A 144,130-nucleotide genomic window follows, 5' to 3' on the forward strand; every position below is an offset into this window, starting at 1 on the left:
GGGAGGAAACTGGAGCACCCGGAGTAAACCCATGCAGTCACAGGGAGAACATACAAACTCGGTACAGTCAGCAACCATAGTCAGGATCGAACCTGGGTCTCTGGCGCAGTAAGGCAGCAACTCTACTGCTGCTTCACTGTGCCACACCCTTGTTTACCAAGCTGCCTGGTTGATGAATTCATGAGGGCAGTCATTAACCTATCAAACATTGCATCACCAGGGCAACCCTGGCCTCAGCTCATGAGAGATGTTCCCTTTGTCCTATCCATGGGACATCTGTTCCGAAAAATAACTTGTTTTCTCAGATTTTCCACCTTGCAAGAGTTAAGAGTCAAGAGTGCTTAATTGTCATATGTATAAAAATGGAACAATACAATTTGTACTTGTGGCAGCATAACAGGTTTGTAAATGCAGTACTCAATAAATAACATAACAAATAAACAAAAAAAGTTCATAAATAAAAAACACCCCCAATATTAGAGCAAAACCAACCAAGTCCTTTGTACAATCAAGAACATTCGGAGTTTGGAATTTAATTGGTGTTTGTATTGTTCAATAGCCTGATGATTGTTTGGAAGAAGCCGTTCCCGAACCTAGAGGTTATACTTATCAAACTTTTGTACCTTCCTCCTCCTGATGGCAGGAGTTAAATGAGAAGATGACCAGACTGGTGTGGATCTTTGATGATGTTGCGTGCTTTTTGAGGAAGGGTTCTGATGAAGCATTTTCAACCTGCAACATTGACCCTCCTTCCATACACATTGTTGAACCTGGTAAATGGTTGCAACAATTTCCAGCATCTACCAATTCTTGTTATCTTGTCATTTCTGATCTTAAAGTCAATGAGGGTTTGACCTGCTTAGCCCTGGGCTGGAACGGCCTTCATCTGAACATCGGGAGCTGATTAATTGCTTTGTGACACTGCCATCGGGAAGAAGGTGCAGGAGCCTGAAAACCGTGACCAGGTTCAAGAGCAGCTTCTTCCCACCATTCATCAGCCTCTTAAACACTACACAACACTAACCTCAGCAACGATGATCTTCCACAGTCTGGGACACTGATGCACCACACACTTTGGATTTTGCATTATTATCATACCTGGTATTTATGGATATTAATTTATTTTTTATCATTACGTATTATTGGTAAGTTATTGCACATGTTAAGCTGCAGCAAGTAATATGTTTTCATTCATTTGGAGTTTTGATACAGCACGGAAACAGACCCTTCGGATTTCCTAGTCCACGCTGACCATTGATCACCCATTCACACTAGTTCTGTGATATTCCACTTTCTCATCCACTCCCTACACACTATGGGCAATGTATGGAGGCCAATTAACCTACAAATCTGCACACCTTTTGGATGTGGAGGGAAACTGAGCACCCAGAGGAAACTCATGGGGTCACAGAGAGAACATGCAAACTCCACACAGACAGCACCCAAGGGCAGCATCTGTGATAGGACATGGGCAAACAGCGTTTCGGGTCGGGATTCTTCTTCAGTCTGATGGAGTAGAGAGAGGGTTGATGGCTGGCAGAAAGAGGTGAGGGGAAGGGATGGGGAAAGTGATGGGTGTCTCCAGGTAAGGAGAAGCCAATTGCCAAATAAATCAGCTGGAGTAGAGAAGGTTGGTGATAGATAGGAGAGCTCAAATACATCTTTCAACATGTACAAGGTGCAAATTGTGATTGGTAGATTATAATGCAATCCACAAGGCAAATTAGTTTGCAAAAGTATGACATGCCTTTGAATTTCTAGAACACGATACCTCGTGATTAACTCTTTCCCAACACTCAAAATTATGATCAATGCCAATTAACACAAGTCATGCAAGGTTAATGTATCAAATCATTTAATTTGGTTTAATGATGGGACTTAATTTCTCTGCAATGGAAATGGGTTGCATGTTAAAGGATCACACATTGCACGTGCTCCATTAGTGCAACGAGTATTTAACCTGTGGACATGCATTATTGTATATTTTGAAGAATCAACGACTTTGAAAGCAACCACATCACTGAGCTTACACAATCATCCATATAGCATTTTACAATCATAAAGCATGGCCCTTTGGCCCATCTCTTCCATGCCAACCAATGTGCCCCATCTAAGCTAGTCCTGTTTGCCCATGTTTGGTCCATTTCCTCGAAACCTTCCCTATCCATGTACATGTCCAAATGTCTTTGAAATGTTTTTATCGTACCCGCATCAACTACCTTCTCTGGCAAAGTAGAATTTCTATCACAACACTTTATTGGAGCTTAGGGGTTATAAGTAATTGTAAAGAAGATGTTCAAAATGGTATTTTGCCCCCCAAACTGTTAGTTGCATTAATTCTCCTGCAGTGATTATGGCCTTTTAAAGAAAAATACAGCCATTTCACTGAAAGTCAAATTCAACATGGGTCAAAACAGTTGGAACTTGAAAACCCACAATATTAAAATTGTTCCAAATAATAGGAACATATATTTAATACATATATTGATAATCAAATGAGGCCGAGTTGTGGGGAGAGGTGTCCGAGGGGTGAAACTAGAACATAGAACAGTACAACATCTGAACAGGTCCTTCGGCCCGATGCCCATGTCAAACATTATGGCATGACCAACTCTTATCTGCCTGCACATAATCCATATCTTTACATCTCTGCATATCCTATCCATGTGCCTATCCTAAGGTCTCTTAAATGCCACTAATGCTTCTGCGTCTACCACCATTCCGGCAGCATGTTCCCGGCACTGACCAATCTCTGTGTAAAAAAATTAAATAAAAATCGCCCCACACATCTCCTTTAAACTATACTCCTCTCACATTAAAGCTATGCCCTCTCGTATTTGATTTTTCCATCCTGAGAAAAGTTCTGACCGTCTACCCTATTTACAGCTCTCATATTTGTATATACTTCTATCAGGTCTCCATGCGACTTCCAAAGCTCCAGAGAAAACATTCCTTGGATAAGAAAGATATAGGGATGGGGAAGGTCGAGTTTAGTTTATTGTCACTTGTGTCGAAGTACAGTGAAAATCCTTTGTTACGCGCTAACCAATCAGCAGAAAGACAATACATGATTACAGTCGAACCATCCACAGTGTACAGCCAGGCACATGATAATAAGAATAGCATGAATAACGTTTAGTGAAAGATAAAACCAGTCAAAGTGCAATCAAAGATATTCTGAGGGTCTCCAATGAGGTAGATAGTAGTTCAGGATTACTCTCTCGCTGTTGGTAGAATGGGTCAATTGCCTGATAACAGCTGGGAAGAAACTATCCCTGAATCTGGAGGTTTTGCGTTTTCACACGTCTATACCTTTTGCCCTATGGGAGAGGGGAGAAGAGGGATTGGCCGGGGTGTGACTCGTCCTTGATTATGTGAGGGAGGTTGGTTTGTATGATGATCTGGGCTGTGTCCACAATTCTCCGCGGTATTAGATGGAGCTGGTCAAAATATTTTCATTTTGCTTTAGCCTTTAACTTGCCTCCACAACATAGCCGGTGGTGTGAGACCAAGGAAACTATAAATGAAGCAACTTCACACCAACCAGTCAAATGTTGTAAAAACAGTTGTAGATCTAATTACATTTACAACAAAATGACAAAAGATAAATTCTAGAAAGCAATAAATGCACTTTTCTAGGTTATCTTAGAAATTTCTGAAAACGTTCACACAGACACGATTAGATCTGGAGTTTCATTTGGTTTCTTAAGCCCTTCTGATGCCCCATCTCAGTGAGCCAACAACAATCAGCACGTGATTTTAATGCCTTGTGTTAGGCATTGAAATCAAGGACTATTCCATACTCCCAATTGTCAAAGATAAACAACACTTAGTAAAAATAAAAGTTACCACTTAGTGCTGAGAAACATGGTGTCAGTAAAATTTGCCTCAAAACTTCCATAAAAATGTCTCCAAATGAAATTTCATTTTGTTTTTATTGTTACACGAGACACTTAAAACTGGTTTATATAAGTTATTCTTGTACAGACACTTCTGTTAATAAGTCTATAATAGCGCTCCTAAGAAAACTCATGTTATGAAAAAGCAGGATATAAAGACAACTGGGGAAATGAAGTTAGGGAGCTTCAAACTCACAACAACAAAGTTATTTCCCTCCCCAGGATTTTCAAAAGTACGTGGCTTTTCAATAGCAAGTTGATTTTTGTTACTGCAAGCTGAAGTACTAAAGGGTGGATGTAACATTACTTCACAAAGCATCACGACACAAGTGGCAATAGAAACCATTGATTGCCAATTTCAGTAACCAACTCTGGTTAAAATAACAGCTGTGTTCTTATAAGGTAATGATGTTGATTACAGCAGGGAGGTTAAATGGAAACCGGGTTTTGTTTTGTCCCTTGTACTGTTTAAATCCGGCAGCTTTGTCTTATTTGTCAATTTTCAAAGTTATTTCCAAATTGTTCTCTAATTACTCATCTAAATTGTGTTATAATCGATTCCACCTGCATACACAAATAGAGTTCCCCAATCCATAATTTGCATTACATCCAATGTGAAAACACACACTACAGCAGAACTGCCTTAAGTTTGCAGATTCATTTTCAAGCGTGTTACATATTGTCAATTCCAAACCAAATAAACTCAGTTGCGTGGCTGAATAGCTGGAGTTAAGACTCCCGAGACCATGCTCCCCAAAGTGAGGGGTACTTGACTTTAAGTCTGATAATTATGTTTGTTGCGCCCTGGAACTTGTAACTTTAAGCTGAATTTCTGAATGCAGACATTTGCAACGTTATTGCATCACTAAACTAGGTTTCCATAATATTCTATTTCCTTCATAGATATCATTAAAATGATAAGCAGTCCCTCGCACGGTCCAGGTAAACAGGCGTCGAGGTGAGATAGCCATGACCATCTGTTGACAATTCCACTAGTTCATGTCCATAATTTGTACATCGGCGCGGAGATATTTGCAACCCCAACTAAACAAGCGCCTACATATGAAAATACTGTTTTATTTTAAACTGCATTTCACCCAAGCAAACTTTGCAATGCGTGTACAACAAGTTGCATCTTCATTTAAACCGTGCGGCTGCGGAGCAAGCAGCGAGCGGACCTACCTGTCATCCGCCTGCCAGCCCTGGTCTCCAAGGAGGAGGTCGCGAAAGCGGTACCTTGGAGGTAGAGGGGGCACTTCGTTTTCCAAGTCCACCATCCTTCCCACCGGCGTCGGCTGGGGTGTGCGGCGAACGCGGCTGTGCTGGCTCTCCCTCCAGTGTGTGTGTGTGTGTGTGTGTGTGCTGCGCGCTGTGGCGGAGGCAGCGGGTTTGCAGCGGGAGCTGTCCGCCGCCGCTGGTGCTGATGTTGATGCCGCGCTCACTCGCCCTGCTCGCTCCCCGCACTGGCGGGGATGCGCTGCACGCGCCCGCTCCCAGCCCCGGGGGAATGCCGACCCGGGGATGGAACGTTGCCTGGAGCACGAGCCCAACTCCGGGCACGAGTGGATAGATGTCTGCCCCCTCCTCACCTGCTTGGCACAGGTTACCCCTTTACCTCTACTCTTGCAACAGCAACAGCAGAAAAATCCCCCCCCTCAGGCTGCTCACTCATTGCCTTCTCAGACACATCGCCAAGGGAGCACAATCCTTCCACGGAGAAGCCGTCTGATTTATTCTTCCTTTCTCCCAGCGTCAAACATCTCACGTGCACAATGAGGAGGGCTTCCCCCCTCGGCGGCCTGGCGTGGGGGAATACCTTCCTGCAGGCGCCAGTGCACGTTTTGCACTCATGCATTTTAAAACACTCGAGACGTGGCAAGCTTTAAATTACAATCATGCATTTTAAAACACTGGAGACATGGCAGGCTTTACAATACAAGCATGCATTTTAAAACACTGGAGGCGTGGCAAGTTTTACATTGCAATTATGCATTTTTTTTAATTGGAAGTGGCAAATTTTAAATTACAGTTATGATTGAAAAATGTTGAGATGTGACAAGCTTTAATTTGCAATCATGCATTCGAAACATTGCATTTAAAAACTGGAGGTGACACGTTCTAAATTGCAGTTATGCATTTTTTTGTAAATTGGAGATGTGACAAGCTTTAAAATATTGTAGATGTGGCAAGTTTTAAAGTGCAATTAGGCATTTGAAAATTTGGAGATGCGGCAAGATTAAAATGCAATTAGGCAGTTTAAAATTTTGGGAGCCATGTGGAACATTGAAGCTACGTATTTTAAACAATAGAGACGTGGCAAATTTTAAATTGCAGTTCTGCATTTAAAACAATGGAACCAGGCATGCTTTATGTCACATACATTTAAAAAAATAGTTTTAAATTGCAGTTATGCATTTTTTTAAATATTGGAAAGCTTCGTCATTCAAATCATATTTCTTTTGCAAAAACAAATCTAGGAATGTAGAAAGGAAGATGGTTATCCTTGAGGTGTCGGAGTTCGATGCAAAGTTAGAGAAGCTGCCTGTGATATATGTGTCCAAGTGTCTAATGATGTTTACAAGCTCTCTGGACAGTGGTGGCCTTTGGTTTGATAAGTGTCGGTGCAGAAACCTTGCTGAGTTGCTGCAGTTCATACTCATACTCTCATAATCATACTTATTAGCCAAGTATGTTTTGGCTAATATACGAGGAATTCGATTTGCCATAGTCATACTAATAAAAAGCAACAGAACACACAAAATACATTTTAACATAAACATCCACCACAGTGACTCCTCCACATTCCTTACTGTGATGGAAGGCGAAAAAAAATTAAATCTCTTCCCTTCTTTGTCCTCCTGTTGTCGGGGGCCTCTAACCTTCCATTGACGAGATGATCTTACTCCCGTAGCCCCTTGTCGGGGCGATCAAGCGATCAGGGGGGGGAATCTCAGCTCCCCCACGCCGGCGATCTACCTCGGGTTGGGGCTAGTCAAATGTTGCGCAGTTTTGGCGCTTCCCGACGGTCTCTCCTGAAACTGCGAGCCCTTGATGTTAAAGTCCGCAGGCCGCGGTTGGAGCGTCGATCCCAGGTAAGGAATCGGCTCCAATGGTAAGTCCACGCCCCGCGCTGGGGCTCAAGGTCAGTCCCGAGCAAGGCCTCCAGCTCCACGATGTTAGGCTGCAGAGCATCTCTGACAAGGTAAGAGATTGAAAAAAAAGTTTCCCCCGCCACCCCCGCCCACCCCTCACATAAAACAAATCAGAGAACATCAAACTTTTAAACACACAAAAAAAGATGAAAAGGACAGACAGACTAGGCGAGGCTGCCATCGAAGTGCCACCCGATGGAATCAACGTAACTAGTGGTCATCAATGTAACTAATGGTCTGAAGAAGGGTCTCGATCTGAAACATCACCCATTACCTCTCCAGAGATGCTGCCTGTCTCGCTGAGTTACTCCAGCATTCTGTGTCTATCTTCTAACTAACAGATAATATGTTTACAGCTAGACCATGACTAATATTTAGCATAAACTTGCATCTCTACAATTCGACCCTCAATATTCAAACAAGGTTCAAAATATGTTTGGCAACTAGCATTTGTTCCTGAGTCATTTATGGAGATTTCAGAGAGATAATCAAAAGCTTGGTCAAAGAAACAAGCTTTGAAAAGCGCCTGATAAAATAAAGATCATAAAACAAAGTGCTGGAGGAACTCAGCAGGTCAGGCAGCATCTGTGGAGGGAATGGACAGGTGACGTTTCGGGTTGGGACCTTTCTTGAAGAAGGACAGACTGTGCACTGACGAGTCTGAACAAAGGTCCGAACCTGAAGTGTCATGTGTCCATCTCCTTCCAGACAGTAATAAAGCTAAGCCTAAAAAAGATGATAGTCGTAGAGTGATAGTGTGGAATCAGGCCCTTCGGCACAACTTGCCCACACCGGCCAACATGTCCGAGCTAAACTAGTCCCACCTGGTCCATTTCCCTCCAAACCTGTCCTATCCATGTACCTTTCTAACTGCTTCTTAAATGTTGGGATAGTCCCGCCTCAACTACCTCCTCTGGCATCTCGTTCCATGCACCCACCATCTTTTGTGTGAAAACATTACCCCTCAGATTCCTATTAAACCTTTTCCCCTTCACCTTAAACCTATGTCCTTGATTCACCTGCTCAGGGCAAGAGACTCTGTGCACCTATCCGATCTATTCCCCGACAAGACTAAGTGATTGGGATTGTGACCCTGCTTCATTGAAATTGCACACCTGCACAAATCACCCATCAATGCCAGCAATAAACTGGTAAAAAATAAATAAAGATGTTGTTTTTCCTAAATCTACATCCAAAGAAGACAGTGATGAAATGTGATATTACAATACCCAATGACTTGGCCTCCGCCGCTGTCTGTGTCAATGAATTGCACAGATTCACCACCCTATATCTAAACAAATTCCTCCCCATCTCCATTCTAAAGTTGTGTCCTTTTATTCTGAGGATGTGCCCTCTAGTCCTAGACTTTCTCACTAGTACAATTCTCTTCACATCCACTCTATCTGGGCCTATCACAACTTGGCAGGTTTTATTAATCTCGAGCAAGTTTTAAAAATGCATAAGACTATAAAACAGAGCAGAGTTTTTCGAAGTGTTAGCACTGCTGCCTGCATGTTGATCCATTTAACATTTGTCAGTGAACATAAAATACATGCAACTATTCAGCTCTCCATGAGTAGAAATTGGCCAGCCTAGAGCATAAAGGCAGGACTCTCAGCCACAGTTTGCACACTACAACCTTTGGACTTACACTTGAGTAATAGCAACCTATAACAATCTTAAAGATGCAATCTTTCTCAGTGCAGGATTCCAAATTTAACTACATGGTAAGCTTGCCTCCCTCGGTCAGGGTATTGAGCATAAGAATAAAGAGTTCATGTTGCAGGTTTATTGGACTTTGGTTAGGCTGCATTTGGAGCATTGCATGCAGTTCTGGTTCTCCCGTGGCAGGAAAGATGCGAAAGCTTTGGAAAGCATGCAGAACAGGTAAATCAAACTGCTCCCTGCAATAAAGGTTATTAACTACAAAGAGAGGTTGGACAAACTTGGACTGTTGTCTCTGATTGAGGGAAGTATATCAAATTATGAAAGGCATGGATAGGGTAGACCTTTTGAAGTCAGAACCTTTGGCCCAGTGTGGAAATGTTGAAGACTGGATGGCATAGCTTAAAGGTGAGAGAGGCAAATTTCAAAGGAGATGTGCAAGGCAAGTTTTTTTTTACACAGAAACATAGAAACATAGAAAATAGGTACAGGAGTAGGCCATTCGGCCCTTCGAGCCTGCACCGCCATTCAATATGATCATGGCTAATCATCCAACTCAGTATCCTGTACCTGCCTTCTCTCCATACCCCCTGATCCCTTTAGCCACAAGGGCCACATCTAACTCCCTCTTAAATATAGCCAATGAACTGGCCTCAACTACCTTCTGTGGCAGAGAATTCCAGAGATTCACCACTCTCTGTGTGAAAATTTGTTTCCTCATCTAAAGGTTTTCCCCCTTATCCTTAAACTGTGACCCCTTGTTCTGGACTTCCCCAACATCGGGAACAATCTTCCTGCATCTAGCCTGCCCAACCCCTTAAGAATTTTGTAAGTTTCTATAAAATCCCCCCTCAATCTTCTAAATTCTAGCGAGTACAAACCGAATCTATCCAGTCTTTCTTCATATGAAAGTCCTGCCATCCCAGGAATCAGTCTGGTGAACCTTCTCTGTACTCCCTCTATGGCAAGAATGTCTTTCCTCAGATTAGTAGACCAAAACTGTACGCAATACTCCAGGTGTGGTCCCACCAAGACCCTGTACAACAGCAGTAGAACCTCCCTGGTCCGATACTCAAATCCTTTTGCTATGAATGCTAACATACCATACGCCTTATTCACTGCCTGCTGCACCTGCATGCCTACTTTTAATGACTGGTGTACCATGACACCCAGGTCTCGTTGCATCTCCCCCTTTCCTAATCGGCCACCATTCAGATAATAGTCTACTTTCCTGTTTTTGCCACCAAAGTGGATACCCCACTAGTCACTGCCTGCCATTGTGACAAGGACCCGTTTACTTCTACACTTTGTTTCCTGTCTGCCAGCCAGTTCTCCATCCACATCAATACTGAACCCCCAATACCGTGTGCTTTAAGTTTGTATACTAATCTCTTATGTGGGACCTTGTCGAAAGCCTTCTGAAAGTCCAGATATAACACATCCACTGGTTCTCCCTTATCCACTCTACTAGTTACATCCTCAAAAAATTCTGTAAGATTCGTCAGACATGATTTACCTTTCATAAATCCATGCTGACTTTGTCCAATGATTTCACAACTTTCCAAATGTGCTGCTATCCCATCTTTAATAACTGATTCTAGCAGTTTCCCCACTACCGACGTTAGACTAACTGGTCTGTAATTCCCCGTTTTCTCTCTCCCTCCCTTTTTAAAAAGTGGGGTTACATTAGCTACCCTCCAATCCTCAGGAACTACTCCAGAATCTGAAGAGTTTTGAAAAATTATCACTAATGCATCCACTATTTCTGGGGCTACTTCCTTAAGTACTCTGCGATGCAGCCTATCTGGCCCTGGGGAGGTTGGTGAGCGCCTGGAATGTGCTGCAGGGGCGGTGATGGAGGCAGATGTGACGTTTAAGAGGTTTTTAAATAGGCACATGGGTATGCAGGGATTGGAAGGATATGGATTATGTACAGGTCTTGGTATCATGTTCAGCACAGAACCTAATTTGAGGAAGGACATTCTTGCTATTGAGGGAGTACAGCGAAGGTTTACAAGGTTAATTCCTGGGATGGCGGGTCTGTCATATGCTGAGAGAATGGAGCGGCTGAGCTTGTACACTCTGGAGTTTAGAAGGATGAGAGGATATCTCCTTGAAACATATAAGATTGTTAAGGGCTTGGACATGCTAGAGGCAGGAAACATGTTCCCGATGTTGGGGGAGTCCAGAACCAGGGACCACAGTTTAAGAATAAGGAGTAAGCCATTTAGAACGGAGACGAGGAAACACTTTTTCTCACAGAGAGTGGTGAGTCTGTGGAATTCTCTGCCTCAGAGGGTGGTGGAGGCAGATTCTCTGGATGCTTTCAAGAGAGAGCTAGATATGGCTCTTAAAAATAGTGGAGTCAGGGGATATGGGGAGAAGGCAGGAACGGGGTACTGATTGGGAATGATCAGCCATGATCACATTGAATGGCCGTGCTGGCTCAAAGGGCCAAATGGCCTACTCTAGCACCTATTGTTTATTGTCCATTGTCTACTGTCAGACATGGTGGGCCGAAGGGCCTGTTCCTGTGCTCTAAATATGTTTATCGATAGTAGCCACATAGTGCTGAGGTGAGGATCTGGTGTTGAGGTTCTAGTGGTGGAATTTGTTTGCGTTACACAGTTGGGACTTTTAACAGTCTCAGAGAAGTTTTAACATGCAAGGATAGTTTCCTTCTGGAAGGTGATGCTATATGTTCAGAAATGTCTCTTTTCACTGGCACTCGAAAAGGGAGCAAAGGTTTTGATGTTTCGCTGATGAGAGCGGAGAGAAATTTTCCATTGTGCGTGATGATTGACAAGGATTCATTCTTCACTGTCTATTCTGGTTGCAGTGAGCTACTGCTGGACTCGTGCGAGAGAGAAAGAACATAGAAATGTCGGCGCAGATAAAGATCTGCTGCAGCTTTTTGCTTCCCCATCTCTCATTTCTTTGACAGTCTCTGTTCTTTTGTGTTCAGTTCAAAACTGAAGCAAAAGGATGGAATCTGGTGAAACAATTGTGGTTATTTCATCCCTCATCAAGCATAGAGTATGGCACGGTGGCGCAGGGGTGGAGTTGCTGCCTCACAGCACCACAGACCCAGGTCAATCCTGACTACGGCTACTGTCTGTACAGAGTTGATGCATTCTCCCTGTAATGCCCCTGTCCCACTTAGGAAACCTGAACGGAAACCTCTGGAGACTCTGCACCCCAAGGTTTCCGTGTGGTTCCCGGAGGTTGCAGGTGGTTGCCTGAGGTTGCAGGTAGTGGAAGCAGGTAGGGAGACTGACAAAAACCTCCGGGAACCACATGGAAACCTTGGGTGGGGCATAAAGTCTCCAGAGATTTCCGTTCAGGTTTCCTAAGTGGGACAGGGGCTTAACTGTGTGGATTTCCTCTAGGTGCTCTGGTTTCCTCCTATATAGCAAAGATGTGCAGGTTTGTAGGTTAATTACTTACTTAGACTTAGTTCCTCACACACTGCTGAGTGCATTGGGCAGCAAGCTTTCACAATCTGTTTGGTCATATGCGACGTCTTCCACCCTCGATAGACTTGCATCCCGGGCTTCCAAATCCTTCTGGAATGTTCGCCTCCATGTGAGTTTTGGTCGGCCTCTTTTCCTTCTTCCATCAGGTTGCCACGTCATTGCTATCTTAGGTGCACGTTCTGGTGATATTCTGAGTACACGTCCTGCAAATTTCATCCTGCATACCTCTATGTCCTGGCTGAGAGGCTTTGTTGCAAATTCACGGTAGATCTCCTGGTTTGTGATGTGATGTGAGCTAGTCTTCAGGATCTTCCTCAAGCAGCGTTGTTGGAATGCATCCAATTTCCTTTCATCTTCACATTAATTTTCCATGTCTCACTGGCATAGAGCGCTGTAGGGAGGTCTACGGACTGGAAGAGCTTGACTTTTAGCATATCCCGCCACTAGACCATATTGGCTGCATTCGTCTGAAGACTGATGCAGCTTTACCAATTCGGGAGTTGATGTCGACCTCTATATCTCCATCTACTGTGAACACGCTGCCAAGATAGATAAATCTTGTGGTGTTTTCCACAGGTTCCCCATTGATTATCAGTTGGTCTATTGACTGCTGCTCTCCAGTCTGCATAGTCTTAAACTTCTGGCAGCTGATCTTTAATCCAACCTTTGATGCATTCTCCTCCAGAGTGGTTGTCATCTCTTGAAAGGTGTGTCTCGACTCAGGTAGTAGTGCAATGTCATTGGCAAAATCTTGGTTTGTGAGGCATCTTCCTGTTCTCCACGGTATTCCAAACTCAGGTTTGTTCATTGTCTTCCGCATGGCATAGTCGATCATAACATTAAACAGTAAGGGGGATAGAAGGCAACCTTGTCTTACCCCTGTGACAATGTCAAAGAATTCTGTGTTTCCTGAACCAACCTTGATGCAACAACTGGATCCCTCGTCAAGGTTCTTGAAGATGTTTATGAAAGCCTCTGGGATGCCTTACACTTTAAGAATTTGCCACAGGGTGTCTCTATGTACACTATCGAATGCCTTTTTGAAATCATCAAAGTTTATTAGTATTGGCTTCTGAAATTCCAGGCATTATTCTACCACATTTCGTAACACAAAGATCTGTTCACTGCAGGACCTTCCCATGTGGAACCCTGTTTGTTCATCACGGAGTTTCATATCCAGAGCTGGTGGAAGAGGATGTATCAGTTCAGAACAAAGCACTTTTCCTGGGACTGAGAACAATGTGATCCTCTCTCCAAAGCTTTCTATCCAAGCTTTTTAAAAATCTTTTCTGCATCTCCTCTTCAAGTTTCTGTATTTGTCTATAATTGTCTGCCATTTCTTTCCTTTCTTCAGTTGTCTTTGCTCTCTCTCTCTTTCTTCTGCTTCATGTCTCTTCTTCTGTCAATCATCTCCCATGTGTCTGACCTTATCAAACTTTCTTTTCTGGTCCCACGTCTTTGGCCAATGGTGGTTTCTGCAGCTTCCCGAACTGCCTCCTGGAAAGTTTGCCACTGCTGTTCAATGCCATCTCCTTCCTGTAACACTTGGAACCTATTTATCACTTCACATTTTAATTTCTTTGACACCTCTTCATCTTTTAGCTGTGCAATGTCATATGTAGAGCCAGGATTTTGCCATAAATGCCGTGCCTTTTTTGATGATTTCGGGAAGATAATGCCTTTTTTGTGCCGAAATTAGCCTTTTTTTGCCGTGTTAACATAACTTACAAGAAAATTTACAACACTGGGATGAAACCCGACTGTAAGTCGGATGAAGATAGAGATGAAGTTGCATGCAACAAAATATGGATCTCAATAGACGAGACAACCGATGCTGTGGGGAGATATGTTGCCAATAGGGTCATCGGTATACTGGAGGCAGGTTAACCATCAAAGGAGTATTTTTTGACATCGTAAGTATTGGAGAAGTCAAACAGCTCAACTATTGCTCAGTTGTTTACATCTTCACTTGCTGTACTTTGGCCAGAAGGTATAAAACACGAGAATGTTCTTCTGTTTGTGACTGATGCAGCTCCGTACATGAAAAAAGATGCTCGTGCTCTTACAGTTTTATTCCCCAAAATGTTGCATTTGACATGCTTTGCTCACAGACTCTGTAGAATTGCCGAGCACATACGTAGCTTGTTTCCAAATGTCGATCGTCTAGTTTCCAATATCAAGAAATCTTCCTCAAAGCACCATCACGTGTGCAGTTGTTCAAGAAAATGGCACCCGAGATTCTGCTACCTCCTCAGCCCGTTTTGACTTGGTGGGGTACACGGCTCTACGCTGGACTCTACTATGCTGCAAATTTTGAGAAGATAAAAGAAATCATCAAATGTTTTGAAGAAGAAAAATCTGCTGCAGTCAGGATCGTCAGTGAAATCATGCAGAAAAAGTCCCCCCCTCCACCGCGATCTGGTGTTTATTGCTTCCAATTTTGCAAACGTCCCACAAGCTATCATTTCCCTTGAGAAACGTGGCAAAACATTAATGAATAACTTACAGGTTTTCAACAAAATAACAGATGATATTCATAAAGTTCCTGGCAATGTAGGTAAAGACATACAAGGAAAATATGAGAGAGTGATTTTAGCTAACAAAGATCTTGAAGAAATAGAAAACATAGCTAAGGTTCTCCAAGGTATTTAATGCTCAAGATATCGACATGAATATAGAGTCTGTAGCTCAGGTATGCACCAGTGACCTCAGCTGAGGTAGAAAGAAGTTTTTCACAACTGAAGCATATTCTGTCCGACAGACGGCATAGTTTAACACCATTGTCATTTGCCTCCCTGGCTGACCCAAATGGTCCTGTTACACTTTCATCAGTTCCGTGCCCATCTACTTGTGCACTCAAGTCTCCCATGAGTATCTGCATCATGATTTGGTATGTCCGCCTCTGGTTATGGACACCCCAAGCCAGTGCTGGTCCCAAGCCCAGACAAAGGAGGAGGGTTGGGCGTAGGGCTAGCACACTTACCCCGTTATACCACAAACCCACTACGGAAACAGCAAACATAAACTATACTGGAAACCAGCATGAGAGATGGAGCTCGCCCCCTGCAAGTATGACGGGCTCGGGCCAAAGCCTCCGGGGCGCTTGAACCCCGAAAAATAGTACCATCTACTCTGCAAAAACTGCTATGAGAATAGCTACCTGGAATATCAGGAACTTGTACCAGAGTGGGAACTTATCCCAGTTACTGAGAGAATTTGAGAAGTGCATCTCAGGGGTGAGTGAAGACCAGTGGATAGGGAGGGGAAAGCTAACAAGCGAAGGAAAAACACTGATGTACTCTGGGCATGAACAACACCACATACCAGGAGTAGGACTGGTGTTAGACAAAGAGGCAGAGAAAGCAATGATAGGTTGGAAACCTGTGAATGACCCTATCATCGCAGCGAGGTTCCAATCCCCGCACACAAAGACAACAGTAGTACAAGTTTATGCACTCACAGAAGCGGCAGAAGATGAAGATAAAAATGCCTTTGATGAACAGCTACAAGATGCGATGAACGACATACCAAATCATGTAGGTTAATTGGCTTCTGTAAATTGTACCTAGTGTGTGGGATACAACTAGTGTACTGATGATCAATGGTTGGCGTGGACTCGGTGGGCTGATGGGCATGTTTCTATGCTGTATCATTAAATTAAACAGTACCACAGAGGAACAGGCCCTTGAGCCCACAATGTCTGTGCCGCCCATGATTCCAATTATAACTGCACATCAATTGCCTGCACATCAATTGCCTGCATGTCAATATCGCTCAATTCCGTGCCTGGTCATAACTTTGTCTAAATATATCTTAAATATTCCAGGCATATCCTCTGCACTTTATCGGGATGCATCACAGCATGGTTTGGGAACAGCTCCACACAAGACCACAAGAAATTGCAGAGCGTTGTGGATGTAGCCCAGACCATTACGCAAACCGGCCCCCTTTCCATTGACTCCATCTACACTTTACACTGCCTCGGCAAGGCCACCAACATAAAGGGCCTGTCCCACTTGGTTGTCATTTGCGTTTCATTTACGTGTCATGTGTAAAATAGGTCGACATGTCGTGACGCGTGGGGTGTACGTAGGGTTCATCTTTTTTGTTATTTTTAGCGGGTTTTAAAAAGTTTGTGTTAATGTTCTCTGGTTTGTTTTATGTGGGGGGTGGAGGGAGGGGGCTCAAGGGAAACTTTTTTTTCAATCTCTTACCTTGCCGGAGATGCGATTGTTTTCCGCATCGTATCTCCGGTCGCTCTGCGGCCTAACACCATGGAGCTGGCGGCCTTGCTCGGGACTGACTTTGAGCTCCACCGCAGGGCTGTGGACTTACCATCGGAGCCTGCGATCCTTTGCCTGGGTTCGATGCTCCAACCACCGCTTGTGGATTCCAACATCGAGGAGCTCGCAGTCTCGGGTAGAGACTGATGTCGGGAAGCTCCAAGCCACACGAGGTTGGACCAACCCTGACCCGGGGTCCGATCGCCCGGTGCGGGGGAGCTGAGATCCCCGCGATGCGGGAGCTTGATCGCCCCGATGCGGAGTCCTCGACCACCGGTTGCGGGAGCCAAGATCGTCCCGTCAACAGAAGGTTCGAGTGCCCCGACCGCGGGAGAACAAAGAAGGGGAGAAGATTGAACTATTTTTGCCTTCCATCACAGTGAGGGATGTGGAGGAGTCACTGTGGTGGATGTTCATGTTAAACATTTATTTGGGTGTCTTGTTGCTTTTTATTGGTATGACTGTTTGACAAATCAAATTCCTCGTATGTTGCAAAACATACTTGGCTAATAAAGTGCTATTATCATAGTAAGATTAAACGAGAACTTACCAGTTTGAAGTTTGATCTGTATTTTATGAGGAGTTACGATGAGGGATTTCGTGAAGAACCCCGCTTCCACGCATGCGTGTCATTCTTCAAAGCAGCGGTGTGAGGTCACAGAAACCTATAATGATCTAACATAGTAAGATTATCAAAGAGATACCAGTTTTTGATATGATCATAAGAGGGTGGGAGCGGAGGGCATGAAATCCCTCATCGTAACTCCTCATAAAATACAGATCAAACTTCAAACTGGTAAGTTCTCGTTTAATCTTACTATTTTACTTCGGAGTCACGTGAGTGACTTCGTGAAGATTTCAAAGCTCTGTGACCTCATGCCGTGGAACGAGTCCATGCTTCACAACTGCCTTGGGTATTGGGAGAGAGCATCATTAGTAGTTTTAAAACACAATTATACAAAGAGTTGTGTGGTATAACGAAAAAAAAAAATATATAACATTTTTTAAAATTTGAGAATCATAACCCTGTAACCTATCGGCCAAATTATTTTGTTGAACCTAAAATGTTTTCTTAATACAATGATGGCTCCAAATTAACTGGTTTATTATACAACCTGTGGAAAAACCCTTTTTTTAAATGACCCGCCTGCCATTCTGAGGATTTGGTCTGTGGGTACCTGTATAATATTGCTGCAGATGTTGCTGCAGTCCTGGTGGAATGAGAGTTGAAACATCAGTGTCTATTCCTGCCATTTTTAGGACCTATTTGAGCCACCTTGAAATAGTTTGAGTCGTGACCCTATCATGCAGTTTCTTGTAAGAGATAAACAACTCCATACTCTGACCTCGAATGTTCTGAGTATATGCTATGTATTGTTAGATGTGTCTTGTTATACACAGTCGTTTGCCATATGGGTGTACCATAAAATCAAACCCTAGACCCGAGGAACCCGATCTGTTTTCTTTTATTAAATCCTGTATGACAACACCAGTTTCTCGGTGAGATGATCAGGGAGTCCAGGCTCAGTTTGCTTAATGGCTGGACTTGTTGTGCGGTAAATAACACCATGAGCATAACCATCTTCCTGGTCTGTTACTGAGGTGACAACGCTGTTATGAGCTACAAGCTCCTCAGCATGTTGAGAAAACGACACCCATGTCCCAGATTTCGGAGTACCTGGTTAGCTTACCAGGGGTGCGTTCCCACCGCGTGCCGTTCCGATCCTTGTGATAGGTAATTGGAGAGTGCACTTGGGGCACTATTGATGGCACTGTAGCTCCATCGATTATCCTAATGGAGGCTTGTTAAAATTCCAATATGGCCAGAATGTTCTTGGCCTTTTGGTCGAGATTGTTGTCCAAGCAGTATATGCCCCATTTCTTGATGTGTCCAAGGTACTGCTTCCGTGTTGACAGTCTTAGTGCAGATGAGATGAGATTCATCGTCCTGTCTGACAGTGTAGTGGGTCTGTTAGACTCTACAAATCAATAAATCCAAAGTGTTATGGCATGGATGACTGCCTCCAGTCACTGGATAAATCAATAATTTTTGTTGGCAATGTTCATAGGGAACATGGTTCTAACACCATCCCCTGTAAGACTGAAATACCATGATTGAGAAGGTCAGTCGGGTACTCTGAAAATTCCAGATGCCGAGTGTGGTTGAATTTTCCCTAGTACCCCAATGATGGGTCCGAACGGGGGAAAACCTCACCCTATGGCTTATTTACATAACAATGCCAAGCTGGTTTACGAATTTTAGTACATAATATTGGGGCTAATGATTGCCCCTTTTGTAAGCTCTATATTGCCAAAGTTCCTCTATTGAGTCAATGCCTGCCATATAGAAACCCGCAACTGACACCAAGTCTTTATGAATAATAAGAGCATCCATCCTAAAATGAATATCTAGAACAAATGTGTTTAGGGTTAAAATCAATGATAATCCTGCAACCCTACTCTATCTTGTTTTTAATAAATATGTTCAATCCCATCTTTTGTGTACAATTCTTGTAGCACCATGTGGGTTTTAGATTGTTTGGTTTATGTAAGGACAAAATGCCCTTCTGGTGTATGATGTACTGTGGTTAATGGGATGAGAAAAACCCTATCAGATAACCCTGAATACTGCTGAGATTATATGAATCTGTAGTGATTATATACCATACATAACTATAGTGTTGCAACCTCCCCTACCCTCGTAGGTCCCTATTTAACAGAAGAAACCCCACCCACCTACCTCCATGGTTACCGGTGGTTTTGTTATTTCCTTGGTTTTTTTTTTTTGAAAATAAGGTTCTGGTTTAATATTTCTTGTTCGGGGTTGTGTGGGAGGTTGAGGCTTCCGCATCTTCCAGGGTGGCCGCCCTGGCCATACCCTAAAACGGATCCTGCAGGTTATATTGACTTCTGACACTGCTACTGGTATGAGCCACATTTTTTATGGCCTTGCCTGTGGCTGGTATCATGCTCCAAAATAGGCCCTTGCGCTGGCCTTGATGAGCCCCAGTGTCTTAGCTTAGTCCACACACGGTTCTTTATTTGCAAATGGTAGCATTTTTGGGGTCCTAGTGCTGGCTGAATGGCCGCCTTCCACGTGTAGTTCAGGTCATATTGCATATTATTAAACAGATCTAGTGCGTCTTGATGGTCTTTGGTTACCTACGTTTAGTCCAGGGTGCGGGTGTATGCTATGATGCCTTCCGTCAATCCCTTGAAGGTTCTCTGGATCTTGAGGTCCTGGTTCCTGATGTTCGTCCATATGCTGCCAAATGCATTGGATTACACTGGGCACCTGTAATGCCTCACCGTTGCCAGGTGGCAGATGTCTGGCCAGTGTTTGTAAATTTTTCTTGTTGGCGTATGTGGCCAGACATATAGTTATACTATTGCCATCCTGGATCCAAGTCTACCCATGTTTGACTTGGCTAAAGTAATCGGCCACCATGTCCAGCAGAGTCCCTGCTGTGTTAGGATCATGGGACGCTGTATTACCAGGCTCCGGCCCATCAGGGTCCTGCCTACTCTTTTTTATAGAGTTAGAGATCTCTAGGGTCCCACACGGGGTACCCATGTGGGGCTTAACTGCTGCCCACTTGTCTTTTGTTCTGCGGACCCCTCTTGCAAGTCAACCCAGAACTGACCCACAGTGCTCCCCTCTGATGGGGTAGAAGCATTGTGCAGCCCTCAAAGAGGTACTGCTGTGGTTTTATCACGTTGGAGCAAGGCTCCATACACCGCTTCTTCCCGCTCCAGCCCTCTCGGGCGCTGGTTGCCGGCGGTTTTATGCAAAGTCGGACCCTTCTGAGTCCACTACCTTGTTTGATTTGTGTCTAGCCTACCGCTCGGTCACATGGATCTGGCCGGTGCGGGGCCGACATCGGGCACAGCTGATCCCACTATGGTTGATCCAAGTGCCGCTGGCTGCTGCTGGCTGCCCGCTGTTCCATGGTCCTCCTTCTCCAGTTTTGTCCTTCCTTCCGTGAAGTGGATATGGCCGGTGTGGAGGATAACTGGCACAGCTGCTTCCATCTATTCCTTTAACCTGGCTTCAACGCTCTCAGCACTCCTGGCTGCTCCTTTATCTAAGACCCCTGGGACCCACCCCCGTACTGACGGTACTGGTCCCTTATGGTCGTTGCAGCTGGTCAACCCCACTCTAATGCCCTCAATTCTGGGCACTCCTACTTATATGGTCCTTAGATAAGGGACATATAAGACATTAAAACTGATGATAACAGCTACTATAGTTTTTATATAATATATATAGTCCCTAGATAAGGGGTGTATCAGATATTAAACTGATAAGAACAGATACTACACTTGATCTTAGCCAAAAAAAAACCGAGAAGCGATTATTGTAACTAAAACCCCGCTGGGACCGACCCTGGTACTCACATACTGGTCCCTTGTAGTAGATTGCAGCCAGTCAAATGCAAAGTCCTTTGCTGCCGAGAAATGAACTTCCTCACCATGCTGGAGCGAAGTTGGGCACAGGTGTTTTTCCCTCTCCGGGAACCGATGTGCCCATGCTGCTCCTGCCGTTGCCAGCTCCTCACGAAGTGCCAGCTGCCACTGCTGCTGCCTGTGCTCCTGCCGCTGTCTGTGCTACTGCAGCTGCCTGTGCTCCTGCAGCTGTTAGTGCTCCTGCAGCTGCCGGCTGCCACTGCTGCTGCCGCTGCCGCTGCTGCTGCTACTGCTGCTGCTGCCGCCGCTCCTCCGCGGTTCTCCCGCCGGCCTTCTGCACCTTACATGGACCTGGTCCATGTCTGCACCTAGAAAGGTAAGTTGAAGGAAAACGCAGGGTCTCTTACCTGCTGTTCCCGACTTTCCTTCTCCCGCCGGTGACCGTCGTTCCCGGTGTCGGGTTCGAGCCGCTTGGACCGATCCCGGTGTTCACGGGCCTGGTCCTTCGCGGCAGTTCCACAGCCGGTAACCCCGGCTGTTCCTATGGATCCCCTGGCCCTTACCTTGTGAAGAAGGTTTTCAGCCCGAACGTCCCGTTCCTACTCCATTAGTGCCGCTGCACTCGCTGAGCGTTTCGAGCCCCGGTACCGCTGGTCCGAGCTGTCTGTCCCGCAGCCTCTGTGCTGGCTGCTACCGACTGCTCCCAAGCCAGTCTCGTTTGAGACTGGCATAGGGACCTTTTTTACTTTGCTTCCCGCCCGGCCGAGAGGTGAATTTTGCCGGTGCGGGAGCAAAGTCGGGCTCAGGTTGTTCCCCCCCCAGGGAAACTCGTGCTGTTGCTGCTGCTGGCTGCTCGCCCTCCACGGGTCTCCCCGCCGGCTTTCCGCAGCCACCTAAAAGTAAGTAGAAAAAAGGAACGCAGAGTCGCTTACCTGCTGTTCCCGACTTTCAAATCTCCCGCTTGGGGAACGCCGTTCCCCGCTGTGTGACTCGTTGCAATGCGTGTAGCGATATGACACGCATGCGTGGAAGCGGGGTTCTTCACGAAGTCACTCACGTGACTCCGAAGTAAAATTATGATTATAAAATTAAAGGAAAAATTCAGTTATCCTACCTTGTCGGGTGGATTGCCTGTTCCCCATCCAATAAAAGATGATTCCGTTTCTTTCTTGCATCTCCAAGTCTCACTTGGTAAATAGTGTATTTTCAGATTTGTTGCTGAACCACATTGATAAGCTTCATGTACTCTCTGCAGCTGGATAAACAGTGCTTTCATTATTTATACCTCTGTGGTAAATTAGCTGATTAAAAAGCGTGAAGGGAGGTTTATTGCGCATTCATTGTGATTGGTCCTTTACCCAAAATCAACTCCAGGGTTATTCTGTGCAGGAATCACTGCACTTGGCAACAATTAAAAAAGAAACAAAACGCATCATTCAACTTTCCCCGAAAAAAAGTGTTATGTATAGATGTACACGCAAAAATCTGCTGTTACATTTGCTTATTATTTTATGTAAGATACAATAATGCAAGTGCCACAGTGGAGCAGCGGTAGGTTTTCTGCCTTACAGCGCCAGAGATCTGGGTTGGATCGTGACTACGGGTGCCGTCTGTGCGGAGTTTGTACAAGCTCCCTGTGACCTTGTGGGTTTATCCCAGGAGCTCCGGTTTCCTCCCACACTCCAAAGCCATACAGGTTTTGTAGATTGATTGACTTTGGTAAAGATTGGAATTGTCCCTCGTGGAGAGGACAATGCTGGAGAAGAGAGACCATTGGGTGGCATGGACTCAGTGGGCCGAAGGGCCTGTTTCCACACTGTATTACTAAATTAAAGACATTTCTTAGGCTGCCTGATCTCCACTGAGCTCTTCACATGGAGTGTGGGCATTAAACTAGACTAAACTAAGATCTGGGTTTGATCCTGGCTACGGGTGCTGTCTGTATGGAGTTTGTACGTTTTCCCTGTGACCAGGGTAAATTTAGAAAGGGTGCAGAAGAGATTCCCCAGGATCTCAGTCTGATGAAGGATCCCGACCTGAAACATCACTTATCCATGTCCTCTAGAGATGCGGCCTGACCCGCTGATTTCAAAATATAAAACGACACCTTCAACAATTAGCCAGTATTAACCACCATGATTGGCAGCCCCGCCAACAGTCTGTCTGTTCTTACATCTTTTTTGTTATTTTAATGTTAAAAGTCTGTGTAAAAGTTCTCCAGTTTGTTTTATATGGATTGAGAGGGTCGGGGGAAACTGTTTTTCAGTTTCTAACCGTGCTGGAGATGTGATTGTTTTCCGGGTCACATCTCCGACCGATCTGCGGCCTACCAGCGATGGAGCTGGATGCCTCATCAGACTGCCTTGAGCCCCACTGCGGGCATGGACTTAACATCAGAGCAGATCCCTTGCCTGGGATCGCTCCAACCGCGGCCTGCGGACTTAACATCAAGGGCTCGCAACCTCTGGAGAAGCCGAGTCGGGAGCTCCAATGACTCAGAGGCTCGACCAGCCCCGATGTCGAGGTCTGATCGCTGGCATCTGCCTGATGCGGAAGCTAATCGTCCCGATGCGGAGGGCCCGACTCCGGCCACGGGAGTCGAGATCATCCCGTCAACAGAAGGCTCAAGGCCCCCCGACCACGGGAGAGCTAAGGGAAAAGATTGAACTTTTTTTCCGCCTTCCATCACAGTGAGGAATGTGGAGGAGTCACTGCGGTGGATGTTTATGTGAAAATGTATTTTGTGTGTTCCGTTGGTTTTTATTTGTATGCCTGACTTGGCAAATTAAATTCCTCCTATGTTGCAAAACATACTTGGCTAATAAAGTATTATTGTGATTGTAATTGTGATTGTGATTGTGTAATTGTCCCTGGATCAGCTAATAGGTACAACCACCACTGGATCACCATAGAAAAACATAACAGAGCAGACAAGGTTAGAACTGCAAAGTTTTAGTCTCAGTAAACCACCTCAGGATGTTTTTGTACATTAAAGGCACAAAATAAATCCAGGCTGTTGAGGCTGCATGGAATTTGCTTTTCAAAGTTGCCTGTGAGACTGAGTGTTTGCATTGACCACTTTAATAATCACATTTAGGAATTGCACAGCTGAATTACATTAAAGAATTTTGCTACTGGCAAAAAAGATGTACATTTACAAACATAGGAAATCAATGAGAGATCAAAAAGGATCCTTCCAAACTAAATGAAATAGGAAAACATAACTAAACCTCATGGGTACTGGCAGATATTTTGCAAGTGATTCACAGTCCTCACTCAAAGGGCAACATCTTCACTTTTTTTTAAAATGTCATTAAACTGGAAAGAGTGCAGAGAGGTTTTACAAGGATGTTGCCAGGTCTCGAGGGGCTGAGCTGCCGGAAGAGGTTTGTCCAGCTAGGACTTTATTCCTTGGCGCATAGGAGTCTGAGGGGTGATCTTATAGAGATTAATAAAGTAATGAGGGGAATAGATAGGGTAAATGCACAGTCTTTTACCCAGCATTGGGGACTGAAGAAGGCAAAAGTTTAAGGAGAGAACCTGAGGTGCAACCTTTTAACTCAGAGGATGGTGTGTATATGGAACAAGCAGTCAGAGGAAATGGTTGTGACAGGTACAAAAACAATAGTTAGCAGACACTTGAACAGGTACATGGATAGGAAACTTTAGAGGGATATGGGCCAAATGAGAGCAAAATGGGACGCGTAGATAGGGTGGACATGTTGGGCAGAAGGGCCATTTTCCATGATGTATGACCCTCATACAGAGATTTGCTGAGCTATGGAGCTTAAAATAATGGAATCTTTCATAAAAGGTTCTGCTCATCGTTCTGTGTCTCAGCTGTCTAATGGTTTTGTCTGCATCTTTACACCGATCCTCTCACCCTCAAGCTATCTGCCATCCTTTGAGACATCGATCGTCGTGATTTTCTCAATTACAACATAACAAATACACTCATGCAGTCACAACGTACAGGGCTTCACGGGGTGCAGATTGCAATCTACCCCAGACATTCTCACTGTTATCTCATTTTGTACATTGCAACAATTAAATCAGTTCACATTATTATTTTCATTGCACTTAAACGAACCATGTGAATAGCAAATCTGTGTTTATGGTCTTGAAAGAGAGCTGAGATACTAGACAAACAAAACAATCATGGTAACTTTAATGATGCAGAAGAGGTTTACCAGTATGCTGTCAGGATTAGAGGGTATTTGCTGTCACGTGAGGAGGGGCTGACTTCACTGGAATGTCGGATGTTGAGGGGAGACCTGATCGAAGGATATAAAATTACGTCGGGAACAGATGTGAAAGACGATGAGGCACAGTTTTAAGGTGAGAGGGGCAAAGTTTAAAGGAGATGTGTGGGGCAACCCTTTTATTCACAGAGGGTGGTGGGTGCCTGGAATGCGCTGCCAGGGCTGGTGGTGGAGGCAGATACGATAGTGGTGTTTTCGAGGCTTTTAGATTAACATATGGATATGCATGGGGTGGATAGATATGGATCACATACAGGCAGAAGAGATTAGTTGAATGTGGCAGCATGTTCAGCACAGACATTCTGGGCTGAAGGGCCTGCTCCAGTACTGTACTGTTCTGTGTTCTATGTTCTTAAATGTCTGACATCCTTTGAGACATTTATTAAGATGTTTTTCTCAATTACAAGCTCATTCACGCTGTCACAACTTACAAGACTTCACTCATTGCAGATTGCAAGGTAGCCCCATTCGTATTTTTTATCTCACTCTGTACATCGCAACAATTAAATTAGTTCACATTATTCTTTTCATTGCACTTAAATGAATCAGGAAAATAGCCAATCTGTATTTGCAGTCTTGAAAGAGAGCTGAGATATCAGACAAGCAGGGTGGCACAGTGGGGCAGCTGGTAGAACTGCTGCCTCATGGTGGCAGGGACCCAGGTTCGATCCTGATCTCGGGTGATGTCTGTGTGCAGTTCTCCCCGGGACCGCATGGATTTCCTCCAGGTGCTCCGGCTTCATCCAACATTTACAAGAGGTTGATGGGTACCTGGAATGCGCTGCCAGGGGTGGTGATGGAGGCAGATACAATCGTGGTGTTAAGAGGCTTTTAGACAGGCACATGGATATACAGAATGAAAAGATTTGGATCACGTGCAGGCAGGTGAGATTTGTTTATCTTGGCATCATGTTCGGCACCAACACTGTGGACTGAAGGGACTGTTCCTGTGTTCTATGTTCTATGTTTTAATGGAGGAAGAAAGAGGGGCTATGCCTCTAATATTTGATATTTACTTTAAAAAAAAATCTAAAATATTTTTATTAGAAGCAATGTACAGTAGTATAAACCATGTATAACATAATACATTTCATGTACCACTTCTTGTTTTTAATTTAATAATAGATGTAACAGAAGCAAGAAAAAGAGGGAAAGAGAAAGTAAAGTAAAGTAGTGATATTGATAGTTCGTGAAAGAATCGAAATAACCCATAAAGATATAAAGAAAGAGAAAAAAAGAGAACAAAAAAAAGAATAAAAATAAGAAAACAAAACAGACAAAAAAAAGGGAAAAGGGATGTACCTGCTTCATACCTTTCCAGAACACTCACCCAGTTCTGAAACAGTTAATTTCCAGAGTTATGTTGCACCACATACTTGTAATAAGTCGATAAAAGGAGACCAAATCTTTAAGAATTGGTCTGATTTACCTGCTAGGACGAATCTCATATCTTCGAGATGTAACATTTCAGACATGCTTGAGATCCACATTTTAAGCGTTGGGGTGGGTGCATTTTTCACGAATTTGAGTATAAGTTTTATTGCCGTTATCAAGCCATAGTTAAGGAGACAATTTTGGAAAGAAGTCAGCACAGAGCAGGCTTCCATTGTTCCTAAAATAATCAATTTTGTGTTGAGGTCCAATTTTATTTTAAATAATTTTGTGAAGATTTCAAAAATGTATTTCCAAAATTAATGGAGTTTTATGCAGGAGACAAAGGAGTGTGCTATAGTTGCCTCTTGAGATAAGCATTTATCACAGATGGGAGAAGCATTTGGACCATTTTTATTCTGTTTAGTTTTCAAGTAATATAGTCTTTGTAACATTTTTAATTGAATTAAGGTATGTCTTACATTAATCGAGCATTTGTGTACATATAGCAAATATTTATCCCATCTGTCTTTCAAAATTTTTATAGTTAGTTCTTGTCCCCACTCTCTTCTAATTGCATCTGACGATGGTATTTCTATATTTAGAATGATATTATACAAGTATGATATTAAATTATTTAATTCCGCCTTTCTGTTCATGCCTTCATCTAATAGATCTGACGTCAGTTTGATATTCCTGTGTATGTTTTTTCAAGTAATGTCGAATTTGAAGGTATTTAAAATATTGATTACTTTTCAGGTTGTATTTGAGTTGTAATTGGTGGAATGATTTAAAGGTTTCCCATTTCATACATATCTCCAAACGTTTTAATTCCTATTCTTTCCCAATGAGTAAACGTTTTGTCAATAATAGATGGTTTAAACAACGGATTATTAACTATAGGAGAGAGAAGCGATAGATTTCTTAATTTGAGAGTTAATTTTATTTGTTTCCAAATTCGTATTGTGCTATGGATAACTTTAACAGAGAGTGCAGAAGTGATTTGGGTGTCAGGGAAGAGGAACTTAGCGGCAGCAGAGTGGCGCAGCGGTAGAGTTTCTGCCGTACAGTGCCAGAGATCTGGTTTCAATGCTGACTACGGGTACTGTCTATGTGTGAAGTTTGTACGTTCTCCCTGTGACCACCTGGATTTTCCGTCGGGTGCTTCGGTTTCCTCCCAACTTCCAAAGGCGTGCAGGTTGGGAGGTTAATTAGCTTCTGTAAATTGTCCCTAGTGTGTAGAATAGAACTAGTGTATTGGTGATTGTTGGACAGCATGGACTTGGTGGGCCGAAGGACCTGTTTCCATGGTGTATCTCTCAACTAAAGTAAACCTTCAGTTACACAGACAGACTGTGGGGGGATGTGGGGGCGAACCGGAGCACCCGGAGGTCACAGGGAGAACATACAAACTCCATACAGATAGTACCCAAGGCCGGGATTGAACCCGGGTCTCTGGCGCTGTGCAGCAGTGGCTCTACCCGCTGCGCCACTGTGCTCCCTTCGTATATATTGAGTTTAAATGGCACGTTAATACTGGAACAAGGAGATTATCCCTCAGAACTAGAAACACTATAGAAGGATTATTTGTTTGCTGATTATCTCTGATATTAGAAATCATCGGTGGCTTTTATGTTAATTATGCTGAGATACGTTTAATATGCATAATTCAAATTATTACATAGACTATATTATTCAAAAACGAGGTTGAATAAATTTTACCCAAACGTCTCTCCCAGATGCGATAAATGTTTGTTTCAAAACGCTAATATAACACATTCAATTGTAGGATGTACAAAGTTGAATAAATTTTGGAGCGATATATTTGATATATTTACAAAGCTTTTCAAGTCAAGAATAGAACCTAAAACGGAATGGATTATATTTGGAATAATAGTAGAAGATATCAATTTAAATAAAGACCAAAATGTTTTTTTTAATTATGGGTTAATAATTGGAAAGAAATTGATACTTAAATTTTGGAAAAATACAGCTATACCAACTGTTAAAATGTGGATTAGGAATATGATGGACATAGCACGCCTTGAAGAAATGAGACTCCGACTAATAGATAAATATGACCAATTCTTAAGGAGTTGGTCCTCTTTCATCGACTTTTTGGAATCATGTGATGCAGCAGTACCGTAAAGATTGCTGACTTCAGTTCATGACGCGGATAGATCTACATCTCCGAATAAAGATTTAAAAATGTCTCTTTTAAGGGGCCTTCTCTCCTATTTTTACTTTCCACTTTTTCTTTTTTTATATACACACTTCACGTTTTTCTATTCTCTACCATCTATTTTTTCTCTTTTTCCCCTTTCCATTGTTTTCTTTTTCTTGTCTTGCTTACTTCCTTTTCAAAACATAAAACTAGAGGTTGTACATAGAATGGATTACGGTATGACATAGTTGGCACCTAAAATTAGGTTCCACTGTATTGTTTTGTACTGTATTAACTTCTAATAAAATAAACACAAAAAAACCCCCCCAAAAAATGCATATAAAGCTATTATGTTATTCAGGCAAAGGGTTCATTTAAGCCAATTATCTGGAGTAGCTGCAGTCCAATTCAGGATTACTTTCAATGCTAGTAATGTACACTGTAAAGTCACTTAGGGATCTGGTAGCGGTTGTGGACTAAATTATTCTACTGCAGAGTGTGGTTCAATTCAATTTCCTGTGTTGCTTTAAGTGACTTTATTCCTCGGACTGCAGGAGGCTGAAGGGTGATGCTATAGAGGTTTAGTTCAGTTGAGTTTAGTTTATTGTCATGTGTACTGGGGGACAGTTAAAAGCTTTTGTTGTGTGCTAACCACTCAGCAGAGAAACAGTACATGATTACAAATGAGCCGTCCACAGTGTACAGATACATGATAAAAGGAATAACCTGAATAACATTTAGTGCAGGATAAAGGCCAGTAAAGTCCGATCAAAGATAGTCTGGGGGTCTCCAATGTTTAAGAAAGAACAGCAGATGCTGGAAAACTAGAAGGTACACAAAAATGCTGGAGAAATTTAGCAGGTGAGGCAGCATCTATGCAGCGAAGGAATAGGTGACGTTTCGGGGGGGGGGGGGGGGGGGGGGGGGGGGGGGGGGGGGGGGGGGGGGGGGGGGGGGCCGGGAAGAAGAAATTGTCGGCCTGCCCTCCCAAGCCTCCAACCTCACAATTCCCCAACCCTGAACGACCCGATTTTACCTTCTCCCCAAAATCCACATACCTGACTGTCCTGGCAGACCCATTGTTTCTGCTTGTTCTTGTCCCACCAAACTTATTTCCACATACCTCAACTCCATCCTATCCCACCTGGTTAAATCCCTCCCCACCTATGTCCAAGACACCTCACACGCTCTTTGTCTCCTCCATGACTTCTGTTTTCCAGGCCCCCACACCCTCATCTTCACCATGGATGTCCAGTCACTCTACACCTCCATCCCCCATCAGGCTGGTCTTAAAGCCCTCTGTATCTTCCTCGACTGCAGAACCAACCAATCCCCATCTGCAAATACCTTCCTTCATGTAGCGGAACTGGTCCTTACCCTCAACATCTTTTCCTTTGATTCCTCCCATTTCCTCCAATTCCAAGGCGTAGCTATGGGCACGTGAATGGGCCCCGGCTATTCCTGCCTCTTTGTAGGGTACGTTGAACAATCCTTGTTTGAGGCGTACCGTGGCCCTATCCCCGAACTCTACCGCTACTTCGACCCCTGCATTGGTGCCACCTCCTGCACCCACACACAATGCACTGACTTCGTCCATTTCACAACTAACTTCCATCCGGCACTCAAATACACCTGGAACATTTCCGACATCTCCCTATCGTTTCTAGACCTCACATCTCCATCGAAGGTAACAGACGACTGACCGACATCTACTACAAACCCACTGACTCCCATGGCTATCTGAACTACACTTCTTCCTACCCTGCCTCCTGTAAGGACTTTATCCCCTACTACCAATTCCACCATCTACACCCCATCTGCACCCAGGATGAGGTGTTCCAAACCAGGGCATCATTCCCCTCTTCGACTATAGATGAGGGTCTCACCAGGGTCTCCGCTATATCTCCCCCACCCCTTACAAGGACAGAGTCCCCCTTGTCCTCACCTTCCGCCCTACCAGCCGTCACATACAACAGATAATCCTCCGACATTTTCGCCACCTCCAACGGATCCCACCACTAGCCACATCTTCCCATCTCCTCCTCTTTTAGTTTTCCGCAGAGACCGCTTCCTCCATAATCCATGGTCAATTCGTCCCTTCCCACCCAAACCACCCCAGCCCCTGGTACTTTCCCTTGCAAACGCAGGAAATGCTACACTTGTCACTTTAACTCCCCCCTTGACTCCATTCAAGGACCCAAGCAGTCTTTCAGGGTGAGGCAGAGGTTTACCTGCACCTCCTCTATTGCATCCGCTGCTCTAGGTGTCAGCTGCTCTACATCGGTGAGACCAAGCGTAGGCTTGGCGATTGCTTCGCCCAACACCTCCGCTCGGTTCGCACTAACCAACCTGATATCCCGTTGGCTCAGCACTTCAGCTCCCCACCTATTCCAAATCCGAACTTTCTGTCCTGGGCCTCTTCCATGGCCAGAGTAAGTCCCACCGTAAATTGGAGGAGCAGCACCTCATATTTTGCGAGCGGTATGAATATTGACCTCTAATTTCAGGTAGTCCTTGGATTCACCCTCCTTCCCCTTCCCTTCCCAGCTCTCCCACAGCCCACTGTGTCCACCTCTTCCTTTCTTCTTCCCGCCTCCCCCCACCTCCACGTCTGAAGAATGGTCTCGACCCGAAAACGTCACCTATTCCTTCGCTCCATAAATGCTGCCCCGCCCGCTGAGTTTCTCCAGCATTTTTGTCTACCGTGGGTCTCCAATGAGGTAGATGGTAGCTCAGGACCGCTCTCTAGTTGGTGATAAAATAGTTCAGTTGCTTGATAACAGTTGGAAAGTAACTGTCCCTAATCTGGAGGTGTGTGTTTTCACACTTCTGTATCTCTTGCCTGATGGGAGAGGGGAGGAATGGGGGTGACTGGAATGAGACTAGTCCTTGATAATGCTGGTGGTCTTGTGGAGGCTGTGTGTGGTGTAGATGGAATCAATGGAAGGGAGGTTTGTTTGCGTGATGGTCTGGGCTGCGTCCGCAATCCTCTGCAATTTCTTGCGGTCTTGGATGGAGCTGTACCCAAACCAAGCTGTGATGCATCCCGATAAAAGGTGTATAAAATCATGAGAAGAATAGATAGGGTGAATGCACAGAGTCCTTAAACAAGAGTAGGGGAATCGAGAACTAATGGGCAAAGGTTTACATTTGAGTAGGGAAAGATTTAATAGGAGCCCAAGGGCATGCAGAGAGTGACGGCATTAAAGAATCATTAAGAAAGAAGAAGGGTCTCAACCCGAAACGTCGCCTATTCCTTCGCTCCCATAGATGCTGCCTTACCCGCTGAGTTTCTCCAGATTTTTTGTCTACCTGCTCTAAAGAATGAGATGCCAGAGGAAGTGGTTGTGGCAGGTACAATAACATCATTTAAAAGACATTTAATTTAGTTTAGAGATACAGCACGGAAACTGGACCTTCGCTCAGCCCGTACACTAGCACTATCCGACACACTAGGAACAATTTACAATTTAAGAAGACAATTAACCTACAAACCTATACGTCTTTGGAGTGTAGGAGGAAACCGAAGCAGCCAGAGGAAACGCACACGTCACAGGGAGATGAACAAACTCTGTACTGACAGCAGCCATAGTCAGGACCGGACCTGGGACTCTGCCACTGTAAGGCAGCAGCTCTACTGCTGTACCACTGCGCTGTCCCAACACAGTTTTCATTTGTGTGGGAGGACTGACACCTTGTGGTTATTAAGACACATCAACTTGTGTTGAAAAATCTTTTGTCTTCTACTTATCAAAAGGCATTTTTCATTCTTTTACGAAGTTCCACGAGTGGTGGCAATGTGCAGCAATGTGATACATGTGAGCTTTGTTCCGTGTGACTCAATTAACAAGAAGTTTAGATGAAACCGCTTGCGCTTCAACTTAGTTTTGTTTAGGTTTGCTTCGCTTTGGTTTATTATTGTCACAGGTACCGAGGTACAGTGAAAAGCCTTTGGTTATATATTGTCAAAGAAGTCTATACACGATTACAATCAAGCCATCCACAGTGATCAGTCTGAAGAAGGGTTTCGGCCCGAAACGTCGCCTATTTCCTTCGCTCCACAGATGCTGCTGCACCCGCTGAGTTTCTCCAGCATTTTTGTGTATCATCCACAGTGAATGTTTTGTTCCATTGACTTCACAGAAACTGATGGTTTGTAAGGCAAGCAGCTGATATTGTTTTCCATGTACACTTAGTATGATGACCATAGACATATAACATGAAACAGTACAGTACAGTATAGCTCTTCTGCCCACAATGTCCGTGTCAAACCCAATGCCAAGTAAAACTAATCTCCTCTGCCTGCACATATATCCCTCCATTCCCTGCATATTCATGTGCCTACATAAAAGCCTCTTAAATAGCACTATCGTATCTGCCTCCACCAACACCCCAGGCAAATGCATTATTATATATAATATAGGGCCCCACAGTCACTGTAAAAATTTGCCTGACACATTTTTAAATGTTCCCCCTCTCGCCTTATAGCTATGCCCTCAGTGTTGGACATTTCCACCCTGGGAAAAAGGTTTTCACTGTTACCCTATCTAGGCCTCTCACCATTTTCTATACATCTATCAGAGCACCACTCAACCTCTGACGTTCCAGAGAAAACATTACAAGTCTGTCCATCCTCTGCTAATGGGCCTGTGCCACTTAGGCGATTTTTCAGGTGACTGCCAGCGACTGTCAAATCGTAGCAGGTTGGTGAAAAAAACGGCCTTTGGAACGGCGACTGTCAAGAGTGGAACACACACGTACACACACACATCACTTCCTTCACCAGCCAGTTATGCAGGCGGGGGACAGGGCAAGCGGGGGGAGCGCTGTCTGAGTGAAATTCACACGGTGCAAAGCCAAGGTGATACAGACACACACCATGATGAACAGCAAAGTCGACGCTGTAATTAAGACGGTGAAAGCACAGTGTACAGTGTACGTAAGTCCTTTAAAAGGGGGGGAGGGGAGAGAAGGGGGAGGAGTGGAGACAACTTTTAAGAAGCTACGGCTGTGATGCTCGGCGGACATTAACATTACTGGTCAGTTAACCTTGGTTCTGAAAACTGCTGTTCATGTTTATTTTCCCCAATGAGCCAATAAAAGTAACCAGTCAGCACCGGCGACAACCTCTAACCCCTTGGCAACCCACTACCACTGCACCTACGTCACGAGAATTCTCGCTACTCTCCATGACGTAAAGATTCTGGTCAGCGCTAATTTTTCAACCAGAATGAAGCAGCGCGACTTACGAGTTACTAGTTACGAGTTACTGCTCACCACCATGCGGGCGGCACCCTGGCAAACTCCGGCGAACAGGTGGCAACCTTGTGGCGACCACATAATCTCCTGCAGTCACCTAAAAAGTTGCGTAAGTGGAACAGGCCCATAACTCTGGCATCATGAGATACCCATTTCATACAACTTCATAATTAACCATCAAATGCAGTTGATTTAACCACTTCCTACCTGGCTGATAAGTTCATAAGTGAGAGGAGCAGAATTGGGCCATTTGGCCCATCAAGTCTCCACTGACATTCAAACATGGCTGATCTACCTTTCCCTCTCAATCCCATTTGCCTGCCTTCGCCCCATGACCCCTGACACCCGTACCAATCAAGAATCTATCTATCTCTGCCTTAAAATATCCTTTGACTTGGCCTCCACAGCCTTCTGTGGCAATGAATTCCACAGATTCACCACCCTGCACCATACATGTGGTGTGCATTGATGTTGGCTAATTCAATGCACATCACATGCAATTTGAGATTGTTCTGGTTTACAAAATTTAATACCAAAATATGTAAAACAAAATATGCTGGAAGACCACGGCAAGTCAGGCAGCCTCTGTGGAGAACGAACACTGTTAAAGTTCCAGGCCAGTGACCGACTCAAGAGTCAGGAGAGTCAAGAGTGTTTTATTATCTTATGTCCCGGACGGGACAATGAAATTCTTACTTGCTGCAGCACAACAGAATATGTGAATATGTAAACATTGTATATAATGGGGGAAAAAAAATGAAAAAGTTTAATAAATAACAAATATAGTGCAAATAACAAATAATAATGTAGTCTTTTGCAGTTTAGAGCTCATAGCTTATTCGTTGTGGTGTTTAATAGCCTGATGGCTGTACGGAAGAAGCTGTTCCTGAACCTGGGCGTTACAGTTTTTCCTGAACCTTCTTCCTGATGGCAACTAAGCTGTAGATTCTGATTTGTGTGCCTGGAATTTTATTTTTAAAGGTGCTGTACTACACTTATTTAGCCAAAGGTTTTCAAATCTAGATCATTACAATCAAACTCAGAGGGCGGTGGAGGCCGGTTCTCTGGACACTTTCAAGAGAGAGCTAGATAGGTCTCTTAAAGATAGCAAAGTCAGGGGATATGGCGAGAAGGCAGGAACGGGGTACTGATTGGGGATGATCAGCCATGATCACATTGAATGGCGGTGCTGGCTCGAGGGGCCAAATGGCCTACTCCTGCACCTATTGTCTATTGTCAAACTCTCTCCTCTAATCCTAGCATATTCTTTGTCCACATATGGATAAGAGCTGAACATCTAAAAAGTTTAAGAGGAATTGCCTTTGACTCAAGACAACATTAGTCCAGAGAAACTGAGGTCAAATCTGATCAAAGGGATAACCATTCAGTAGGTGGAATCATACCTATCTCCCTGAAATTGGCAACTCAAATAGATAGAGTGGTAACTAAGGCATATGGTTTGCTTGCCTTCATCAGTCGGGGCATTATGTTTTTGGGATGTGGGAAGAAACCGGAGCACCAGAGGACACATGGACACAGGGAAAACATGCAAACTCCTAACACAGACAACACCCAAGATCAAGATCGTTCTTTGGTCTCTGATGTTGTGATACAGTACTGTCTCTTCTCCGTGGGTTGTCACTTTGTCGTGGTGGAGATGCTTGTGTGGGCCTGAGAGCGATGATGTCTGGAGCTAAGGTCGAGGGGGAGGACTCTGAGAAAGAACAATCCAATCAAGACCTCAATGGTGGAATAGGAGGAGGATGATGGCTGACTTTACTGGAGCGTCTGGGAAGGCAGGTGAAAGCTGCAGCAGAATACGGTCCCCGGTCGCTTTGGATTCCATGCCATGGATTCTGGCCCAGACCTGTCAAGGACCGTGTGGTGGCTGTCTGTGCACTAGTCTCTCCACTTTAAACATGGTCACGTGCAGGCGACCTCCATGAGAGGACAGTCATATTTGTTTGAGTGACCGCCGATGATGATGCAGCATCTCCATCAGCTGCTACTTGGAAGGTTAGATTTTGTGGTCTATGGGATGAGTGAACTGATACTTTCTGCAGGGTCAAAATGTGGCAAAGATATGAACCTAGTGGGCAAGATGGCATCTGTCTATGTTGCAGCCATTCTGTTAAGAAGTAACTCACCTTGCTGACTGGGGTCCACGTGGTCCGCCCTGTTTCGACAAATGCAATCAACCTGGTGTGTGCACAATCAAATAGAACAAGTTGTCCTACAACTTTAGGCTGTGCACGCCATACGCAAGAAGAGAAGACCTTGCTGTCTACAATTGGCACTGAATCGAATGAATTCCCGTCAAAGACAGCATCTTGCTCAATCAGCACTCTTATCTCTGCAGCCAATAAATAAACCTGTTTACACTAGCTGTCCATAACCTCGTAACAGGGTCATAGAACTGTTCAGCAATGAAGCAGGTTATTTCACTCAACCTGTCCATACCGATCAAGTTGGCATGCTGGGCTAGTCCCATTTTCCTGCATTCGGCCCGTATCCCTCTAAAGCCTTCCTATCTGTTTCTATGTCCAAATTTATAATTGCATCCGCTTCTATAGTTTCCTCTGGCAGCTCATTCCAGATAAAGACTACCCCCGAGTGAAAAAAAGTTGCCCCTGAAATCCCTTTTAATTCTCTCTGCTCTCACCTGAAGCCTATGCCCTCTAAGTTTAGAATCCTCTACCCTTGGACAAAGACTGTGAGGATATACTTTATCCATGACTCTCATGATCTTGTACATCTCCATAAGGTCACCACTCAGCCTCCTCTGCTCCAAAGAAAAATATATCCCACCTATTCTTCCCAGGCAACATCCTAGTGAATCTAACCATAAGGGACTGCAGATGCTGGTTATAAAAGAAAGGTACAAAGTGCTGGAGTAACGTAGCAGGTCAGGCAGCATCTCTGGAGAACATGGACAGGTGACATTTCAGAGTAGGACCCATCTTCAGACTGAAATCCTGGTGAATCGTTTTTGCACCTTTTGCAACTCAATAACTTTCTTTGTATAGCTGGGTGACCGGAACTGTAAACAGTGCTCCTAATGTGGTCTCACCAACGACTTGTACAGTTGCATCACGACGTGCCAACTTTTGTACCAAGTACCCGTCCCAATGAACACAAGCATGCCAAATGCCATCTTCATCATTGTGTCCACCTGACTTGCCACTTTCACCATGCCCCTGTAATTCTGCAACACTGTCCAGGGTTCAAATATTTACTGTGTTAAACCAGTCCTTGTTTGACACACCAACGTGCAACACCTCACACCTGTCAGAGTTAAATTCCATGAGCAATTTCTTGTCCTATCTTCCCAACTGATCTAGATTGCCACAGGTCATTAGGTCATAAGTGATAGGAGCAGAATTAGGCCAATCGGCCCATCAATTCTTCGTCATACAATAATGGCTGATCTGTCTCTCCCTCCTAACCCCATACTCCTGCCGCCTCCCCATACCATTGACAGCCGTACTAATCAAGAATCGATCTCTGCCTTAGAAATATCTGCTGACTTGGCCTCCACAGCCCTCTGTGGCAAACAATTCCACAGATTCACCACCGTCTGTCTAAAGAAATTCCTTCTCATCTCCTTCTCAAAGGAATGTCCTTTAATTCTGAGGTTGTGACCTCTGGTCCTAGACTCTGCCACTAGTGGAAACATCCTCTCCATGCCTTTCACTATTGTGCCTGTTTCAATTAGGTACCCACTCATCCTTCTAAACTTCAACGAGTACAGGCCCAGTGCCGACAAACGCTCATCATAGGTTAACCCACTCATTCCTGGGATCATTCAGGTAAACCTCCTCTGGACTCTCTCCAGAGCCAGCACATCCTTCCTCAGATACGGTGCCCAAAATTGCTCTCAATATTCCAAATGCGGCCTGATCAGTGCCCTATACAGCCTCAGCATTACATGCCTGCTTTTGTATTCTAGCCCTCTTGAAATAAATGCTAGCATTGTGTTTGCCTTCCTTACTACCGATTCGACTTGCAAATCCTGGGAATCCTGCAACAGCAGTCCCAAGTCCCTTGTGTTGTAAACTTAAATATCCTTTCTCATTGTCTATTCTTCCACCAATTTTGGTGTTGTCTACCTGATTTGCAATGGTCACTTGGTCATCTTACCAAGGGCACTTCAACAGGCCAACATTCTCTGAAGCTTCAACACTGAGGTGATGAATCTTTCGAATGCTACCATCTCTGTCATTTTCCATCCTAACTTCATATATGTCACTGAGCCATTCTCTTCAATATATCCAGCACATTCTCAATCTAACACCAGTGTGCAATGACTGAGGTTCAAGCAAAAGATTTATTGCCAACTTACAATAAATAGGTAAGTTTTATTATGCTCTCATCAAGTAACACCAGATCCAAAGAAAAAGCATGTAGTTTTGTTTAAGTTTGGAGATGCAGTGTGGAAACATGCCCTCAGCCACCCGAGTCTACCCACCAACTGTCCTTCACCATTAACACTCGTTTTATGTTCTTCCACTTTGCCATTCACAGCAGAGTGGAGGCAGTTTCAACTGTGAAGTTAATAGGGGAGCATGAAAACAGGTCCTTCAGCCCATCAAGTCCACACCAACCATCGATCAACAGTTCACACTAGTTTTATCTTATCCCAATTTTGCATCCAGACCCTAACACTGGGCGAATTTTACAGAGGGCCAATTAAACTACAAATCTGCACATCGCTGGGATGGGCGAGGAAACCGGAGCATCCGGAGAAAACCCACGCGATCACAGGGAGAACGTACAAACTCCACACAGAGAGCAGCCGAGGTCAGGGTTAAACTCGGCCCTCTGGTGCTGTGAGGCAGCAGCTCTAGTGCTGAGCTGCTGCCTCACAATTCCACAATACTTAGAACATAATAATTCAAATGTAATAACCAATTCTTTTTATAAATCAGGTAATTGGAATTAACACTTCCATAGTGAGGTCTGCATAAATTTATTTCATTTTAGATTTTGCTTAGTTTATTTATTTCAATTTATTTTATTTTAGTTGATCAATATTTAGACTATATTATTGACATAATTTTAAGTTCATTCAACTGAAATGTCACTGTCCAACCAGACAAGGAATAGGATATTTACATTTGCAGTCAATCTTTAACGGATTTGTTTTAGTCTGTCTTTCATTAGTGATCGCAAGGCTGCAGTTATTAAAGCTCCCGTCTGTGTCCCAAAATGGAGCTGGCCCATGTTGTCATTCTCCTGGGTATATTTAACAGTTTTATTACTCTTTCCCTCTGTGAAAGTGGTGAGTACATCCAATATTTTATCATCAAATTGACGAAGAAATAAGTGCACAGGAGGGTAGCACGGTGGCGCAGCGGTCTAGTAGCTGCCTCACAGCGCCAGAAATCTGGGTTCGATCCTGACCATGGGCATTGTCTGTACAAAGTTTGTACCTTTTCTTCATGACCTGTGTTGGTTTTCTCTGGGTGCTCCGGTTTCCTCCCACACTTCAAAGATGTACAGGTTTGTAGATTCATAGCCTTTGGTAAAAATTATGTGTAAGATAGTGCCAATGTACAGGGTGATCGCTGATCGACGTGGACTCTGTGGACCCAAGGGCCAGTTTCGACGCTTTATCTCTAACGTCTAGTCTAAAAGTATCCACGTATATGCCAACTTGCTTTGCACAAATTGTGCAGTTACTTGCAATTTCTGTTCATCGAAATGCCTACACTTCATTGATTTTCTCTCTTCACATATTTTAAATTCAGTTGGAATAATTGAGTATATTATGTTGAGGATTATATGTGGTCAATAAGAGACATTCACTCAAGTGTTATTGCATTGCGCGTCAGGTGTACATCCTTAGGCAAAAAGGTTATAGCATGGAGAAAAAATATATACGTTTTCAAACTAGGATTTGTTGCGGCATATATATGGTCAAGCACATCAGTTTTTTGCTCCGTTTCAATAACTAATTGCTGGAGGAACTCAGCAGTTCAGGCAGCATCGGTGGAGGGAATGGACATACAACGTTTCAGATCAGGACTCTTCTTCAAGAAGACACAAGTTGCCTGTCCATTTTCATCCACAGATGCTGCTGGACCCGCTAAGTTCCCACCAGCAATATATGGTTATTTTGCTCAAGATTCCAGCGTCTTTGGTCTCCAGATATGAAAGTGAACTTCCCACTTTTTAATGACCCGAAGGCTTAATATTACTGAGGAGGTTGTTTTTACTGGATCCAATGCAATATGTCAGCAAAATCTTCACAAATCTATGAGTGAGGATAATTTTTAATTAAACATTGTCTTTGTAAGGTACTATTGTGGTGTGCTGCTGTTTTGCAACGCTCTACAAAAATACAAGCTTAAAATGTAGTCAGGGGTGGCCATAAGTGTGGTGTGAAGCAATAATGTACAAAAGGGAAAAGCATTTTAAGAGCTATGTTGTTTGGGTGGCACAGTGGCTCAGTGTTGGAGATGCTGCCTTAAAACACCAGAGAACTGGGTTCCATCCCGACTACGGGTGCTGTCTGTAAGGAGTTTGTGCGTTCTACCCATGACTGTTTTGTCCAGATGCTCTAGTTTCCTCCCACACTGTAAAGATGTACAAGTTTATTTGGCTTTGGTAAAATTGTAAATTGTTCCCATTGTGTAAGGTAGTGGTAGTGGTACAGGAAGATTATTGGTTGGCATGAATTTGGTGGGCTGAAGGGTCTGTTTCTGCGCTGTATCTCTAAAGTCTAAAACAAATTATACTGGGTGAAAGGAATATTCTTGAAACAACACTACCATTAGGAACAAGATATAATTTACAGACTACACTCTGATCGAAAAAGTTGCCCCTGAGATCCCTCTTAAATCTTTCCCCTCCAACCTTACGCCCTCTAGTTTTAGAATCCTCTATCCCAGGAAAAAAGACTGTCTAAGAAGAGAGTGAAACAAGCTGGTAGCTGGTGAAAGGGTGATTGATGGCCAGCGTGGACTCGGTGGGCTAAAGGGCCTGTTTCCATGCTGTGTCTTCCCATTCAATCAAAAAATCTAAGGACAGTACTAGAATTAGATCAGACAATATAAAACCTACGGTATACCAGCAAACCAATGATTAAGATTTTGATTTCCAGGTCTGCGCCACCATTAGTGTAAATAGTTTTGGCTAGAATGAGTGAAAAGGGGTTGATATTTGGCGAGAGATTCAGGTGAATAGGAAAGCTTAGATGAGTGGCTCAAAGTTGTAAATCTTGTCTTGTACAACATCTCCATCTGCTGGATAGATGGAGTATAGAGCAGTAGTGCACAGAAACAGGCCCTACAGCCCACATTGTCTGTGCTGAACCTAATTTTAGTTTAGTTTAGTTTAGATAGACCCCGGAAAGCCCACCAAGTCCGTGCTGACCAGTGATCACCCAGTACGCGAGTGATATCCTACACACTAGGGACTATTTTCAATTTTTATTGAAGCCAATTAATCTACAAACCTGTACATCTTTGGAGTGTGGGAGGAAACCGGAGCACCCAAAGAAAACCCACGCAGGTCATGGTCAGAATGTACAAACTCCGTACAGACAGCACTCTTGGTCAGGATCGAACCCGGGTCTCCAGCGATGCAAGGCAGCAACTCTCCCGCTGCACCACAGTGCCGTTAAGATAATGCCCAGATAACCGAGAGAAACAAAGAACTGCAGATGCTGGTTAATACACAAAAGGACACAAAGTGCTGGTGTAACTCAGCAGGTCAGGCAGGTTCTCTGGACGACATTTTGGGTTGAGGTCCTTCTTCAGACATTGTGGTGGGTGGAGAAGAAAGCTGGAAAAGGGGAGAGGCAGAACAAAGCCAGTCAGGTAATCGGCAAACACAGGTGAGGATGATTTTATTTTTGACAAGTAGATGGCTGGAACAAAAGCCAGAGATAAGAATAATTGGTGCGAGACAGGTTTGAAGAGAAGCCAGGAGGAGGAAAGTAGCGGAGGGGGGGGGGGTTGGGGGGGGGGGGGGGGGAGGAGGAGCAGTGAGGTGGGCGAGAGAAATAGGTGGGAGTCCAGGAGAGACAAGTGGGGGAGGGGGGGGGGGGGGGGGGGGGGGGGTAAGGAAGGGTGAGGTGTAAGGGGTTAGCTATAGGTTACATAGAATTGGAGCCATCAACGTTCATACCATTGGGTCGTAAGCTTCCCAAGCAGAAAATGAGGAACTGTTCCTCCAGATTGCGTGTGGCATCACTCTAACAATGGAGGAGGCCCAGGACAGAAAGGTCAGTGTGGAAATGAGAATAGGTGTCAACTCTCATCTGCCTGCACATGACCCATATCCCTCCGTTGCCAGCCTATCCATGTGCCTATCTAAAGCCTCTTAAATGACGCAATCACACCTACCACCACCACATCCCCAGCAGAGCGTTCTTCCAGGCACCCACCACCCGCTGTGTAAAAAAAACGGCCTTGCACATCTCTTTTAAGCTGTCTCCCCTCACTTTAAATGTATGCCCTCTAGTCCTTGACATTTCCACCCTGGGAAAGAAGAAGTTCTGACCATCTCCCTATAAGTACCTCTCATCATTTGATACTGTTAATTTTAAACAGTTGCTACATCAATTAAGAAAGTACTTGAGAATCAAAGGAAGTGCTGATGCTGGAAATCTAAAATAAATATTAAGACAGCGGCGTGGTGGCGCACTGGTAGAGTTGCTGCCTCACAGCGCCAGAGACCCAGGTTCGATCCTGACTAAGGCGCTGTCTGTATGGAGTTTATATGTTCTTCCTGCGACCGTGTGGGTTTTCTCCGGGATCTCTGGTTTACTCCCACACCATAAAAGAACAGGTTTGTAGGTTAATCGGCCGGGTGTAGGATAGTGCTAGTATGGTGTGACTGCTGGTTGGCATGGACTCGGTGGGCTGAGGTGCCCATTTCCACACTGTATCTCCAGTTTAAAGTCTAAAAAAAGACTGGAACTATCTGGCAATCCAATCTGCTTCTGCAGCAAGAGAAACACTTGTCACCATTTCAGGTAATGGCCGTTCCATTGAGAGGTCATTGTCCAGAGATGTTGATTAGTGCTTCTCTTTCCAATGATGCAGCCCGACCTGCTGAGTACTTCAATCACTTTATGTTTTTTATTAAAGAAGAACTATAATTGACTAAACGTTTAAAACAGGCGCGCCGCATGGAACCTATGCAAAATGTCCTGATCTGTGCAGGCAGAGGATGAAGCTATCAGATGTTCCATAAAAATGTCAGGAATAGCGCCATGTGAAGGGCCTGTCCCACTTAAGCGACTTTTTCGGCAACTGCCGGCAACTGTCACAGTCATAGCAGGTTCCCGAAAAAGCGCTGACTGGACCCCCCCCCCACCGACAATGTCTACAACAAGCTACGACAACCTTCCAACTAGTCAACGTCAAGCAACGCAAGCTACCGACAACCGACGACTCATTAGGACGTCCATCAACGACCACACCTACGACAACCTACGTCCACAAGGGTGACAAACTACGCCAACCAAAGTCAACCTACGCCCATCCGCGACAAGCTACGTCAAGCAACGACCCTGTAGGCGACAACTGAAGACAATTCAGTCGCTGATACCTGTCGCCGGTTGACGTATGTTGACGTAGGTAGTCACCAATGGAATTCACCAAAGTCAGCTCCCAGCAGCAAATGTCACCTGGTGACAACCTGTGTCATCCTGGCGACAACCTACGACAGCGTCTACAACAGGAGAAGACAAGCTACGTCAAGCCCACATTTCAAAATCCAGCGGCGACCAGAAAACATTACGACTCTTTAGGCAACTTGAGGAGACTACTCACGGCCATACAGGCATCACCCCTCGACCATGTGGCGTCAGCCTAGTTGACTGTAGTTGCCGAAAAAAATCGCCTAAGTAGGACAGGGGGCTTAACACTTGCAATATAGACACAGTGAGCTGTTCTGCACTTGCTGTACCACTGGCCGATTGTGCTTATGCATGGTGAAATAGGCCCGTTGGCACACCGATCCATGCCGACCAGCAGTTACCCTGTACACTAGCAGTATCCTACACATTAGGGACAATTTACAATTTTACAGAAGCCAATTGACCTACAAACCTGCATGTCTTTGGAGTGCAGGAGGAAGCGAGATCACCAGGAGAAAATGCACAAGATCGGGAGAACATAAAAACTCCATACAGATAGAAACCAAAGTCAGGATTATACCCGGGACTCCAGCACTGTAAAGGGGCTGTCCCACTGCGGCGACCTAATCTGCGAGTTTAGAAGCGTTTGCCCTCGACTCAAACTCGCAGCATGGTCGACACGTGGTTCAAGGAGGTCCTATGAGGTCACTGGAACTCTCCTTCATACTCGAGGGAAGTTCCCGCATACTCGCAGCCTCAGTTTGGTTGAGGAACAGTTTTCAGCATGATGAAAAGTTTTCCGCCAGTAAAATTTGGTCAGCATGGTTCTGCAGTGGAGTGGGGTCGCTATTTAGTTACAGGCAGTCAAGGGCAGCATAGGTAATCTCCTTTGCTGACCGGGCATTTTAATTGGCTCATTGGAGTTGTCAAGACCAAGGGAAAACTGACCGGTAGGTTAAATGCCCACCAAACTATTATTTATACTACTAAAAGTATGATCTTGACCACTTCCTGTTGTTCTGTATATTGATTTTAGAAAAAACGCTGCGGCTTACAGCTGTGATTTTTGGCCATCTTACCCAGAGTCACCCTCCGCTGTGCAGGACAAGAGGATTTTTCCCATCGATGAAAAATAAAAGAGTTATTCGTGTTTAAAAAATGTTGAGATTCTCTCTCCTGAAGGCCACGCCCCTTCCGGAGGAACTATAAAACCCGGAAGTGTTGAATGCCTTCGTCAGTCCCTGCAAGATGGGGGAGTGAGAGGGTCGTGAATCTCAGTCTGAGATGTGAATAACACTGAACACATGTCTACTAAACTGTGAGTGTGGTTTTACTGACCTTGAGTGCCCTTAATGTGGTTTGAAAATGAAAATGGTGGTGCTTGGTTTGATGTGAAGCACAGCAAATGGCAGTTGGTGGTGGTTGGTTTGAAGTGAAGCACAGCAAATGGCTGTTGGTGGTGGTTGGTTTGACAGAAGCACAGCAAATGACTGTTGGTGGTGGATACTTGACAAGTATGTACTGTATATAGATTTTAGATAAAACGCTACTACTTACGGCTGTGATTTTTGGCCATCTTACTCAGTCCCCCCTCCACTCATCAGGTGCAGAGGATTCTTCCCATCAATGAAAAATAAATGTTATTAGTGTATAAAAAATGTTGAGAATCTCTCTCCTGTCAATCAGGAACACCAAACCCCTTCTGGTGGGAGGGGGGAGAGATTATAAAACCCAAAAGTGTGGGTGTGGCTTAGTCTCTGCAAGATGGGGCAGGGAGAGATCATGACTCTGTCTGACCTGTGAATTAACTGAACAAACTGAATGTCTACTGAACTGTGAGTGTGGTGCTTATGTGGTGTTTTGTGTGGTTTTATGGTGGTTTCACCTTGCTTGAAATGGTATGAAACTGCATTTGATTGTGGTGGCCTAGGACCCTGCATGAAATGGCATGAAACTGCATTTGAATTTGGTGGCCCAGCACCCTGCTTGAAGTGATACGAAACTGCACTTGAATTTGGTGTCCTTGCACCCTGCTTGAAGTAGCATGAAACTGCACTTGAATTTGGTGTCCTTGCACCCTGCTTGAAGAGGCATGAAACTGCACTCTGAAGTGGCCTCACTGACCCATATGTTTTGGTCCTGCCCTCTTTTGGAAATATCTTGGAAATATTTTTTTTCTTTAGTTATGGGGGGTTTTGTTTTTTTTTTTCCTTTTTTCTTTTTCTTTTTGTCTTTTTGTCTTTGTTTTTTTTACATTTATAAGTTTCCTTTTAAAGATCTAATTATATTTACATAGAGACCGGGAGGTCTATATTTATTGTGTATTTTGACACTGGTCTCATATTAGGTTATACCTGTTATTAATGTAATCCTGATCCCTATGTATCAATACCATTGTTATGTTTATCATTATTCTTTTTGCTCTATTTTTAAAGTTTTATTTTTGCTTTTTTTGGAAAAAAAATGCAATAAAAAGATTTTAAAAGAAAGAAACTGCACGAATTTGGTGGCCTTGCACCCTGTTTGAAGTGGTATGAAACTGCACGAATTCAGTGGCCTTGCACCCTGCTTAAAATGGTATGAAACTGCACCTGAACTTGGTGGCCTTGCACCATGCTTGAAGTGGTATGAAACTGCACTTGAACTTGGTGGCCTTGCACCCTGCTTGAAATGGTAGTAAACTGCATTTGAATTTGGTGGCTTTGCACTCTGCTTGAAATGGAATTTCAAGGAATCGCCGCGAGTCAACTGCCAGCCCACCAGCCGCGAGTGAGCTCCCAGCACATCAGGCTTGATTGACTGAGCTGCCGCACCAAGAATCCATTTGGCCCACAATATCCATACTAGCCTTCTGAAAACCAGTCCCTTCAACCTACAACACCCATACTAGCGCTTCAGGAAGCCCCCCCCCCCCCCCCCCCCCCCCCCCCCCCCCACCACGGGCCACCAATAATGGAATTGGTGGAGGTGGACTATTGCGTTGGGCGACCAGCCCGCCCATGTGAACAAGGGACCCAACGGCCTAATACTTCTTAAAAGTCTCCACTCCTTCTGCCCTCCTTCTCTCCCCCTCTCTCCCTCCATGCTCTTTAAAGGACTCACCGTACACTGTGCAGTCGTCTTTTACCTTCCTGTTCATCGCTGGTGTGAATTTCAGACAGCGCTCCCCCACTTTCCCTGGCCCCCGCCTTTGCGATGTGTTGTGTTGCAGTCGGTCGATCCAGCTCACGGGTTCATCACTGACGGTTGATCCAGCTCGAGGTTTTTCAGGTGAGTGCCCTCGAGCTTGAAGGTCGAAGACAGTCGCTGAAAAGTCGCATTAGTGGGACAGGCCCTTAAGGCAGCAACTTTACCGCTGCACCACTGTACCACTCTGCCAGTTTTACCCTGGGATGTCAGGCCAAGGGTGGTGCATGTTTGGAATATATAGGGTTCGACATTTTATAAAGGGAATGGTTGATGTCTAGAACGTACTGCCAGAGAAAGTGAAGGAATTCGAAACAAGACTACACTCAGAAGGTATTCAGGCAGGCTCCCTCAATGCAAGGAAGGAAAAAAAAGACACAAAGTGCTGGAGTAACTTAGCGGGTCAGGTAGCATCTCTGCAGAACGTGGATCAGTGATGTTTCACAGAATGCTGGAGCAACTCAGCGGGTCAGGCAGCATTTCTAGAGGACAAGGATAGGTGACGTTTCGGGTCGGGAACCTTTTTCAGGCTGATTATAGCATGCGGGAGGAAGCAGTAAAAATGGTAGGGACTGGTCAAAATCTGGCAAGTGATAGATGGTTACAGGTGAGGGGGAACATAAGTAGGGATTGAAAGGAGACAAATGGATGACAAACCTACATGCAAAGAAAGGCACAAAGTACTGGAGTAACTCAGCGTGACAGGCGGCTTCGCTGAAGAAACTGAGGCATTGGAATTGATGGGATTCAAGCAAGACTGGAGCATGGGTCATCATATATCAAACGCAATGATCTTTTAGAATTATGCAAAGTGCTGGATTAACTCGAGTCAGGAAGCATCGCTGGAGAAAAAGGATGGGTGACATTTCAGGTCAGGAGCCTACCTCACTGATTGTGTGGGGGGGGGGGGAAGATAGCTGAAAGGCAGGTCAGGGCAGGGCGAAGGACTGGGGGGTAATTTGTGGATACAGGCGAGGGATTTTCTTGATAGGCAGATGGTTGGCCAGGGATGTGTCTTTCTTTCCCCCCCCCCCATCCATCCTTTTCTACAGAGTTGCTGCCTGACCCGCTGAGTTACTCCTGCACGTTGTGTCTTATCTTCGGAATAAACTAGTGTGATGTATATAATATAATTAGCATATGTTATGTCTTGTGCGAGGGGACACTTGCGCTAGAGGAGACTCAGGGTGGCGTCCAGCAATAAAGAAGCTTGTGAGTTTACTCCTGTATCTGAGAGTTCTTTTGAGTCAGTTCTAAGTACCCAAAATACACTACAATTGGCGACGAGGATGGGATAGAGTTTGTGAACTCACCCACAGGACTGTTTTGCAACACACAGGATTGTTTAACAGTTTGAACTGTAGACACGGAGTTGTGTCGCAGTTGTTTGCGAGCTGGACAAGAGAGGCCTGCGGATCCCTCTATGCCTGGGACTGCATTTAAAACATCAGCTGTATAAGTCGGCGAGTTTTGTCAGGCTATCTCTATGTTGTGTCTACGTGGCAAGATGTCGTCCTTCTGATTGTTACTCATTTTAGACTGAGTTGTTTTCTTTTTGTCAAATTCCTCAAGCTGAATATGCTTGACGAATAAGACGAAACGGAGTCAGCCCGGCTGGGAGAAGAGTCAACCCGGTCGAGGGAGAAAGCCGGCCGCATGAGAAGCGGACCAGCAGCGAGAAAAAAAAGCCCGGCCACGCGTGAGAAGCGGACCGGCAGAGTAAAAGAAAACTGGCCGCGAGAGAAGCGGACCAGTCGTGAAAGAAAGCCTGGTCGAGAGTAGAGTCAGCCCGACCGTGAGTAGAAAAGAGGGTCCAGCCGCGCAAGAGAAGCGGACTGGTCGAGGGGGAAAGCCCGGACGTGAGAGGAAGTCCAGCCCCGAGCAAAGAGTGGGTCCGCACGAGAGAAGCAGGACAGCACTCAAGCACTTCAGCCCGGTCGGGAGTAGAGTCAGCCCGGTCGTGAGGGCTGTGGAGACAGCGGGCAGGCAAGTCAGCGGAGCAGCAGTAGTCGACTTATCAGCGAGCCAGCGGCAGCAAAAGTAACGGTGAAGCCCGGAGGAGCCAGCAAAAGCAGCAAAAGTGGAGGTCTGGCGAGGCCAGCAGCAAAAGTACCAGTGGGGACAGCTCGAGAGGTCGAGAAGGCACTGGAGTCCATAGGCTGACAAGCTGGACCGGTGAAATTCTTCAAAGTAAAAGCAGGACTGTTCAATGTAATGCGTTGGTCACTGTTCCTTCACAGTAAAAGCGGGACTGTTTGGATGTAAGGCATTGGTCACTGTTATTAATAGTAAATCTGTGTGCATAGCAGGAATATGGTTAAAATGTTCTAAATGTCTATTAACATGAAATGTTGGTTAATAGTATAAATCTATTATTATAAGAATTAGTAATAGTCAGTGGGCTGGATCACTTCTTAGTGTGTAGAAGGATTAAGTCTCATACAGAATACACAGTGAGAGAAAAGAAGATAGTGCACCTGAATAGCAACAGGTAGCACGGCTTTTCAAATTGTAGGAAACGTGCCCCAGTTAGATTCTGGGTGTAATTTTGAGAAATGGACCAAAGTCTAGGAGGCTTGTTTCATTTCCAATGATATTGCTGCAGAGGAGACGAAGAGGGCATGGTTCATATTAGGCTTAGGAAGAGAGGGTTATCAGACCTTACGTATGTTACTGCTGCCAGCAAAGCCCACAGATAAAATGTATGAGGAGTGCAAGGAGGCATTAATGGCTCATTTCTCGCCAAAACCTCCAAGGGTATCCAGAGGCAAGGAGCCTGAACTAAAGAGGGCAGAGAGTCTCTCAAAGGACAAAGGTCAAGTTCAAAAGGACAAAGGTCAAGTGCAAAAGGACAAAGGTCAACAAAGGTCAAGTGCAAAGGGACACAAGTCAAGTGCAAAATGACACAGGTCAAGTGCTAAGGGACAAAGGACAAATGCAAAGTGGCAGAAGTCAAAGGCAAAGAGAAATTGCCATCCAAAGGGCAACCCTAGCTATTCAAGCTGCATTCAGGGGTATGAAGGCACAGAGAGAGATCCGGAACAAACAGAAGGCAGCAACGGTAATACAAGCAGCATTTAGAAGGCACAGAGTATACCGTCAATACAAGGCAATGAGATTGGCAGCTATAATAGTACAAACCCATTATAGGACACATCTTCAAATGGAAAGTGATCACAAAACTTACATGAAGGTACGCAGAAGTGTTGTACTGCTTCAGGCAGCCTACCGTGGAATGCTTGTTCGAAGGCAACCGGGGCATGCATAAATCTGTCAAGGTCATACCGACTTAGTATCAGATGTGTAATCAGCGTCAGTATTTTAAGAAACTACGCTGGTCTGCCATTGCTGTACAGCAATGATACAGAGCGTGCCAGATAAGAGATGTCCAAGTGAGACAGTATAAGAGTTTGAGGGAAGCAGTCATGTGTATTCAGGCCTTATACCGCGGGAACAAAGCCAGAGTATTGGTAGAGAAAACCAAGGCAGCACGCTGTATTAAGTCATGCATAAGAATGTGCATTACAAGAAAGCATTTCTTGATGCAAAAGGCGGCTGTAGTCACTCTGCAAGCTGCATACCGTGGTTACCGATTAAGGGTACGGTACAGAGCTATGCGACAAGCAGTCATTTCGATCCAGAGATGGTACAAAGCATGTAAAATACGGCATTCCCAGTTTGTGCAATATCAGTCAATGAGGGATGCAACTATTACCATTCAAACTGCCTACAAGAGTATGGTGGCTAAGCAAAAGAGAGCTACTATAAAAGTGCAGTCAGTACTCCGTATGAGTTGGTATAGGAAAGACCTAAGGAGACAAATAGACGCACAACAGAAAAGGCTGAAATGATACAAAAGATTAAAAAGATATAGGAAAGACTTCCTCAAACCGATTTATACAGCAGTTGCAGTGCAGTATCACTACCATGCTTATGAAGTAAGAGAAATATACAGAGCTCAAATCAAAGCCACTGCTGTATTGCAAGGACAGTATAGATCCTACTGCTTGATGAATAACCAGAAAGGTGATTTATGAAGACAAATAGACGAACAGCAGAAAAGGCTTAAACGTTGCAAAGAACGGTTAAATAAATGTGTGACGATGAGCAAAAAGCTGTTAACAGAAAAGTCTAAAGAAGAGAGGCTTGTCGGTCGAGACAAAAGTATGCAGGACCGATTGCGATTAGGACACCAGTATAGTCCAGCATGGAGCTTCCTTCACTGATCAATGGACAAATGTTTATGCATTGCAGAATGTCATTATACAACAAGAGCAGATAAATACGGAGCGCCAGGAAATTGAGTGACAGAGAGCGACTGAAAAACGAAAACCTGCAGTCATGTGTCAGATCCCACCTACAAATAAGGAACAGAAACAGAGGAAATGGTAATTTTAGCAGAATATCAAGAACAGGAAGAAATCTGCAAATTAGATTAGGATATTTAAAATGGAAGAGGCAGAGATACAGGTAGAGCTAGGGTGATTAGAAAGAGTGTGCAATTCACACAGAAGGGAACGGAAAAGGATAATACCATAATGTATTTCGTTTAAGGAAGATGAGTGGAATGAACCATTATAAATGCTAAGTTTAGATACAGTTTACAGTTATGAGGATGTAATGTAAGATGACTGTAATAATATAATTTTGCAACTGTGTGTTAATCAATTATATTTAATGTACTGGAAATGGTGTTATTCGCCTCCAAGTTAAAGGGGGAGCAGTGTGATGTATATAATATAATTAGCATATGTTATGTCTTGTGCGAGGGGACGTATGCGCTAGAGGAGACTCAGGGTGGCGTCCAGCAATAAAGAAGCTTGTGAGTTTACTCCTGTATCTGAGAGTTATTTTGAGTCAGTTCTAAGTACCCAAAATACACTCCAACTAGCATCTGCAGTTCCTTGTTTCTAGATCTTTTAGAATTGTTTAAGATCAATAAAAAATATTTCGCTATTACCCTATATTGGCATTTAAAAATCTACAATAATATTGAACTTGTCTTTTTCTGAGCAGAGTGCAGCCCACCTCAACCCATTGAAAATGCTAATCCTATACTTCAAAGCAGGAGGGATTCTTATCCCCACCGTACTGAGATTACATACCGCTGTGATCCAGGATATGTGGGCTTCCTACGGTATTGGTGTAGACAAGGAATATGGACGAAAGCAGAATCAAGTACTGAATGTAGATGTAAGTGTGTCTACAATAATTGCCTATAATAAGAGTCATGGAGCGTGGATACAGACCCTTTAGCCCAACCTGTCCGTAATGACCAACATGTATCATCTACATTAGTCACAACTACCAGTATTTGGCTTATATCCCTCATAACCTTTCATATTCATGTACCTGTCCAAATGTCTTTTAAATGTAATTGTACCTGCCTCAACCAGCGGCTTGTACCAAATACCCACCACCCTCCGTGTGAAAAATTTGTCCCCAAAGTTCCTATTAAATCTTTCCCTTCCCACCTTAAACCAATATCCCTTGGTTCTTGATTCGCATACTCAGTGTAAAAGAGACATACAGTTCTAGAGTTGTACAGCATAGAAACAGGCCCTTTGGCCCAACTTACCCAAGCCGACAAATATGCCCCATTTACTAGTCCCACCTGCCTGCATTTGGCCCTTATCCCTCTATACCTGTCCTATCCATGTACCTGTCTAAATGTTTCTTAAACGATGCAATAGTATCTGTCTCAACTAACTCATCCAACAGCTTGCTCCATACATCAGCCAACCCGTGTGTTAAAAAGTTAGCCCACATTGTCTATTATCAATAGATAATAGACAATAGGCAATAGGTGCAGGAGAAGGCCATTCGACCCTTCGAGCTAGCACCGCCATTCAATGTGATCATGGCTGATTATCCACAATCAGTACCCCGTTCCTGCCTTCTCCCCATATCCCCTGACTCCACTCTATCTAACTCTATTTGAGAGCTCCATCTAACACTCTTTTGAAAGTATCCAGAGCACCGGTCTCCACCGCCCTCTGAGGCAGAGAATTCCACAGACTTACAACTCTCTGTGTGAAAAAATGTTTCCTCATCTCCGTTCTAAATGGTTTACCCCTTATTCTTAAACTGTGGCCCCTGGTTCTGGACTCTCCCAACATCAGGAACATGTTTCCTGCCTCTAGCGTGTCAAAACACTTAATAATCTTATACGTTTCAATAAGATCCCCTCATCCTAAATTTCAGAGTATACAAGCCTAGCCGTTCCATTCTCTCAGTACATGACAGTCCCGCCATCCCGAGAATTAACCATGTAAACCTGTGCAGCACTCCCTCAATAGCACTTCCTCAAATTAGGGAACCAAAACTGCACACAAACTCCAGGTGTGGTCTCACTAGGGCCCTGTACAACTGCAGAAGGACCTCTTTGCTCGTATACTCAACTCCTCTTGTTATGAAGGCAAACATGCCATTCGCTTTCTCTACTGCCTGCTGTACCTGCATGCTTACTTTCATTGACTTATGAACACGGACCTCAGATCCCGTTGTACTTCTCCTTTTCCCAACTTGACACCCTTTAGAGAATAATGTGCCTTCCTGTTTTTGCTACAAAAATGGATAACCTCACATCTATCCACATTAAACTGCATCTGCCCACTCACCCAACCTGTCCAAGTCACCCTGCATTCTCATAGCATCCTCCTCACAGTTCACACTGCCACCCAGCTTTGTGTCATCTGCAAATTTGCTAATGTTACTTTGAATCCCTTCATCTAAATCATTGATGTATATTGGAAATAGCTGCGGTCCCAGCACTGAACCTTGCGGTACCCCACTAGACACTGCCTGCCATTTTGAAAGATACCGTTAATCCCTACTCTTTGTTTCCTGTCTGCCAAACAATTTTCTCTCCATGTCAGCACCTACCCCCAATACCATGTGCCCTAATTTTGCCCACTAATTTCATGTGGGACCTTATCAAATTATTTCAGAAAGTCTAGGTACACTACATCCACCGGCTCTCCCTTGTCCATTTTCCTAGTTACATCCTCAAAAAATTCCAGAAGATCAGTTAAGCATGATTTCCCCTTTGTAAATCCATGGTGACTCAGACCGATTCTGTTACTGCTTTCCAAATGTGCCGCTATTTCATCTTTTATGATTGACTCCAGCATCTTCCCCATCTTGTTATTAAATCTTTCCCTCATCACCTTAAACCGTTGTCCCCTACTTTTTGATTCCCCTACTCTGGGTAAAAGACTGCGCATTCACCCTTCCTATTCCCTTCATGATATTTTACTTCAAAGTCACGTGATTGACTACGTGAAGCCCGCCAGCCCGTCAATACATCTAACGCATGGCCACGACTGGCTGGGAGGAGTGTCGCTCTACAGCGGTAAGTTTAAAACCCTACAGGTACTTTCAAACTTATTCTGAGGTCGTCTTTTGGTGGAAAATTTCTCTCTACAGAGTTCCAATTGCTGATGGATAATGGAAAAATCCAGGGCACAACCCAGACGGGCCGCGGGGAACCCGGCTACGGAGGAGTGCGGGTAGCCGGCGGCTGTCGGTTTCGCCATCCGAGTCGCTGACAGTGCAGTCAGTGATTTCAGACTTGGTGCTTGTCCAAAGCAATTTGGCAACCCTGAAAGGGGGCAAAGACAAACGGAAGTCTGAGAGGCCTGTGTTCTCAGATGAGTCAGGCCAGGAGAATTCTCCTCTTACAAACATGGATAGCACCTTTGGGCGTTTATCCCGGATGGAGCACCTCATGGAGAGGATGCTCCATCATGATATGCTCCTTAAAAACTGAGACATATCAGCACAGGTCTCCTTTCGTGCCTGTGGCAGCGCCTGATCCAGGGCTGCTTAATGTCTCCCACTCTGAGGAGGGGAGTGTAAGGGGTCAGTATATGACTGACTCCAAATTCAGAGGTATGTCCGTGGAACATACTGGAATGCATGACATGCGTGCAGTTCAACAAGAATTGACTGCCATGGCATCAAGGTTTGTGATACCCTCGCAAACAGGGGAGCCGCTGCAAGAAGACTTGGCTTCCAGCATCAACTACCTCACCTCACATCAATTACAGGAACAGGTGATGGTTGAAACGGCTGCAAAATATCATGCATCTGTAAACTGTGCATCCCTAAAAATGCCGGCAGTCAACAGCTCTATCTGAGGACACATTGGAGGGGGCACCAAGGCCCAGGAAATGAAACTCCAACAAATATTAAAATTACTGGCCTCAGGCATTATGCATTTGCCAGATCTGTGGATGGCGGGCACTTATTCAGACATCCAGCAGGATGCCCTGGCGTTGATGTGCAATGCACACTTTGAAATGAACTGCTTCCGAAAGAACGCCATTAGACCTGCCTTAAGCCGAATCTGCTGTTCGGGGAAGACCTACCCAAACAGGTAAAAGACCTGGATGAGGAAGCAAAAGCTGTCGGGCTAATCAAGGCACCAACGACAAGCAAAGCTTCACCGTTTCTACGCCTCCATCAGCAGTAATCGGTTCACTGAAGCTTGTGGCAGCTCAAAAGTCTTTTTTAGGCCAAGGCCCAAGCCGGCCTTCATGGAAAATACGCAATCCGCGCACCCCAGCAGTCCTACCATCCAAACCTAGAGGACGGAAATAGAACCTGTATCAGGGGCCTACAATAAGACCACCGGTAACCATGGAGGTAGGTGGGTCTGGTTCTTTCTGGAACATGTGGTGTGTTGACCGGTGGTAGATTACACTTGTTTTTGCACGAATGGCAGTGGATAACATCAGATCCGTTTATACTGCACAGTATAGAAGGGTTCCAAATTGAATTTCTTCCCAATTCATTGCCACCCACACAACATGCACCAAGCCGGGCATTTGTTCATTCCAAACAAGAAGGTTTGGATATACAAGCTGAAATTCACAAATTGCACACAAAAGGGGTAATCGAGAAGTCAAGTCATGAACATCACCAATTCGTCTCCAATAGATTCTCTAGACAAAAGAAAGATGGAGGATGTCGGATCATCCTTGCTTTAACACAACTTACCTCTCATGTGCAGTATAGACATTTAAAAATGGAAAACTTCGTTAACTCCAAACAACTGATTTCCAAAGGATGCTTTATGGCATGCATCGATCTCAAAGATGCATACTATTTGTTTCCCATTCACAGGGATCACCGGAGATATTTGAAATTTAGCTGGATGGGGCAACGGCGGCAGTTTAAAGCATTGCCTAATGGATTAACTTCAGCCCCCAGGTTATTTACCAAATTATTAAAGATGGTGCTTGGACTACTTAGAGCTCAAAAACACATTGTTATGACCTATCTGGATGATATAAAAATCATAGGAAAAACGCCTAAATTAGCTGTTTCAGCCACAAAACATATTTGAGAAATTGGGGTTTCTCATCCATCCAGTTAAATCCAAGTTGATACCAACCAGAGTTATTAATTATTTGGGATTTACCATGAACTCTATTAATATGTCTGTGACTCTGCCCTGGGACAAGAGATTAGAATTAATAGAAGCCTGTAACAATCGTGTTGTTATGGAACAGCCATCTATTCGACAGGTGTGTGGTTCAATTGGCAAAATAGTGGCTGTTTTTCCAGCTGCACAATTTGGGCCTTTGCACTATCAGAACTTACAACATGCACAGGTCCCAGCACTCAAATGCCATTTAGGTCATTTTAGCAGACCTATGCTATTACCAGCTGAAGCTATATCAGAATTACAATGTTGGATGACTAATATTCAACATTGCTCCAGTAACGTTTTGGTCAGTAAATCTTCAGTTATATCACAAACTGATGCTAGTGCTCAAGGATGGGGAGCTACTAATACCATCTCTAGTTGCAGTGGCAGATGGGATGTGCACGAGTTATCAATTCTTCAGTTACATGGTATCAACTACCTGGAGATGTTGGGGGCATGCTATGGGTTAAAAGCTTATTGTGGGAATATGCATAATCTGCATGTTCAACTACAAATTGACAACACTACAGCGGTGGCATATATTAACCACATGGGTGAAATCAAGTCAGTATCCTGTGATAGTTTAGCTAACCTCATTTGGCACTGGTGTATCGAAAAAAGCATTTGGATTTCAGCTACCTACTTGCCAGGTAGGTTTAACATGTGGCAGACACCAGGTCACGCAAATTCAATGACAACACAGAAAGGATGTTGGATCACAAAGTATTTAACGACATTATTGCTCGGTATGGAACACCGGATATCGATTTGTTTGCATCTATGCTCAATCACCAGTTCCCAAAGTATGTGTATGGAAGCCAGACCTAGGGGCAGTGGCGATAGATGCATTCTCACTGCACTGGGGAGGAATGTTCTTTTATGCATTTCCTCCATTTTGCCTCATCAGTCGGTGCTTGCAAAAAATCCAGCAAGATTGCGCTTCAGGCATCTTGGTAGTGCCTGACTGGCTTACGCAGCCATGGTTCCCATGATGTTGGGAATGATAATAGAACCTTATATGGTTATTTCTAAACACAAAAATTTGCTGGTTCATCCCGTGATTCGGGAAGGCCACCCTCTGCACAATAGAATCAATTTATTGATTTGCAGACTTTGAGAAGATCTTTCCTGGGGCTCGGATTGTCAGACTGAACCGTGGACATGATCACTGCAGCTTGAAGAGATAGCACCAAGAAGCAGTACATCTCTTTTATCAAGAGATGGGAAGTGTTTTGTTTTAATTCCAATATAACGTATGATACGGCACGGATAAATTGCTCTTTAACGAAAGATTAAGTTATAGTGCCATTAACTGTGCCAAAAGTGCCTTGACATCATACTTGTTGCTGGGATCGGGGCACCACTCTGTTTGGTCTCACCCACTGATATCCAAATTTATGAAGGGTATCTTTAACACTAATCCTCCCAGGCCCAGGTACACGGAGGTATGGGATGTTAACATTGTGTTAACACTGTTTTGCCGGTGGGCTCCAGCTACATCCTTATCTTTGGTCAGGCTGACATATAAAGTAGTTATGCGCATGGCGCTGGTTTCAGCGCAACACATCCAGTCATTGCGTAAGCTGCAGCTGGACAGAATGGTTACATCTACCAACAAAATAACTTTTTATGTACATGAGCTAATTAAACAAAGCAGACCAGGGGTGTTAGGTCTAAAGCTGGAATTTTTGGCGTGCTCTATGGACCATAGATTGTGTGTGGTCACACATATTCAACAATATTTTAAGGCTACAAAGAACCTTAGAGGCACTGAACTGGCAATGTTTATTAGTCATAAAAAAACACACAAGAGGGTATCAGTGCAGACCATCCAGGTGGTTAAGACATGTATTGGTTTGTGCAGGAGTGGACACTGATGATTTTAAATCTCATTCCTCCAGGGCTGCAACAACGTCAGCAGCAAGGTTCATGGAAGTTCCAGTGGACCACATCCTAGCGACTGCAGAATGGTCGAATGAGTGGACTTTCCAAACCTTTTATAATAAACCGATTGCCAGGCCGGGTTCGTTTGCCAACTCAATTTTAAGTTCTGTTCAATAATTTGCTTTCCCGGATGTAAGGGGTCACTATTATTATTATTATTAACATTTGTTTATTAAAGCATCAGCATATTTTAAATCTATGTCATGTCTGAATGCATTATCTTTTCAATCATTTCTGGTCAACTAATGCTGTGTGTTGCATGGATTCGTGTTCGCGGCATAATATCACAGAGCTTTAAAGTCTTCGCATAGTCACTCACGTGACTTCGAAGAAAAATAGGAAGATTAAACGAGAACTTACCAGTTTGAAGTTTGATCTTTATTTTATGAGAAGTTGCAATGAGGGATTACGTGCCCTCCACTCCCAACCCTCTTCTCATAAAGATCATGTGGTAGTTCTAGTTCTCGAATCTTCCTATAATCAGTTCAGCAACTGTGTTCTGTGATTTTACACCACTGCTTTGAAGGTTGACGCGCATGCGGGCTGGAGGGCTTCACGTAATCCCTCATTGCAACTTCTCATAAAATAAAGATCAAACTTCAAACTGGTAAGTTCTCGTTTAATCTTCCTATTATACACCACTACCTGATCACCTCTGAGCCTCCTGCGCTGCAAGGAATAGAGTCCTAGCCTTCTCAACCTCTCCTAATAGCTCAGGCCCTCGAGGTCTGGCAACATGCTCATAAATTTTCTCTGCACCTTTTCCAGCTTGACATCTTTCCGATAACACGGTGACCAAAACTGAATAAAAATTTACTTTACTTCATTATTCCACTTACAAATGACCTTTTAATACAACAGATATAATACAATTTTAGGAGACACAGTTTATTCGTTCTCCCTGTGACCTCATGGGTTTCCTTCAGGGTGCTCCAGTTTCCTCCCACTTCCAAAGATGTGCAAGTTTTGTAGGTTAATTGGCCTCTGTAAATGGACCCTTGTGTGTAGGATAGAACTGTGTACGGGGTGATTATTGGTCACTTGGTGGGCTGAAGGGCTTGTTTCCGCACTATTATCTCAAAAGTAATATAAATGAAACAAGATACTGGACAATGTTACATTGGTGCATTGCATTTTCAGGTAGTTTGCTTCAGCAACTGACTGCAAGGTGACACCTGGAAACTTGGAAATAGTAAAGAGCCTTGATCTTATAAATAAGCTCGACATTTAATGAGATCACAGCCAATCCAAATACAACCTCAACTATGGATATTTTTTAAAGTAGCAATTGACAGATTCTTGGCTAGTAGGGACGTCGAAGGTTATGAGGAGAAGGCAAAAGAATGGGTTTGAGAGGGAAAGATAGATTAGCCATGAAAGAATGGTGGAGTAGACTCGATGGACCGAATGACCTAATCCTATTGCTTATGAACTCTGAAGTCTCAGCTTCCCCCTCCCAAAATATCATCCCTTGCTTGTTAAAGATCTATCTACCTCTGATTTAAAAGTATTCAACAGTTCTTTGGAAAAAAGAGAGTTCCAAAGACTAAAAGAAAATGTTCACCTCAGCTCAATCTTAAATGATATACTCCTTATTTCTAAGCCAGGGCTACTTGTTCTAGAGTATTCTATTAGGAGAATCAACCACTCCACAGCCATCCATTGAAGACCCTTTATGCTTCAATTGTCCCCTTTTGGAAAAGCAGCCATAAGAATCAAAGATTTGATTGAACTCGTATAGTAGGATTTGATTGGACAGCACACAAATAACGCGTTCGACTGTACCTTGCTACACATTACAATGATAAGCCAACAGGTGTAGATCCATGAATGACTAGCCTATATTTCTTTTTAACCAATCATAGAACACAGAACAGTACAGCATGGGAACAGGCCCTTCAGCCCACAATGTCTGTGTCGAACATGATGCCAAGTTATATTCATCTCCTATGCCTGCACCTCATCCCTATCCCTTCATATCTACGTGTTTATCTAAAAGCCTCTTAAATGCCATTATCATATTTGCCTCCACCACTACCCCCGGCAGTCTGTTCTAAGCACTCACCACCCTCTGTAAAAAAAAATGTGCCTTTTATATCTTCTTCAAATTTTGCCCTCTCAGTTTAAAACTTTGCCCTCTAGTCTTTCACCATTCCACACAGGGAAATAGGTTCTATCCTATCCACATCTCTCATAATTTTATATACTTCTAACAGGTCTCCCCTCAGTCACTGACGTGCCAGAGAAAACAATCCAAGTTTGTCCAACCTCTCCTTATGGCTAATACCCTTTAATCCAGGCACTAGTCTAGTATACTTCTTCTACACCCCCTCCAAAGCCTTCACATCTTTACAGTAATGGGGCAACCAGACCTGCACAGGATAGTCTAAATGTGGCCTCACCAAAGTCCTAGAGTGCTACAACATGCTTTTCCTAATCAATGCCCTGACTGTTGAACTTTGCATACTTTACGCTTTGTTTACCACTATCTTCTTGCATTGCCTCATTAAGGACACCCTGGACTTGTGGCAGGAACTATAAGAGTATTTTTTAAAAGACACTCAGACAGGTACCTAGATAGGAAAGGTTTAGAGGGATATGGGTCAAACATGGGCAAATGGGACTAGATGGGGCATCTGAGTGGGCATGGACAGGCTATGGCGAGGGACCAGTTTCCATGCTCTTTGACATTATCAGGGAAGTGAAAGCTATGGAAAACTGGCTCAAAATAAACTGTTGAGGTGTGAAACAAATCAAACATGATCTTACAGAATAAGAGGCAAGCTTCAGAAGTGGAGAAGCCATCTTATGTCCTTTTGTAATTGCAATATTGAAAAATGCAAGATATTAGCACGTAAATGTCAAACCCTATTAATTATTCTTAACTGATAAGACTATCAACTAATGTTCGCTATTTCTTGAACCCAATGTCAACATCAGTGAAGTCTTGTGGAAGTCCTGGAGATATTTTACATGGATCTTTCCAACTGGTGCGAGGTACTGATCTGGTCTTTGGTTCACGCATTGAATACAAGTGTAATGAAGGGTAAGGATTGTATTTCAATAATCCAATTTTATTTCTTACAAGGAGAAGGAATAGATATACATGACAGCTCGTAATCTCTCTCATCGTTTTTTAACGTATCCTGATCAATGAATATATATACACACACGTGTGTGTGTGTGTGTGTGTGTGTTCCACCTAGTCTAGTCTAGTCTAGTCTAATTATATTGGGTCCCATGTTCACACAGGAGGGCTGGTCCCCTGACGCAATATTCTACCTCTCCACCCATTCCAATATTGTTGGCCAGTGGGGGGGGGGGGGGGGGGGGGTGTTCTGGAGCGCTGGTATGGGTTCTTGGGGTGGCAGCTCAGTCCCTCAATCCTGATCTGCTGGCAGCTCACTCACAGCTGGTGGGTTGGCAGTTGACTCATGGCTATTCCTTGAAATTCCATTTCAAGCAAGGTGCAAGGCCACCAAATTCAAGTTCAGTTTCATTCCACTTCAAGCAGGGTACAAGGCCACCAAATTCAAGTGCAGTTTCATTCCACTTCAAGCAGGGTGCCAGGCCACCAAATTCAAATGCAGCTTCATACCATTTCATGCAGGGTGAAACCACCATAAAACCACACAAAACACCAAACTCACAGTTCAGTAGACATTCAGTGTGTTCAGTTAATTCACAGCTCAGACAGAGTCGTGACCTTTCCCTCCCCCATCATGCAGAGACGGAGCCACACCCACACCTCCGGGTTTTATAACCTCTCGCACCGGAAAAGGTATGGCCTTCATGGTGTTATTGACAGGAGAGAGATTCTCAACATTTTTTAAACACTAATAACTTTTATTTTTCATTGATGGGAAGAATTCTCTGCACCTGCTGAGCTGCGGGACTGAGTAAGATGGCCAAAAATCACAGCCGTAAGTGGTAGCATTTTATCTAAAATCAATATACAGTGCAAACAGGAAGAAAGTGCATTTGCAATAGTGCCTTTTAACTTCAAGCCAAAGCACCCAAACCGCCATTTGCAGTAAGTAGTGCCTTTCAACTTCAAGCCAAAGCACCCAAGCCACCATTTGCAGTAAGTAGTGCCTTTCAATTTCACGCACAGCACCCAAGCCACCATTTGCAGTTAGTGCCTTTCAACTTCAAGCCATAGCACCCAAGCCACCATTTACAGTAAGTAGAGCCTTTTAACTTCAAGCTAAAGCATCTAAGCCACCATTTGCAGTAAGTAGTGCCTTTTACCTTCAAGCCAAAGCACCCACGCCACCATTTGCAGTAAGTAGTGCCTTTCAACTTCAAGCCAAAGCACCCAAGCCACCATTTGCAGCAAGTAGTGCCTTTTAACTTCGAGCCAAAGCACCCAAACAACCATTTGCAGGCAGTGCCTTTTTACTTCAAACAAACCATATTTTCATTTTCAAAATACATTAAGGGGACTCACAGTTGAGTAGACATGTGCTCAGTGTTATTCAGAGCTCAGAGAGACATGACCCTTTGGCTTATATATATATATACACACACATACATACATATATATATACATATATATATATATATATATATATATATATACATATACACATATACATATATATATATATATATACACATATATATACACACACACACACATATATATATACATATATACACACACATATATATACATATCAATATATATATATATATACACACATATATATATATATACAAATATACATATATATATATATATATATATATATATATATATATATCCTATATATATATATATATATACATACTATATATATATATATACACACATATATATATACACACACATATATATATATACACACATACATACATATATACATATATACACACACACACATATATATACATATATATACACATATATATAATATATACATATATACATATATACATATACATACATATACACACACACACAAACACACACACACACAAATATATATACATATATATATACACACACATCTATATATACACACATATACATATACACGCACATATATACATATACACGCACATACACATACACACACACACACATATATTATTGTCTTTATAATTCAATATTATATATTCAATATTATATCATGCTTTTCAAAAGAAAATTTACTAACTATAATTCCCATTCCAGGAATAAACTTTAAATGGAAACACAAGAAATTGCAACTACTGGAATCTTGAGGAACTCAGTGAGTCAGGTAGCATCTTTGTAGTGAATGGACAGATGATGATGTCTGAAGAAGGGTCCTGGCCCAAAATATCAATTCTCCATTCCCTCCATCGAGTTCCTCCAACACTTTGCATTTTCCTCAATAAACTTTAAATGTGTTTTTGAAAAAGGCAGATATATTTTGTGGTAAACTATCTTCTAATTTTTCAAAACCTTCAGTAACATTTTCTATTATGCCTCCGATCTCCTATTATCTATGTTTGCATTCAAAGTTTCTACCCAGATCATTGACCTTTAGTCGAGGCACATCCTGGAATGGAGAATATGCTTTTTTTTTAAATTAGTGCCATTATGTCCATTCAATAGAGTGATGGTCATGTTGTGGTGAATGTGGCTGCCCTGCAAACAGTTGTCCCTGGTAGAATCCCGGCCATCGCAATGTAAACAATTGAAAGGCATCGAATTGTGCCAGACCGAAACGTCGTCGGTCCATTACCTCCATCGATGTTGCCTGACCTGCCGAGTTCCTCTAGTGCCAGAGACCCAGGTTTGATCCTGACCACGGGTGCTGTCTGTGTGTGCAGTTCTCGCGTTCTCCCTGCGACCCGCATGGATGTCCTCCGGGTGCTCCGGTTTCTTCCCAGATCTCAAAGATGTGTCCTTTGCATTTCAAGTTCAACCTGCTCAACCTCTCCCTGTAACTCATGCTTTCAATTCCTGGCAACATCTATGTACCTTTCCAGCTTAATGGCACCTTCCCTAAAGCAGGGTGAACGAAACTGAACTCAACACTTCAAGTGCAGTTCCACCAATGTACACATTTATGGTAAGTTTCATTATAACCCACCTCTGCTCATTGTGAGTACACAAAAATGCTGGAGAAACTCAGCGGGTGCAGCAGCATCTATGGAGCGAAGGAAATAGGTAACGTTTCGGTCCGAAACCCTTCTGCAGACTGCTGCACCCGCTGAGTTTCTCCAGCATTTTTGTGTACCTTCGATTTTCCAGCATCTGCAGTTCCTTCTTGAACACTCTGCTCATTGTGAGGCAGCATTTGTGGAGGGTGTGGATGGATGACGTTCCAGGTCACGACCCTTCTTCGGAATCGAATTGTGCCAGCCCGAAACGTCGTCGGACCATTACCTCCATGGATGTTGCCTGACCTGCCGAGTTCCTCCAGCACCTTGTGTTTTGTTCCAGATCCCAGCATCTGCAGTTCCTTGTGTCTCCATTGCTTGTTGTTACTTCTCAAAATGATAGATTGTGCAGAAAATGATAAAGATGATTTCTTAGACATGATGACTGTGTTATAAGCTGAATCAGACAGTCCAATATTGACCTTTCTGTACTTCTCTCTATTGATTCCATATGGTCCCATCCATCATTTAAGAATGAAATATACTCACAATTTATATTCTGTGCCTTTAAAGATATCAGCTGGTGGGCACACGAAATTACAGCATCTGTGAAGTCTCCGGCTGGAGTGGTCTGGTTCGTCATTGTGAAGGTAAAAGAAAGAAAATTAATAATTAAAAAAAATTGTTACCAAGGTTCATACTTCATTGTCACCTGTACAGAGGAACAGTAATATTATTTTGTTCTTGCATGCAATTCAGTCAAGCTCTACTATACACAGGCAAAATGACACCCAAGCACATGAGTGTGTGAATAGTAGATTACACCGAGTCAGTACACAAGAGTCAGCATGTTTCTGGTGCCAACTTGTATCCTTGAAGTTTCAAAGTTTCAAGTTCAAATTCAAGTTTATTTGCCATATGCACCATAAGGTACAGTGAAATATGATTTACCAACTTGAACTTGAAAGATATAGTGTTTCAACTTGGCCATAAAGGTCCGTTGTCCTGACGGCGGCACTGGGTCAGAGTTGCAGGGGTCGACCTGGCCAGGCGATGTTGTCGGTGTCCTCCACCGTCGCTCCGTGCCACTGCAGGCCACGTTCAATCCACATGCTGGTCCATCCTCTGTGGGGCCTCCGGTGTTGCCAATCCACGCAATTCCCCGGCTGCTGCAGTGACTCCAACAGCCCACTCTTTGGTTATGTGAGATAATAGAACTGAATGGGAGTAGGAACCCAGAGGTTGTTTTGCAGAGCATGCGTCGATTCATTGTGGACTGGAGTATGAGCATTTTGTTGTTAGTGTGTGTGACGCTGCATGCTGCCTCCCCCACAACCGCACATTGGGGGAACAGACCCAATGGGTTTGCACTTGGTCTAGTATATAATGGATTTCTCAAGTTGCTCAAGTATACAAGATGTTATATATTGTGAATATTGTATATTGAGGGAAGCACAGTGGCGTACCAGCAGAGTTGCTGACTTACAGCACCTGAGACCTGGGTTTAAGTCATTGAGTGATACAGCCTGGAAATAGGCCCTTCAGCCCAACTTGCCCACATCGGCCAACATGTCCCAGCTACACTAGTCCCACCTGCCCACGTTTGGCCCATATCCCTCTAAATCTGTTTTATCCATGTACTTGTTTGATTTAAACGTTGGGATAGTCCCTACATCAAATCTCCTCTTCCAGCTTGTTCGATACACCCTTTATGTGGAAAAAGTTACCCCTCAGATTCCTATGAAATCTTTTCCCCTTCACCTTAAACCTATATCTTCTGGTCCTCGATTCACATACTCAGGGCAAGAGACTCTGTGCATCTATGCGACCGATTCTTCTCATGGTTTTATACACCTCAAAAATATCACCCCTCTTCCTCCTGCACTCCAAGAAATAGAGACCCAGCCTTCTCAACCTCCCCCTATAGCTCACACTTCTAGTCCTGGCAACATCCTTGTAAATCTTCTCTATACCCTCATGTAGGAAGGAAATGAAGATGCTGGCTTAAATTGAAAAAAAAAACGTTAAAAGCTGGAGTAACTCAGCGGTTCAGACAAGCCTGAAGAAGAATCTCGACCGGACATGTCACCCATTCCTTCTCTCCAGAGATGCTGAGTTACTCCAGTTTTTTTGTGTCTATTCTCTGTACCCTTTCCAGCTTGACAGCATCTTTCCTTTAACATGGTTCCCAGAACTGAACACAATACTCTAAATGTGGCCACATCATTGTCTTATACTACTGCAACATGACCTCCCAACGTCTATACTCTGACTGATGAAGGCCAATGTGCCAAACGTCTTCTTGACCACCTTATCTACATGTGACACAACCTTCAAAGAACCATGCACCTGCACTCCTACATCTTTCTTTTCTACAACATCCCCAGAGGCCAATCATTCACGTCCCAAAATGCAATACCTCACATATTTCTGCATTAAATTCCATCAACCATTCCTCAGCCCATCTGGCCAATCGATCAAGATCCTGCTGCAACTTTTTCAACTTTTTCACAACCTTCTTCACTATTTGCAAAACCAACCACTTTTGTCTTATCTACGGTATAAACTTGCTAATCTTGCTGTGTATGTTCTCATCCAAATCGTTAATATACTGTAGATGATAATCAGTAACGGGCCCAGCCCCGAACCCCGAAGCACACCACCAGTCACAGGCCTCCAGTCCAAGAAACAACTTTCCACCATCACCCTTTGCTTCCTTCCATGGAGCCAATTTGCTATCCATTCAGCTATTCCTAGGATCCCTTGTGATCTAACCTCCAGGCCAGCCTACAATGTGGAACCTTGTCGAATGCTTTGGTGAAGTCCATATATACATCTACTGTTCTGCCCTCATCAACCTTTTTGGTCACGTCTTCAAAAAACTGATTTGTGAGACAAGACCTCCCACGCACAAAACCATGCTGACCATCCACAACCAGCCTTTGTTTGTCTAAATGCCTGCATTTTCTATCCCTCAAAATACCCTCTATTAACTTTTTGACCACAGATGTTAAGTTCACTGGCCTATAGTTCCCAGGATTTTCCTTGCAGACCTTCTTGAGAGAGGCACAACACTAGCCACCTTCCAATCTTCTGGCACCTCTCCGTGTTTACAGACGACTTGTAAATTTCAACCAGGGCTCCCGCAATTTCCTTTCTGGTTTCCCGCAATGTCCTTGGGTATATCTGATCAGGCCCAGGAGATTTGTCGACCTTCATACACAATAGTACCTTCAGCACCTCTTCGACCATAACACTGACTGCTATCAAGACACTTCCATTGACTGCCTCAAATTCCTCTGTCCTCTTGTCTTTCTCCACTGTAAATACAAAGGAGAAATACTAATTGAGGACCTTGCACATCTCCTGTGAGTCCACACATGTTAACTACTTTGATTCCTGTGGGGTCTCTCGAGTTTCTCTTTTACCCATTATGTATTTATAAAATCGCTTGGGACTGTCTTTAATGCTATCTGCCAGATTTTTCCCCTGACCCCTTTTTACCCTTCGGATTTCCTTTTTTGGTTTGCTCCTTTGTACCCAAAGCTCTTCCAGGGATTCCCTTGATCACAGCTACCTATACCTGTTCCATGCATTCTTCTTATTCTTCACCAATGCTTCAAATTCCCTCATCAGCCAAGCTTCCTTAAGTTTGCCTGCCTCGCCCTTCACTTTAGCAGGGACTGCATACCCTGAGCTCTTGTCAGCACATTTATAAAAACATCCCACTTGGCTGATGCCCTTTTCCCTCAAACAACCTATTCCTATCAATTTGAAAGAGACCTTCTCTCATTCCTTCAAAATTGACATGGCCCAATGCTTTATTTTAATACATTTTAACTCTCTGTCACTATCCATAACTATCTTAAACCCGATCGAATGGTGCTCACTGGTCCCAAAAGGCTCCTCCATGAACACTTCATTCATTTGCTATACCCAATTTCCCAAGACTGGATCAAGTGTTGCCCTCTCACGTGTGGGGCCATCTACATATTGCTGGAGAAAACTCTCCGGAACACCTTTGAGAAATTGCACCCCACCTAAACCTATGACTATGATCTTCCCAGTCAATATTGGGAAAGTTAAAATCCCCTACTACAGAACCTTATTTGTCCTGCAGGTATCTGCAATCTCCTGACATATTTATTCTTCTAATTCCCATTGACTATTTGGGGGGTCTGTAGAACACCCCCAGCAAGGTGATCATCCCTTTCCTGTTCCGCAGCTTCATCCATATAGCCTCACTAGCCAAACCATCCATAATGTCACCTCTAACCACTCCTTGACATCCTCCTTAATCAACAATGCAACCCCCCCCCCTCCTGTTTTACCTTCACCCCTGTCTCTCCTGAAGCTCCTGTACCCCAGAACATTGAGCTACCAGTCCTGGCCCCCTCTTTACCAGGTTTCAGTCATGGCTACAACTTCCCAGTAGCAAGTACGCATCCATGCCCTAAGCTCATCAGCCTCACCTGTCAGGCCCTTTGCATTAAAATAAGTGCAGTTTAAACCACCCCTCCTTGCTCGCTCCCTGTCTTTCTCCTGCTTAGTCTGTCCTCTAAATTTTCTCTCACCACCCTCCCTCCATACCAACAGTATTAGCGAACCTGCCTGCCAGGATGTTGGTATCCTTCCAGTTAAGGTGCAATCCACCCCTGCCCCAGAGGAGGTCCCCATGGTATAAAAAATTTAATTCCTGCCCCCTGCACCAACTTCTCAGCCACACATTCATCTCCCCTATCTTCCTGTTCTTATCCTCACTGGCACGAGGTGCTGGAAGCAAACCAGAAATAACTATCCTGGAGGTCCTGCTTTTCAGCCTTTCACCCAAATCCCTATACTCATGTTGCAGAACCTCCTTCCTCATCCTAGCACCACCTCTGCCTGCATCCCCTCACTCTTGAGAATGCCGTGCAGCTTCTCCGAGACATCCTGGACCCTGGCACCAGGGAGGCAACACGCCATCCTGGAGTCTCGACTGCTGCCTAACTATTGGGTCTCCCACCACTATTGCTCTGCCTGGCGACGCCCTTAACTTGAGCCTCAGCACCTGGGTTGGAATCACAGCCCTGCCTGCTACTCTAATGCTTGCTACTTGAGGTTTTGTCTGACCCAACAGCTCCTAAGAGGGCGTACCTGCTTTGAACAGGTACGGCCACTGATGTTTACTTCTCTACCTCGTCGCCACCCACCTTCATTTGTAAATAAATTTGTGATCAGCGTGAGAATTTGGTGAAATGCGTGATTCTCATGCTCAATGCATGGGAGTTGGCAGCCCTGCCTCTCTATCCCCCTCTCTCTCTCTCCCCTCTCTCCCTCCCACCTCACTCTCATCCCTCTCTCTCTCTCTCTCCCCCTCTCTCCCCTCTCTCTCTCTCCTCTCTCTCTCTCTCTCCTCTCTCTCTCCCTCTCTCTCTCTCTTCCCCCTCTCTCTCTCTCCCCCTCTCTCTCTCCCCCCTCTCTCTCTCTCCCCCTCTTTCTCCCCCTCTCTCTCTCTCCTTCCTCCCCCCCCCCCCCCCTCTCTCCTCTCCCCCTCCCTCCCCCCCCCCCCCTCCTCTCTCCCCCCCCCTCTCTCCCCCCCCCTCCCCCCCTCTCCCCCCTCTCTTCCCCCTCTCTCCCTACCACCTCACTCTCACCCTCTCTCTCGTCCCTTCTCTCCACTCTCTCCCTTCTCTTTCCCCTAACTCTCTCTCCCCTCTCTTTCCCCTAACTCTCTCCCCTCTCTCGCTCTTCCCACCTCTCTCCCCTCTCTCGCTCTTCCCACCTCTCTCCCTCTCTCTTTTACCACCCCTCTCTCTCCCCCCCCTGTCTCCTTCTCCTCTTTCTCTCTCCACCTTCCTTTGAGAGTCTGTCCCTTCGGCACAGAGACTCTCGCGGCAGCGGCAGCGGCAGCGGCGCTTCTGACGGCTCCACGGCCCGGGACACTCGCACTGTCCGGAGTGCTCCATGGCCGGAGCTGCAGTGAGCGACTCGCCGCGCCGCAAGCACTCGACAGCGCTGCAAACACACGCAAGTCCCGGCTCCCCGCATCTGTTCCCGCCGCTGGTTCTGCTCCCATCCCTCCCGCAGCCCCGGCTCTCCAACACCCGCGGACCATGCAGTTTATCTGAGTTTTGAAATTTTCGTTGATCTCAAAATTTCTCACCACTAAGCTGAAAAATTTCTGATGAGCGTGAGGGCATGAGAGTTTGCTTGAGGGCGTGAGTCTCACGCTCAAAGCGTGAGAGTTGGCAGCCCTGCACGCTTGCGGTGCAGGCTCGAAGGGCCGAATGGCCTACTCCTGCACCTAATTTCTATGTTTATCTCTGCACAGCGCTTCCCCTCAACATGGCCGCTCCGCTGACTTTGCCTTATCCTTAAATGCTACTTAATTTACCAGTTTTAAGTTGCAACCAGTCCAATGGTTACCTTTAAATTGCCTTTATCACCTTAAATTAATCGTGCCTCTTCCCCTCACTGCTGACTTGTCCAATGGCTCTGGTTAAACTCTCCCGCACTTTTCAAACTGTGATACTGACGACAGCTTGATACTGACTACAGTTGCTGCTGTATGGAATTTTCACGTTTTCCCAGTGATCACGTCGGTTTTCTCCGGGTGCGATGGTTTCATACCACATTCTAAAAACGTGCAGGTTTCTAGGTTAATTTGCCTCTAAAATTGCCCTTCATGTGTAGTGAATGGGTGATCATTGGTTGGCGTGGACTCAATGGGCCAAAGTATCCATGAGGGGAATAGAGAATGAGGTAGCACGGTGGCGTAGCGGTAGAGTTGCTGCCTTACAGTGCCAGAGACCTGGGTTTGATCCTGACTACTAGTGCTGTCTGTACGGAATTTGTATGTTCTCCCTGTGAACTGCGTGGGTTTTATCCGAGATCTTCGGTTTCCTCCCAAACTCCAAAGATGTACAGGTTTTTAGGTTAATTGACGGTGTAAATGTTAAAAAGAATTGTCCTTAGTATGTGTAGGGTTGTGTTAATGAGCGTGCGGGGATAATGGGCCATTGCGGACTCGGTGGGCTGAAGGGCCTGTTTCTGCACTGTATCCTTAATCTAAACTAAAATAAAACTCAAGTCAGAGAATAATCTTTTACCCAGAGTAGCGGAATCAAGAACCAGAGAACATAGGTTTAAGGTGAGACACAAAATGCTGGAGTAACTCACTGGGTCAGGCAGCATGCCTGCAGATCATCGATAGGTGACCCAAAATGTCACTTAGCCACATTCTCCAGAGATTCTGCCCGACCCGGTGAGATACTCCAACATTTTATGTCTTGTATTCGCAAACCAGCATCTGCACTTCCTTGTTTCTAGGATTAAAGTGAGGAGAATGATTAATAATGATAATTAATTATTACTAATTATTTATTAATTATCACCTGATATGATTTTTGATTCATTGGGTGAATTATTGATTAATTTGTTCGTTTTTGAATTGAATCATAAATTTATAATCAATCTATTAACTAATTAATTAAGTGATTGATTAATTGATTCGTAATTATATGTATGAATAATTAATAATAATTAATGAATAATAAAAACCTGAGGGGCAACTTTTTCACACAGAGGGTGATGGGTATATGGAAGGAGCAGCCAGAGGAGCTAGTTGAGGCGGGTACTATAACAACATCTAAAAGATATTTGGACAGCTACATGAAAAGGAAAGGTTTGGAGAGATATGGGCCAAACTTGAGTGCGAGGGATTAGTGTAGATGGGGTATTTTGGTCGACATGGGCAAGTTGGGCCGAAGGGCCTGTTTCCGTGCTATTTGAATCTATGACTCCATGACTAGAAATAAGCTGGCAGTTCAACATTGCAAATGAAAAAGGCAATCTGCAGAGATACTGGTTTGCAATGATTTGTGGTATTCAGCGCTGGAATAATTGCAATATTACATGTTTTACAGTGAATAAATGCCCCCCTGTGAGAAAACCTGAAAATGGAAAGATTGTAGGGTTCGATGTGCTTGACCTGAACCAGGATTACCCTTATGGCACCATCTTGAATTTTGAGTGCAACGCTCCTGACCTGATAATTGATGGTGCCAAAGAAATTTATTGCATGAAAAACAAAACCTGGAGTCAAACAGTGCCAAAATGCATAGGTAAGATTCAGTGTCTATATCTACACAAAGTTTCACAAAAAACTCTTATCTGGAATTCACAGAAAAGCTGAAGAACGTCAAAAAGGTAGGAAGGATATGTTCATAAAGTTCCTCAAGCACTCTATCATTGCATAAGAGCACTGTTGTCCACCTTTCATGTCCACCTTCCTTCAGTTTACTTTGGTTTTGAGATGCAGCTGGGGAAACAGGTCAACTGTCCACCGAGTCCACAATCCCATTAACCTCCAAACCCACACGTCTTTGAGAAAGGTGAGGAAACCAGAGCACCTGGAGTTCCTGCCTATATCATAGAAATAAACTGTTGCAGATGCTGGTTAATACACAAAAGGACATAAAGTCATCCCACATGCCCACATTTGGCCCATGTCCCTCTAAACCTATCCTGTCTGTATACCTATCCAAATGCCTTTGAAATATTGTTATAGTACCTGCAGTAACTCCCTGCTCTGACATGAGTCTGAAGAAAAGTCCCGACCCCAAACATTACCCATCCGTGCTCTCCAGAGATGTTGTCTGACTTGCTGAGTTCTTATAGCACATTATGTTAATCTCCAGCATCCATTGTTCCTTGATTCTCCAACATTCTTCATGTTATCAAACTGATGTTGGGACCCTTGTTTCCCAAGCACATCCTGTATCATCCTACATGGAGATTGAAACCTGATTATGGGTGAGTGAGCAGTGGTATCACAAGAACAGCTTCCCGTCCAAACACCCATGGCCAGTTTCAGATGAAACTTCAACGTCATAGTTGGTGCTCTGTGTGTCTGCTTGATATTGACACAATGCACAATACACAATACAATTTATTTGTCACTTGAACCTCATAGAGGCTCAAGTGAAATGTTGTTTCTGCAGTCATACACACAAGAAATAAGACCCAAGACACAACACAATTTACACATACATCCATCACAGCGCATCTCTTCCTCGCTGTGATGGAAGGCAAAAAAACTTATCTCTCCCCTGCACTCCCCATTCCCCTCTCGATGTCAGAGTCAAAGTCAAAGTCCCCGGCGGGCGATGGTAATTGTCTCGCGGTCATTAACGCCGCACCGGGTGATGCAAGGCCGCGCTCCGGGTCTTGGTGTTGGAGCCCCCGGCGGGCGCTAGCAAAGTCCCGCAGCCGTTGAAGCCACGCCGGGCGATGTCAGGCCCCGCTCCAGGTACACTTCGACCCCGCGACTCGGGCGGAAGAAGTCACCGTTGCGGAAGCCCCGAAAAGCGGTCTCCCAGCAGGGACCCGCGGGCTCCCGATATCACCGTCCACCAGACCTGCGGCTGGAGCTTCCGAATCTCCGGGAGTCGGGTCGGGTCGCAGCCGAGCGCCACCACAGCTCCACCCGCTCCGAACTCGGCCAGCTCTGCGATGGTACGTAAGTCCGCAGCTCCGCGACTGGAGCCCCAGGACGTTCCTGCTGGAGGCCGCTCCACGTTGCAGCCCCAACGACAACGGAGACCCGACAGGGAAAAGGTCGGGTTCTCTGTGCAGGGGAAAGATTTTAAAAGTTTCCCACCCCCCACCCCCCCCACACACACACACACACATACCCCATCAAAAAAAAAAAACAACATTAAAACGGGAAGAAAAATAACAAAAAGACAGACAGACTGCAGAGGCCGCTGCGACGTGAGTGGACAAGATCAAATGTTAGTCCTTTGTCTTTCTCTGTGGATAGGCCTATCAGAGATATTTATATTTTAAACATTTTATTTGGCTTTATACCATAATCATACTTTATTATCCTAGTATGCTTTGCAACATACAAGGAATTTGATTTGCCATACAGTCATATCATTAAAAAGCAACAAAACATACAAAATAGTAAGATAAAACGAGAACTTATCAGTTTAAAGTTTGATCTTTATTTGATGAGGAGTTACGATAAGCAATTACGTGAAGAAGCCTGCCTGTGCGCAGCGCGTCAATCTTCAAAGCAGCGATGTGAAATCACAGATAACAGTAGTTGAAATGACATAGTAAGATTAGGGAAGACTAGAACTACCAGATGACCTTTATGATACGAGGGTTGGGAGTGGAGGGCACGTAATCGCTCATCGTAACTCCTCATAAAATTAAAATAAAACTTAAAACTGGTAAGTTCTCGTTTAATCTTACTATTTTACTTCGGAGTCACGTGAGTGATCATGTGAAGATTTCAAATCTCTGATTTCATGCCATGAAAACGAGTCCACACAAGCACAACTGCATCAATTGACCACAGATAAGGGAAACATTCATAATGAATATATAATAATAAAAGTAACCCCTCTCATCCGGGAGGGAACTCTAAAACCTAAAATAGAGTTGGCAAATATCCCTGGTCTGGCAATGGGTTATTATAAAATGTTTGGAAAGTTGTTTCATTTGACCATCTCCTGCAGCCGCTTGGATGTGGTCCAACGGAATGTACATAACCCTTGCTACTGATGTTGTAGCAGCCCTGGTGGAATGAGATTTGAAAATATCAGTATCTACTCCTGCATAAGCCAAAACCCATTTTAACCATCTTTTAACCTTATGGTCTGAACTGATACCTTATAAGGTTTTTTTAACTAACAAACATTGCTAGTTCAGAGCTTCTAAGGCTCTTTTTGACCTTGACGTATTGTTGTATATGTGTGACCACACATAACTGAAGGTCTATGGGGTATAACTAGTTTGAGACCTGATGCCCCTGGTCTGCTCTGCTTAACTAAATCATAAACATTAAATATTATATTATTTGCAGATGTAACCATCCTGTCCAGTCGCAATTATGTAGTGACTGAACCTGTTGCGCTGAGACCAGTGCCGTGAGGATAACTACCTTATGAGAACTGGGCCAAAGCTAAGGATGTAGCTGGATCCCCTTGGTGAAGTAGTACAAGATACAAGATACAAGATAGATTTAATTGTCACGTGTGCCTGATGGCACAGTGAAATGAATTTCCATACAGCCATACAATAAAAATCAACAGGACACAACACACTATAGGGTTTGACATAAAACATCCCCACACAGCAGAATCAAAGTTCCCCACTGTGTGGGAAGGCACCAAAGTCAGTCTCTTCCTCCACTATTCCCCGTGGTCAGGGCCTCCCCAAGCCCTCCGCAGTTGCCGCTACGGGTGGCCCGATGTTCAGGACCGCACGCCGGGGTGTTAAAAGTCCGACGTCGGGGCTGCGGGACGTCCTCAGCGGCGTGGACACAGAGTCGGCCCCCTCCTACCGGAGTCGGCGGCTTCCAAAGTCCGCAGGCCGCGCCGGGTGGAGACTGCTGCTGGAGACCCTCTGCAAGGCGCCCCAGGACTGCACGATGACGGTCAGCGCCGCCCGCGTTGGAAGCTCTCCGCACCAGAGCTCCTCGATGTTGGAGCAACGGCCCAATGCTCCGGAGCTCCAATCGGCGACCTAGGTAGGCATCGCCCGCTCCGCGGTGACTCCAGCGCTGCGCCGCCGCTGTAGCAGCCCTGGTCCGGTTCCCGGTCCCCGGCAGGAAAGGCCGCTCCGATCCAGCTGGTAGGCCGCGAGGTGGGGGGGCGAGGACGCGACTCGGAGAAATAGTCGTGTCCCCGCCAGGAAGAGGCTGAGAAACGGTTTCTCCCTTACCCTGCCCCCTCCCCTACAAAAAAAGTTAAAGTTTCCCCCAACACAAAACTTTGGACTAACTAAAAATAATAAAAAAGACAGGAATAACAGACAGGGTGTATGCAGAGGCTGCTGCCAGTGCAGCGCCCCTAGTGGACTGCTGCTGGAGACCCTCTGCAAGGCGCCCCAGGACTGCACGATGACGGTCAGCGCCGCCCGCGTTGGAAGCTCTCCGCATCAAAGCTCCTCGATGTTGGAGCAACAGCCCAATGCTCCATAGTGCCATAGTGTTAACACAATGTCAATATCCCATACCGCCCTGTACTTGGGCCTGGGAGAACTTGTGTTAAAGATATCCTTTATAAACTCAATATCAGAGGGTGAAACCTGACAGAGTGGGTCCCATTCGTTGTAGCAAATATGATGGGAAGGCACTTTGGGCACAGTTAATGGCACTATAACTTAATTTATTGTCAAAGACCCATTTGAAAATGAACTCCAAGTCGCCAGTTATCTGTACCGGATTAAATGTAACCTTAGCATTTAAACAAAATGCTTCCCATCTCCTGAAGAGGAAATGTACTGCTTTTTTGGTGCTATCCCTGCACTCTGCAGTGAGCACGTACATGGATCGGTCTGACAACCCGAGCCGCAGGAGCAATCTACTCAGAATCTGCAAGTGAATAAATTGATTTTATCATGCAGAGGCTGGTTTCCCATGCCACAGGCTGAACCAGCAAAGTTTTATGTTTAGAATAACCATATAAGGTTGTATTATTATTCCTGACAAAAGTGGGAACCATGGCTGCATAGGCCAGTCAGACAGTACGAAAACCTGAAGTGGGATATTGCTGACTTTATTGCAAGATCCAACTGATGAGGCAAAATGGATTAATGACATAAAAGAACATTCCTCCTCCGTGTAGCGTGAATGTATCTCGCGCCACAGTTATGCCCCATATTTTTGCAACCAGTGTATGAGCCTGGATGCAAACATATCGATATTTGTTTTTCCATCGAGCCATAATTTCATAAAATACTTTGTGATCCAAAACCCATTCTGTGTTGTCATTGATTTTACGTGATGATACACCAGCACCAAATGAGATTAGGTAAATTATTACAGGATACTTTGACTTGATTGCACCCATGTGACTAACATATGCCACCACGATAGTGTATCAGCTTGGGAGACATTGTGCAGCCCTGTAACAGGTGCCGCTGCCGCGGGCTCCCGAGGAGACCTGGGCTGATAGCTCCCTCCTTTGGAGCATATCAATGTGGAGCAACCTCTCCATCAGGTGCTCCATGTGGGTTAGACGTCTGAAGACGCTAGTCTTTGAAGGAGGGGAACCCTCCTGGTCTGACTAGCCTGAGTCCATAGGCCTGACCGACTTATTGTTAGTTTTCCCCTCTTTCATGGGCACCACAGTGGCCTGGGAGCCGTTGACCGCACTTTCAGCCACTCTGGTGGCAATACCGACTTACTCCTGGATTTACCCCCTCCATGGGAACCACAGTGGTCTGGAAGCCGCTGACCGTATTGTCAGCGATCCGGACCAGAGTCTCCCCACGGCCCATAACCGGTTTCCCCGCGGCCCGTCCAGACTTCGCCCCGAAAATATCCAGCAGGAAACTTCTGTAAGAAGAGATTCCTGCAAGAAAAAACAAAACCTCGTAATAAGAACAAAACTTACCTGCAGGTTTAAACTTACCGCTGGCAGGAATGACGTAATGACGTGCATGCGCACAGGCGGGCTTCTTCACGGAATCACTCACGTGACTCCGAAGTAAAATACATTTTAACATGAACATCCACCACTGTGACCTCCACATTCCTCTCTGTGATGGAAGGTAAAAAAAAGTTCAATCTCTTCCCTTTTTTGTTCTTTGTTGGGGGCCTCGAGCCTTCCGTTGATGGGGTGATCTTGACTCCCGTAGCCGGCAGCGTGCCCTCCGCTTCGAGGCGATCAAGCTCCTGCATCGGGGGGAGGGGGGAATCACAGTTACCCCGCGCCGGGTGATCTACCCCATGTCGGGGTAGTCGAAACCTTCTGCGACTGGAGCTTCCTGACATTGGTCTCGACCTGAGTCTGCGAGCTTCGCGATGTGGAAATCCGCAGGCCGTGGTTGGAGCGACTCCGATGGTAAGTCCAGGTCCCCGCAGTGGGGCTCAAAGTCAGACTCTGGCAAGGCCTCCAGCTCCATGGTGCGACTCATACTTTTAAATTTATTTACAATCCATCATATTTTGGACTGTGACAATATGGGTAAGATTGATACATTCAGCACCGATAGAACCTGTTTTTTTACAGTTATTATTTTACATAATGTTTTAAAGAATTTACAATGAAAGTCGGAACAAAATAGTTTCAGTAATTTTTATTTTATTTTTAGAATTGCGATGTAACAAACCAGATTTAGAAAATGGGAATGTGCAAACCACCAAGGAGTCTTTCAAATCTTTGGAGCAATTGCGCTACAGGTGCAGTTATGGTTATAAACCTGGAGGTGAACTAGTCACGACATGCACCCAATTCGGATGGAGTCCAGTACCATCATGTACACGTAAGCAGATTAGTTTATGTACTTGCTTACTGTATTAATTACATGCTTTTGATTAATTGAAAGATGGAAACAGGCCTTTTGGATCACCAAGTCCACGCCGACCATCGACCATCCTTACACACTAGTTCTATGTTCTATGTTATCCCACTTTCTCGTCCACTCCCTGTATACAGGACAATTTACAGAGGCTAATTAACCTACAAACCCGCACGTCTTTGGGATGTGGGAGGAAATTGGAGCTCCTGGGGGAAACCCACGCGCTCACATGGAAAATGTGCAAACACAACACTGACAGCACCAAAGGTCAGGATCGAACCTGGGTCCCTGGTGCTGTGAGACGACGGTTCTACCAGCTGCACCACTGTCCCACACCAAATTATTTTAGATATTGTTCTCATTGACCTGAGCAATTGTAATTTTCATTCAACAAGGTGATCGAAACAAAAGCAAATGTTCAGTTACCAACTTTCGGTCTCCAGTTCAAAACTGAACACTCTTCTTTTTCAGCAATACTCTGCAGGAAAGTAACAATAGAACATGGTCGATTTCATGGGGCAAGCCGGATGTATACTCATCAGGAGACAGTGAAATACACATGTAATGAATACTACGTACACTCAGGAGATGGTACAATTCGCTGTACAGCTCAAGGTTGGCAACCAAACCCAAGCTGTCACGGTAAATGATTTTTCTTTATTAACGTATTGCAAATGAGTGGGATACTAACATAGGTAACTTGGCTTATCCCCATTCCATGAAATTCTTTGTGTTATCAATCAATTTATCTGTATATTACATTCAATTGATTAAAAGATAAATAATTTCCACTATTAACAACAAAATATTGTTTCCAACATGATGGAGGTTTGCTCAATGTAAGGTTGATAACAACAGAATAGTTGTCACCATCTGTAGGAAAGAACTGCAGATGCTGGTTTAAATCGAAGGTAGACACAAAATGATGTCTGAAGGAGGTTCTCGACCTGAAACGTCAGGCATTCCTTCTCTCCGGAGATGCATAGTTGTTACCATTGTCCACACTGTTCCATTGTAAAGCAATTCATGCTTCCAGCGGTTTATATACTTTTATTTATTTTGGATTTTTCACTTGACCAGATAACTGATCAGGATGTTGTAATTTGTATGAAGGAACTACAGATGCTGTATTAAACCAAAGATAGACGTAAAATACTGGAGTAACTCAGCAGGACAGGTAGCATCTTTGGAGAAGGAATTGGGGACGTTTCGGGTCGAGACCCTTCTTCAGCTTGATGTCAGGGATGAGGGAGATGCATAGATAAGGAAGTTTGAAGGTGTGAAAACAGGGAAAAGGGAATGGAGATCAAGGAAAACGTAGAATAGATTTGTTAGCTGGGAGAAGGCAACAACAAAGCAAACAAAGAGATAAAATGGAGTCAGAAACAGTGGCTGATCAAAGAACTGGGAAGGGGGGGGGGGGGAGAGAGGGAGAGCAAGGGTTACTTGAAGGTAGCGAAGTTAATGTTCATTCTGCTGGGGTGTAAGCTTCCCAATTGAAATATGAGGCGCTGTTCCTCCAATTTGTGCTGGGCCTCACCCTGACAATGGAGGAGGGCCAGGACAGAAAAGTCAGTGTGGGGATGACAGGGGGATTTAAGGTGTCCAGCTACTGGGAGGTCAGGTAGTTTCAGCGAAACAGCACAGACCATTTCAGATTTCATCACTTCTGGCTGACTGTCCTCCAAAGCCTCCAACCTTATTGTTCCCCAGTACTGCACGGCCTTGTTTCATCTTTTCCCCAACATCCACAAAGAGAACTGCCCTGGCAGACCCAGTGTTTCTGCTTGTTCCATTAATTTCCACATACCTCGACTCCACTCTATCTCCCCCCCCCCCCCCCCCCCCCCCCCCCCCCCAAACCCTCCCTACCTATGTCCAAGAGACACCACCACACACCACCATTTTGTTTCATCAATGACCTTTTTTCCAGACTCCCACTCCCCCATCATTACTATGGACGTTCAGTCACTCTACACCTCCATCCACCACCTGAAAGGTCATAAAGTTCTCAGTTTCTTCCTTGGCCCATTAACCTACAAACTTTCACAATCTTTGGGATGTGGGAGGAAACCGGAGTACGGGGGGAACATGCAAACTCTATACGGACAGCAGCTGAGGCCAGGATCGAACCTCGGTCTCCAGCGCTGTGAGGCAGCGGCTCTACCAGCTGTTCCATCTTTTGTTAATCCTTCATATTTGATACAGAGAATGGAAGTACTGTTTACGATAGTGAGAGCATCATTCAATTGTCACGTCAAGTTAATGGTCACGTGCCAAAGTAGGTGGGGTGGAAGTGCAATGGAAATCTCACTAGCAGCAGCATCGCAAGGACATATACTCTGGTAAACACACATAAACAAATTATACGTTAATAATACATAAATCACACTGTCTTAAAAGAAAGGAGACTGCGTAAAAACACGACAAAGGTGCAAAAACATAATGAAAAAATACATGAATCCCATGAGACTGTGAGAGGTGGACACTAGTGTCCTATTGTCAGGGTAGGATCAGGGTTGTTATTATTCAGAGATTTGTTCTATGACTTGTTCAATGCCAACAATAATGTTTGAAAATGTCATTTTACTGCTCGCAGAAATCACTTGTCCCCGACCACAAATAAATATAGAACTTCGACCAAATGAATGGAGATACCAGCTTCAAGCGCAGGTTGGTTACAGATGCAGAAATGGAATGACTTATTGGTCAAGATGTACAAGAAATGGTTGGGAACCTGACATAATATGCAGAAGTAAGTGTCTTCCATTTTTATTAGTCTCAGGGAGACCAGCAATTAGAATTGACAATTTATCTTTTATATTGTAGAAACAACATTTCAACGATAATTCATCAAATAGAATCTTAGTCGACCAATTACTGTGGAAGTTCTTACAAGCATAGGAATCAAAATCAGAGTGACACATATTATAGAAAGGCTCTTTGAAGTACTTGCGCGGGAAATAAAAAAGGCAGCAGAGTTGGTTTTAAATTATATATTCCTGGTATTAACGTCTTTTGGATTGTTCACATAATCAAATGTGTAATTGGGGTGCAAGTTCATCCATGGAGTGCTGAAGAAATTGCAAACAAAAAATTGTATGAATTGAATCAATTTCTGGCCACTTTCCAAGTGCATCAGTGCCAGTTGGGAATGAGGGTAAATTGGTACAAGACGGAGACAGAGAGATCAAGAAAATGGAGCAAGATGTCAGAGAAGGTCCAAATGTATTTGGTGTTTTTAAATCTTTTTGATCTTGTTTGAGATTTTTTGAATGTTGTTTAATATGAATAATTTTATACTATGTTCTCCTTTTGAGGTTTAATTATAATCGCTCTCCTTTTATAAGATTGTGATGTTTTGGTAATTTGGAAAAGGTTCTCAGTGTGTTAGAAACAGTGACAACACTTGGACTGGATGTACAGTGAGCCCATTTGGCCAGAGATGCAGCTGGGCCAGCTGTCAAAGTTGCCTCAGCATTTTCCTGGGCGGGCTCATTTACAGTCCTCTCACAGGGCAAAGCCTTGTGGGTGTACTGCACCTTGCATTATCCAGCAAATGCTCAGTGGGGTTTGAATAACGTTTTAACCATGACGTGGACATCAGCTAAACCAAGCATAAGTTTGTATATGATGTGTATATTACAAAACACTTGCACTCGGTCCACCAAGGTCAACTGGATCTCCCGGTTACAAACCATTTTAACTCCCCTTCCCGGTCCCAAACTGACCTATCAGTCCTGGGCCTCCTCCACTGCCAGAGAGAGGCCACACGCAAACTGGAGAAACAGCACCTCATAGTCCGCTTGGGTAGCTTACACCCCAACAGTATGAAGATAAAATTCTCCAATATTAGGTGCCCTCTAACTGACCCCCAAGTCCTTCATCTCTCCCCTCTCCCCCACCCCCTCTCCTGCCCTGTGCACCACCTATTCCACCCTCTGGCTTCACAATTCATAACTATTCAAACCTGTCTTATACTTTATGTTCATATCTCTGACCTTTGTTCCCGCTAAGGTACAGGAGCCTGGGATATGTTACATCCAGATTCAGGAACAGCCTCTTCCCCTCAGCCATCAGGCTATTAAACTCGCCAACAAACAGACTCTGAACTGTAACAGCCTATTGCACTTTATCTGCTTATATATGTGTATATTGAACTGAACTATTCTGTATTTTTGCTTACAATATTCTGTTGTGCTGCAGCAAGTAAGAATTTAGTTGACCTATCTGGGACACATGACAATAAACTCACTTGACTTGACTTGATTATCTGCTTATCAAAAATACCCTCGCCTATGTTGCCTATTCCCTGCCATGCTTTATTCTACCTCTTCCCATTTTCCAACTTTCTTCTCCCCACCTTCAATCAGTCTGAAGAAGGATCTCAACCAAAATGCTACCTATCCATTTTCTCCAGAGATGCTGCCTGACCTGCTGAGTTACTCCAGCACGTTATGTCCTTCTCTGAGCCCCACCTGGACTCACACTCATTTCTACCCCTCCCCTTCCACACATATTCCTTCTTCTAGCTTCACAATTCATACCTCTTTCTATCCTCATCTCTTCCCACCATTACCTTTTATCATTTCATCTCTGGCCATTTTTCAACCATCTGTTTATCAAAAATCCCTCTCACCTGTATCCAACAATCACCCTAGAATTTGCTGTGTCCCCTCCTATCCTCCAGTATTCACCCTCCCCCCCCCCCCCCCCAATCAACCTCAATCATTCTGAGGAAGGGTCACAAGCCGACACATCACCTATCCATGTTTCCCAGAGGTGCTGCCTGACCCCCTGAGTTACTCTAACACTTTGCATCTTTTTATTAATGTTGGTGAACTTGCCTACTGATTGTTGAATCAATCACTTTTTCAGGTGATCCATGTCAACGTCCAGAAATCGACAACGCTGTACCCTCCAGAAAACATCAATTCCAAAATGAAGAAATATTTCGGGTTCGCTGTTCTCATGGGTATAAATTGCAAGGAGATGCAACAATTAAGTGCACGGATGGAGAATGGCAAATCGAACGATCTTTCCCAGCCTGTATTGGTAATTTCTTTGCAATATTATTTGAATCAAAAGAAAATAAAAGAAATGTGACAATTATCAAAATTAGCAACATTTAATTATAGTAACTGTTAAAAAGTAATGGTCATAGAATGGAAACCGGCCCTGTTACCTCCAAGCTGCATGCATGTGCGCACGCACACACGTTTTGCAACCAGCGCACAAAGAAAATTTATGTGCGCACAAAAGGATTTCTGCAGATTTTGAAATGCGGAAAATAAAATCTCCACGATTATCGCAGCCCGCTCTGGCAACAGGGAAATCATCAGTTGGATCCTTTCGTGGGCCGATCTGTCCCCGTGCTTCATCCAGGGGAGGAACAGGGCCGTCGTTTTCAAAGATCGCGCTACTGGCAGAAACCCAGCGATAAATGAATGGGACTTGACCTTTGGAGAGGGATGGAGAAAGGGAGAGAGGGGTGGAGAGGGAATGGGAAAAGGGAGGGAGGGAGAGGGGGAGGGGAGGACTTGTTACAGTGTTAAAATTAAGAACTTTCATTTGAAAAACAAAAGCATTCAAGGGTCTGGATGTCATATAGGATAGGATAAAATCTTAACTGGATACATAACTGCAACAATTGGATTCATATTTCTACAAATATGATATTTGTATACTAAAATATGGCCATGCAGTTTTATTAGCCATGAGAGAGAGAATATCGTGAAACCATTTCAGGTTTATATTTGCACAAGAATTCGGTGCGAACATACATTAATAACAGCATAAAAAATTGCACAATGCAAGATTTCTGCGCACACAAACTACTAAAAATTAGAGGTAACATTGCCTGTGGGCTGACCAAGATGCCCCGTCTATGCTCACCCAGTTTGCCTTTGTTTAAAGATAGACACAAAATGCTGGAGTAACTCAGCGGGACAGCCAGCATTTCTGGAGAGAAGGAATGGGTGACTTTTTGGGACGAGTCCCTTCTTCAGACTTTGTTTGACGCCTATTCCTCTAAACGTTTCCTATCCATGTATCTATCCTAATATTTCTGAAATGGTGTTATTGTACCTGTCTCAACTACCTCCACTGGCAGCTAGTTCCATATACGCACCATCTTCTGAATGAAATAGTTGCCCCTCAGATTACTATTAAATTTTTCCCTCACCTTCCACCTATGTCCTCTGGTTGTTGATTCCCCTACTCTGGGTAAAAGACTCTGTGCATTTACCCTGTCTCTCCACCCCATAATTTTATACACCGCTTTAGGATTACCTTTCAGCAGCATTCAAAGGAATAAAGTCTTAGGGTGCCCAATCTCTCCTGTAGCTCAGTCCCTTGAGTCCTGGCAACATCCTCATAAATCTTCTCTGAATTCTTTCCAGCTTGCAACAAATAGTTGCAATAAGCTTACAGATAATCCAATAATAATGCCTCTTTCCAAGTCATTCCAAGTTATTGTGCACAGGTTTTTATTCACAATGCAAGTGCATAAAGGGTTATGCGCTTAAAAAGTGGCACGTAATTAAAAAATGCGTAAACATATACGCGGCTATGCTGTCAGCAGTAAATATCAGTGCGTGATTGTGGAAGGCAGGTGAGGGCAGGACAAAACATGGCAAGTAATAGATGGATAGAGGTGAGTAAGGTTTTTGATAGGAAGAAGGCTGACCAAAGGCCAGAGTGGTGGAATGGTGGCACAGTGGTAGAGTTGCTGCCTTACAGCGCCAGAGACCCAGGATCAATCCTGCCTATGGGTGCTATCTGTATGGAGTGTGTACGTTCTCCCCGTGACCACGTGGGTTTTCCCCAGATCCTCCAGTTTCCTCCAAAGACGCGCAAGTTTGTAGGATAATTGTCTTTGGTAAATATTGTACATTTTCCCCAGTGTACATGTTGGGTAGTGCCAGTGTACGGGTGATCACTGGTCGTCACGGACTCGGTCGGCCGAAGGGCATGTTTCCGCTCTAAATTACATCTCTAAAGCAAATGAAAGATGAAAAGACAGAAGGTGTGTCTTTCTCCCCCCCCCCCTCCCCCTCTACCATCAATCTTAGGAAAGGTCTAAAACATTGCCTGTCCATGTTCTCCACACATGGTTCCTAACTCAGTTACTCCAGCAATTTGTCTTTTTTTAACCACTTGCCAAGCTTTGCCTGCCACCACCTCTTTTTATCTCAGCTTTCTCCACCCCACCAATCTGTCCGTAGAATGGTCCTTCCCCGACACAACACCAATCAATGTCTATACGATGCTGCCTAACCTGCTCAGTCACCTGCTAAATTATTGTGGATATTTTCCAATCTTTCAGCCTTCATTTCAGTTTGTTAAGTACCAATCAGCTGCTATGGATATATTTATTGAGAACACACAGTTGGAGGTAGCTCATGATCGAATAGAAAGTGGAGTACCAAATATGTTAGGGTGGCCAAGAAGGCTTTGAGCTCATTGGCTTCATCAGTCAGAGTATTGAGTATAGATATATGTAGGAAGGAACTGCAAATGCACTGAAGATAGACACAAAGTGCATGAGTAAGTCAGCGGGACAGGAGGCATCTCCACGGGGAAGGTAACAATGTGGCAGACAAATGGTAAAATTAATCAGAAGGATAGTGAAACGAGTTGGACAACTAGGATGGGGGAGGATCAGTGAGAGAGGGAAAGCAAGGGTCATCTTCCCCATGGTCAACAATGAACCATTCTGCATTTCTTTGAACATTGTCTGTTTTGATCTGTCATTTTCTCACCTTACGTTCTTCTTGAAACCCTTCCATTACACAAGTTTCCCTCCCCCTTGACTCTCAGTCTGAAGAAGCGGGTGTCGACCTGAATCATCACTTATTCGTTCTCTCCAGAGTGTCCCGTTGAGTTACTCCAGTATTTTGTGTCTATCTATTAAGTTTAGAAGTTGTGAGGTCATGTCACAGTTATGTAAGTCCACATTATGTGAGGCCACATTTAAAGTACTGTGTTAAGGTTTGGTCACCATGTTATAGGAACATTTTGTCAAATGGAAAGAGTGTAAAGATTTACGAGGATGTTGCCAGGACTCGATGGCCTGAGCTATTGGGAGAGGTTGACCACACTAGGACTTTATTCCTTGGAGTGCAGGAGGATAAGGGGTGATCTTGTAGAGGTGCATACTATCATGAGGGGAATCGATAGTCTTTTGTCCAGCATAGGGGAATTGAGAACAGGAGGACTTGGGTTTAAATTGAGGATGAAAAGATTTATTACCTGACGGGTATATTTTTTACACAAAGGTTGGTGGGTATATGGAACAACTTTCCAGAGGAGGTAGTTGAGGCAGGTACTATCATAACATTTAAGAGACATTTGAACAAGTACATGGATAGGACAGGTTTAGCAGGTTATGGGCCAAAAGCAGGCGGGTGGGATGAGTGTAAATGGGACATGTTGGTTGCCGTGGGCAAGTTGGGCCAAAGGGCCTGTCTTCATACTTTATGTCTTTATGACTCTCTATTACTCTATGTGAACAGGGGTGCAAAGAGGAAAGCATTGTCATTTGCTGAGTCCTTATGTTATAGCGGTTTTCTACATGTAAATATTTTAATGATCTCAAGGTCTGATCTGAACAATTACTTTACAGAACTCGGATGTGTTAAACCGCCAACAATAGAAAATGGGGATTTTCGTCCTAAAAAAGCAAGATATCATCAGGATGAAGTGGTGGCTTACTCTTGCCTTGAAGGATATTATCTTTTCGGAGAAAGTTCCTTGCGATGTGGTTCCATTGGATGGCCAGACCCACCAAAGTGCATCGGTAAGCAGGGTTGTATTCTCCAGGTATAATCCGGTGTCCTTGGCCAGATTACAACTGAAAAACAGTTGCATGTGCATTTCACAATTAATTTTTCATTAGCATATTTACCTAGCACCACTCAATGTTCAAAGGTAATGTTTGTGTGCCAATGTCTGTGCCAAACATGATTCCAGGACCATCATTTACCTCCTAGTACACAACCCATCTCCTTACATTCCCTGAATATCCATGTGCCCATCCAAAAGTGTTTAAAATGTCACTATTGTTTCTGCCTCCACCACCACCCCTGGCAGCGTTTTCCAAGCCCCCACTACCATGTACAAGGCCATGCTTCTAGCAGAGAATAGTGAACATTGGAACTTACTGACCTGGATTGCTGTGGAGGCTTCATCATTGAAGGGATTTCAAGAGGAGGTGGATAGATTATTGAAAGATTGTGAAATGCATGAAACTGACACAGAAGCGAGACTGAAGGCTGGTCAGATCAGCCATGATCATAATCTAGTGTAGATTTGAGGGGCCAGGAGCTTCCTCTTTCTCCATTCCTACCCCACACACTCAGTCGTGTGGAAGGAAAGTATTTCAGGAACTTGCCTCACAGACAACTTAAGAGCAATGGGGAATCGGCAATGATTGCTGATCTGTTCTGGCTGCAGAAGCACGCAAAGTGTAAAGCAAATAAACAAAGCTTAGAAACAAAGAGCTGCACATGCTGGTTTATACTAAAGGTAGACACAACATGCTGGAGTAACTCAGCAGGTCAGGCAGCATCTCTGGAGAAAAAGGATAGGCTTTGTTTCGAGTCGGAACCCTTCTTCAGACTTCAACTAAGTTGGTGGATAACATGACTTTAAGTCATAATGTTTCCAGTACCATGTCAAGTGAAACCTAACGTGATTATTTATTTCAAGAAAACTCTAAAAATGCAAATGTAGGTTAATATATTATGGAGAAGAACTTCAATTTTTTTCCTGTTTTCCAGATATGCAAAGTGCATGCATGGATCAATATCCATTGGTAGAACATGGATTTATCAACACTGAGAGGAGCTACAAATTAAGCTATGAATGTCATGCTGGATATAATATGGAAGGATCAGAAGTGGTAATATGCTCTGATGGGAAGTGGTCACAACCACCAACTTGCAGTGCTCCTCCAGGTGAGATGAATGATATAACGGTGACACTGGAGAAATTGTGTGAGGTTAGAACATGAGAACAGAAGGAAAGTGTAGAGTATAGCAGAGCTCCCTGCACTGGTGCAGAAATAAAGCAGATGACTCTAATATTGTTTAAATTTAATTTCAAAGTCACGTGAGTGACTACGTGAAGAAGCCCGCCAGTCCGCATGTGCGTCAATTCGTCTAGCGCACTGGTGCGAGCGGAGCAGTTTGTACTGCTCTGCAAGGTAAGTAAATTTTCACCGTGCCGCTCTAAAGTGTGCCCGGTGTAGCTATGGAGGCGGTCGGTGGTTTCGGCCACCATGGAAGCTCCATAGGAGCTACAGTGGGTAGAGGCTAAAATTGGGAACCGCGGCACAAATGGGAGGCCTCGTAGGCTCCATAAAGTGCTGGGATAGCGGCTGTTGCCGTTATCATGGTAGCAGACGGCCCAAATGGGAGACCGCCGGCTACGTTAAGTGTTACAGCTGCCGGTATCAGAGCTCCATAATGGAGCAGGCAGTCAGAGGCGGAGACTAGATAGATAGATAGATAGATAGATAGATAGATAGATAGATAGATAGATAGATAGATAGATAGCCTTTTATTGTCATTCAGACCGAAGTCTGAACGAAATTGCAGCAGTCATACATATAATACAATACAATAAAACAACAATAAAACAACAATAAACACATATTAACATCCACCACAGTGAATCCACCCAGCATCTCCTCACTGTGATGGAGGCAAAAGAGTTAGGTCCGCAGTCTCTTCCCTCCTCTTCTCCCTCTGCGCTGGGGCGATACCCCCCCCCCCCCGGGCGATGTTAAGAACAGTCCCGCGGCTCAAACACCGCGGCCCGGGGTGGTTAAAGCTGCCGCCCACCAGTCCTGCAGAAGCAGCTGCTGGCCCGCGGCCGAACCCCGGACTCATGCCACCGCCGCCAGAACACCGTCCCAGCCACCCTCACGTGAGTACTGTGCCGTCTTCAGCCTCGGGCTGGGCCGCCCCGACTTGGGCGCCGAACCTCCCCCGGACCGGGCCGCCCCGACATGGGCGTCGCTTCTCCCCCGGACCGGGCCGCCCCGACTTGGGCGTCGCTTCTTCCCCGGGCTGGACTGCCCCGACTTGGGCGCCGAACCTCCCTCGGGCTGCCAGCGCCGCACCTTCCCGAGCTCGGCCGCTCCGACGGGAGCCTTGTTCCACCCTCGGGCTGGCCGTCCTCACGAGATCGTCCCAACCTCTTCCAGCCCTGAGCTGGACCACCCTCACGGGAGCAAGCTCAGAGCGAATCCTGACGGTGCTCTGCCTCCGGAGCCTCGAGGTCGTCAGCTCCATTAGGCCTCAGCACAGACGGAGGCAGAGAAGGGGAATACGACAAAAAGGTGCGTGGGGATCCATAAGGAGCAAAAATTCATAAATTGCGGCTGCCGGCAGCCAGGTCTTTTTCACTGCAGGAGATCGCCAGCAACAGTTACTGCTACAGTTATGCTACAGCAGCATATAGTGTATACTTTATTTTAGGCAGCTATAATAGAGGTGGCATTACTAACAGTTGCCACTGGGTCACGTTTATGACTATCATAGCCAATAGCATTCTAAAGTCATGTTTAATTTTTGGCAATAGCTTATCATGCCAATAAAGTTTTAAAGGAGATAATTACAGAGGACATTTATTATCACTTACACCTATGGTATAGTGAAATCGGCCTTCCATTGCAGTCCAGAGCTCCTGGCTTGTGAAGCCTTGTTTGAGCTGTGCCTATCAGTCACCTGTGGAAGCTACACCAAGTCGTCACATTTATTTATATAGCACATTTAAAAAACATCGGCCAAAGTGCTTTACATTTGTTATAAGAATAGCACAACAAAACAAACTACATACATATATACATGTAGCCCTCACTCAGAGGACGTCAGGAAAGGCTTGGGAGTATAGATAAGTCTTTAGTCTTGACTTAAAAGAGTTGATGGAGGGGGCAGTTCTGATGGGAAAGGGGATGCTGTTTCACAGTCTAGGGGTTGCAAGCACAAAGGCGCGGTCGCCCCTGAGCTTATACCTAGACCGTGGGATATTCAGCAACCCCAAGTTGGACGATCTGAGGGGCCTGGAGGTGGAGTGGTGGGTGAGAAGATTTTTTATGTAGGTGGGGGCAAGCCCATTGAGGGCTTTGTAGACATGGAGGAGAATCTTGAAGTTTATATGGAACCGCACGAGGTGGTGTCATGATAATTTCCGCTCATTACAGGGGACTGTGGAAGATTCTTTGACAAAAGACTCCTACTATATGCATATCAATAGAGTAGTCGAATCTCTGATTTTATAGGGATAGCTTTCTTTTAATCATATATACGTCATTACCTATAACAACACCTGACAGGGTTGATGTATTTCTCCCACTCTGTCTGGTGTATGGAGGCCAGAGGCGCTCCAGTCATTCCCTGTAACAATCCGTTGACTCCGGAAGGGAACAAGGACTCGGAGTCACTAGCAGGTGCAGTCTGTTTGATAAGTCATGACAACAACAGAGCACTGATCTGCAGCTAGTCTCGGTTCGGCTGCTAAAGGAAGCAGCCTGACAACTCCAAGTCGGGGCAAAGTGATAGCCAAGTCTTGGGACATCTATAGCAGATGTAATTGGGCTTTGTCCCAATTAGAACATCTGATGAATAAAATTATAACACAAGGAATGCTCTGTCTTACCAAGGCATGTCAGGCAGCAGCTCCTGGTTCAGGGTTGCACATTTTCCTCCCACTCAGATGAAAGGAGTGGTGGAGATGGTGCCAAAGTATATGCACATATGCCTGAAGAAGCTCCTGGCTCAGGGTTGCAATTTTCCTCCCACTCGGTTGAACGTAGTGATGGAGATGGTGCCAAAGTATATGCACTCATGCCTGAGGCAACTCCTGGTTCAGGGTTGCATAAGTCCTCACACTCGGATGTATGAAGTGATGGTGATGGAGCCATATATATTATGCTCTGTATTACAGGCAGTTCAAGTCATATGCCTGTAGCTGCCCTGGTTTCAGTATTCGTATTTTTCCTCCCACCCGAAAGACTATCGGAGAGAGTGTCACAAAATACGCTCGGTATTACGGAAGCATGCACAGACAGTCTGAGGCATACGGATATGGCAACGCCTGGTTCAGGGTGCAATATTTCTCCCACTCTAAGATAGTCAGAGATCAGTACGCACTGACTCCAAACATGAGCCCGAATATGACTATGCTTTAATGCATGATGTACGACAATCGCATGAAGAAAAGCTGTGTGCTCTTGCCTCTAAAATTGCTATTCCCTCGGGGATGGACAAGACATTACAAGAGAAGTTGGCCAGGGGCATCACCTATCTAACAGAAATGACAAGCATGATGGACAGGGTCTGCAAATGGAACTTCGCTGAAGCTCCAACAAAGGAAATCGACCTGGGGTTAGAGACGCTGGTAAGGAAGGTCTCGTTATTAACCTCCGTAAACTCCGAAATGGAGCAGTCTGTCGGCCCAGGTTGGGTTTACTGCTAGCATGGGCTGTCTAGTCGTTTTCACTGTCTCTGGGATAAGATCAGGTTGATGTAGAGACATTGGCAAGGTGCCTTACACAGTAACCTCTGTAAGTTCCAAGTAGGAACAGTTTGGTTACCCTGGATCGGGGTAGACCATCATGAAACTGGCTAGCCATATGAGTCATAGTGACCAGAGAAGCACTGCTTCATCATCTGTGAGAGGTTATCAGACTGGTCAATAGAATAAAGTAGTTGAAGTTTTTCTCAACATATGGTTTATTTCTCCTCATTTAGCAGAGTTACTGGTTCATTGGAATCATCATTGCCATCCACTCTGGGACAGGTAGTAACCAGCAGAAAGTTTGTCTAGCATATATTATAACTTTATCTAACCTGCAGGTTCATGTTGTGAATCAACAATGTATTCATAATAAACCATAGGCTCTCAATACCAGTATTCCTGATTGAGTGGTGGGTTGAAGAGATTGTGTTATGCTGATTATATATTATCAGCGATATGTATGAATAACTAGATAATTCATCTTCCGCGGGTAGGAAAGCCTAAACATTTTCGTACGTAGGATCAATAGAGGAACAACGGTTCCGAGTGCAATCAGTGACAACTCATCCGAGGATGAGTGGTCTAGCCAAGGACTAGAGGGGTATATTTCTTAAGATTACAGAAATATGGTGCAGGCCGAATCGGTTAGCATTAGGCTAATCAAATTGTGGGTTTACTTACCCAGTCTAAGATGGATGATTGGGTGTCTGCAATTTAACTGACTTAGAGAATCGATCTTGTAGTTGCATACTCTGTCTATACACATAAGGCACAGATTCTGCTGGTTAATAACAAAGCTAGTGGTGAAAACCTATGTTGCCCTTCTCAGATTAAAGGGCATTATGTCATCCAGTTTTAGGTATTATGCAAAATTGCAAATGATAAAACTTATGAGTTGTCGGTAGATATCTTTTGCGATATTACAAATGAGGCAACATGAAATTTAACAGTGCCAATTTGCCTATTCAACCACGCCATGGTAGGCGGCTGAAGCAACTCTTATTTACTCATTCACGTGTGACGGCTGGGACAGCCTGTCTTCTCGGGCAGCTAGCTCTGCACGATTGTATGAGAACCTTGTGAACAACATATGTGAGTCAATTCTATACGGAAGTAACAGGTTTGTGTGGCTTCCAGTTTGAGCCTAGAGGAACTTATAGGACAGCACAATTGACATTGCTTGTGCTGCTTTATCATTTCTGTAATACCATTAGTGGGACATAAATGATTAGTTCTTCACCCACTATTCTCTAACGTTATACAGGGTGTCTTTTATTTGACCACTCTAATAGCCTACACTCATTGTAATGTACGATGTACATCAGTAAATTGTAATGCAAATATTCCTCAACATTTTCCTAATGGGACCAGTATCTTAAGATGATTATGCTTTCAGCAGCTGATCTCAGCATAAAGAACACAGCCTTACTCAATCTCTGGCTTAGTCTCCACGTCATACTGACATTAGGGTAGCTTGTTATAGAAATAATCTCATAAGCAAATAAGCAGGATTGCGTACATTTGAGGTTGACAGCATACCCACCAGAGCAGAGATCAGGGATGTCATAAGGTATACAAGTGCACTCAGTTGCTAGTGCCTATGAACTGGAAGATAGTTCTTTTGTTTCAATAGTCTCAAGATATTGCTGATGGCTCATTGGCAGCCAATACAATGGATTTCCATTTCATCATACAGCATGAGGTTTACATAGTGCAGGTTAATAAATTATAAAATTTGGTGTAATATGTCTGGATATTTGCAGATAGAATTTATGCAAATTATTGCATAAGTTATTGTCTAACTCTAACAGTCTATTGGGACTACAGGCCAGTTTAGAGCAATGGCCATGTATGCAAGCTAGCATCATGATATTAATAACTCATCTTTTCCTACAATTAATGGTTTATCTGGTTAAGTGTTTCACACGCAGATTATGTCACTGCATGAAACCACAGAGCTTTGAAATCTTCAGGTAGTCACTCACGTGACTTCGAAATAAAATAGAAAGACTAAACGAGAACTTACCATTTGAAGTTTGATCTTTATTTTATGAGAAGTTGCAGTGAGGGATTACATGCCTTCCACTTCCAACCCTATTCTCATAAAGATCATTCGGTAGTTCTAGCCTTCAATCTTTCAATAGCTTAGGTCAGCAACTATTCTGTGGTTTCATACAGCTACTTTGAAGATTGACGCGCATGCGGACTGGCGGGCTTCTTCACATAATCCCTCACTGCAACTTCTCATAAAATAAAGATCAAATTTCAAACGGTAAGTTCTCGTATAATCTTTCTAGTATCTGCCATGATGCTGATTATTGAGATGAGATCTGACCATAAAGCAGGTCAGCGGTTTCTCTCTGGCCGTTCATTTGACTTGTCCTCAGGGTCGACATATTTTTGCCATTGTTAATATTAGAATAGAATAGAATAGAATAGAATAGAATAGAATAGGACTTACGCTCTGAACGAAATTTTGTGCCTGCAGTCATACATACAATAATACAATAATAAACAACAATGAACACAAATTAACATCCACCACAGTGAGTCATCCAAGCACCTCCTCACTGTGGTGGAGGCAAAAATCTTAGGGCTGCAGTCTCTTCCCTCCTCTTCTCCCTCTGCGCTGAGGCGATACCCCACCGGGCGATGGTGCAAACAGTCCCGCAGCTCACCGAACCCCGCAAACGGGCCGGCTCAAACACTGCGGCCCGGGGTGGTCAAAGCTGCCGCCCTCCAGTCCAGTGGACGCAGCCGCTGGCCCGCAGCTGAACCCCGGACTCAGGTCACCGCTGCCAGAACGCCGTCCCAGCCACCGGAACACTGCTCCAGCCCCTAGCCGGAACGCCCTCACGTGAGTGCCATTCCTCCCTCGAGCTGGGCCGCTCCGACGGGAGCGCCATTCCACCCTCGAGCTGGGCCGCTCCAACGGGAGCGCCGTACCTCCCTTGGGCTGGGCCGCTCCGATGGGAGCGCCACAGCCCCTCACGGAGAGTCTCAGCCCTGCGCCAGGCCGCCCTCACGGGAGCATCACAGCCCCTCACAGAAGTGCCGTTCCAGCCCCGAGCCAGGCCGCCCTGACGGGAGTGAGCCCAGGGCAAGTCCTGACCGGCTCTGCCTCCGGAGTCTCGAGGGCGCCAGCTCCACCATTAGGCCTCAGCGCAGACGGAGGCAGAGAAGGGGGATACGACAAGAAAGTCACATTCCCCCGAAGGGAGAGACAGCAAGCCCCGTTTCAACCCCACCCCCCCCCCCCCCACATAAACACAACCTAAAAACCAAAAACTTAACTAGACAAAACGAAAAAAAAAACAACACAAAAAAGCAAAAACAAACGGACTGCAGGCGAGCCGCAGCCGTTCACCAGCGCCGCCACTTGGGTACTTTGCAATGGATAAGAATAAACGTAATTAATTGATAACAGCCGCAGTCTTCTGGCCATAATATATCAACTATTTAGCACATACATGTAAGAAGCCTTGAAACTTGTTGCCTGCTGATTACTTGAGAAGTTACTGCCAAGCTCATACGATGAGAACTGATTTTTGAATTTAATAAAGTTTGACTACTTTATTTAGTTGTAGTGTAAATTATAGAATAAAGTTATACTTGTAACTCATTCAATAGATCCAAAACAAGGGTGTATAGAAATGCCACCTCCATTAAAGGATGGAGACATACTGGGATTTGATTTTCCACCATTTCGTCCTGGTCAGACTGTAACATATCAGTGTCAGGATTACTACATCATGGATGGAAATGAACGTGTTACCTGTTCTGGTGGGAAATGGTCCAAATCTCCACGTTGCCTTGGTAAGTAATATTTAATGTCAGTTCTAAACCTCAATAATTATTACAACTAGTACAATACAATACAATACAATACAATTTATTTGTTGTCATTTGAACCCAGAGGTTCAAACGAAATGTTGTTTCTGCAGTCATACAAACAACAAGAACCAAGACACAACACAATTTATACGAACATCCATCACAGTGAATCTCCTCCTCACTGTGATGGAAGGCAAAGTCTTATCTCTCAATAAAACTGTGGAGATTGCCCCATTAGTGTGGTTAATTTTACCATGGTGCTTTCCTATAATGAGTTTCAATTTGTATACATTCATTTGCAGGATAAATAACTCTAAAAATGTAATTATCGTAGCTTTTTCAAACATAAGGTTTAGCACTACACACTGCAAATCCCAGTTCTGGAGACACTGGTATGGTGGTCTCGTTGAAGGACACAGATCTTTTTTTTAAATTCTGGATTTTAAATCATGTATTGTGGTTTTTTTAATACATATAATTTATGATGCTTTTATAAGAGAAATACTAAGATTTTATATGTATTTTATAGTGTTTTTATATGCAATGTATTTTTATGTGATGTTCTCCCCTGTCTGGATCTGAGTTCGAAATAAAGTGTTTTATTATTATTATTATTTAGTTTGAAAGGTCTTTTAATGTACACATCCTTTAATTTTAAAGGATTCCAACGGATTCCAAAGGATTCCAAAGGATTAACTTTAAAATTCCAAGGATTTGAGTATAGGAGCAGGGAGGTTCTACTGCAGTTGTACAGGGTCTTGGTGAGACCACACCTGGAGTATTACGTACAGTTTTGGTCTCCCAATCTGAGGAAGGACATTATTGCCATAGAGGGAGTGCAGAGACGGTTCACCAGACTGATTCCTGGGATGTCAGGACTGTCTTATGAAGAAAGACTGGATAGACTTGGTTTATACTCTCTAGAATTTAGGAGATTGAGAGGGGATCTTATAGAAACTTACAAAATTCTTAAGGGGTTGGACAGGCTAGATGCAGGAAGATTGTTCCCGATGTTGGGGAAGTCCAGGACAAGGGGTCACAGCTTAAGGATAAGGGGGAAATCCTTTAAAACCGAGATGAGAAGAACTTTTTTCACACAGAGAGTGGTGAATCTCTGGAACTCTCTGCCACAGAGGGTAGTTGAGGCCAGTTCATTGGCTATATTTAAGAGGGAGTTAGATGTGGCCCTTGTGGCTAAGGGGGTCAGAGGGTATGGAGAGAAGGCAGGTACGGGATACTGAGTTGGATGATCAGCCATGATCATATTGAATGGCGGTGCAGGCTCGAAGGGCCAAATGGCCTACTCCTGCACCTAATTTCTATGTTTCTATGTTTCTAAAAGCAAGTCCTCCAGGAGGTCTTTACAATTGACTGGTCATTATTTGTCTGCAGATAGTATTTGAATCCAGTGGAGGCCTTAGATTCCACATTAAACTACAGTTGGACTTATCCATCAGCTTTGGAATGTGACATGTTATGCAATAATAGGGCAAAACTCTGCTAAAACTGTCAAATAACCTTTGAACAATGAAACACAATTTCTGTCAGTGTGAGGCCACATGCAAATTGGAGGACAAGCACCTCCTATTGTGCTTAGGCAGCTAATATCCCAGCGGTATGAACTTTGATTTCTCTAGTTTCAAATGACTCCTGCATTTCTCCCTCTGAATGATTATTTCTCCCCCACCCTTGTTGTCCTTCTAGTTTCACTGTTTGCATCCATCCCTGTGTCCCTGGTGTTAGCATATCTTCTCCATCCAACAATGGGCCATTATGGACTCCACTCTTCCTGAGGTCTTCTGTTGCCGCCCAGTTTTGTTCTAGCCTTCTCTATCTTTCAGTCTGAAGAAGGGTTCCAACCCAAAACATCACCTATTCCATTTGTCCACAGATGCTGCGTGACCCTCTAAGTTACTCCTGCATTTTGTGTCTATCAAATGGAATTTCTCTCTGCAGTGAAATTCAAATAATCTGGCACCCATGGCACTTTGGTGCTGGACTGGTGAATTTTCTGGACTATTGGACATTGGTCCTATTCAGACCCAAACACATGGTGTTCAATAAATTGTCCAGTGAGAACTGGTGAGTGTAAAGAGAGCGCGGATTTATGCAGCCACAAACGTTGCCAGGTATTGATACCTGCTATCCAAGGTCCCCCGCCCCAGCTTTGACCACAGCCCACAGTCCAGCTGTACCCTGGTGTGGCTACGCACTCCTCTGACCCTCTGGAACTCGCTTCACCTTTATATCTCATGATTGAACCTGATGTGGGACCCACAGGACATCCAAACCAATCAATGACAGATGATCAAAAATGGACTATAGTTGTTAGGAATCCGCAGACAAGTGACCTTGTACTCTTGCACAATACACAATCAGAAACCAAAATCTCTCCATGAGCATCACAGCAAATTGCACAACTCTTGAAATTACGTCGTTGCCTCTCCAAAAACCACCTGACCACAGATGGTGCATAAACCACTGCTCGATGAACAGTTGTTCTCTTGGTTGGAAATCATGGAACATCAACAGGATTTTGCTTTCTGTAAATCATTCACAATGGCCTCTCAATCCTGGGCACATTGTGACATCTTGATTACAAGTTGCCTTCCAGCATCTACAGTATTTTCCCAAGTGTCAAGTCTCAGAGTCTCCTCAATGCCACCCACTGACATCTGCCTTCAAAGTTTTGATGTGAACCATGCAGTGCACTTGTGGAATGATAGCTGTTGTCATCCGGTTCAAATGTAATATATCTATCGCTCTGTCTTGAGATCCTGTGCTCAGATATTTCTTGTCAGGCTAAAACACTCGTCCTCCTGTGGTACAGATTGGACAGTTGGAAACTCATTCCCAACCTAGGTGCAACTCCAAAGCCAATAAAATCATGGGAGACCCCTTCCACCCCTGCAACAGACTGTTCCAGCTGCTACGGTCAGGCAAACGCCTCCGTTGCCATGCTGTGAGAACGGAGATGTTGAGAAGGAATTTCTTCGCAGAGACCATTCGGACTGTAAACTCCAATCTCACCAGGGACTAACATTTACTGTACCACTTTACTGCTTTTGTAAAAATTGCTGTTTTTTCCCTTTTTCCTTCCACCCACAATATTTAATATGGAAAAGAATATGTGATTCTGTTCCATTCTGTTTGTAGTTTGTTTGGTTGTTTGTTTGTCTTTTTGCACAAAGTCCGCGAGCATTGCCACTTTTCATTTCACTGCACATCTCGTATGTGTATGTGACGAATAAACTTGACTTGACTCTTGTCCTTTAGCATTTCTCATTGAACACCTTGTTCATCTTGCTCGTCTGTGGGAAAAGAGGTAGGAGTTACGGAGCCGTGAGGTGACGTACATTTCTGCCACTGCTGATAGTTTGTGGCACTCCTTGATGACGGGTTTTGATCTTGTGAATCTGGGCTGACCCCTTGTATTACACACAGCTGTGGAATCACATATCCTACTGGAGTTTGTCTTCAGTGGAAATCAGGAGTTTGTGGTGATTACGACCAACAATGATTTACTGGGCAACCATCACAGATGAATTGTGAGGACAAGACAGTGATTAAGTGATGCAAATGACCTGGCATTGAAACCTTCTCCAAAGATGCACGGAGATATAATGTTGCAGTGCTGTGCATCACAAAATCCTTTATTTATCAAGTCCACGTTGTACAGTTAAAAACCGAGGGTTAGTTGTGAAATGTCTGCCACTGGCATTCCCTTTCAGTAACAGGCAACCATTGCAATCTGTAAAATTGTAAATGCTTGCAACTTCCAGCAAGGTAGGCAGTATCTTCAGAGAACAAAATGGAGCAATGTTTCAAACCAGTGACCTTTCATCAGAACTGGAAATAAATAAAGAGAAAGCAGGTTAAGAGCAAGAAGGAAAATAGAAGCAATGAGAGACTGTAACTCCCAGGTTTCTGTGCAATAGCTTTGTGTTTTTTCTCTGTGGCCATTACTACACCAGATTTGGTGGCATATCCTGAAATGTTTATGGAGTTTATTGCTTGTTGGTTGGCAATCTGAATGGTCGCAATGTCAGGAAGCCTGCACAAGTTGGGAAAAATGATTTGGCTGCTGCCTCGCCCAGGCACTCCTGAAATGGATCTTTATTGGTATCCACAGGGTAGCGCCAGCAATGGCTGCTTTGCCAACAGTCTGCATTGCGGCCTAACATCATGGAATTGGCAGTCTTGCTGGAGACCGATTTTTGAGATCTCCACCGTGGAGAGCCTATGGGACTTTAACATTGTGGAGCCTGCGATCCCTTCGCCAGGGATCGATTTCAGGAGCTCCAACCGTGGGTGCTTGCAGACTTACCATCGCAGAGCTGGTGGTCTCTGGTTAGACACCGACTTCGGGATCCCCAAGCAGCAGGAGCTTCAACCGCACCGGCACGGGGGTTTCAATCGCCCCGACGAGGGAGCTTTGATCGCCGGCTACGGGATCTTCAATCGCCCTGACGGAGAATAAAGAGGAAGAAGTATGGACTTTTTTGCCTTCCATCTATTTGGAGAATCCGCTGTGGTGGATGTTTATGTTAACTTTTATGTAGTTGTTTTTTGTATATCGCATGGCTGTATGATAATTTGCATATAACTGTACCTTATGGTACGTAGCAATAAAAGACCTTTGAAACCTTTGATCTTCCAGAATGTGTAAATTGGCAAAAGCAATGAGGCAAATCCTTTGCAAAACACAAAGTGCTGGAGGAACTCAGAGAGACAGGCAACATCTGGAGATGGATTGTACAGACTACATTTTCAGATCCTCTTTCAGACCATCAGTCTGTGTGAATTCTCAATAGTCTTCTCTTTGATACCTTTGGAGAGTTATTTGGAAATGGATGGAGGAAGTGACCATGGATAGAGGTCAAGAGTCAAGAGTCAATTTAATTGTCATTTGGACCCCTTGAGGTCCAAACGAAATGCCGTTTCTGCAGCCATACATTACAAACAAATAGACCCCAGACACAACATAATTTACATTTTACATAAACATCCATCACATTGCTGTGATGGAAGGCCAAAAAAACTTATCTCTCCACTGCACTCTCCCCCCCCCCCCCCCCCCCCCGATGTCGGAGTCAAAGTCAAAGCCCCCGGCTGGCGATGGCGATTGTCCCGCGGCCATTAAAGCCACGCCGGGTGGTGCAAGGTCGCACACCGGGTCTTGGTGTTAGAGCCCCCGGCGTGCGCTCGCATAGTCCCGCGGCCATTCCAAGCCGCGCGGGGCAGTGATGTTTAGGCCCCGCTCCAGGAGCTCTTCGACCCCGCAACCCGGGTGGGAGAAGTCGCCGTTGCAGGAGCCCTGAAAAGCGGTCTCCCTCCAGGGACCCGCGGGCTCCCGGTGCCGCCGTCCGCAGACCCGCAGTAGCAGCCTCCGAATCTCCGGAGGTCGGGCCGCAGCAGCAGCAGCGCTCCACCACCGCTCCACCCGCTCCGGACTCGGCCAGCTCCGCGATGGTGATGGTGAGTCGTCGGCACTAGAGTCCCCGGTCTTCTCCTGTTGGAGGCCGCTCCTCGATGCAGCCCCAACGACAACGGAGACCCGACAAGAAAAGGTCGGGTCTCCCGTGCAGGGAGAGATTTAAAAGTTACCCCCTCCCTCCGACCCCACCCCCAACCCTCCCACACACACACCCCAACAAAAAAGAACAAAAACTACATAGAAACATAGACAAAAAATAATAAAAACGCGGACGGGCTGCAGAGGCCGCTGCTGACAAGAGTCGCGCCGCCTACCGGGATGAAATGAGACAAAGGGGTGTCAGATAAGGAGAAGATTAGTGAAATGCAAAGCTGGAAGGAGAGGTGTAGGTGGAAGAGTGCGAGGAAAAGAGGGGGGAGGTGAAAGGGAAATGTGGGACAGGGATGAGAGCTGAGTATGTGAAGATTAGCAAGAAGTAGTGTGAGTGGAAGGGGCAGGAACTGATGGGAGAAATAGGAGCCTGCCAGGATAGTGAGGGGACAGAGGGTGAAGGGGGGTGCATATCCATTTAGATCTTTACAAGTGCATGGAAACTCCCTGTTGTATGAATGCTCAGGAGAGTGTGAATGGTTGGCTACTTCTGCAGCTCTTTGTGGAAATGCATTCACTGCTCTGTCACCTGCCGAGAAAAGGTGCGGATTGGCATGGATCATTGAAAGCATGGTGATACCCAGCTCCTTCAGGTGCCCTTGGACACGCCAGTTGGACAAAACATCCCAATTTCTAGGAAGGAAATGGTTTATTTAAAAAATATATATATTTTATTTTTATTAGAAGCAATTGTACAAGGATAAGATGATCGGCATAACAGTTATGCCATTATTGTACAGATTCATTTTTAACCTTATAACCTAAATCAAAAATAAAAAAGGAATAAAAAGGAAAACGAAGAAAGAAGAAAATGAAGGAAAACAAGTAAAATACAAAAGAGCAGGAAAAAGTCTGCAAAGCTACCAAAGAAGTCGGGAGAAAAGAAACAAAATAAGAAAAGAAAAGATGAAGATATACCCCCCCCCCCCCCCCCCCCCTTACCCATCCCTGGCGTCGGATTTAAATTTAAATTTGTGTTTAACCATTCTGTTGTTGCAGAAATTCAGCGAAAGGTAACCGTCTTAAGAAATTGATCTGGTTATTCCGCCAAGACAAGCCTAATGTTTTCCAAATGTAGTGTCTCGGACATATCCGTAATCCACATCTTCACTGTAGGGACTGTTGGTCTGTTTCCAAAATTTGAGTATTAATTTTTTCGCAGTTATTAGGCCGTAATTGAGGAAACGTCTTTGAAATATCGTTAGCTTAGAGCAGGCCTCTGACATACCTAATGTGATCAGTTTTATATTTGGTTCCAATTTAATTTTAAGTATTTTGGAGAGGGTATCAAGTATTCCCCTCCAGAAGTTTTGTAGCTTTATACAGGAAACAAAAGAATGGATTATAGTCGCTTCTTGGAGGAGACATTTATCACAAATAGGAGATACATTTGGGAAGATCTTGTTCAATTTGGACTTTGAAAAGCAGAGTCTGTGCAGTATTTCAAATTGTATCAGGGAATGCCTAACATTAAGAGAGCAGTAATGTATGTACAGAAGGCTTTCCTCCCAGCTGTGCTTTGAGATTAATAAACCCAATTCATCTTCCCATGCTCGCCTCGCATTTCAGAAGATGGGATGTGTGCAGTTAAAGGGTATTGTAAATGTAGGATATTAACTTACTTGTATCCGCCTGTCTATTCATGCATTTGTCTAATTTATCTGGACCCTGAAATGGTTTCTGTACAACCAGCGGGAGTTTGATTCCACCAGAATGAGCTGTGATTCGACAGTCCACATCTGGTCTCATGAAGTCTTTGGTATATTTTTGTTTATGTTCATTGAAATTTGATGACATGATTTAATGACGATCTCTGTGAGCGATATGTTGTAAAAGCAAGAAATAGTATTTCACTCAAGGAAATAAAATATTCTAAACGGGGTGTTATCTATGTATATTGATTTGATTTGAAAAAATACAATTTATTTTAAAATTGTTCATCCGAAGTGTAAATACTTTAATAATATTTTCCTGTGATTTAGAACCTTGTATATTGACACAAGAAGATTTTGACACGAATTTGTTATCCTTGAAGTGGAAGATTCAGAAGAGAATAGATGTGAAACATGGCGATGTCTTAGAATTCAAGTGCCCTAGGGGTTTTCAAATGGAACCTCCTGGAAAACAATCTTGCCGGAATGGAAAAATGGAAATTCCCAAATGTATCAATAGTAAGTTAAACTGCTCATTGAATGTGAATTCGATTAATGTTTAACTCGATAAGAGAGATAATTTATTGTGAAACATTTGAAATGTTGAAATGAAGCTAGTTCATTAAGTGCTGATGGACACATCATTAGCACTAGATTTGCCATTAATTAACTGTGCTGCAGCATTCTGTATTTAAAGGATGAATTTTAATTAATGCTGTGCACTCTTGGGTAGATGATTGGACTGTGCCCCAAACCTACACCGTGAGAATGATACTTTATAGTTTGTGAAAAATCTCTGACACATCCGCAAAATTTTCCTTTAAAATTATTTTGTTGCTTTTAGAATGATATTGACGGGGCGGTAGAGTTGCTGCCTCACAGCACCAGAGACCCTCAGCCCATCTTGTCCAAGTCTTGCTACATTAATCTCATTTGCATACATTACACTGTTAATAGGCCTTTCTCACGGGGCGACTTGACGCAAGACGTAACCAGAGTGAAGTGGTCGTGGTCTAGCACGATATCACACGATATAACGGGGGGGTAGACAAAGAGTTCCCACGGTACTCGGCATTTCTGTTATTTGTGCGAGTGACTTGTCCGTCTCCCGAGCTTTCCAGTTAAATCTTGAAAGACATTGTAAACTGTCAAGTGTAATTAAATCATCACGTGGCACAAATGATGGGGGGGAGAGAGAGAAATGAGGGGAGACGTATATACACACACAAGGCAGAGTTTTACTGTGTATGTGGGAGACACAGATGGACTGAGCACAGTACCTCGATCTTACTGTGTGTGAGAGAGGGGGAGAAAGAGACGCACACTCACAGAGGCAGAGTCTCTCAGCCTGTGTGAGAGGGAGGGAGGGAGAGAGAGAGAGGCACACACAAGGTGGATGTGAAATCTCACCTGCCTGTTTCAGTGACAGACACCCGCCGCCAGTAAATGAAGACACCCCCATCTGTCTCCCCCTCCTCTCCCTCGACTCCCCCACCTTTCCCTCCCAACTCCAGTCCCATCCCGACCCCCTGGTAAACTGAAGGAAGCAACAATTAACTGCTGCCTGCCCGCTGAGTTAAAGAGCCCACGGTAGTAAGACGATGTTAGTTGCGCCCAAGTTTAAATTTCCAACGTGTGTTTCAGAGTAAAGAGTCAGCGCAGAATCCTTGATAATCAAAAACTGTTTGAATCAGCAAGTTAGACACAAAATGCTGGAGTAACTCAGCGGGCCAAGCAGCATCTATCTCTCAAAGAAGTACATGTGAAAAATTTCTCACGGACCATAAAAATGCAGGACCTTTCAGTAAAGTCCCTTTTAAAGATTATAGTTATTTTCTTGAATCTCATTAACATAACTCATGAATAAGTTGATGTCCATATGCGGATGAAAATCTTTATTTTTTAAATTCAATCCCACAGAAGATAATTTTTACTCACCTTCTGTCCCCTCTGTCCAGCTTCTGGGTTCACCGTTCGCAGGAGTTCCCACGGTACACGCAAGAGTCAGTACGGGTATCGCACTGGCCACTACATGCATATAATGTTGCAATGTTCAACCACAAGTGTACAAGTCACTCTTGGAGAAATTCAAGCTTGTTTGAATTTTCTCCGGAGTCACCAAGTTACACGATTACCTGCCGTTAGCGCCACGGTAGTCCACGGTGGTCCACGAATGCCGTACGGTTATCGCAAGAGGTTACCACGATGTTCAACTCTGGTTAACTCTTGCGTCAAGTCGCCCCGTGAGAAAGGGGTTTAACCCCTGTACCTTTCTTACCTGAGTATCTATCCAAATGCCTTTTAAACATGCCACAAGAGAAAAGGAACAAAGAGGTCATTCTCCAGTCGAACAGGGCCCTAGTGAGACCATACCTGGAGTATAGTGTGCAGTTTTGGTCTCCAAATTTGAGGAAGGACATTCTTGCTATTGAGGGAGTGCAGCGCAGGTGCACCGTTAATTCCCAGGATGGCGGGACTGTCATAGTTTGAAAGAATGGAGCACCGGAGCTTGTATACACTGGAATTTAGAAGGATGAGAGGGTATCTTATTGAAACATATAAGATTATTAAGGGATTGGACACGCTAGAGGCAGGAAACATGTTCCTGATGTTGGGGGAGTCCAGAACCAGGGGCCACAGTTTAAGAACAAGGAGTAGGCCATTTAGAATGAAAATCAGGAAAACCTTTTTCACCCAGAGAGTTGTGAATCTGTGGAATTTTCTGACTCAGGCAGTGGGGGCCAATTCTCTGGATGCGTTCAAGAGAGAGCTAGATAGGGCTCTTAAAGATAGCGGAGTCAGGGGATATGGGGAGAAGGCAGGAAAGGGGGGGGGGTGGGGGGGGGGGGGGTACTGATTGTGGATGATCAGCCATGATCACAGTGTATGGCGGTGCTGGCTCAAAGAGCCAAGCAGCACCACCCTTAATCTCCTTTAAATCTTCTCCTCTGACCTTAAACCCATGCCCTCTAATTCTAGTTTCTCCTGCCCTGAAGAAAAGACTGAGAACCGAGCCTGCCTATCCTGTCACGGTTGCCCCTCAGCCTTCTGTGTTTTGGTGTGAATAAATCACTTTATACAATTGCTTCCATTCCAGACAACATCCTGGAGGATCTTTCACCTGCACTCTCTCTATTGCTACCACAGCCTTCCTGCAATGCGGGGATCAGAACTGCACACAATACTATGAGTGTGGTCCAACCAACGTTCCGTAGAACTGCACTATAACATCCCAACTCTTACATTCAATGTCTCAACCTCTGAAGGCAAACGAGCCAAATACCTTTTTGCCTACCGTATCTGCTTAGAATGCCACGTTTATAGAACTATGGACCCATTCCTTTAGGGCTCTCAAGGTACATCAACATTCCTAAGGTCCCTGCCATTTACTGTGCATGTGCTATCAAAATTTAACTTCCCTATATGTCCCACCAGAATTTGTCAAATACACTTCTAGGAACATATAATAGCACCGCACAGGAACAGGCCCTTTAGCCCACAATGTCTGTACCCAACGTGATAACAAGATGAACTAATCTCATCAGCCTGCATTAGATGCTTTTCTTTGCTTACTGTATATATTTGGATTTCTCTGTCACCTTTGACTCCAAACTTCTAACACCATGGACATAATAAAATGGTAACCAGACTGTTAAACATAAAACAGAGAATACATTTTTGAATTCAGAAATTCACAAGTAAACTGTCATATTTAGTAGATGACACCAAATTGGCACAAGTTTAAATGTAGGTTGCAAGTTGTGTTAGCAAGGAGAATGCTCTTGGCCATACCGACCAAGTTGCCATAGTGTGTTAGTCCCATTTGGCTCATATCCCTCAAACCCTTTCAATCCATGTATCTACCCAAGTCTCTTTCAAAAGTCATACTTGATTCTGGATAAGGACGACCGTCTGAGTGAAAACGCAACACCCGACGTCCCTTTTAAACCTCTTCCCTCTCACCTAAAGCCTATGTCCTCTCGTTTTAGAATACTCCACCCAGGCGAAAAAGAATGTGAGTGTTCACTGCAACCTCTGTGTGGTATCTGAGGTGTAACTGTGAAATATTCACAACTTTTCAATGCAAGCATTATGGTGCTTGTACTGAATTGCATAATTAAAGCTATGATATTGTATTTGCTTATCTTAAGAAAATGCCAGTCCAGTTATATATATAAACAAGACTAAGTGGGACCCGTTGGGTCCCAGCATCACATGGGAGGGCTGGTCCCCCAATGCAATATTCCACCTCTCCACCAATTCCAATATTGGTGGCCAGTGGGGGGGAGGGGGGGGGGGGCTGAAGGGACGTTTCCAGAGGGCTAGAATGGAAATTGTGGGCCAAATGGATTCTTGGGCTGGTGGCCTAGTCACTCAAGCCTGTTGTGCTGGCAGCTCACTCACTCATGGCTGGTGGGATGGCAGTTGACTCACGTTTATTCCATGAAATTCCACTTCAAGCAGGGTGCAAGGCCGCCAAATTCGAGTGCAGTTTCATACCATTTCAACCAGGGTGTAAGGTCATTAAAGACAGCAGGTCATGACCTCTCCCTCCTCCATCTTGCCGAGGCTGAGCCACGCCCACACTTCTGGGTTTTATAGTCCCTCCCCCCTCCCACCAGAAGGGTCGTGGCCTTCATGGCATGATTGACAGGAGAGAGAATCTCAACATTTTTTAAACATTAATAACTCTTTTATGTTCCATCGATGAGAAAAATCCTTGGCACCTGATGAGCTGAGGGAAACTCTGAGTAAGATGGCCAAAAATCACAGCAGTACATGCTAGCGTTCTTTTTTAAATCAATATAAAGCGCAAACAAGAAGTGGTCAAGATTAGACTTTTAATTATATAGAAGGCAGGCAACTTTAATTAGGCAAGGCAACTTTAATTAGGCAACACAGCTTTAGCATTTCCAAACCAAAGGCAACACAGCTTTAGCATTTCCAAACCAAAGGCAACACAGCTTTAGCATTTCCAAACAATATTTTCAAACCATATTAAGGGCACTGACGGGTCAGTAAAACCACTCACAATTTAGTAGACATGTGTTCAGTGTTATTTACAGCTCAGATTGAGAGACGTGACCCTCTCGCTCCCCCACCTTGCAGAGACTGACTAAGCCACTCATCACTTCCGGGTTTTATAGTCCCTTCGGAAGGGGCATGGCCTTCAGGAGAGAGAGTCTCAACATTTTTTAAACACTATTTTTCATCAGTGGGAAAAATCCTCTTGTCCTGCGCAGCAGAGGGAGACTCTGAGTAAGATGGCCAAAAATCACAGCCGTTTCGTTTTCGAGTTTCCTGCATTATCTGAAACTTGTGGATTTGATGTTTAATGATCATCCTTTTAAATCTTTTTTATTATTTAGTTTTGGTACCATCTCAAAGTCATCTTGTTTCCTGCAGATCAAATGGCAAGGTGCGACACTTTAGACTATTTCAACTGCCGAACATGTACACGCAGTGACATTTGTTTTCAATATGATACTGAACACATAACACAGACAAGACCAGGTAAAATTCTTTACAAACTACTGCCTGGAAAATTATCTTGCAAATTATTAAAATGTACAATTTTAATGCATGATTACTGTGACCAAATTGTTAATCTTGTCTGTTCTGGAGAGACCTGGCAGACAGCAAGGCAGGACAAGCAAGGCAACCTCCAGTTGCTAATCTGCATGTCTGTAGCTATAGGTAAAACAGATGTTCCTGCCCTGTCTCAATGTTAAAATTGGGTGTCTCTCAGTGACTTCAGCTAATTCAGTAGAGAGATTCCCTATGATCTGTGCATCTTTGCAAATATATGACTGCAGAGAATAGACACCAGCACAGAACAGTATAGCACAGGGACAGGTCTCTTGGCCCATAATATCTGTGCCAAACATGATGCTAAGTTAAACTACTCTCCTCTGCCTGCACGTGATCCATATCCATCCTTTCCTTGCATATCCATATGCCTACCTTCTCTCTTCTTCTTATCGAGTCCACACACAAGATTAGAAGTTGCTCAGCCAGAGCTGAACACACTTTTCGGCATCTGCACACAGTGGTGTCTGACTTGTCGCTTCTTGTGCTTCTTGTGCATGATGGTGGAAAGATTGATGAAAACAGGGTCGCGACGTGAACACTCTTTCCTTGACCCCATATGCCTACCTAAAAGCCTCTTAAATTCCACGATTGTATCTGCCTCTACCTAGCAGTGCATTCCAGGCACCCACCACCCTCTGTGTGTAAAAAGAAACCTTGTCCCACACATCTACTTTAAACGTTGCCCTTCTCTGATGCCTTTATTTACTTCTATCAGCTCACCCAGCAGCTTCCTGAGAAAACAATCCAAACATAGCTTATATCCTCAAATCCAGGAATTTTTCTGGTAAACATCTTCTGCATTCTCTCCCAAGCCTTCGCATTCTTCCCTTGATAGGGTGACCAGAACTGCATGCAACACTCCAAATGCGGCCTAACCAAAGTCCTATAAAGTTGCAACATGACTTAACGACTCTTATACTCAATGCCATGACTGATGAAGGCAACCATATCATATGCCTTCTTTACCACTCAATCTACCTGTGTTGCCACTTTCAGGGAGTTATAGACTTGGAACCTATGATCCTTCTGAGCATCGATACTGTTAAGAGTCTTACCATTAACCATATACTTTCCCCTTATATGCAACGTCCTAAATTGCAACACCTCACACTTACTGAGATTAACTTCAATCGGGCATTTCTCTGCCCATTTCTGTAGCTGACCCATAGCCTGCTGTACACTTTGACAACCTCCCTCACTGTCTGCAAATCCTTCAATGTTGGTGTCATCTGCAAACTTACTGAGCAATCATCTACATTTATATACATCACAAACAATAGAGGTCCCAGCACAGATCCTTGCTGAACTCCACTGGTCACAAACCTCCAATCATGATAACACCGTTCCACCACAGCTCTTTGTCTTCTATGTGTACGCCAGTTCTGAATCCAAACGACCAAAGTCACTGTGGATCTCATGCACCTTAAACTTCTGGATCGGCCTGCAACGAGAGACCTCATCACATGTCTTCCTATTATCCATGCAGACAGCATCCACTGCCCTACCCTCATTGATCACCTCCTCAGGTAAACGCAATCAAATTCGTAAGACAAAAATATGATTGATCACTTCCCAGTTACAACACATTTCAATTTACCACAAGAAACCATTTTCCGAGTTTAGGTCCCATAAACATTTAGACATTGCTCCTTCAGTGTTGTCATAGGATAAGCTTTGCTTGGACCTGGCAGCAATGTTCCTTATTGCTTACGAGGTATTAGTTGCAGATTTTTATTGTTAAAACAAAATGTTGTGATTTTATTGAATTCTTTGTGGTTTCTATGACTAATCTGTAAATGTTATATTTTGATACAAAGATCGGAGCTCGGTGTTATTTGTGGCTCCAACAAAGGCCGATGCTTCATTCACGGTGAAATTGGACAGTTTCAAAAACACTTTTGGGTTCTCTATAAATGAAACGGAAAATGCAGTAATGAATATAAGATTTGGCACAAATCCAGAAGGTATAAAATACGCACAACTTGTAAATGGAGATTATCAGTTTGCATATCCGAGGAGTGACATTGTAAGTATACATTCTCTCTCTACTTAACATCAGTCTTTGCAAAAATTATATCTCGAGAATTGGGCAGCACAGTGGCACAGAGGTAGAATTGCTGCCTTACAGGGCCAGAGACCTGGGTTCAATCCCGACTATGGAATGCTGTCTATACGAGTTTATATGTTCTCCCTGTGACTGCTTGAGTTTCCTCCCCCATTCCAAAGATGTGCAGTTTAAAGATGAATTAACTTCTGCAAATTATCCCTAATGTGTTTTTGGGCCTGTTTCTACGGTATATCTCTAAACTAAACTAAACTAAATTCAGAAAGTAGTAAAACTAAATTTCACAGGAGAGTGCAGTTAGAAAGCTCTTTCTTGATGACCAATATTCCAGTGATCTCTGTAACATGCTTCAAGAAAATAACATTCAGATCCATGCAAGCAGGATGTAATTCAAGGCATATGTGAAAGGTTTTGAAGGTGAATGTTAGACGAGTGGGGGAAACTATAGAAACATAGAAACTAGGTGCAGGAGTAGGCCATTCGGCACTTCAAGCCTGCACCACCATTCAATATGATCTTGGCTGATCATCCAACTCAGTATCCTCTACCTGCCTTCTCTCCATACCCCCGATCCCTTTAGCCACAAGGGCCACATCTAACTCCCTCTTAAATATAGCCAATGAACTGGCGCCCGTTGGGAGCTTTGCCTTTGACATCGGGAGATGAATGGAGAGCAGGGGAGAGACAAGACTTTGCCTTCCATCACAGTGAGGAGGAGATTCACTGTGATGGATGTTAGTGGAAATTGTGTTGGTGTGTGTCTTGGTTCTTTTCTTGTATGACTGCAGAAACCAAATTTCATGTGAGGTTCAAATGACAAATAAATGGTATTGTATTGTATTATTGTATTCAACTACAGTGTACAGTGTACAGTGGCGGCGTCTAACGGCAGCGGCTCAACTACAGTCGTCTGTCTTTTTTTATTTTTGTCTTGTTAAATGTATGTCTTGAGTTAGTTTTTATTATTTTTTTTAGCTGTGTATATGTGGGGGGTGGTGGGGGTGCTGTGGGGGAAACAGTTTTAAATCTCTTCCCTGTGCGGGGACCTGACTATTCTCTGTTGGGTCTCGGATGTCATTGGGCCTAACATCGTGGAGCCGGCGGCGACCTCCGGCCGGGACTAACCTGAGGGCTCCAGTTGCAGAGCCTGCGGAACTGACATCACGGAGCTGGCCAACTTTGGAGCGGGAAGAGCTGTGGTGGCGTGCGGCTGCGACCCGACTTTTGGAGTTCGGAGGCACTGGCCGCAGACCCGGTGGACGGGAACATCGGGAGCTCGCAGGTCCCTGGTGGGAGACCGCTTTTCCGAGCTCCGCAACGGCGACTTCACCCGCTGGAATCGCGGGTTTAAGGACATGGAGCAGGGGCCTAACATCACCCGGCGTGGCGTAAACAGCCTCAGGACTTACCATTGCCCGCCGGGGGCTTTAACATCGGAGCCCCAGATCGCCTCGACACTGCAGTTGGACTGCTGGACCACGGGAGAAGGAACAAAGGGAAGAGATAAAGACTTTGCCTTCCATCACAGTGAGGAGATGTTGGAGACTCACTGTGATGGATGTTTATGTAAACTGTGTTAAGTGTGGGTCTTGGATTGTATTGTAATGTAAAAAACTGTAGAAATGATATTTTGTTCAAACCTAGGTTTAAATGACAATAAATTGCATTCTATTCTATTCTATTCCTTTCTGTGGCAGAGAATTCCAGAGATTCACCACTCTTTGTGTAAAAAATGGTTTTCTCATCTCAGTCCTAAAAGATTTCCCCTTTATCCTTAAACTGTGGCCCCCTTGTTCTGAACTTCCCCAACATCAGGAACAGTCTTTCTGCATCTAGCCTGTCCAACCCCTTAAGAATTTTGTAAGTTTCTATAAGACCCCCACTCAACCTTATAAATTCTAGCGAGTACAAGCCGAGTCTATCGAGTCTTTCTTCATATGAAAGTCCTGACATGCCAGGAATCAGTCTGGTGAACCTTCTCTGTACTCTCTCTATGGCAAGAATATTACTGGTATTGTTTTTCTATTGTCACATGTACTGAGGTGCAGGCGAACGCTTTTGTTTGCTTGCTGGCCAATTAAATCCTATCATACCAGTGGTTTACAGGAATGAGTGGGTTAACATATGAAGAGCGTTTGACAGCACTGGGCCTGAACTCACTGGAGTTTAGAAGAATGAGGGGGGACCTCATTGAAATGTACCTCATTGAAACAGTGAAAGCCTTGGACAGAGTGGATGTGAAGAGGATGTTTCCACTAGTGGGAGCGTATAGGACTAGAGATTATAGCCTCAGAATTAAAGGACGTTCCTTTTGGAAGGAGATTAGGAGGAATTTCTTTAGTCAGAGGGTGGTGAATCTGTGGAATTTTTTGCCACTGAAAGATTTTTTAGGCAGAGATGGATAGATCCTTGATTAGTACGGGTGTCAGGGGTTATGTGGAGAAGGCAGGAGAATGCGATTAGTTGTGATAGATCAGCCATGATTGAATGGTGGAAGAGACCTGTTGGGCCGAATGGCCTAATTCTCCTCCTACCACTAATGACCTTAGGGCCTATATTATACATGAGTACAATCGTCAATCAAAACTGATAGAACGGGTGGTGCACTGAGAGAAATATCCAATCAAATAAGATAATCTATATTACTAAATCTCTGATCTTGACCGCTTTTGGCCCACTGTGCTGCGATTTCCGACAGAATGCCGCCACCTACGGTCGTCATTTTTGGCCACCTCGCTCAGAGTCCCCCTCCGCCTTACCGGTGCAGAGGATTATTCCCATCGATGACAAATCAGAGAGATATTAATGTTTTTTTTTAAATCACCATTCTCTCTGCTGCCCCTGCTGGAGGGAGGGGGAGGGACTATAAAACCAGGAAGTGGTGTGCCTCACTCAATCTCTGCAAGATGGATGAAGCCAAGGGTCACGTCTCTCTGAGCTCTGAATAACAGTGAACATATGTCTACACAACTGTGAGTACCCTTAATGTGGCTTGAAAATGAAAATATGGTTTGTTTGAACTGCCTGCAAATGGTGGATAAGGTGCTTTGGCTTGAAGTTGAAAGGCACTACTTACTGCAAATGGTGGCAGGAAGTTGAAAGGCACTACTTACTGCAAATGGTGGCTTGGGTGCTTTGACTTGAAGTTGAAAGGCACTACTTACTGCAAATGGCAGCTTGGTTTCTTTGGCTTGAAGTTAAAAGGCACTACTGCAAATGCATTTCCTGTTTGCACTTTATATTGATTTTAGATAAAACACTACCACTTACCGGTGTGATTTTTGCCCATCTTACTCAGTCCCCCCTCTGCTGAGGTGCAGAGAATTCTTCCCATCAATGAAAAATAAATGTGTTATTAATGTTTAAAAAATGTTGAGAATCTCTCTCCTTTCAATCACGCCCTGAAAGCCACACCTTTTCCGGTGGGAGGGGGAGGGGTTATAAAACCCGGAAGTGTGGTTGTGGCTCAGTGTCTGAATGATGGGGAAGGGAGAGGTCATGACTGTCTGAGCTGTGAATCAACTGAACACACCGAATGTCTACTGAACTGTGAGTTTGATGTTTTGTGTGGTTTTATGGTGGTTTCACCCTGCATGAAATGGTATGAAACTGCATTTGAATTTGGTGGCCTTGGACCCTGCTTGAAGTGGAATAAAATTGCACTGAATTTGGTGGCCTTGCACCCTGCTGAAAGTGGTATGAAACTGCACTTGTATTTGGTGGCCTTGCACCCTGCTTGAAGGGGTTGGAAACTGCACTTGAATTCGGTGGCCTTGCACCCTGCTTGAAGGGGTTGGAAACTGCACTTGAATTCGGTGGCCTTGCACCCTGCTTGAAGGGGTTGGAAACTGCACTTGAATTCGGTGGCCTTGCACCCTGCTTGAAATGGAATTGGAAGATTGGAAGATCGGAACTGTGCTTATGGGAGGAATGATCAGTAGTTTAATAACCACGGGGAAGAAACTGCTTCTGAATCTGTTGATATAGAATTTCAGGCTTTTGTATCTTCTGCCAATGGGAGAAGGAGGACAATTTAATGAACATGGTGATCCTAGTGCTTCACAATGGTTCCATAATGATCTCTAAACACTGTCTGACCTGTTCATATCTCTGCATGTCTCGTCAGATAATCTCTGGCAATGGCTCAACATTTATAATCCATTAAATTTAACTTTTAACAAATCCCTGTTCTGCATGACACAATAGTTGCACACTAAGAAATCTTGTGTTGTAGAAAATCCTGTTGTTATAAAGACGATTGTGCCAGTGGTGTAAAGGTGGCTAGGGACTAGACAGTTTCAGATTTGTGATATTATAGATTCAATGAGTGATACAGTGTGGAAACAGACAATTCAGCCCAACTCGCCCACACCGGCCAACAATGTTCCAGCTACACTAGTCCCCCTGCCTGTGCTTGGTCCATATCCCTCCAAACCTGTCCTATCCACTTACCTGTCTAACTGTTTCTTAACTGATGGGATGGTCGCAGCCTCAACTACTTCCTCTGGCTACTTGTTCCATTCACCCACCACCTTTTGTGTGAAAAAGTTACCCCTCAGATTCCTATTAAATCTTTTCGCCTTCACGTTGTACCTGTCCTCTGGTACCATGATTCCCCTACTCTGGGCAAAAGACTCTGTGCATCTACCCGATCTATTTCTCTCATGATTTTGTACACTTCTATAAGATCTCCCTTCATCCTCCTGCACTTCATGGAATAGAGACCCTGCCTACTCAATCTCTCCCTATAACTCACACCCTCTAGTCCTAGCAACATCCTTGTAAATCCTTTCTGAACCCTTTCAAGCTTGACAATATCTTTCCTATAACGGTGCACAGAACTGAACACAATATTCTAAATGCGGTCTCACCAATGTCTTATACAATGGCAACATTACATCCCAACTTCTATACTCAATACTCTTACTGATGAAGACTAAAGTGCCAAAAGCCTTTTTGACCACCTTATCTACCTGCGACTCGACCTTCAAGGAACCATGTACCTGTACTCCTAGATCCCTCTGCTCTACAACACTACCCAGAGGCCTACCATTTACTGTGTAGGTCCTGCCTTGGTTCGACGTCCCAAAATTCAATACCTCACACTTCTCTGTATTACATTCCATCCACCATTCCTCCGCCCACCTGGTCAATCGATCCAGATCCTGCTGCAATCGTTCACAACCATCTTCACTATCTGCAAAACCACTAACTTTTGCATCATCAGCAAACTTGCTAATCTTGCCCCGTATATTATCAACCAAATCATTGATGTAGATGACAAACAGTAACGGGCCCAGCACCGAACCCTGAGGCACATCACGAGTCACAGGCATCCTGTCCGAGAAGCAACCTTCCACCATCACTCTCTGCTTCCTTCCATGGAGCCAATTGGCTATCCATTCAGCTATCTCTCCTTGGATTCCGTGCTATCTAGCCTACCATGCGGAACCTTGTCGAATGCCTTACTGATTTTTTTTTTTTCCCCACAGAAGTTTCAAAAATAAGTATTTTCAAATTCATTAAATTTATTTCAGTTACTTCAGGCTGCAATACTAACAGTTGCATGTTACATTGTTTAATTGAGTATCATAGCCAACCAACAATCACCTGTTCACGCTAGTTCGATGTTATCGCACTTTTGCATCTCACACTCTCGGGACAATTTACAGAAGCCAATTAACCTACAAACCTGCATACCTTTGGAATGTGGGAGGAAACCGGAGCACCCAGAGGAAACCCACGTGGTCACAGAGAGTGCACAACTTCACACACAGATAGCTCTCGAGGTCAGGATCGAACCTGTGTTTCTGGTGCTGTGAGACAGCAGCTCTACCACTGTGCCAATATGCTGCCAAAAGCAGATTATTTTGTCCATAATTTGTTGACGTTTGTGAGACTTTGCTGATTGGAAATCAGTTGCCACGTCAGCCTGTATTTGTTAGGTAACTGATTGCACAGGTGTCTGGTTTATCTCATGGGCACAAATGGCAGCATAAAATTAGGCAAACCCATCTCTCTCTGATGTATATTTATGTGCATTCCGTATACACTTAGGAAGAATCGTTCTATATATTTATGTCTGTGTCTTATAGATCACTTTCAACATTACATTCAGTGGAAGGTTCAACATTCGTTTTTTTAAACCTAAACAACTGTGCTAAAACCTTAAACTGAAAGGTAAGTGAGCATTTTGGCACAAAGATATTTTCCTGCTGCAAATCACTTTCTATAAAAGTCAAGCTCAATATTTGATGGCTTAAGTGGGATTGATCATAAGTTGTCACGAATGTTGTCAGGGTTAATGTTTTACATTTTGAAGAACCAGAGGACATAAGTGATACGGGAAAGATATAATAGGAACCTGAGGGGGGATTTTTTCACACTGAGGTTTTGGGTATATGGATCAAACCGCCAGAGAAGGTAGTTGGGGCAGGTATTCTAACAACATTCAAAAGGCTTATGAACCCATGCTAGACCCACCTGTCCGTGTAATCGACAGGAGGGCCAAACATGGGCAGAAAAAGTAGCGTGGATTGAGCAACTTGGTTGGTTGGGTAATTTAGGCTGAAGGACCTGTTTCTATGCTGTCTGTATTTTGCAGCCGACCTGCTATAGCAACCTTATTCTGCTGGTGAGGAGGTATATGTTTTAGTAAATGGGTAGAGTGTCATTTGTGGAGCTACTGAGGTTCTTGGGTGCACTTGGAGCTCCACTGTGCAGCCCAATGGAAAGTGTTCAAGGAGGCTTGAACCAGTTACTGCAGCTTTGGTCCTGCAAAGTAGGCCACAGCATTTATGCATCTGGTCCATGGTCAGTGTGAGCCCACTCACTGTCCAACCCCCAGGATATTGATGAGGCTGATCAGTGTTGTGAATTCAAGTGAGTGTGAAGGGAGATGGTAATTCCTTCTCTCAATAATGCTGGAGGGTGCTCGACTAAAGCGGGTGTGGGGAGCGTCTGACTGCAACTGATGCAGAAATTGTTATCATTATTTTCTGGCCTCTAAACACTTTAACTCCCCCTCCCATTCCCATACTGAACTTTTTGGCCATGGGTCTCCTTCACTGTCAGAGTGAGGCCAAAAGCAAATTGAAGGAACAACATCTTATATTTCACCAGGGCAGTTTATAACCCAGCGGTATGAACATTGATTTCTCTAACCTCAAGTAACCCTTGATTTGCCTCTCTCTCCATCCTTCACCCACCCCAGTTCTCCTACTGGTTTCACTGTCCTCCTGATTAATATTACTTTGTACACCTCATTGTCACTGCCCCCTTTGCCAACAATGAAACATTGTACATTTCCCTAAACATCTGCTTTGATCTGTCCTTTTCACACCCTGCGTGCTCTTTGTACCCTTGTACAGTATATCTTCAGTGTCAACCAGCACCTACAGTTCCTCCCTACATCGTTCTATCAGTGCAGGAGATTCAAAGGATTTGATTGTTTTGTTTACCTGATAAAGTCGCTCCCCAGATCTTTGGAAGAACTGATTCCAAGTTGCTGCTCATGGCCCTTACTTTTCTGTTTACACAGTTCATTACTAAAGCAGGCACTGCAATTCATATCCCAAACAAACTGGCAGTATAACTGGATTGCCCTTTCCCATTCCTATTAATTCCAAGTACATTACAGCTGCTGAAACTCCAGTTGAACGTATTTATTCCTTTGTTGTGTGTGGAACAGTTCCCCACTGAGTATTTCCCTCACTTGCTCATGAATGCCATGATGGTCACCGAGTCCAGAAGCCTTTTCCTGTCTGTTGTCCTCCTATTGTAGCCACCCGGGATCTCCTGGCAATAGCTAGCTGTGGTCAGGACAGGGGTGGGAATGGTCCGTGTTCAGTGAAGTGAAGGAGTGGGTCAAGTGCAGGTTACATCTCCCTGTACTTGACACACACTTAATGGCTAAAATCTCGTCACACAACCATGTCACAATAGTGCCTTCACAACAGTGTCTTCTTCAATGGCACTGGGTAAATGGAACAAACTGCCACAGAAAATAGTTAACACTGGTGTTGTAACTGCATTTAAAGGACACTTTGACGTACATGGATAGGAAAGGTTAGAAGGATATGGGCCATATGCAGGAAAATGGTACGCTAAAATAGGGTCGGCATGGAAAAGTTGAGCCAAAGGGCCTGTTAGATACATAGATACATAGACAATAGGTGCAGGAAGAGGCCATTTGGCCCTTCGAGATCATGGCTGATCATCCACAATCAGTACCCTCTTCATCCCCATATCCCTTGATTCCACAAGCCCTAAGAGCACTATCTAACTCTCTTTTGAATGCATCCAGTGAATCGACCTCCGCTACCTTCTGAGGCTGAGAATTCCACAAATTCACAACTTTGTGTGAAAAAGTTTTTCCTCATCTCAGTTCTAAATGGCCTATCCCTTATTCTTAAACTGTGGCCCCTGGATCTGGACTTCCTCCAACATCGGGAACATGTTTCCTGCATCTAGCGTGTCCAATCCCTTAATAATGTTATGTTTCTATATGATCCCCTCTCATCCATCTAAATTCCAGTATATATAAGCCCAGTCGCTCCATTATTTTATTATATGACAGTCCTGTCATCCCAGGATTTAACCTTGTGAAACTACACTGCATTCCCTCAATAGCAAAAACGTATTTCATCAAATTAGGAGACCAAAACTGCACACAGTACTCCAGGTGTGGTCTCACCAGGGTCCTGTACAACTGCAGAAGGATCTCTTTGCACCTATAACTCCTCTTGTTATGAAGGTTAACATGCCATTAGCTCTCTTCACTGCCTGCTGTACCTGCATGCTTACTTTCAGTGACTGATGTACAAGCACACCCAGATCTCATTGTACGTCCCTTTCCCTAACCTGACACCATTCAGATAATAATCTGCCTTCCTGTTCTTGCCACCAAAGTGGATAACCTCACATTTATCCACATTATATTGCATCTGCCCACTCACCAACCTGTCCAATTCATCTTGCATCCTCATAGCATCCTCTAAACAGTTCACACTGCCACCCAGCTTTGTGTGCAAATTTGCTAATGTTACTTTTAATTCCTTCATCTAAATCATTAATGTATGTTGTAAATAGCTGCAGTCCCAGTAACAAGCCTTGCGGCACCCCACCAGTTACTGCCTGCCATTCTGAAAGGGACCCGTTAATTCGTACTCTGTTTCCTGTCTGCCAACCAATTTTCCATCCATGTCAATATCCTACCCTCAATACCATGTGCCCTAATTTTGCCCACTAATCGCCTGTGTGGGACCTTATCAAAAGGTTTCTGAAAGTCCAAGGACACTACACCCACTGGCTCTTCCTTGTCCATTTTACTTGTTATATCCTCCTAAAATTCCAGAAGATTTGTCGCTTGTCAGCTATGTTCACCTTTTACTCCCCTTAGTATCATTATTCCTCTTTGGAATGAAATGATCCTGCAACTCTGGCTTATTCCCAGAAACACCTGCCATTGCTGTTCCACCGTCATCCCTGTAAGGGTCCCTTTCCAGTCAACTTTGGACAGTTCCTCCCTCATGACTCCATAGTCCCCTTTGTTCAACTGCAATACCGACTCTTCCAATTTAACCTTCTCCCTCTCAATTTGCAGATTAAAACCTGTCATATAATGGTTCCTTTATCTCGAGTTCCCTTACCAAATCTGGTTCATTACACAATACAACCAGAATTGCCTTCTCCCTGGTAGGCTCCAGTACAAGCTGCTCTAAGAATCTATCTCTGAGGCACTCTACAAACTAGCTTGGGGTCTAGTTCCACTCCTATATCGCTCTAATTCCCTGAGTATTTCCCTCACTTGCACCTAAATGCCAGTGGTGCAAGTGACACTGTGTACATTACACTCACAACCTTCACCATTTTCACCTTCATTACCTTCAAGTGGTCTTTTAATTCTCGTGAAACCTTCCTGTCAAATGGGAAGAAATCAAGTCTAAGTGGAGTTGTGGAGATGCAGAATGAAATTCTGTAAACACAGGGACTCCCTCTCCGGCAAAGAATCCAGCACCACTCAGAAGATTCAGTAAACACCGAGAATAAGATGTACTTATTGCACCTTTCAGTTTCTCCTCGTTTTTGTAAGAAGAGATAATGAGATAATTATTAAAAGTTTAGAACTTCAGCTGAATCTACTGTTTGATTTGGATATTGGATAAATGTGGTATACATATTAATGATCCTCTATTTACATCAATAACAGATGCAAGATGTGGTTACAAGTTGGAGAAAATACAATTAACATCTTTCAAGAATTAAAGATCCAATCACTGATTGAAGGGCATTTACAAGACACTTCTTCATTGTCTATTAATTCTAAAACTAAAGTAATGATTTAATGGAACAACAATTAACTCGTTCTTTTATATTGCAACATCTTGAAGCTATTTCCAGAATAATAATTTATTCGGCATAGTTTTGTTTGTTAAAGCAGTAGAAGACTTTTAAATGTGTGAAACTTCTTTTGGTTAATGCTTCCAATCTCTTCATCTGAAATATTATTAATTTACTGTTCACAAATTATCACTATACAATGTTATGTAATGATACATAATGAATAATAAATTGGTGTACCTTGTGTGCTATTATTCTGGATAATCATTGAATGAATAGGAGTATTTAACATCCAATGAAACTTCACTTACACGGCATGAGAATGTTGATGAGGACATCAGCCACAGCAGGAGAATTCATTCAACGTTGTCAACATTTAATAAATGCAATATTATAGTGTGATGTTGTTTTTGTCAGGGCTGTAATTCACAGCAATAAAAACTTTTGCATGGTTTGATCCTCTGCAAGAAATATATTGAAATGCAGCAAATGCATGTTTTTAAGTTTAGTGTAGAGAAAAAGCATAGAAATAAGCCCTTTGGTCTACCAAGTCCACGCCAAACTTCGATCACCCGCTCATACTAGTTCTATATTATCCCATTTTCTCATCCACTCCATACACAATAGCAGACATTTACAGACCTACAAACACGCATGTCTTTGGGATGTGGGAGAAAACCGGAAACCAAAGAAACCCATGCAGTCACAAACTCTACCCAGGCAGCACCCAAAGTCAGATTCGAACCCGGGGTTCACTAACGTTGAGTGACTCTGAGACGGATTCTTAGAGCAGCTTGTACTGGATCCTACCAGGGAGAAGGCAATTCTGGTTGTGGTTATATGACGTTTTAATCTGAAATTTGAGAGCACTGTTTCTCTGCCCTAAAGTCATTTTTCACAGTGCGGCTGCCTGGCAAAATGTGAAGAAGGTGTTTTTGCGTTCGGCAAGACAGGGCAAGGTGTTCTCGGCGGTGGATGAACTTGGAGATGAGGACATCTGAACATGAGCCTCATGTTGACTTGGACTGGGATAGTTTTGGTATCTCGGTTCAAACTCGGCCCCAGATGTCCAGGGGAACAATTACGAAGGCTATGAATGCCCTTCTTGGTAGGGGGGCTATTGTCTCTTCCGAGCTCGAGAGGGGAAAGGTGAGATGATATTGAAGAACCGGGAGGATGTGGCCATAGCGGTGGAGAGGGGGATTTCAGTGGGGGGGGGGGTCCATATACAGGTGGACCCATGGGTGTCCAGGGTGAGACCGGTTCTCCTGCAGAGTTGCCCCACATGTATTCCGGATGCGACACTCATTCCACACCTGTCTCAGATTGGGGAGGTGCAGTCTAAGTGCTTTAGGCTCATGCAGCCTGGCGGGGACCCGGAGGAAAAAGGGATTCTTAGTTTCCAAAGGAGGGTGTTCGTGAAGGTGGGGGAGGGGGAAGGTGATGAGGGGAGTTTTGAGGTGGAGTGTAGGGGTCTCCTCAGAACCGTGCGTTGGAGTTGGGGAAAGGCACGGTGTCATGCGTGCGGTGGTTATGGACATCTCTGAAGGGAATGTCCTAATCAAGGGGTCGCTGCTAGAACTTCTAGCGCAGCGGCCCAGGAATGCACTGCTGGCCCATCAGGGGTTGCTCGTCATGTCTCGGAGGGGCGGGGTGGAATCGCTGACCTGGCAGGGGCTGCCGGCTCTGCCTCGGTGATCCGGGGCAGCGGGGATAGCCCTTCTGGGTCTGCAGTTTCAGCCTTGGGGACCCGGGGCAGCAAGGGCCCCCGCCCCCTACATCCTGAACCTGAGGGGGTGGCTGAAGGTGAGACACAGGGTGAGGGGGGAGAGAAATGGGAGAGAAGAAGAAGAATAAGCAGAAAAAGATCACCCAAGCGAGTCAAAAGCAGGCGGGTGTGCTACTGCCGAGTGCGGAGATCACCCAAGGGGCGCCTGTCAGCTCCAGGGGGGTCCAGAGTGGAAACTGCCGTGGCCCAGCAAGGAGCTGAGGTGGCTCTGAAGGGGGTAGGGAAGGTAAAACGTGCGGGTGGTAAGGAGGCGGGGGGTAGTGTGGAGGAGGAAGACCCTCTCCTTATGGAGGTTACCACACCGCCGCATGCTAGTGGGACAAAAAGGAGGATTGGGCCTGGTGAGGAAGAGCAGGGACGTGAGTCCAAAGTTAGGGGGGTGCATTTTTCCAGATCTTCCACCACCGATGTGGTTGGAGGTCAGGAAATGACGTCGTCTGGGTTGGAGGTTGAGCCTCCACCTCAGGGATCTCTCGAGGGTACCACAGGGTCAGGTGATGGGGTAGACCCCTCTGGAGTTGTGTCCTCTGGGCGGGGGGATGTCCTTTTGTCTCAGGGGCCCTCCGAGGGGGGTATCTCATCGTGTGTTGATCTTGGCTCCCCTGGGGGTGTGTCTTCTGGGTCGGAGGAGGTCCCCTCGTTTCAGAGGCCTACTGAGGGTGTTAGCACGCAGGAGGGTGGGGTAAGCTCCCCTGGTAGTGCGGACCCTGAGACGGGGGATGAGCAGAGTCAGCCCGAGGGGGGGGGGTCGGGGGGAGTGGTGTTCCAATCAGTGCTCAATTTTAGAGCCAATGGTGGTTCTGAGGTGTGTATTGTATTACCGGCTGATTTGGCAGGGGAGGGGAAAAAAACTAGTGGAGAGCCTCTGGGTGTTGCCAGTGGAGGGGGTGCTTTCGGTGCTGTGGAGGTTGGAGTTATTTCAGGCAGCGACCTTCTTTCAGATTCTGGGGGTGCCAGTTTACCACAGACCCTGGGGGTGCCTCTTGTTTTCTCTTCCCCAGGCCCAGGTATAGAGGGTGAGGACAGAGCGCAGGAGTCCTGCCAGTCAGTGGGCTGCGTGATGTGGATGGGGGCTTCGGGACCCTTCCCCGGCATTGATCCTGGGGGTGGTGTCACGCCGGAGGAGAGGGAGAGTGATGGGGCCCGTTTGTGTGGAGGGATTGGCGAAATTCCAGAGAGCTCTGGTTTTTCGACTTCTGAAAATGACCTTGGTGATGCTGAGCTTGTTGTGTCAGGTGCGAGTAACTTGGACGATAGCCCAGGAACCAAGGACGAGTCTCATGCAATTGTTATCTGTGAGGTGCGGGAGTTTCTAAAAACAAGCCGCACCAACAGGACAAAGATTGAGGGTGCTAAGAGGCGGTGGGCTGATCTATCGTCCTTAGTTAAAACTCTCGAGGCTATCCTTGCGACCAAGGATAGTGATCTTCCTGGCTCTGAGCAGTGCCAGTTTAGGGACTTTTTGGAGTTCCTGAGAGAGAGGGCTATAGAGCCCACGAGGAGAAGTGTGAGGATTTCAATTTAATGTGTCAGTATTTTCACGCTAGTCACACTAAATTTAAACGGGAGTAGAGCGTGTTTTCGCAGATTCCAGCTTTTATCGGTCCTTAGGGAGGGGAAATTTGCAGTGTGTTTTCTGCAGGAGACGCATACTGTTGTTGTCAATGATGAACCCACCTGGAGGTTGGAGTGGGAAGGAGAGGTCTATATGAGTCATCTTAGCTCAAATTCGAGTGGGGTGGCCATTCTGTTGGCTCAGAATTTCCTGCCCAATATTATAAAAGTGCAAGAAGTTGTGCCAGGACGTTTGCTCCATCTGGCCGTGAGCCTGGATGGCATGCCGTTGCATTTCATTAACGTGTATGCCCCCAGCTCCGGCATGATGCAGGCCGGCCTAATTCAGGAGGTGAATGCTCTATTGAGTACTATTGATCGGGGAGAGTGTGTCTTCCTTGGGGGGGACTTTAACTGCACACTTGAGGTGCGAGATCGTTCTGGTACTCAGTGTGCTCCTGCTGTAGCAAAGAAGCTGAGAGGGTTGATTGATTCTTTTGAGTTGGTTGATGCGTGGCGGGACCTCAACCCAGACTCCACTGCTTTTTCGCGGAGGTCTGAGGGCGGTGGTTCCCGCATTGATCGAATATATATCTCCCGAGCGGTTGTTTCCCGTGTCTCAGCGGCCTCAATGCAGCTGGTGCCATGCTCGGACCACTGTCTGGTGCGTGTGGATTTTAATCCAGCGAGCGTTCGGGCCGGGTCTGCGTACTGGCACTTTAATAACCGGCTGCTGGAGGATCGGTGTTTCCGGGAGTCATTCAGTCAGTTTTGGGTGCGGTGGAGAGAGAGGCAGAGATGCTTCTCTTCCCTAAGGCAGTGGTGGGATGTGGGGAAAGCTCACATCCGTATTTTTTGAAAGGAATACACGTGGGGGTCGACCGGGCGGCGGGACTCAGCGGTTGAGAAGCTTGAGAGGGAGCTGATGGACGCAGAGTCTCACCTGGGTCAGGTTGGAGGTGACTCCTGCGAATGGGGTGTGTTTCATGAGAAGAAGGAAGCCTTGAGGGACCTGCAACTTGAGTGGTCCCGAGGCGCTTACGTGAGGGCGCGGGTCCAGATGCTGCACGATCTGGATCGAGCTTCGCCTTTCGTTTTCTCTCTGGAGAAAGGGCGGGGAGCCCGCAAGCAGCTCGTGGAGCTGCTCGCAGATGATGGCTCCTCTGTCACGGATCCAGAGAGGATTAGTGCCTTGGTCAGGTCCTTTTATGGTTCCCAGTTCTCCACAGGTGGAGTCAGCGGGGAAGCTCAGCAGGACCTGTGGGAGAGTCTACCGATTATAGATAGGGAGGTGGCCGATCTTATTGATGGCCCTTTATCTTTGGAGGAGTTGACTCGTGCACTGCATCAGCTCAGGAGGGGTAAGTCCCCCGGGCTGGATGGGCTGACGGTAGAGTTTGTAAGAGCCTTCTGGGGTATCCTGGGGGCTGATTACCTGTTGGTTCTGGGGGAGAGCCTGGCGACAGGGGAGATGCCCCTCGCGTGGCGTAGAGCAGTTGTTGGCCTGCTGCCCAAGAAGGGGGAACTCCGCCTGCTGAAAAACTGGCGCCCGGTCTCTCTCCTATGCACAGAGTATAAAGTATTTGCATGGGTGATGGCAAATCGCCTGGGCTCTGTGCTGTCTCAGCTGATTCACCATGACCGGTCCTACACAGTCCCTGGTCGGTCCATTCAGGATAACATCCACCTGATTAGGGACCTGATTCGTCTAGCACAGGGAACTGGTCAGTCAGCTGCGTCTCTTGATCAGGTGAAGGCTTTTGATAGGGTAGAGCATGAATACCTGTTCGGAACGTTGCAAGCGTTTGGATTTGGACCGCATTTTGTGGCCCGGGTCCGCCTCTTGTATGCTGCAGCGGAGTGCCTTGTGAAGGTTAATGGTACATTGTTGGTTCCCTTTCATTTTGGGAGGGTAGTCCATCAGGGGTGCCCCATGTCAGGTCAGTTGTACTCGGTCTGTGTGGAGCCATTCCTGTGTCTTCTTCGGAGGAGGTTGACAGGCCTGGCCCTACCGGGCCCGGGGGTGGAGTTGGTTCTTTCTGCCTATGCCGATCCTGGTGACCTGCGGAGGATGCGTGATTGCCAGAAGATTTTCTCGGCTGCATCTTCTGCCAAGATTAATTGGAGCAAGTGCTCTGGACTTTTAGTGGGTCAGTGGCAGGTGGACTCCCTGCCAGAGGAGATGGCAATGTTTGCGTGGAGCACCACGCACCTCCTCTATCTGGGGGTGTACCTGAGTCCCACTGAGGATGCTTGGCCGGCAAATTGGCAGGAGTTGGAGAAGAAAGTGGTTGCCAGGCTGGGGCGCTGGTCAGGCCTGCTTGGAGTTCTTTCTTTTCAGGGGAGGGTGTTGGTCATAAACCAGCTGGTGGCCTCCATGTTATGGTACCGGCTGGCTACTCTTGTCCCGCCTCCCACTTTTGTAAATGCTTTACAGAAGAAGCTGGTGGACTTCTTTTGGGGAAATAGGAAGCACTGGGTTTCCGCAGCTGTCCTGAGTCTCCCGATAGAGGAGGGCGGCCAGTCCTTGGTATGCGTGCATACGCAGGTGGCGGCTCTCCGCCTCAGGACTCTGAGGAGGTATATATATATAGAGAACCCCCCCAGATGGCACGTTTTGGCCACGTATTTTTTCCGACAGGGTCGTTGTCTAAGGGGGGTCTCGCGGCTCCCGGTGGCGGGCATCAGTCGACCCGCCCTAAGGGGCTTGCCTGTTTTCTACCGGGATGTGTTAAGAGTGAGGAATCTGGTTGTTTTCAGCCAGCGTGTTGCTCCACGAGGAGAGGGGGATGTTGCGGCTGCGGGAGTGGCCGGTCCTCACCGAATCATGGCGGGTGTCGAGGAGAGGCGTGCGCCTAGAATGGTTTTGAATGAGCTCTTACCCGCTCCGTCAGATCTGCTCATCGGGCCTCGGTTCCGGGAGATATCTCGGGCACCGGTTCCATACAACCTGAGCCGCCTTTTGGAGATGATTAGCGTGCCGTTTCATGACGCAAAGAGGCGCTCACTGTAGAGAATGTTCCTGCACATTCTGCACCTCCTTGCCTTCGTTTCCCGTCCCGACACACCATGGCGGACGGTGTTACCACCGGAAGGTGGGGAAGGTCCCCAGTTGGGGTCCCTCTACAAGGGAGTTGTCCCCCTTTACGTGGAGGACCTGGGGTGGAGAGCGCTGCACAGAGAGGTGGCGTGTAACAAACTTTTGAGTCAGTTCACGGATTCGTCCGCTGCCTGTATTTTCTGTGGCGAGGAAGAGACCGTGTTCCACATTTATATAGATTGTGAGAGGCTACTGCCCCTGTATCAATATCTGAAGGGGTTGTTCCTAAAGTTCTGGTTACATTTTAGTCCTACGATTCTTGTGTTTGGACACAAGGCAGGGTGTGGGGAGAGCCAAGTGGGAGGGTGGGATCTGCCTGTCGGTCTACTCCTGGGCTAGGCCAAGATGGCCATACGCGGGTCCAGGCAGCAGGCGATGGATGGTCAGGCAAGAGTCAGCTGCTTGCCCCTCTTTCGGGCCTACGTCTGTGCACGTGTGTCCCTGGAGAGGGAACATGCGGTGTTCATGGGGACTTTGGAGGTATTCCGTGGGCGCTGGTCACCGCGTGGGGTTGAGAGTATTGTGAACAATGATTGTAATGTTGTACTATAATGACACGATATAATGTAAGTTCGTTTTGTGTATGACTTGATCTGTTGTATTATTTGATGCGTTGAATAAAGTCTGAAAAAAAAAAGTGGGGCAGAGAGAGAGAGAGGGACCGAGAGAGGGACAGAGAGAGAGGTGGACAGAGAGGGTGGACAGAGAGATAGAGAGGGGCAGAAAGAGAGATAGAGAGAGAGGAGGATGAGGGGAGAGAGGGGGAGAAACAGGGAGAGAAAAGGGGGACAAAGATGGGGAACGTTGGGGGGAAAAGAGAGGGGAATAGTTGGAGGGAAGAGATGGGGTGGAGGGGCAGTTGGGAAGAGGGGGGGAAAGAGGGAGGTGAATGGGGGGGGGAGAGGGAGGGAAGATGGGGGATGAGGGGGGGAGGGGGAGAGGAGGAGGAGAAGGGAGTGGGGAGCAGGGAGTGGGCAGCAGGACACGCCTCAACCAAAGGACTTCAGCGGCTTCAATCCAGAGCCCGGGGGGAGGGGAGAGTTCGTCACAGAAGAGGGCTGATTCCCGAACGCTCCCATTGGCGACTCCCGGCTGCAGGCTTCTGGGCTTGAGTATGGGGGGGTGGGAGTGGTTGGGGGGATGAAGTCACTCACAGTGCGTGGAAACATAGAAACATAGAAATTAGGTGCAGGAGTAGGCCATTCGGCCCTTCGAGCCTGCACCGCCATTTAATATGATCATGGCTGATCATCCAACTCAGCATCCCGTACCTGCCTTTTCTCCATACCCTCTGATCCCCTTGGCCACAAGGGCCACATCTAACTCCCTCTTAAATATAGCCAATGAACTGGCCTCAACTACCCTCTGTGGCAGAGAGTTCCAGAGATTCACCACTCTCTGTGTGAAAAAAGTTCTCCTCATCTCTGTTTTAAAGGATTTCCCCCTTATCCTTAAGCTGTGACCCCTCGTCCTGGACTTCCCCAACATCGGAACACAGCGAAAAACCGGGGTGGGAGGGTAGAGGGGTCGGAGGGTGACGTCCCTAGCAGCGCGCGGAATACAGCGCGAGCAGAGCCATTGTGACGTGCCCATCTCGTTTATTTTCAACCATTTGTGAATATTTTCAGAAAATAGTCAAGCAATAAAGCTTGAAATTTTCAGGTAAACTGATATTTTACTTCACTGGATAAATCTCTACAGGAATATGTAAACATTTTACAGTCAGGGCGTCGTATTTTTGTGCGTTTGTCGTTTGTCGTTTGTCTTTTTGCGTTTGTCCTTTGTCGTTTGTCTTTTTGCATTTGTCGTTTGTCGTTTGCGTTTGTCTTTTGTCGTTTGTCTTTTTGCGTTTGTCGTTTGTCGTTTGTCGTTTGTCGTTTGTCGTTTGTCATTTGTCTTTTTGCGTTTGTCATTTGTCTTTTTGCGTTTGTCTTTTTGCGTTTGTCTTTTTGCGTTTGTCTTTTTGCGTTTGTCTTTTTGCGTTTGTCGTTTGTCTTTTTGCGTTTTTGTTGTTTGTCTTTTTGCGTTTGTCGTTTGTCTTTTTGCATTTGTCGTTTGTCTTTTTGCATTTGTCGTTTGTCTTTCGTTTGTCGTTTGTCATTTTGCGTTTTTCGTCTTTTTGCGTTTGTCGTTTGTCTTTTTGCGTTTGTCGTTTGTTGTTTTGCGTTTGTCGTTTGTCTTTTTACGTTTGTCGTTTGTCTTTTTGCGTTTGTCGTTTATCTTTTTGCGTTTGTCTTTTTGCGTTTGTCGTCTTTTTGCGTTTGTCGTTTGTCTTTTGTCGTTTGTCGTTTGTCTTTTTTGCGTTTGTCGTTTGTCTTTTTTCGTTTGTCGTTTGTCTTTTTTCGTTTGTCGTTTGTCTTTTTGCGTTTGTCGTTTGTCTTTTTGCGTTTGTCGTTTGTCTTTTTGCGTTTGTCGTTTGTTTTTTGTCGTTTGTCGTTTGTCTTTTTGCGTTTGTCGTTTGTCTTTTTGCGTTTGTCGTTTGTCTTTTTGCGTTTGTCGTTTGTCTTTTTGCGTTTGTCGTTTGTCTTTTTGCGTTTGTCGTTTGTCTTTTTGCGTTTGTCGTTTGTCTTTTTGCGTTTGTCGTTTGTCTTTTTGCGTTTGTCGTTTGTCTTTTTGCGTTTGTCGTTTGTCTTTTTGCGTTTTGTCTTTTTCGTTTGTTTTTGCGTTTGTCTTTTGTCTTTTTGCGTTTGTCGTTTGTCTTTTGTCGTTTGTCTTTTTTTTTTTGTCTTTTGTCTTTTTGCGTTTGTCGTTTGTCTTTTTGCGTTTTTGCGTTTGTCTTTTTGCGTTTGTCTTTTTGTCTTTTTGTCTTTTGTCTTTTTGTCGTTTGTCGTTTGTCGTTTGTCGTTTGTCGTTTGTCGTTTGTCGTTTGTCTTTTTGCGTTTGTCGTTTGTCGTTTTTTTTTGCGTTTGTCGTTTGTCTTTTTGCGTTTTTTCGTTTGTCTTTTTGCGTTTGTCGTTTGTCTTTTTTCGTTTGTCCTCTTTTTGCGTTTGTCGTTTGTCTTTTTGCGTCGTTTTGTCGCGTTTGTCGTTTTTCGTTTGTCTTTTTGCGTTTGTCGTTTTCTTTTTGCGTTTGTCGTTTGTCTTTTTGCATTTGTCGTTTGTCGTTTGTCTTCTTGCGTTTGTCTTTTTGCGTTTGTCTTTTTGCGTTTGTCTTTTTGTTTTCGTTTGTCGTTTGTCGTTTGTCGTTTTTTTTTTTGCGTTTGTCTTTTTGTCGTTTGTCTTTTTTGTTTGTCGTTTTTCTTTTTGCGTTTGTCGTTTGTCTTTTTGCGTTTGCGTTTGTCTTTTTGCGTTTGCGTTTGTCTTTTTGCTTTTGTCGTTTTGTCTTTTTGCGTTTGTCGTTTGTCTTTTTGTCGTTTGTCGTTTGTCTTTTTGCGTTTTTCGTTTGTCTTTTGTCTTTTTGCTTTTTGCGTTTGTCTTTTTGCGTCTTTTCGTTTGTCGTCTTTTTGCGTTTGTTTTTGCGTTTGTCTTTTTGCGTTTGTCTTTTTGTCTTTTTTGCGTTTGTCTTTTTGCGTTTGTCTTTTGTCTTTTTTGTCTTTTGCGTTTGTCTTTTTTGCGTTTGCGTTTGTTTTTTTGTTTTTTTGTCGTTTTTTTTTTTGCGTTTGTTTTTTTGCGTTTGTCTTTTTGCGTTTGTCGTTTTTGTCTGTTTTGTCTTTTTTTTTTTTCGTTTGTTTTTTTGCGTTTGTCTTTTTTCTTTTTGCGTTTGTCGTTTGTCTTTTTGCCGTTTGTCGTTTGTCTTTTTGTGTTTGTCATCTTTTTGTTTGTCGTTTGTCTTTTGTCTTTTTGTCGTTTTTTTGTCTTTTTTGTTTGTCTTTTTGCGTTTGTCTTTTGTCGTTTGTCTTTTTGCTTTTGTCGTTTGTCTTTTTGCGTTTGTCTTTTTGCGTTTGTCGTTTGTCGTTTGTCTTTTGTCTTTTTTCGTTTTGTCGTTTGTCTTTTTGCGTTTGTCGTTTGTCTTTTTGTCGTTTGTCTTTTTTTTGTCGTTTGTCTTTTGTCGTTTGTCGTTTGTCTTTTTGCGTTTGTCGTTTGTCGTTTGTCTTTTTGCGTTTGTCTTTTTGCGTTTGTCTTTTGTCGTTTGTCTTTTTCGTTTGTCTTCTTTTTTTTGTCGTTTGTCTTTGTCGTTTGTCGTTTGTTTTTTTGCGTTTGTCGTTTGTCTTTTTGCGTTTGTCGTTTTTCGTTTTTCTTTTTGCGTTTGTCGTTTGTCGTTTGTCTTTTTGCGTTTGTCGTTTGTCTTTTTGCGTTTGTCGTTTGTCTTTTTGCGTTTGTCGTTTGTCTTTTTGCGTTTGTCTTTTGTCTTTGTCTTTTTGCGTTTGTCGTTTGTCTTTTTGCGTTTGTCTTTTGTCGTTTTTTTGCGTTTGTCGTTTGTCGTTTGTCGTTTGTCGTTTGTCGTTTGCCTTTTTGCGTTTGTCTTTTTGCCTTTTTTGCGTTTGCATTTGTCTTTTTGCGTTTGTCGTTTGTTTGCGTTTGTTTGCGTTTGTCTTTTTGCGTTTGCGTTTGTCTTTTTGCATTTGCGTTTGTCTTTTTGCGTTTGCGTTTGTCTTTTTGCGTTTGTTGTCCTTTAGCGTCCGTCATCTTTTGCGTTTGTCTTTTTGCGTCCTTTTGCGTTCGTCGTTTCCGCCCTCCGCCGTCCACCGTCTTTTTGTGTTTGTCTTTTTGCGTTTGTCTTTTTGCGTTTGTCTTTTTGCATTTTTCGTTTGTCTTTTTGAGTGTGTCTTTTTGCGTTAGTCTTTTTGCGTTTGTCATTTGTCTTTTTGCGTTTGTCTTTTTTCGTTTGTCTTTTTGCGTTTGTCGTTTTTGTCTTTTTGCGTTTGTCGTTTGTCTTTTTTTTTTTGTCGTTTGTCTTTTTTTTGTCGTTTGTCTTTTTTCTTTTTGTTTTTTTTTTCGTTTGTCTTTCTGCGTTTGCGTTTTCTTTTTGCGTTTGTCTTTTTGCGTTTGTCTTTTTGTCTTTTTTTTTCGTTTCGTTTGTCTTTTTGCGTTTGTTTTTGTCTTTTTGTTTTTGTCGTTTGTCTTTTTGCGTTTGTCGTTTTTGTCGTTTTTCGTTTGTCGTTTGTCGTTTGTCTTTTGTCTTTTTTCGTTTGTCGTTTGTCTTTTTGCGTTTGTTGTTTGTATTTTTGCGTTTGTCTTTTGTCTTTTTGCGTTTGTCGTTTGTCTTTTTGCGTTTGTCGTTTGTCTTTTTGCGTTGTCGTTTTTCGTTTTTGCGTTTGTCTTTTTGCGTTTGTCGTTTGTCTTTTTGCGTTTGTCGTTTGTCTTTTTGCGTTTTTCGTTTGTCTTTTTGCGTTTGTTTTTCGGCTTTGTCTTTTTTTGTTTGTCGTTTGTCTTTTTGCGTTTGTCGTTTGTCTTTTTGTCGTTTTTGCTTTTGTCTTTTTGCGTTTGTCGTTTGTCTTTTTGTGTTTGTCGTTTGTCTTTTTTTTGTCGTTTGTCTTTTTGCGTTGTCGTTTGTCTTTTTGTGTTTGTCTTTTTGCGTTTGTCGTTTGTCGTTTGTCTTTTTTCTTTTTGCATTTGTCTTTTTTCTTTTTGCGTTTGTCGTTTGTCTTTTTGCGTTTGTCTTTTTGCGTTTTTTTTTGCGTTTTTTTTTTTGTCGTTTGTCTTTTTTCGTTTGTCGTTTGTCTTTTTGTTCTTTTGTCGTTTGTCTTTTTTTGTTTTTTTTTTATTTTTACGTTTTTCTTTTTGCATTTTTTTGTTTTTCTTTGTCGTTTGTCTTTTGTCTTTTTTTTTTTTGTCTTTTTTTTTTGTTTTTTCTTTTCTTTTGTCGTTTGTCTTTTGTCTTTTTTCTTTTTTCGTTTGTCTTTTTTTCGTTTTCGTTTGTCTTTTTTCGTTTGTCTTTTTGCGTTTGTCTTTTTGCGTTTGTCGTTTTTCTTTTTGCGTTTGTCGTTTGTCTTTTTGCGTTTGTCGTTTGCGTTTGTGTTTTTCGTTTGCATTTTTTTTTGTTTTTGCGTTTGTTTTTTTTTGCGTTGTGTTTTTTTTTTTTGTCGTTGTCGTTTTGTTTTTCTTTCGTTTGTCGTTGTCGTTTTGTGTTTTGTCGTTTTGTTTTGCGTTTGTGTTTTTTTTCGTTTCGTTTGTGTTTTTGTCGTTTGTCTTTGTCTTTTTGCGTTTGTCGTTTGTCTTTTTGTGTTTTTCGTTTGTCTTTTTGCATTTGTCTTTTTGCGTTTGTCTCTTTGCGTTTGTCTTTTTGCGTTTGTCTTTTGGCGTTTGTCTTTTTGCATTTTTGTTTTTCTTTTTTTGCTTTTGCGTTTGTTTTTTTTTGGTTGCAGTTGTTTTTTTGCGTTTGTGTTTGTCTTTTTTTGCGTCGGGGTCGTTTTCGTTTTGTCTTTTTGTGCGTGTGTCGTTTTTCGTTTGTTTGTTTTTTTCTTTTTGTTTGTCTTTTTGTCGTTTGTCGTTTGTCTTTTTGTGTTTGTCTTTTGTCGTTTTTTTTTGCGTTTGTCGTTTGTTTGTCTTTTTTTTTGTCTTTTTGCGTTTGTCGTTTGTCTTTTTGCGTTTGTCGTTTGTCGTTTGTCTTTTGTCGTTTGTCTTTTTGCGTTTGTCGTTTGTCTTTTTCGTTTGTCTTTTTGCGTTTGTCGTTTGTCTTTTTGCGTTTGTCTTTTTGCGTTTGTCGTTTGTCGTTTTTTCGTTTGTCGTTTGTCTTTTTGTCGTTTGTCGTTTGTCGTTTGTCGTTTGTCTTTTTTTTTCGTTTGTCGTTTGTCTTTTTGCGTTTGTCGTTTGTCTTTTTGCTTTTTGTCGTTTTTCTTTTTGCGTTTGTCTTTTTGCGTTTGTGTTGTCTTTTTTCGTTTGTCGTTTGTCTTTTTGCGTTTGTCGTTTGTCGTTTGTCTTTTGTCGTTTGTCGTTTGTCTTTTTGCGTTTGTCGTTTGTCGTTTGTTTTTTTTGCGTTTGTCGTTTGTTGTCTTTTTTTTTGTCGTTTGTCGTTTTTTGCGTTGCGTTTGTGTCTTTTTGCGTTTTTCGTTGTCGTTTGTCGTTTGTTGCTTTTGCGTTTTGTCTTTCGTTGTCTCGCCCTCTTTTCGTTTGTCTTTTTTCATTTTTCGTTTGTCTTTTTGATTTTGTCTTTTTGCGTTTGTCTTTTTGCGTTTGTCGTTTGTCGTTTTGCGTTTTGGGTGTTGTCTTTTTGTTTGTTTTTGTTTGTTTTTTGTCGTTTTTTTTTTTGTCGTTTGTCGTTTGCGTTTGTCGTCGTTTGTCGTTTGTCTTTTTTGCGTTTGTCGTTTGTCTTTTTTGTCTTTTGCGTTTGTTGTTTTTTGTTTTTTGTTTTTTGTTTTTTTTGTTTTGTTTTTGTTTTTGTTTTTTTTTCTTTTTTCGTTTGTCTTTTTTCGTTTGTCGTTTGTCTTTTTTGCGTTTGTCGTTTGTCTTTTTGCGTTTGTCGTTTGTCTTTTTGCGTTTGTCGTTTGTCTTTTTATCGTTTGTCGTTTGTCTTTTTGCGTTTGTCGTTTGTCTTTTTGCGTTTGTCTTTTGTCTTTTGTCGTTTGTCTTTTGGCTTTTGTCGTTTGTCTTTTTTGCGTTTGTCTTTTTTGTCTTTTTGCGTTTGTCGTTTGTCGTTTGCCGTTTGTCTTTTTGTTGTTCGTTTGTCTTTTTGCGTTTTGTCCTTTTCGTTTCTTTTTGCGTTTTCGTTTGTCTTTTTGTGTTTGTCGTTTGTCTTTTTGCGTTTGTCGTTTGTCTTTTTGCGTTTGTCGTTTGTCTTTTTTTTGTCGTTTGTCGTTTGTCTTTTTGCGTTTTCGTTTGTCTTTTTTCCTTTTTCGTTTTTGTCGTTTGTCTTTTTTTTTTTTCGTTTTTTTGTCTTTTTTCTTTTGTCGTTTGTCTTTTTGTCGTTTTTTTTTTTTCTTTTTGCTTTTGTCGTTTGTCTTTTTGCGTTTGTCGTTTTTCGTTTGTCGTTTGTCTTTTTGCGTTTGTCGTTTGTCGTCGTCTTTTTGCGTTTGTCGTTTGTCGTTTGTCTTTTTGCGTTTGTCTTTTTGCTTTTGTCGTTTGTCGTTTGTCGTTTTTGTCGTTTGTCTTTTTGCGTTTGTCGTTTGTCTTTTTGCTTTTGTCGTTTGTCTTTTTGCGTTTGTCGTTTTTCTTTTTGCGTTTTCGTTTGTTTGTCGTTTGTCGTTTTTCGTTTTGCGTTTGCGTTTTTTTTTTGTGCGTTTGTCGTTTTGCGTTTGTCGTTTGTCTTTTTGTTTTTTGTCGTTTGTCTTTTTGCTTTTTTTTTTTTTGTTTTTTGTTTTTTTTCTTTTTGCGTTTGTTTTTTGTCTTTTTCGTTTTTCTTTTGTCGTTTGTCTTTTTGCGTTTGTCTTTTTGCGTTTGTCTTTTTGCGTTTGTCTTTTTTTTTGTCGTTTGTCGTTTGTCTTTTTGCGTTTGTCGTTTGTCTTTTTGCGTTTTCGTTTGTCGTTTGTCTTTTTGCGTTTGTCGTTTGTCTTTTGCTTTCGTTTTTTTTTGTCTTTTCTCTTTTGTCTTTTGCGTTTGTCTACGTCTGTTTGCGTTTGTCTTTTTTTCGTTTGTGTTTTTGCGTTTGTCGTTTGTCTTTTTTGCGTTTGTCGTTTGTGTTTTTGTTTTTTTTTTTTGTTTGTTTCCTTTTTGCGTTTTTCTTTTTGCGTTTTTCTTTTGTCTTTTTGTTTTTGTCGTTTGTCTTTTGTCGTTTGTCTTTTTGCGTTTGTCGTTTGTCGTTTGTCGTTTGTCGTTTGTCGTTTGCGTTTGTCGTTTTGCGTTTGGCGTTTGTCTTTTTGCGTTTGTCTTTTTGCGTTTTGCGTTTGTCGTTTGGCGTTTGCGTTTGTCGTTTGTCTTTTTGTCGTTTGTCGTTTGTCTTTTTGCGTTTGTCGTTTGTTTTCTTTTTGCGTTTGTCGTTTGTCTTTTTGCTTTTTGCGTTTCGTTTGTCTTTTTGCGTTTTTCGTTTGTCTTTTTGTCTTTTGTCTTTTTTCGTTTGTTGTTTTGTCTTTTGTTTTTTTGTTTTTGTCGTTTGTCGTTTTTCTTTTTTCGTTTGTCTTTTTCGTTTGTCTTTTTGCGTTTGTCTTTTTTCATTTGTCGTTTATGCGTTTGTTTTTATCTTTTTGCGTTTGTCGTTTGTCTTTTTTTTTTGCGTTTGTCGTTTGTTTTTTTTTGTCTTTTTGTCGTTTGTCTTTTTGTCGTTTCCGGTTTGTCTTTTTTGCGTTTGTTTGTTTTGTCGTTTGTCTTTTTGTTTTGTTTGCGTTTGTCTTTTTGTTTTTGTCTTTTGCGTTTGTCGTTTTTTTTTGCGTTTGTCTTTTTGTCTCTTTTGTGTTTGTTGTTTGTCGTTTGTCTTTTTGCGTTTGTCGTTTGTCTTTTTGCGTTTTTGGTTTGTTTTTTGGCATTGTTCGTTTGTTCTTTTTGTGGTTTTTGGTTGGTGTTTTGTTGTTGTCGGTTGTCTTTGTGGGTTTGTCGTTTGTTTTTTTGTCTTTTTGTTGTTTTTGCGTTTTTTGCGTTTCGTTTGTCGTTTTTTTTTGTCGTTTGTCGTTTTTGTCTTTTTGCGTTTGTCGTTTGTCTTTTTGCGTTTGTCGTTTGTCTTTTGTGTTGTGCGTTTGTGTTTTTTTGTTCGTTTGTCTTTTTGTCGTTTGTCTTTTTTGTCGTTTTTGCGTTTGTCGTTTGTCTTTTGTCTTTTGCGTTTGTCGGTTGTCTTTTTTGGTGTTTGTCGCCGTTTGTCGTTTGTCTTTTTTTTTTTGCGTTTTTGTGCGTTTTGTGTTTGTCTTTTGCGTTTGTCGTTTTCTTTTGCGTTTTCGTTTTTGTGCTTTTTGCGTTTTTTTCGTTTTGTTCTTTTTGCGTTTTGTCGTTTTGTCTTTTTGTCGTTTGCGTTTGTCTTTTTGCGTTTGTCGTTTGTCGTTTGTGTTTTTCGTTTGTTTTTTTGCGTTGTCTTTTTTCTTTTTGCGTTTGTCGTTTTTCTTTTTGCTTTTGTCGGTTGTCTTTTTGCTTTTGTCGTTTGTCTTTTTGCGTTTATCTTTTTGCGTTTGTCTTTTTGCGTTTGTCGTTTGTCGGTTTTGCGTTTGTTTTTCTTTTTTTGCGTTTGTCGTTTGTTTTTTGCGTTTGTTTTTTGTCTTTTTGCGTTTGTTGTCGTTTGTCTTTTTGCGTTTGTCGTTTGTCTTTTTGCGTTTGTCGTTTGTCTTTTTGCGTTTGTCGTTTGTCTTTTTGTCGTTTGTCGTTTTGTCTTTTTTCGTTTGTCGTTTCGTTTTGTCGTTTGCGTTTTGTCTTTTGTCTTTTTTGTTTGTCTTTTTGCGTTTGTCGTTTGTCGTTTTGTGTTTGTCGTTACGTCTTTTTGCATTGTCTTTTTGCGTTTGTCGTTTGTCTTTTTGCGTTTGTCGTTTGTCATTTTTGTTTTTTGGTTTGTCTTTTTGTGTTTGTGGTTTGTCGTTTGTCTTTTTGTTTTTCTGTTGTGTTGTTTGTTGTTTTTTCGTTTGTCGTTTGTGTTTTTTTGTCGTTTGTCGTTTGTCGTTTGTCTTTTTGCGTTTGTCGTTTGTCGTTTGTCTTTTTGCGTTTGTCGTTTGTCGTTTTTTTTTTTTTTTTGTTTTTGTTTTTTGTTTTTTTTTTTTTTTCGTTTGTCGTTTTTTTTTTGTTTTTTTGTTTTTCGTTTGTCTTTTTTCGTTTGTCGTTTGTCTTTTTGCGTTTGTCGTTTGTCTTTTTGCGTTTGTCGTTTGTCTTTTTGCGTTTGTCGTTTGTCGTTTGTCTTTTTGCGTTTGTCTTTTTGTGTTCATCGTCTTTTGTCGTTTTGCTTCTTTTGTTTGTCTTTTTGCGTTTCTTTGTCTTTTTGTCTTTGTTTTTTTTTTTTTGTCTTTTTTTGTTTGTCGTTTGTCTTTTTGCGTTTGTCGTTTGTCTTTTTTCGTTTGTCGTTTGTCTTTTTTGGTGTTTTTTGTTTTGTTTTTGTTTTTTGGGTTTTGTCGTTTTTTTTTTTGCGTTTGTCTTTTTTTGTTTGTTTGTCGGTTTTTGCGTTTTTTTTTGTCTTTGTGCGTTTTGCGTTGTCTTTTTGCGTTTGTCGTTTGTCTTTTTGTCGTTTGTCTTTTTTCTTTTGTCGTTTGTCTTTTTGTCGTCTTTTGTCGTTTGTCTTTTTTCGTTTGTCTTTTTGTGTTTTTGTTTGTGTTTGTCGTTTGTTTGTTTTTTGTTTTTCGTTTGTCTTTTTTTTCGTTTGTCTTTTTGCGTTTGTTTTTTGTGTTTTTTTCCTTTTTTCTTTTGTCTTTTTTCGTTTGTCTTTTGTCTTTTTCCTTTGTTTTTTCTTTTTGCGTTTGTCGTTTGTCTTTTTGCGTTTGTGTCGTTTGTCTTTTTGCGTTTGTCGTTTGTCTTTTTGCGTCTTCTTTTTTCGTCTTCTTTTTGCGTTTTTGGTTTTTTTTTTTGGTTTTCTTTTTCGTCTTTTTGTTTTTGTTTTTTTGCGTGTGTCGTTTGTTTTTTTTCGTTTGTCGTTTGTCGTTTTTTTTTTTGTGACGTTTGTCGTTTGTCTTTTTACGTTTGTCGTTTGTGGTTTGACGTTTGTCGTTTGGGTTTTGGGTTTTGTGTTTTGTCTTTTTGCGTTTGTCGTTTTGTGTTTGTCGTTTGTCACTTGTCTTTTTGCGTTTGTCGCTTGTCTTTTTACGTTTTTCATTTGTCTTTTTGCGTTTGTCTTTTTGCGTTTGTCTATTTGCGTTTGTCGTTTGTCTTTTTGCGTTTGTCATTTGTCGTTTGTCGTTTGTCGTTTGTTTTGCGTTGTTGTTTTTGTCGTTTTGTCTTTGTCTTTTTGCGTTTGTCGTTTGCGTTCGTTTTTTGTCGTTTTTGCGTTTCGTTTGTCGGTTTTTTTGTGTTTTTGTCTTGTGTGCTTTTGCGTTTGTCGTTTTGTCTTTGTTGGTTTTTTGTCGTTTGTCGTTTTTGCGTTTGTCGTTTTCTTTTTTTGCGTTTGTCGTTTGTCTTTTTTCGGTTTTGTCAAGCTTGTCTTTTTGCGTTTGTCGTTTGTTTTTTTGCGTTTGTTTGTTGTTGTCCTTTTTGCGCATTTTTTCTTTTTTTTTCGTTTGGTCTTTTTGTCTTTTTGCGTTTGTTGTTTTGCTTTTTTTGTTGACGGTTTGTCGTTTTTTGCGTTTGTGTCGCGTTTGTCTTTTTTTTTGTTTTTTGTCGTTTGTCTTTTTGCGTTTGTCGTTTTGTGTTTGTCTTTTTGCATTTGTCTTTTTGTGTTTGTCTTTTTGTATTTGGCGTTTGTCTTTTTGTCTTTTTGCGTTTGCGTTTGTCTTTTTGCGTTTGCGTTTGTTTTTTTTTTTTTTTTGTCGTTTGTTTTTTTTGCGTTTGTCGTTTTGCGTTTTTGCGTTTGCGTTTGTTCGTTTTTGCGTTTGTCGTTGTTTTTGTGTTTGCGTTTTGTCGTTTGTCGTTTTTTTTTTGCGTTGGTTTTTTGTCTTTTTTCTTTTTGCTTTTTTCTTTTTCTTTTTTCTTTTTTCTTTTTTCGTTTTTTGTTTTTTTTTTTGCGTTTGTTTTTTGTCTTTTTGCGTTTTTGTTTGTCCTTTTTGCGTTCGTTGTCTTTTTGCGTTTGTCGTTTGTCTTTTTGCGTTTGTCGTTTTGTCTTTTTGCGTTTGTCTTTTGTCGTTTGTTCGTCTTTTTTTGTCGTTTTTTTTATGTGTGTGTTTGTTTTTTTTTTGTTTTTTTCTTTTTTTGTGGTCTTGTTTTTGCGTTTGTCGTTTTTTTTTTTTTGCGTTTGTGTTTGCGTTTTTGTTTCTTGCGCGTTTGTCGTTGCGTTTTTTTTTTTTGTCGTTTGTATTTTTTTTTTTGTGTTTTTGTCGTTTGTCGTTTTGTTTTCGTTTTGCGTTTGTTTTTTGCGTTGTCGTTTTTGGCTTTTTGTTTGTTTGTTTTTTGTGTTTTTTTTTTTGTCGTTTGTCTTTTTTTCGTTTTTCTTTTGTCTTTTTCGGTTTGTGGTTTTTCTTTTTTTTGTTTTCGTTTGTCTTTTTGCGTTTGTTGTTTTTTTGTTCTTCTTTTTGCGTTTGTCTTTTTGCATTTGCGTTTGCGTTTTTCTTTTGCTTTTGCGTTTTCCTTTTGCATTTGTGTTTGTTTTTATCTGTTTGGTTTTGCGTTTGTCTTTTTGTTTTTTTGTCGTTTGTTTTTTTGTTTTTGCTTCGTTTGTCTTTTTGTTTCGTCGTTTGTCCTTTTTGCGTTTGTCGTTTTGTCGTTTTTTTCGTTTGTCTTTGAAAGATTTGTTCTTTGCTTTTTGCGTTTGTCGTTTGTCGTTTTGTTGCGTTTGTCGTGTGTCGTTTTTGTCGTTTGTCGTTTGTCTTTTTGTCGTTTGCCTTTTCGTGTGTTTTTTTGCGTTGGTCGTTTGTCTTTTTGCGTTTGTGCGTTTGAAAAAAGTTTTCGTGCTATCGTTTGTCGTTTTTCGATTTTGTTTAATTTTTGCCGTTGGTTTTTTTATTTGCGTTTTTGTTGCTTTTTCGTTTGTCTGTCTTTTTTTCGTTTGTTTTTTTGTCTTTTTGCGTTTGTCGTTTTGTCTTTTTGCTCTTTGTCGTTTTGGGTTGTGGCTTTGTCTTGTTTTGCGTTTGTCGTTTTGTCTTTTGTCTTTTTGCGTTTGTCGTTTGTCGTTTGTCTTTTTTGCTTTTTGTCTTTTTGTCTTTTTGCGTTGTCGTTTTTGCGTTTGTCGCTTTTTGCGTTTGTGCATTTGTATTTGTCTTTTTGCATTTTGTCTTTTTGTCTTTTTTTGCGTTTGTCGTTCTTCTTTTTGCGTTTTTCGGTTGTTGTTTTCGCTTTTTTTGTCGTTTGCGTTTTTTTTTTTGTTGCGTTTGTCGTTTGCGTTTTGGTTTTGTTTGTCGTTTTTCGTTTGTCTTTTTGCGTTTGTCAGTTTTGTCTTTTTGCGTTTGTCGTTTGTCTTTTTGCGTTTGCGTTTGTCGTTTGTCTTTTTGCGTTTTCGTCTTTTTGCGTCTTTTGTCTTTTTGCGTTTGTCTTTTTTTTTGTTTGTCTTTTTCGTTTTGTCTTTTTGCGTTTGCGTCGTTTGTCTTTTTGCATTTGTTGTTTGTCGTTTGCGTTCGTCGTCTTTTTGCGTTTGTCGTCGTTCTTTTTGCGTCCGTCGTTCGTGTCTTTTTGCGTTTGTCGTCTTTTTGCGTTCGTCGTCTTTTTGCGTTTGTCGTCTTTTTGCGTTCGTCGTCTTTTTGCGTTCGTCTTTTTTTTTTCTTTTTGTGTTTGTCTTTTTGCGTTTGTCTTTTGTCGTTTGTCTTTTTGCGTTTGTCGTTTGGCTTTTTGCGTTTGTTTTTTTTTTGCGTTTGTCTTTTTGCGTTTGTCGTTTTGCGTTTGCGTTTGTCATTTCGTTTTTTGCGTTTTTGTTTGTCGTTTGTCTTTTTGCTTTTGTCGTTTGTCTTTTTTCGTTTGTTTTTTTGCGTTTGTCGTTTGTCTTTTTGTGTTTGTCGTTTGTCTTTTTGCGTTTGTCGTTTGTCGTTTTGCGTTTGCGTTTTGCGTTTTGTCGTTTGTCTTTTTGCGTTGTCGTTTGTCTTTTTGCGTTTGTCGTTTGCCCTTTTTGCGTTTGTCGTTTGTCTTTTGCGTTTGTCGTTTGTTCTTTTTGCGTTTGTCGTTTGTCTTTTTTTGCGTTTGTCTTTTTGTATTTGTTTTTGTCTTTTTGCATTTGCGTTTGTCTTTTTGCGTTTGCGTTTGTCTTTTTGCGTTTGTCGTTTGTCTTTTTTGCGTTGTCGTTTGTTTGTCTTTTTGCGTTTGTCGTTTGTCTTTTTGCGTTTGTCGTTTGTCGTTTGTCTTTTTGCGTTTGGCGTTTGTCTTTTTGCGTTTGGCGTTTGTCTTTTTGCGGTTTTCGTCTTTTCGTTTTTCGTTTGTCTTTTGTCTTTTTGTCGTTTGTCTGTTTTCGTTTGTCGTTTGTCTTTTTGCGTTGTCTTTTTGCGTTTGTCGTTTGTCGTTTGTCGTTTGTCGTTTGTCTTTTTGCGTTTGTCGTTTGTCTTTTTGCGTTTGTCGTTTGTCTTTTTGCGTTTGTCGTTTGTCTTTTTGCGTTTGTCGTTTGTCTTTTTGCGTCGTTTGTCTTTTTTCGTTTGTCGTTTGTCTTTTTGCGTTTGTCTTTTGTCTTTTGCGTTTTTCGTTTGTCTTTTTGTCGTTTGTCGTTTGTCTTTTGTCTTTTGCGTTTGGCTTTGTCTTTTTGCGTTTTTCGTTTGTCTTTTTGCGTTTTTTGTCTTTTTTTTTCTTTTTGCGTTTGTCGTTTGTCTTTTTGCGTTTCGCGTCGTCTTGTTCTTTTTGTCGTTTGTCGTTTGTCGTTTTTCGTGTTTTTCGTTTGTCTTTTTGTCGTTGTCTTTTTGCGTTTGCGTTTGTCTATTTTGTCGTTTGCTGTTTGTCGTTTGCGTTTTTAGTCGTTTGTCTTTTGAGCGTTTGTTTGTCTTTTTGCGTTTGTCGTTTGTCTTTGTGCGTTTGTCGTTTGGTTTTTTTTGCGTTTGTCGTTTGTCTTTTTGCGTTTGTCGTTTGTCATTTTTTTTGCGTTTGTCGTTGTGTTGTTTGCGTTTGCGTTTGTCTTTTTTGCGTTTGTCGTTTGTCTTTTTGCGTTTGTCTTTTTTCTTTTTGTGTTTGTCGTTTGTCTTTTTTGCGTTTGTCTTTTTGCGTTCCGTTGTTTTTTGCGTTTGTCGTTTGTCTTTTGTCCGGTCGTCTTTTTCGTTTGTCGCCCTTGTCTTTTTGTCTTTTTGCGTTTTTATTCATTTTGCTTTTGTGCGTTTGTCTTGTTGTCTTTTGTCGGTTTGTCGTTTTTTTTTTTATTTTTGTCTTTTGTGTTTTTTGTCTTTTTTGCGTTTTGCGTTTGTCGTTTTTTTTTGCGTTTTGTCGTTTGTCTTTTTGCGTTTGTCGTTTAGTTGCGTTTGTCGTTTGTCTTTTTGCGTTGTTGCTTGTCTTTTTGCGTCTTTTTGCTTTTGCGTTTGTCTTTTTGCGTTTGCGTTTGTCTTTTTGCGTTTGCATTTGTCTTTTTGCGTTTGTTGCCCTTTAGCGTCCGTTGTCTTTCGCCCTCCGTCGCCCTCCGCCTTCCATCGTCTTTTTTGCGTTTTTCTATTTGCGTTTGTCTTTTTGCATTTGTCGTTTGTCTTTTTGCATTTGTCGTTTTTCTTTTTTTTGTCGTTTGTCTTTTTGCGTTTGTCGTTTGTCTTTTTGAGTATGTCGTTTGTCTTTTTGCGTATGTCGTTTGTCTGTTTGCGTTTGTCGTTTGTCTTTTTGCGTTTGTCATTTGTCGTTTTTTTATCGTTTGTCATTTTTTGATCGTGTGTCTTTTTGCGTTTGTCTTTTTGCGTTTGTCGTCTTTGTCTTTTTGTCGTTTGTCGTTTGTCTTTTTGCGTTTGTCTTTTTGGCTTTTTGTCGTTTGTCGTTTGTCTTGTTCATTTTTCGTTTGTCGTTTTGTCGTTTGTGCGTTTGTCGCAAACACAAACAAAATTTGTCTTTTGTGCGTTTTTTCGTTTTGTCCGTTTTTGCGTCTTTGTCGTTGCATTTTGTCTTTTTTGTCGTTGTCGGTTTTGTCCTTTTGGCGTTTTGTCTTTTGCGTTTGTCGTTTGTCTTTTTTCTTTTTGTGTTTGTCTTTTTGCGTTTGTCGTTTGTCTTTTTGCATTTGTCGTATGTCGTTTGTCTTTTTGAGTTTGTCCGTTTGTCTTTTTTGCGTTTGTCGTTTTTGCGTTGTCTTTTTGTGTTTTTCGGTTTGTCTTTTGGCATTTGATCTTTTTTGCGTTTGTCTTTTTGCTTTGTCTTTTTTGCGTTTGTTGTCTTTTTGCGTTTG

The 144,130-nt window shown here is 43.7% G+C and overlaps 1 protein-coding gene and 1 pseudogene across 1 annotated transcript; one reads left to right on the forward strand and one right to left on the reverse strand.

Moving 5' to 3' along the window:
- Positions 1 to 20,720: 20,720 nt before the first annotated feature.
- LOC129701319 (U2 spliceosomal RNA) lies at positions 20,721 to 20,831 on the reverse strand (annotated as a pseudogene).
- Positions 20,832 to 39,061: 18,230 nt separating this feature from the next.
- Positions 39,062 to 121,321, forward strand: LOC129701226 (complement factor H-like). Its single transcript, XM_055642331.1, has 17 exons — positions 39,062 to 39,219; positions 51,733 to 51,909; positions 61,037 to 61,142; positions 64,745 to 64,821; positions 72,079 to 72,276; positions 78,266 to 78,436; positions 78,944 to 79,114; positions 81,072 to 81,227; positions 83,351 to 83,527; positions 87,099 to 87,272; positions 88,255 to 88,431; positions 95,630 to 95,815; positions 103,403 to 103,591; positions 108,479 to 108,586; positions 110,482 to 110,690; positions 116,825 to 116,909; positions 120,940 to 121,321. Exons 1-16 carry the CDS (start codon positions 39,147 to 39,149, stop codon positions 116,891 to 116,893), a joined length of 2,418 nt encoding a protein of 805 aa, XP_055498306.1. The 5' UTR covers positions 39,062 to 39,146; the 3' UTR covers positions 116,894 to 116,909; positions 120,940 to 121,321.
- Positions 121,322 to 144,130: the final 22,809 nt, after the last annotated feature.

The sequence above is a fragment of the Leucoraja erinacea genome, chromosome 10 (assembly GCF_028641065.1).
Source record: "Leucoraja erinacea ecotype New England chromosome 10, Leri_hhj_1, whole genome shotgun sequence".
Classification (NCBI taxonomy): domain Eukaryota; kingdom Metazoa; phylum Chordata; class Chondrichthyes; order Rajiformes; family Rajidae; genus Leucoraja; species Leucoraja erinaceus.

Coding starts and splice junctions, on each gene's coding strand:
- LOC129701226 (XM_055642331.1), top strand. CDS start 39,147: ATGGAGCTGGCCCATGTTGTCATTCTCCTGGGTATATTTAACAGTTTT. Junction 83,528..87,098: donor ATCTTTCCCAGCCTGTATTG/GTAATTTCTTTG, acceptor ATTACTTTACAG/AACTCGGATGTGTTAAACCG. Junction 108,587..110,481: donor CATAACACAGACAAGACCAG/GTAAAATTCTTT, acceptor TTTGATACAAAG/ATCGGAGCTCGGTGTTATTT.